Below are 144,179 nucleotides of genomic sequence, written 5' to 3' on the forward strand. Positions count from 1 at the left end.
CCTCATGCTCAAATTAAAAACCTTTTCTGGGTCTCCATAGTCATCCAATTCAGAAAAAAAAGGGGGCATGAAAAAGTTACTGACAATTATATTTAATCACTGCTATTTCCAAAATCATGAATCTGCTAATGTTTAATTTCAAGAACAACTTTGGAGAACTTTTGTGCAGTGAAGCATGAATTTATTTATAACGGTCAATTGCATTTTTTTTTTCAGTATGATTATAACTCCATCAATGTCACATAGTGAAAAAATTGATGCAGCTTCTAAACCACAAATTCCAGTTTAAGCATCTTCATTTATGAGCTTTATGATCTTGATCATAATCTCCTGGCCTTGTTTTATCATCTCTAGAATACATATGGTGAACAAGAACAAGAACATAAAACATAGAACAATAATATAACATAGAACAAGTCATATGCTGATGTGCCTATTTCTTAAAAGAACCACCAAGGTCATCTACATATCAGAACTTTATAAGCTATTAAACTACACACAAGTGTAAGAACTGCTACTACTACTACATTTATGTGTGGGACCCATTAATTACTCCAGTTGGTTAGAGCCTAATATTCCTGAAGACAAAAACTCGAGTTCATTTCTCTGGAGAAATCACTTGTTTCTGAAAAACCTGGTAAATTTATCTTAGTATCTCCCCAACTTTTATTTTCATGCTGTTAGCCACAGTGGAATCAGGTATGAAAATGCTGAGGACTCAGTGCAAATGTTTTGACCCTTCTCAAACAACTCAAGGTACATGCCCCAATAATAGCCATTGAATGACATCAGAGTTTTCTGTAAAACTCACTGCCTTTTGAAATGCAGTGGCATGATAAACTCTTAGCATCAGGAATAATCTAGATGCATTAGGTTATCTAGTTAAATGATTATGATTTTAGGCTGAGTTTAATTCAAATATTCCCCCCACACACACACAAGCCTGTGCAAATTATATAGATTATAGCTCTCATTTTCAGAGCTACTCATAAGCACATCTTTAGAATTTATGACTTACCTCCTCAACTAGCAAGTGCTTTTAAGAATTTTTATTTGTTTTCAACCAAGATCTCAGCTTATTGCTGTTTATTTTAGGGCAGGGTGATTCCAACCTTTATATCAAGAATTTTGGGTCTCTTATTGTTCCCACCTGTGTAGAGTTGCTACGGAATTTTATTAACTCTTAACACTAAACAAGATAGTTCTGGAACATAATAAGGTAAACCTTGGGTTGCATCCATATTCCTCCCTGTGTCCACTGTAGGGCAACAATTCTATCTCACCTTGACGTTCAGAGTCAATCATATCAGACAACACTCTTATACCCTTTTTGTTCTGTTCATCTTTCGGCATGGAGAGCACAAAATGACAAGTGGTAATTTACCTTCCAGTTTAATAGATCTGAGTCCTGTTGTGTCCACTGAGGGACCGTTTTCTTTCTTAGGTAATAAAGCCTCTGAACTGTAAAAGTCCAGAGTCATTGGGAAGCAAAGCAGACATTTGTGAATAGATCATTATATATAATAGGAAGACGTGGCACTCCCACATCTACTCCTTAGTTGCTGTATCTATGAATACTGACTGTGGAGAAAACAGAAGCATAAATCAGTTGTGGTTCAGAGCCTATCACCTTCACCATGAAGTGTTATCTAACAATCATAACCATAATGAAGACTTTGAAAGCTATTCTGCCTTTTCATATGGTCAGCTGTTTCTGAGTCATGGGTATATGAAAAGACCCACAGCACTGATGTGCAACAATATATTTCCCTTTATTTATTTATCATTTTATTAGGTGTTTGTGTGTTTCTTTGCTTACTGATGTAGAGTCCCAAGGTCAACAATAATGTTGTGTAGGATGCTATTATTGTTTTTAAAATATGTAGTTCACCTGTTCGGTGGAAAAAAGCAAAAGAAAATTCAGAATATGACTTTTTCACTAAGGGTAAGCTGTTGTTTCCACCATGGTGAAAGAGGTCACATGACACTAGTTGATTGTCTGGTCTCCTGGATGTACATTGCAGTTGTGGGTCTCAGTTTTTGCTTTGCTCCTGAAAATTAGATTAGGCAGCAGGAACACTGGATAGGTGAGTCTTTGCTTCAGAGATCAAAGTAGTTGAGCCTATACATTCTTACTACCGTAGTCAAATTGTCCACGATCCTGTTAAGCAATTTCCAAGGTAGTTGGAAGTAATACTAACCGATGTTACTGTAAGGGTCCTTTTAACCTCCTGATTAATAGTAACCTCCGTTGGCATGAGGACATGTTTGTAAAGATTCATATAAGACCTAAATTTCCCTACACTGTGAGTCAATTCTTAGAGCTCCGCTTACATGATTCATTTCCAAATCTCATGTCATCACCCATCCAAATGGGTTCCTTATAAGCTCCTCATTATTTTGTCAAACCCCCAAACAATTATACATACTTATTTCAAACCTTCCAAGATTTTCAACCAAGTCAGGGAACAGCCTCATTAAATTTTGAAGAGTCACTACTTTTGCTATCAAAAAATTCAAAGAGTGGATTGTGTTTTGGTATTCATAATTCTCTGAGACTTCGTGTAAGCCAATTTCCTAAAGATCATAGGCCCATTCTTTCCTGATGAGTGCCCTACATTTCTTATGAGGAGCTGTGAATTCAATTAACATTATAATTTGGCAACTCACAGAAACAAATTTTGGGTCTGGGTTTTGGCTTAGTTTAGTGGCTCCAGGAGATAAAGGGCTTTTTCAGAGAAGTCACAGGGATCTTTTAGTTTCCTGTCTACACTTGAACCAAAACCACAGAATATAGACACAGAAATTTGAACTTATCACACTATTTATTTTAGTTATATAGTCCCAATGGAGTAAATTCTGCTACCTTGCATTCTTTTTTAAACCAAATTATTGAAGTATGATTGATACATAAAACTCATCCTACAGTCTTGAATTCTAAAGCTTACCGTCAACGGGCACTTCTTTCCAGATCATCATTGATAGTAATATAATTGGTTTGTCATTTGACATTTACATTCTAGACTACCAGTACCCATCCCTTAACCCTTATTAGGTTTTTAAAATTACCTTTAGTTTCGTCTAACTTCCAAATAACAAATCCTAGATTCTCCTTATTTATCTGAATATCTTTGGCTTGCAACAACTATGTGTACACATTTTTATGTTCTCATCCTTGGATTCCTGAATCAGAAAAATGGATTTAACAAAATAATATGAGTAATTCACAGAATACCCAGGAAAGCAATAGAATTAGGCATGAGAAATGGGCAAAAAATAAGAAAGAGTGAGTAGTAGCCAGGACCACAGCAAAACCATGCTACAAACCAGTCTAGTGTCAATAATACTGATCACTCCTTGTTGTAACTCTGTTACTTTCAACATGCTGCTGGTCTGTAGCCATTGCTATTACAATTTTGATACTGCTGGTCCTAGAATTTCAATGTGACTGCTACTGCTAGAATGAATGCTCCACCATCTCTGCTCTTTAGCAAACATCCAATCAAAAGCCTGAAGTAGGAGAAACTGCTTGGCAAGATTGACTGGGTAAGTTTGTATCTGGTGCTTTCAGATTCTGTAATAGGTGGTTTGTGCCTCCCCATCATTGCGTATACATTTCTGGGCATGTTCAGATAGGTTGGCTAACTGAGCATCCATTCTTGTCTCTTTTCCCTTGACCATCATCTCCAAATACTTTCACTCCAACCCTCTTTTTGAGTTAGGAGTGGCCATCTAAAATATTTATGGCCATTGAAACATATGTTGAATTATGCTGATACATGTTTGAGGATATTTTACTTTTCCTGATACTAAAGATAATTTCAACTGGTTTTATCTCCTCCTCCTCTTACCCTGCTATGAATGTGGGTATGAGGTTTACAGTTGTAGCAATCATCTTTTGACTGTAACAGGAACTGGAAAATTACAGAGATGCAAATGTTGATCATATCGAGCCCTTGAATCAATGCCGGCAGAAACAAGATACAGACTTCTTGTAATGTACGGAAAGTAAACTCTTGTTTTCTTAAGCCTTTGAACTCAAGTTTTCTATTACTTGAAGCTCAGCACATTCTGACTTGTATAATGGAGAATTTCCCAGATCCTGGAGAGCTAATAATTTAAAAAATAAAATACAGTCACTTTTATTTTAAACACTAAATAAAAGTAAATAGACACTGATTTCCCCATGTTCACATCTGAAATAGTTATTAAGAATATTTAGAAATTCGGGCACATGGTGTGTGAGTTGATGACAACTTCTTCCAAATACCTTTGCAAATTTGATCCATAATACACATATTCTTCCTATTAGACTCATGTACGTTAACATATGGCTAACAGTTTATATTTCTTAAATTTACTATCCATTTCAAGATGAAACACAACCACTGCTTCATGTTTTCCCTTAGCAAATAAGTAGATAAGATGAAATGTAACTAACAGATGTTTATTTCTTCTCAATATGAACTAATATGCAGGTAAGATAATAGAAATCTCTCTCTCAGACGCTAACATAATCACAGGTACAAGCACGATACATAACAATGATCTGTATAAAAATTACGAAGTTCAAATGCCACCAAACAAATTTAAGGTATTTAGTTTTGTGACTAAATGTTCCAGCTTATTGGCATAATTGAAACAATGGTTGCAATCCAAATTCCTGTTGGGACTAGAAAGGTAACACAAGCGAGGCGTGGTAAAAGGGGGCAGGCATACGTTGAATGAGCGATTGCCCCATCAAGGTAGAAGCTAGTTGGCTCCTGTTGATTGCAGCCATGCTGGAATGCAGCAAGCTTGTCAGATCTTCCCATTTTAAACAAAAGCTGAACATCTCAGATTTGTATGTGCAGTTTCTTAATAACTTCCCATTTTACTCAATTAAATCATATTTAGAGTCTCTATCTGGATTTTGTGCCAGTAACTTGTGACCTCCACCTCAAGGAAAAAATTAATTTTTTTATGATTTGTCTTTTTAAGTTGGAAAAATCTACATTATAAAAAAACAACATCCAAATATGCACATGCCTGTGAGTACATGCGCGTGCACACACACACACACACACATACACACAGACACACTGAAATAAAGAGAAATAAGTATTTTTTTTCTTATTATACTTAAGTTCTGGGATCCATGTGCAGAACGTGCAGGTTGTTTCATAGGTATACATGTGCCATGGTGGTTTGCTGCACCCATCATCCCATCATCTACATTCAGTGTTTCTCCTAATGCTATCCCTCCCCTTGCTCCCCATTCCCTGACAGGCCTCAGTGTGTGATGTTCCCCTCCCTGTGCCCATATGTTCTCATTATTCAACTCCCACTTATTTTTAAATATTTTAATCAAAATGCTTTCCCTTCTGGAATTCCCTAGTGGAAGCAATCACTAAGGAACACAGATGGACTTTGCTAAGTTTCTTAGATACTAAGTGTTTGTATATTATATACAAATGTATTTTCAAACCAACTCTTGTTCATTTCCTGTTAAAAAACATACTGTTTTTTTGTATTTTAATTATTATTTTGTATTTATTATCATTACAAATATAATATTATTTGCATTATTTATTATTTTATCATTATTTTGTATTTTTATTTTGTATTTGTATTCTTTTTTTTTTGTATTTGTATATTTATTACTAGCAATGCTAGTAACAAATAAACCCTTGAGTCCTAATGCCATATGATAACAGAAGTTGATTTTTTATTCCTGTTTTGCCCAATTGACTAAGGAGTTGGGGATGAGGGAACTGTCCTCTGTGCAGGCAACTAAGTCTAATGTAGGCTCATAATTTTCAACATGTGGCTTTCCTGATCATTAATATCCAGTCTAAAGAAGAAATTAAATTTTATGCATTAAAACTGGCTGTATCATATATCATATTCAATGAAACTATAGCTGATATTCTGAGAGATGTAAAGGAACATAGTGTTATAGTTGTTATTGCTTTAATAAGAAAAGATAACTTCTTTATGGCTTATTTGTAAAATGGTACCTCACAGTGTGGTTATAAAGATTACCTTAATGAATATATGGAACTTACTTAGAACAACACCAAGCACATAATAAATAATACATAAGCATTAACTATTACATTTAAATTAAGGAATGTTGTGTTATAGATTTATAATTACTTCATAAATTTTTCAGGATTAAAACCTGTATTTAAATTAAATTAATGTTAAAATATAAAAATGAAATTAAGAAAATAATTTCATTTACAATAGTATGAAAATATTAACATCTTTGGAAATACATTTAACAGAATTAGTGCAGAACTCATACACTGAAAACTATAAAACATTGTCAAAAGGGAATATAGAATTATAAAATTTAAAAAGTACCTGTATTTATGGATTGGAAGATCTAATATTGTTAAGATGACAAGCATCTCCAACAGATACAATGCAATCTGAAAATCTCAGTTGTCTTTTTCTGCAGAAATTGACAAACTGATCCTAAAATTCCAATGGAAATGAAAGGAACCAGACTAGTAAAAATTATCTTAAAAAATGAAGAACAGATGTGGACAACTCAAATTCCTGATTTCAAAACTTACTACAAAGTTATAGTAAACAAGACAGTGTGGCACTGATGTAAGGATAGGCAAAAAGATGACTAGAATTGGCAGCATATAAATAAACCTGGCATTTATGTTCAATTGTTTTTTAACAAAAGTGCCAAGAAAGTTCAATGGGGAAAATAGTAGTCTTTTCAACAAATGGTGCTGGAACAATTGGATATACATATGCAAAAGAATGAATTTGAATCCTTACCTAAAACCATGTACTAAAACTAAACATGGATCATATATGTAAACATAAGAGCTAAAACTATATAACTCTTAGAAAAAGCATAGGAGAAAAATTTTGTGACCTTGATTTTGGCAATGAATTTTATGACAACAAAAGTGTAAATAAGCAAAAATTAGATATATTGAAACACATAAAAATTTTAAAATTCTGTGCTTTAAAAGACACCATAAGGTGGTCCAAGTAACAACCTATGAAATTTTAGACAATATTTGAAAATCATATATCTTATAAGAAAAGTAGTTCCAGATTATGTAAAGCAGGGGTTTCCAAACCCTGAGTATGGACTGGAACTGGTCCATGGCCTGGTGGAAACCAGGCAGGAGGTGAGTGGAGGGCAAGCAAATGAAGCTTCATTTGTACTTACAGCCACTTCCCATCACTCCCATTACTGCCTGAGCTCTGCCTCCTGTCAGATCAGCAGCAATATTAGATTCTTATAGGATTGTGAACCCTAATTGTGAACTGTGCATGTGAAGGATCTAGGTTGTAAGCTGTTTATGAGAATCTAATGCCTGATGATTGGTCACTGTCTCCCGTCACCCCCAGACGGGACTGTCTAATTTCAGGAAAACAAGCTCAGGGATCCCACTGATTCTACCTTATGGCAAGTTGTATAATTATTCCATTATATATGAAAATGTAATAATAATAGAAATAAAGTACATAATAAATGTAGTGTGCTTGAATCATCCCAAAGCCACCTCCTACCCCTGGTCTGTGGAAAGTTGTCTTCCACAAAACCGGTTCCTGGTGCTGAAAAGATTGGGGATTGCTTACATAAATAACATTTGTGACTCAATAAGAAGAAGACAACTAGATTTAAAAGTAGACAAATAAGTAGATATTTCCCCAAGGAAGATATTCAAATGGTCCATAAGGATATGAGAAGATACACAATTACATTTCTCATTAGAGAAATGCAAATTAACACCATAACGAGATGTCACATCACACCCGCTAGTATGGCTAGATAATGAGTGGTACCAAGGATGTAGAAAGTACTTGGCACACTCATATATTGTTATTGGTAAGATTGTAAAATGTCATAGGCTTTCCGGAAAAGAGTTTTATGGTTCCTCAAACTATTAAACAGTTTTACAATATGACCCGACATGACCAAATATCACATTTCTAGGCATATACCCAAGAAGATGAAAACAGATGTCTAGCAAGTATGTGTGTATATATATATACTTTATATACTATATATATATATATAACTGTTCATGGAAGCATTATTGTTAATAAAAAGTAGAAACAACCCAAATGTCCATCAAATAATGAATGGGTCGATTAAATATGCTATATCCATTCAGTGGAATATTATTCAGCAAAAAGAAGAAATGGAGAAAAAATGCTACTATATAAATGAACCTTAAAAACATTACGCTAAGTGAAAGGTGCTATTCAGAAAGGGCCACAACTGTATGGTTTCATTCATCTAAAATATCTGTAATAGACAAATGCATAGAGAAATAAAATAGAATAATGCTTGCCAGGGACTAATGGTAGAGGGTAATGGGAAATGACTGCTAATGAGTAAAAGATTTAAAAGTAATTAAAAACAAATAAAATTGGAGGTAATAGAAATAATTTAAAATTAGATAGTGGTGATGGTTGCACAAATCTCTGAGTATAAAAAAGCACTGACATATACCTGTTAAAGGATGAATTGTATGGTATGTGACATATATCACAATAAAGCTGTTATAAAATAGATTTAAAAATTAGTCCTATTAGAACAAATAATAGTGATACCATAGCTTATTTTGAAACAGAAATAAATATATTTTGAGAAGAAACAATCAAGAAGACATGGGGTTGTAGGTGATTGGTGAATTGAATTGAAAATATGTTAATGGAGTCAGGTGTGGTGGCTCAGGCCTGTAACCCCAGCACTTTGGGAGGCTGAGGCAAGTGGATCACTTGAGGCCAGGAGCTCGAGACCAGCCTGGCTAATACGGCAAAACCCCATCTCTACTAAAAATACAAAAATTAGCTGGGTATGGAGGCTCATGCCTGTAATCTCAGCAAGTTGAATGGCTGAGGCATGAGAATTGCTTGAACCTGGAAGGTGTAGCGAGGTTGCAGTGAGCAGAGATCACATATCACACCACTGCACTCCCGCCTGGTTGACAGAGCAAGACTGTCCCCCACCAAAAATAAAGAAAAAGGAAGAAAGGGAGAAAGAGAAAGAGAAGAAGGGAGGGAGGGAGGGAGGGAGGGAGGGAGGAAGGAAGGAAGGAAGGAAGGAAGGAAGGAAGGAAGGAAGGAAGGAAGGAAGGAAGGAAGGAAGGAAAATGAAAGAAAAAGGAAAGAAGAAAGAAAGAAAGAAGAAAGGAAGAAAGAAAAAGAAAGAGAGAAAAAGAAAGAAAAGAAAGAGAAAGATAAAAAGAAAAAGTCAATGTTCTTAGTGGATTTGAACCTCACATCACATAGGGTCAGTTAACTGACATGCATTCACTGTGGATATGAAATGAGATTGATGATGGAAGAGTACATATAGAGGATAAGGAGTGGGTGAAGCTTTATAGATAATACATTCCAATAAAATGTAAAAAACTCTTAGATATAATCATATTTGCATGTCTTGTGAGTGGTACAGCCAAGAAGGAAGGAAAATGATTTATGTTCTGGTTTCATGCTCAAATGTGATTGGTTTGAAATGCAACTATTTTCATCAACATACTATATTTGTTCTTTCATTCCATTTCTCTACATGTCACACAAATTTGTCAGCAATAAAATAGAAACTAATCACTTGCTCTGATAAATATGTCAAAATTAAAATACACTTAACCTCAAATCTCTTCCTAAAATGTCAAAATCATATGGAATATTAACGACATTCTTTTTGTATTTGTTGTCTTATTCATTTTATAATATGATGAAGTTAGCATAACATGATTTATTAGTTATAGTCTCATGCTGCTTATTTTCTATGATTCCATTATCTTTGCTCTTAATTATGACTTTATTCGTTATTTTTCTGTCATTTCAATAAGTAATTAGATTTACTTCCCTGCAAGTCTACAGGTTCATTCATTCCAAGTGAATTCTTTGAAGAATTATTTATAGATTAACTATCCTACAAATATAATATTAACCTACTTTCTTCCTACATAAACTAATATTTCATAAAAGGTCAAATGATGCCTCTAATATCTGTATATCTGTTATTTATTACCTTCAGATTTTAAGAAGTCACTAGTGCTTATTTGCTATTTATAAGTCTAGCTGTTTAAATATTTCTCCTTTAGATGTAAAATACTAATCCAAGAAAGTAAAGATTTCAGGTAACTAACCAGATAAATGAGGCAAAATATCGTTTTAAATAAAATAATGTTAATATTACTTATGTGGATCTCCTCCTCCTTCTCCTCCTCCCTGTTGTCTGACTTTAAGGTATATTTAAACCAGATAAACCTGGCCAGAGTGAGTGTATGAAATCACTCCTAAACATTCTTTTGTGTAACTATTTTATGCTCTTAATTTATGCATCTCGGTTACCTGTAATGATACAACACCTCTAGATACCTATCCAAGTGCCTCTGCTGGTGGATACTGGAGTTGTCTCTCTAGTAGGGCTTTCCTGTGATACACTGTGCTATCTTAGAAATGAAGTCTTGACCAGAGGAGATGAGCAAAGACTGAGGACATCACCTCATGTCTCTATACTAGGCATAAACACATCTTCTAGTAGAAGGTTTAAGGCATATCTTGATCTCCAGCTCAAACTAATTAAATTGGACTTTTTCAGCCCTTTCCCCAAACTCAGTGGTGATTATATTAACAAGTGGCAAAATGCTATGAAGGACTTTTGAACAATTCAGTCATAAGCCCAAGAATGCTGGAGAATAAACAAAAAACAACCGGTGATCTAACACATTATTTAATTAGCTCATAACTCACTTATGTGAAATATGCATTTACATTTGAAAAAGGCTGCTTTTAGGCTCCAATAAATAAATTAGGATTACCGATTTATTAATATTTGTGTCCTAAAGATATAACAAAGTGACTGATGTACAGTAGATATTAACTCAAAGTTTGATGATGGATTTCCTGGTGGAAGGAAGGGAAAAAATGAGGAAGGGAGGAGGGAAGGAAGGAAGGAAGGAAGGAAGGAAGGAAGGAAGGAAGGAAGGAAGGAAGGAAGGGAGGAGGGGAGGAGGAGGGAGAAGGAGGGAGGGAAGGAAGGAAGGAAGGAAGGAGGAAGGGAGGGAAGAGGGGAGGGAAGGAAGGAAGGAAGGAAGGGAGGAAGGGAGGGAGGGAGGAGGGAAGAGGGAGACAGGGAAGGAAGGAAGGAAAGAAGGAAGGAAAGGAAGGAAGGAAGGAAGGAAGGAAGGAAGGAAGGAAGGAAGGAAGGAGGAGGGAGGAAGGAAGGGAGAGGAGCATAAATGGAAGGTGAACACAGTGATTTCTAGAATTTACAGGAATTCCCTTTTATAGTTTTAAATTTTCAAATAATAATAGTCCTAGCCATAGATATTAACATTCTCTTATTTTTAAGTCTCATATTCTTGTCTAGATTCAGTACTGCCAAAAGCATTTCAACTCCACTTTATGCATTTTAGTTGCATAGAATTTCGTGTTTTAATGCTTATGAAATTGGAACATCTTTCTACTAGCCGTGGTGCAAATTGCTTAACAGTATTGGAATATCAGCTACACCCCCCAACCCCCCTCCCCCCGCCACCGTTTTACTTGAGGGAGAAGAGACAGGTAAATTCATGGAGTTCTATTTCTTTCTTTCCTAGAAAAAAAAAGAAAAAGGTAAAACAGGAAATTCACCTTCAGAAAAACAACAAGCAGATAAGGCTTTTCATAGCCTTCACAAATGTGTAGATAAGGCACTTAATTTGTGGTCTCAGGGTTTTGATCTAATTTCCTGTATTTGTATCTCTGGCAACCCAGATACCATTGCCCACTGAATAACCTCAGCATAACCACACTGCCACAGGCTGCCTGCTGCAGACTCAGCTAAATGCAAAAGCCACCCAATGACTTCTGCCACAGAGGCTGGCGGCATATGTAATTCTCTTAAGAAAATAATTATTCCAGCATTCAATGCATCATTTTTCTCACTGTTGTTATTCTGTCCTTTGTGACTTCCCCATACCCAAACGCAGTAATTATAAAGCCTATAGTTTAGTGGTTTAATTTATATGACACGTGCACACGCACATACACACACATGTCACACATTCATGCCACACCATCATGTATAGATGGCTGAGAGGAACATACTGATAACTGAGAGATAAGAATGCAGGCTGGAATTTCTCATTTTCTGGTAAAACGATGCTTATCATTTCATTGAACATTATTTAATGATAGTCTGTGAAGCTGCTTGCAATCAGATTCTTTCTTTTTATTAGTTTATATCTTCTCTTAATGCTCAGTTCAGTTCCTTGTACCCCTTTCAGTTCAGTACTTGCTTGCTAACTAACAACTTATTTGGAGAAGAAGAAAAGGAAAGAGAGCTATAATATTATAAAGTTGATAATCCACAACTAGGTATTCTGCAGTAAACTGAAAGTCCTTTGTGGTCTTCAACTCCGCTTTATATATCAGACACCTGAATTATGTACAAATGATGAAGTTTATAGATGCATATTGCTGTGTTATAATTAGTCTATAAAGGGTATCTGAAACCATAACATTGTTAATTTTGTACAATACATTTTCATATGCATCAAAGCACATATATTATACCAAAAAGAGAAAGTATTCAAAACAATCCCAAAGTTTAAACTAAGTCCAACTGTTTCATACCAATGAGAATTGTGTCTCCTTGAAGACTAATAAAAAACTTCACAAAACTCTCTCCCATTCCTTCCTCCCTCCTTCCATCTATTCCTTTCTAGGTGTGTTGTGCCAGGGACTGAATGAACAAATGAGAATATAGTAATGAGCTAAATAGGTAGGGTTTGGCCTCCATGTGACTTTATGTCTTATGGGACTGATTTCCTAAGAAGTAAATATATAATTGTGCTATCAAACTAATTATCCTGTGTGCAAAGCCAGACAATAAAGAGCAGGCACGATAAGGCTGAGGGGAGTTCTTCTGACATTCTTTACATTATTGTGATGGCATAAACACCTTAGCACTTCAACAGTTCAAAAATCACTTCACAGATATCGTTGACTGCAGAGCTGGGAATCAGAATCGAGCTTCCTCATCCATTAACAAAGGCCAAGTTCATTTGCAGCTGTCATACTTGTCACAATGGAGATAACTGTTTTACTAAGAAGTCAGCATCTGATTGAGAATAAGAAGACTACGGAAGTTGGAGAGCGTGGTTTTATCACTTAGGCCTACAGAATTCCAGGCAGTTCTAGGATAGTGACTCTCTGGGACCTGCAAGTGAAAGAATTTCTTAAAGAATCTCTGGTAAAGGAGTATGAGAAGAAAGTAAGGGGCCAGATGAACAATTGTGCAACACAGCCGGCTGATCATTTGTTATGCCAGCTTTAATGCTATCTGCATGTGAAGTTTCTGTCCTACCCGCCATTTGACAGAAACAGTATGTACAACAGCTTTAGAACTTGACACGGAACTAACCTTAAGTGGTTTCCAAGGATTTCTTAGGGAAATTAGTAATAAAGTCTCTTTCATCAGGCTGTATCCAAGACATCTGCTTGGGAACACGGTGTCTAATCAGATATACAAATAAAATAGCTGAGACAAAAATGCTAAGGTTTCTGTGGTTGGCTAATTCAGATGAAGCCAATTTCCATGTTGTAGCTACGTTTGAACAGGATAACTCCCAGTTATAAATCATTCACCTAATGACATGCTTGGTGTCTAATATGGGTTATCTTATAAAACTCCCTGATCGTTGCTATACAATAAGTATTTTATTTTATACAGATATGGAGCCAAGAAGCTCAGAGAGTTTTCTCTCCAAATAACACAGCCCGCAGGTGATAGTCACAGGATACAAATTCATTTTGGTGGATTCCAGGCTCTGGTTTCTTATTACTATACAAACTGCCTTCCTGAAGAGATTTAAGACATGGATTTTCCAACAAGGAAATTATAATCTTGTTACAGACATAGGACTCTTAATTGAATGTAAATCAGCATGTATTTACTGAATACCTCTGTGGACAAGATACTATGAGGTTTTAAAAAATGATTATGGAACAGTCCCTGCCCTTAAGAAAAGCTTCTTAGAAATAATGAGGTCTTAAACACCACTACAAAACCTTCATTTCATTGATGGAGCTCTAGTATTCTGAACAAAGAAGTGCTTTACCCAAAATCATTGGCTTCTTATGGCCAAGCCCACATCAGAAGCCCATAATAGAGGTAGCGGTAGTAGCGATTGCATTCAGCATCATGGATGAACAGCCAGGGCACAAGGTCCTGCCTGCTCTCAGAGGGATTCCACATTGGGGTTTGGTGTTCTGCAGCTGGTATCTTGCAATACTTAACAATTTCATCTTTGGGTCAGTGCTTTTAAGTGAAGTCCTCGGGGACAACAGGGTATATGCTGGAGATTTGAAGTTTCTGGTCAAGTGTGATTCTCTGTACTCCTGACTCTGCCTCCCCAGTATGTGCTCTGGGCTGTCAGCTACACACCCCGTGGGACCCTGGGAACCATCCAGCCATACTTTCCCTTCTCCTGCTTAGCTGCAATGCCTGCCCTTTATCTTTGGCAAGGAGCTGGGTGGGGACACAAAGAAGGTTCAGGGAATGGTTCACACCCCATGCAGTGTTTTTCACCAGGGTTAGGGAGCTGTCATTTCTGCCCTAGGCTGGCAGAGGCACATTATATTTGATGGGTGACTCAGCAGGGACAAGCCTCTTGCCCATCCTCCACTTCCCAAGACAGAAATTGCAATCTGTTAAGATTCACTGACCAGTCCTAGATTAGAACAAAGGTTTTGTAAGAAGAGATTTGAGTTTCTCGCTCCGGGTCAGAATGTTAGCTGGCAGGACGGATAACCTTCTACTGAGGCATCAAGCAGGACCCTAGGCCACCTGTGAAGTTTTAAACTTTCCAGATGATTCTTCCCATGCCTAAAAGCTCATGGCACTAAAATAGAAAATAACAAATGACATAGCATAATGTCAGAGACCCCAGAATTTTAAAAACAAGATAAAACAAAAGTTTGTATTTTAGTACTTGAAGCCCCATTTTTCTCTGTTTTTTGAACATCACAGCTCCATATTTTCATTGTGCACTCGACCTAGCAATTATGTAGCTGGCTTTGGTTACTATTCACTGGGTGCTGAGGATGTGCTAAGTACATGAACTACAGCATTTAGCTACTATAAAATCTCTGTATGACTGAGACACTGCTGTTAATCTGAGTTGATGAATAAGGAAAGCAACACTTAAAAGAATCAAGGAAATGTGCCTAAGATCACATAGCTAGTGAACAAGCCCCAAGCTTTGATCTATGGCTTCTTATAGTCCGTATTTTTATTTTATTTTATTTTATATATTTATTTTGAGATGGAGTCTTGCTCTTGTCACCCAGGCTGGAATGCAGTGGTGCGATCTCAGCTCACTGCAACCTTTGCCTCCCTGGTTCAAGCAATTTCCGTGCCACTGCCTCCTGAGTAGCTGGGATTACAGGTGCCTGCCACCACACCCAGCTAATTTTTGTATTTTTAGTAGAGAGGGCATTTCACAATGTTGACTAGGCTGGTCTTGAACTCCTGACCTCAAGTGATCCACCCATCTTGGCCTCCCAAAGTGCTTGGATTACAGGCATGAGACACCACGCCCAGACCGTATTTTTAAAAACTGTTCTTCACTGCTTCCATTCTGTCTGGCCTCTGGTACACACAGAGCCCTCTTGCTCCACCATATCAGTCTCCTTCCTGCTGTCATGGGCTACAGAACTAATCCAGACTCTAGAGTGGCCAAAGATACTAGGCAGATAGAATGATCCTGATGTTTACAGGAAAACAAAAGGCAGGGCTCTTGTCCACAGCAACCTCTTAAAGTAGAGACTCTGCATTTTTTCCCAGGTAAAATTTATATTGTCTATGCACTCAGTAAGGTGAAAACCCTATGTGGGCTGAGCCTTGTTTTGTTTTGTTTCTCTTAGAACTACACGGGGGTCAGTAAGTCTACATGAAGCCTGAACTCCTGGGTGCCTGAGACATAATTTTGAATGATGCCATAAGAAACGATGCCAGTAGTTCTGTCTTTAACCATAAAACCTGTAAGCCCACAGATAAAAAAGGGAATAGCATTCTTCTTTGATTGAAGGTCAAATGGGTTTTCCATATCTTTGTTAAGAGTAGGATGATCACATCCTCAGGACGGGACACATCTGCTAATAGATTCTACCACCATGCGTCAACACAGTGGAAGGTAAATGCAGCTCTGGAAAATCACATCTGTGATTAGACATTATTTTTTTTGGTTCTCCATATATCCTTGTCTCTACTTTTTTAGCCAAAAGTAAATCACAGCGGCCTCCACACCAAATCATTTCTGTTCCCCAAGCATGACCAGGATACGTGCAAACATCTGCCTTCACACCTCAGGTACCAAAATCTCGTTTGTTTGGAGAAAATGAATGTAACACATGAGCTTTCCCTTCCCAAATGCTCATTTATGGAGAAACAGGTTTCAGTCTCTAAATGATTACTCTATGCCTGGCAGGTGGAGATTGCAGCGCCAGTTCCGTTAATGATTTCTGAGGTGACGCTGAGGCCTCAGAATCTGCTTGGCAGAACAGCTAGCAGGAAACTAATGAGTATCCCAGCACGACCCTGGCCCATTAAAAAGGGGGTATTGCAGGGAGAAAGGGGCGAGCAATGAATTAGAGGCCTCAGTCTCTGCTAAGAATATCAGCGAAGGAACTAAGTGCAGTCTAGAAAAGAAAATTCATCACTCATAATGATTGGGGTGTGTGCAAATATTTGATTTAATTTCGTTTATAAGTATTTTTTCTACAGAATGATGCATGGTATCAGAGATGGCCGAGAAGCACAATCTAAACTTGATTTAATGATGAGATGGGCATGGAGTGGTGGAAGTGACAGCAATTACAGGAATATGTTCGTGGAGAAGACATTGCTTTTCTAATGCACTTATGATAATCTTGGTTAAAACATAACAGAATTCTGCTGTGAAGAATGTACCTTGAAATTTTTGATCTTAAATGCTAGAGATAATGAATTAACAAGTTGGAAAATTAAAATATATTTACATAAGCACTAACCTAGTATTGCATTAGTAAAAAGAGCAATGGAAACATATAATTTCATAGTGAGCTCAGATACGTAATTGTTAATCATCCGAGTAAAATAATAACTGAATAATAATTGAAATGTTGAATAATAAAGATGATGAAAAGATGTTTTCTGAAGAAATTAGGTTTTACTTCTGTAGGGTTTAACAGGAAAAGAGACTTTATATGAAACATCTATTTATATGATTCATAGGAAATATAAAATCCCCCAGATGTAATAGGAAAAACAACACAAAATATGGGACTGGTTATTAAAAGTTATGAGTTAAAAATTTATTCTTTAGTTAAATATCTTTCTTGGCCTTTAATCAAATTAGTTTTCTTTTCTCTCCATAGTCTCATACTTAACCTAGAGCTCTATTTTCCAAACCCTCAGCTGAGGAATTAACCCAACTAATTGCTTAAAAATCTACAAGTTTTCATTTGCTAGGGTATCACTACAGACTAACAGATGGGAAATTATACAGGGCAGTGACTGCCAGGATGATTCACCAAGCAAGGAATCTGGTCTCCATCCAACTGTCCAGAACATTTCAGCAAAGGGCCACACACTGTTTGGGGAGAGGGATAAATGCTGACCCTTCTTTCTAGCAACTCTTCAGAAGTATGTGGTCTTGAGAGACATTTAGCTTTTTCATGCTCTATGTTTAGTACCTGTTTTAAAAAGAAGGGGTAATGGGTTGTCTTAGGATGAAATGTTATAAAGCACAGAAGAACTTGTGAACTAAAAAGTTCTTTGCAATGTCATTTCTTTACTAAAGAAAGGCACCAAAATAAGGTGTGCAAAGTCAAGGAAATCTGGTTATTTGACAAAAAAAGGAAATAGGATTAGAACTTATCCTTTCAAAGAGCGGGGTGGAAAATGCTGACTCTTTGAAGGCACTTAAATAATCAGATGCAGACTCACCACCCTTCAAACATATCTCTTATACTATCAGTTGCTGAATGGCACAAAACTACATAGGAGTATAGCATTGTCCCCATCTCAAAAGCTACGTCAGATGTTAAGAGAGATAACATGGTGTCAGCTTTTGGGCTTACTCCTTTGGCAAAAGTTGGTGAATAGAAAAGGAATATAACCCACAGACACATGCTCACCAAGAGCTCTCCAAGCAGAGCATCACCCTGTTCCCTGAGAGAATGGAAATGGAACAGTACCTTAGGTGCACAGGATGTCAGAGCAGCCATCTGCCAACAAAGTGACTTCTCACAAAGGCTGGTGGATATCTTGTAATTCACCAAAAGCACTCCAGAGGATGATCCCCTTGACCGGACAAGTTGGGATATGCTTCTGTTCTGCTAGGTATTGGAAAATAGAGGCAAATAAAATTTGATCCAACCCTTCGAAAACTCCACTAAATATAGAGAATGACATATACAAATATAGGTATAATAAATAATTTCTGAAGCTGGGATAGAAGTTCAGGGTACAGAGAGTAACAAAGGAGGTATTAGCCAATTTCATCAGAAGGGAGCGGACAGAAGGCAGAACTTACGTAGGGGAAATTATTATTTCATTTGTGATAATCATTTTTAACCTTCTTGGAGTGTTTTTGACTTTTTTTAGATGTATGATTTGATTTCCCCTATTTCTGAACATATGAAGAAAACTTTTATTTTATGTTATGTGTATTTCATTAATTAACTACATCTCTCCAGAAGTCATCAATGTATCTTTTGCATAGTTGTATTTTATTGTGGACAATGTCTCTATATTTTATATGTTTGTGATTTTATAGATCTAAGGACATCAACATGTATCCAAATCCATTACTCTTTAGTGGAATAATGCTGTGAGGGAAAGAGAGAAATGGTATGCTTATTTTGCTAAATCTTACACATCACATTTCAATGCCCTACTTTTTTTAAGAAAATAAAAAATGATATTGTATTTTATTTTAATTTGCAGATTTTTAAGCACTTTTGAGGTAAATTTTAAATATTTGGCCATCTGTATTCTTTACTATATATATTTAGTATGGTCGTGACTGTTACGATTTTTTAAAATAGGGAAAATAGTTAGATTTTCTCATTTTATTTGATGAAAACTTAGGCTGAGAAACATGATGTTTGGGCCCCCAAATGTATGATATTTGTATGTGTAGAAGTACAGATTGCAATCCATTTGAAGTTTAAGAAAACATTATAACAACATAATGAAATCAAAACACTCCTTTCCATTGTTCCTTCAGTATGTCCTTGGGTTGAAAGATTGTGTGAGATCCACAGTAAGGGTGCAATTAACTACACATTGGTCTGTGAACCCACTCTCTGATTTTTCAAACTGTCAGCTTGTACTTTGACCGCTGATAACATGGCCTTGCAATCCTTACACAGTCTTGTCACAGCTGAATGCAGACATCTATAAGATTAGGTTCAGGAAATAGAGACTTAGATGAGTAAAAGAGAGAGCTCAAAGTCTGAGAGGAGATGAAAAAAGCAAAAGTTGTTAATGCTTGGAATGCAAAAAGGGGGCTTGCCTCCTTTTCCTGTGAGTTGGATACCTTCTTTTGCAATAATAAATTACGTGCCAGGTCAACTACAGTGGTTGCGGTTGTGGCGCATCTAGACAAAACAAGCATTTGTCTCTTTAACCAGAATAGTTTTGTGATGAACTGGTCTGTGGTTTTTAATACAAAGAGTGCACATGAAGAATCCTGAAATAAAGGGCAGATTATGAAGCAATGATGCTTGACGTTTATCATTACCATTTTATTATTTTAAAACACTTTTAGCATATTGAAGCTTCTGTGCTGAAAAAGTTGCTGTTAGCTGATACCATAGAAAAATCATGAAAGTTTTGAGGAAGAAGGAATCTGACAGCTTATCTTGTCTGGTATACTTATTTTACAATGGGATAAATATGATTCTGAAAGATGCGATGATTTGTTCATGGTGACACAGAAAGGTAGATGTGGATCCAATATTGGCACAAAGATTTCTTATTCCTGACATGCTGTCACTTCTACCACACACATTTACGCTGTTTCTGGCATCTGTACACTAAAATTTCAAATATTACTGAGGATATATTGTGTGGTAAAAAATGAATAAGACACCATCTTATTTTAAGTATTTAGGTTCTTCAAAAACGTGAAACCTCAACAATGAAACATCGATAGGTAGTGAAAAAATCATGCTTTCTGACACCTAATTATGTCATTAAATGATCATTGAGTGGAATAAGTTGTACTTTTTACTGAAATGCTTTGGTAGTCCATAACGTAGGTCCAACCAGCAAATTTCTATAGATTACTTTTGCTCATAATGCTAATATAAACATGTCTGAAGTCACTAGTGTCAAGAAATGTCAATCCACTCCCCATCACAGAAACTACAAGCCATCTTCCATAATCCAGACACCTTTCTGTTTTTGTCATCTATGAAGCCCAAGTTAGTAGTGCCTACCTGGAAGGGTCATTTTGCTCCTCTGTTTCCAGGTCTCTGTGTTGAAGGGCCATTACTTATTTCCCTTTAAAGAAAGTGACCAAATTGAATACAGAGCACTCCCCAACCTCCAGGAGACTTTATGGGAAAGAACTGCCCACTCATAACTCAGGATGGTTTAGCAAGCTGACCTCACCTTCCATCACTACCAGCTTCCACTCATCTATGCAATGAAGTGTGACAACAGCTTTAATAGTATGTGAAAATGTATTTTATTATGGGGCCATTAATTTGTCCTGCTGGCTATGTGATGTTCTCCATATGCTACACGGGAAAGTGCCCTTCTGCTTTGAGATCTTTCCTGATGAGCACTCTGCTTTTACAGTGTGGAGCTCTAATGGGCACCTTTTCCCTGCTCTGCCCTTGGCAGACATCAGCCTCATTCCATCATTTTGTTTGTGCAAGGAAGAGTGGAATGTCATGGAATTACATTCTTAACTTGTGCATTTTCTTTTTGGTACCCAAAGGTATCTGCCAAGCTTTGCCTATACAATGGATTTAAGAACATTATTATCAAGAGAATAATTTTTAGCATACAGAAATTTTTTGAAGCTCCATTAATTTTACAAAGGGGTTTGTGAGAATATACATGGAATAAAAAAGGCATATAACTATGGAGGTGGATATTTACTTTCCAAATCAGACAAATAAAAATTGCACACCAATGTGGTAACCTAAAGAAAAAAATAACTATCAAACTTGTTTTTAAAAATATATACTATACATGTGTTAAAAGAAAATCTTAAGAAAAAATAATTTAGCAGAGTTTATTTGAGCAAATAAATGAATCATAAATGAGGCAGCACCCTAAACCAGTAAAGCTTCATAGAGGTTCACTCAGCAACATGACAAACTGTATTTATAGACAGGAAAAGAAAATGGCATACAGATACAACCTGGTTAGTTACAGCTTGATATTTGCCTTATATGGACATATCTGAGCTGTCAATAGCCTGTGATTGGCTAAAAGCTCGGCTGCTGGGATTGACTGAGACTTGGTTACTTGTTACAATAATATACTTTAAAGTTCAGTTGTGGTTTGTTCATATAAGTTAGGTTATCCTTTGCTGCATATGGCAAATTCAATTTAATTTAACATACGTTAATATGTAATGATGTCATCTTTCAGCACATTTTGAGATCCAAAGAATTTTAAATCACAATTTGTGAATACTCTCATATTACACCTTATTTATTCAACCAGATATTAATGAATGGCATATTACAGACTAGGATTTATACTAGATAGAGAGTGGGAAAGAGAGAAGGTGCATACCTGTGGTTTCTGCTTTTGTTAGCTCTTTGTCTGGCATATGGAACCATGGAAATTCTTAATAAATATATGATTCATAAATATATATCTTTGATAGGGGAAACAAACAGGTATATTATTCTGTAATTGTTTATGTAAGTGTCATAATGCAGGACTTTGCAAATGGACATGGTGTATTCAGAGAGCGGAAAATGAGATTCCCCCAGATGGTAGCTTTTGGGCTAACTCTTGAAAGATGAATCAGAATTATAGAAGAAAGAAAAGGTAGTCCTTGATGATTATAATGTCAGTTCTTGTGGGATATAGAGGTAGATAAGGCATTTTATTAAAAATGATTTCCTTCCTTCCAATGATTCTACTTTTTTTTTTTTTTTTTTTTAATGGACATGCCATTTTATTTTTCTTGTGTAAATACCTACGAGTGGAATGAGTGGATCACATAGAAGTTATACTTTAACTTTTTACATTCTCACCAGTAGTGTGTGAGTTCTAGTTCCTCCACATCCTTGCTGTTTATTTATTTATTTGTTTATTTATTTATTTATTATTATTATACTTTAAGTTCTAGGATACATGTGCATAATGTGCAGGTTTGTTACGTACGTATACTTGTGCCATGTTGGTGTGCTGCACCCATCAACTTGTCAGCACCCATCAGCTCATCATTTATATCAGGTATAACTCCCAGTGCAATCCCTGCCCCCTCCCCCTCCCCATGATAGGCCCCAGTGTGTGATGTTCCCCTTCCCGAGTCCAAGTGATCTCATTGTTCAGTTCCCACCTATGAGTGAGAACATGCGGTGTTTGGTTTTCTGTTCTTGTGATAGTTTGCTGAGAATGATGGTTTCCAGCTGCATCCATGTCCCTACAAAGGACACAAACTCATCCTTTTTTATGGCTGCATAGTATTCCGCAGTGTATATGTGCCACATTTTCTTAATGCAGTCTGTCACTGATGGACATTTGGGTTGATTCCAAGTCTTTGCTATTGTGAATAGTGCCGCAATAAACATACGTGTGCATGTGTCTTTATAGCAGCATGATTTATAATCCTTTGGGTATATACCCAGTAATGGGATGGCTGGGTCATATGGTACTTCTAGTTTTAGGTCCTTGAGGAATCGCCATACTCTTTTCCATAATGGTTGAACCAGTTTACAATGCCACCAACAGTGTAAAAGTGTTCCTATTTCTCCACATCCTCTCTAGCACCTGTTGTTTCTTGACTTTTTAATGATCGCCATTCTAACTGGTGTGAGATGGTATCTCATTGTGGTTTTGATTTGCATTTCTCTGATGGCCAGTGATGATGAGCATTTTTTCATGTGTCTGTTGGCTGTATGAATGTCTTCTTTTGAGAAATGTCTGTTCATATCCTTTGCCCACTTTTTGATGTGGTTGTTTGTTTTATTCTTGTAAATTTGTTTGAGTTCTTTGTAGGTTCTGGATATTAGCCCTTTGTCAGATGAGTAGATTGCAAAAATTTTCTCCCATTCTGTAGGTTGCCTGTTGACTCTGATGGTAGCTTCTTTTGCTGTGCAGAAGCTCTTTAGTTTAATGAGATCCCATTTGTCAATTTTGGCTTTTATTGCCTTTGCTTTTGATGTTTTAGACATGAAGTCCTTGCCCATGCCTATGTCCTGAATGGTATTACCTAGGTTTTCTTCTAGGGTTTTTATGGTATTAGGTCTAACATTTAAGTCTGTAATCCATATTGAATTAATTTTCATATAAGCAGTAAGGAAAGGATCCAGTTTCAGCTTTCTACTTATGGCTAGCCAATTTTCCCAGCACCATTTATTAAATAGAGAATCCTTTCCCCATTTCTTGTTTCTCTCAGGTTTGTCAAAGATCAGATGGCTGTAGATGTGTGGTATTATTTCTGAGGACTCTGTTCTGTTCCATTGGTCTATATCTCTGTTTTGGTACCAGTACCATGCTGTTTTGGTTACTGTAGCCTTGTAGTATAGTTTGAAGTCAGGTAGCGTGATGCCTCCAGCTTTGTTCTTTTTGACTGGATTGTCTTGGGCATGGGCTCTTTTTGGTTCCATATGAACTTTTAAAGCAGTTTTTTTTCCAATTCTGTGAAGAAACTCATTGGTAGCTTGATGGGATGGCATTGAATCTATAAATAACCTTGGGCAGTATGGCCATTTTCATGATATTGATTCTTCCTATCCATGAGCACATGGTATGCTCTTCCATTTGTTTGTGTCCTCTTTATTTCACTGAGCAGTGGTTTGTGTCTCTCCTTGAAGGTGTCCTTACATCCCTTGTAAGTTGGATTCTAGGTATTTTATTCTTTGAAGCAATTGTGAATTTGGAAGTTCATTCATGCATTTCACTCTGTTTGTCTGTCACTGTGAATAAGAATGCTTGTGGATTTTTGCACATTGGTTTTGTATCCTGAGACTTTGCTGAAGTTTCTTATCAGCTTAAGGAGATTTTGGGCTGAGACAATGGGTTTTCTAAATATACAATCATGTCATCTGCAAAGAGGGACACTCTTGACTTACTTTTCCCTTTAACTGAATACCCTTTTATTTCTCTTGCCTTGATTTCAAGGTTCTTAGCCAGAACTTCCAACACTATGTTTAGCCAGGAGCAGAGGAGGGTATCCCCGCCTTGTGCCAGTTTTCAAAGGAATTGTTCCACTTTTGCCCATTCAGTATGATATTGGCTGTCGGTTTGTCATAAATAGCTCTTATTATTTTGAGATACGTTCCATCAATAATTGAATTCTACTGAGAGTTTTAGCATGAAGGGTTGCTGAATTTTTTGTCAAAGACCTTTCTGCATCTATTGAGATAATCATGTAGGTTCTTGTCTCTTTGGTTCTGTTTTATGCTGGATTACGCTTTTATTGATTTGCTATCGTTGAACTAGCCTTTAATTCCCAGGGATGAAGCCCCTTGATCATGGTGGATGTTTTGATGTGCTGCTGGATCTAGTTTGCCAGCATTTTATTGAGGATTTTGCATCGATGTTCATCAGGGATATTGGTCTAAAAATTTTCTTTTTGTTGTGTCTCTGCCAGGCTTTGGTATCAGGATGATGTTACCCTATAAATGAGTTAGAGAGGACTTTTCTATTGATTGTACAATTTCAGAAGGAATGGTACCAGCTCTTCCCTTTGTACCTCTGGTAGAATTCAGCTGTGGTCCATCTGGTCCTGGACTGTTTTTGGTTGGTAGGCTACACTATTGCCTCAATTCCCTCAGAGCTTGCTATTGGTCTATTCAGGGATTCAGCTTCTTCCTGGTTTAGTCTGGGGAGAGTGTAAGTGTCCAGGAAATTATCCATTTCTTCTAGATTTTCTAGTTTATTTTATGTAGAGGTGTTTATAGTATTCTCTGATGGTAGTTTGTATTTCTGTGGGTCGGTGGTGATATCCCCTTTTAATATTTTATTAGCGCTCATTTGATTCTCTTTCTCTCTTTTCTTCTTTTATTAGTCTTGTTAGCGGTCTATCAATTTTGTTGATCTTTCAAAAAACGAACTCCTGGATTCATTTATTTTGAGGCTTTTGTGTCTCTATCTCCTCTAGTTCTGCTCTCTGATCTTAGTTATTTCTTTGCCTTCTGCTAGCTTTTGAATGGGTTTGCTCTGCTTCTCTAGTTCTTTTTAATTGTGATGTTAGAGTGTCAATTTTAGATCTTTCCAGCTCTTGTGGCATTTAGTGCTATAAATTTCCCTCTACACTGCTTTTAAATGTGTCCCAGAGATTCTGTATGTTGTATCTTGTTCTTACTAGTTTCAAGGAACATCTTTGTTTCTGCCTTCATTTTGTTATGTACTCCAGTAGTCATTCAGGAGCAGGTTATTCAGTTTCCATGTAGCGATGGTTTTGACTGAGTTTCTAGTCCTGAGTTCAGGTTGATTGCACTGTGGTCTGAGAGACAGTTTGTTATAATTTCTGTTCTTGTACATTTGTTGAGGAGTGCTTTTACTTCCCAATTATGTGGTCAATTTTGGAATAAGTGTGATGTGGTGCTGAGAAGAATGTATATCTTGTTGATTTGGGGTGGAGAGTTCTTGTAGATGTTCATTAGGTCTGCTTGCTGCAGAGATGAGTTCAATTCCTGATATCCTTGTTAACTTTCTGTCTCGTTGATCCACCTAATGTTGACAGGGTGTTGAAGTCTCCTAATATTATTGTAAGGGAGTCTAAGTCTCTTTGTAGTAGGTCTCTAAGGACTTGTTTATGAATCTGGGTGCTCCTCTATTGGGTGCATATATATTTAAGATAGTTAGCTCTTCCTGTTGAATTGATCCCTACCATTATGTAATGGCTTCTTTCTTTTGATCTTTGATGGTTTAAAGTCTGTTTTACCAGACTAGTATTGCAACCCCTGCTTTTTTTGTTCTCCATTTGCTTGGTACATCTTCCCCATCCCTTTATTTTGAGCTCATGTATGTCTCTGCATGTGAGATGGGCCTCCCAAATGGCAAAAGCAAACTGATGGGTCTTGACTCTTTATCCAATTTGCCAGTCTGTATCTTTTAATTGGAGCATTTAGTCCATTTACATTTAAGGTTAATATTATTATGTGTGAACTTGATCCTGCCATTATGATATTAACTGGTTATTTTGCTCGTTAGCTGATGCAGCTCTTCCTAGCCTCCATGGTCTCTTTACATTTTGGCATGTTTTTTGCAATGGCTGGTACCGGTTGTTCCTTCATGTTTAGTGCTTCCTTCAGGGTCTCTTGTAAGGCAGGCCTGGTGGTGACAAAATCTCTAAGCATTTGCTTGTCTGTAAAGGATTTTATTTCTCCTTCACTTATGAAACTTAGTTTGGCTGGATATGAAATTCTGGGTTGAAAATTCTTTTCTTTAAGAATGTTGAATATTGGCCTCACTTCTGGCTTGGAGAGTTTCTGCCGAGAGATCTGCCAGAGTCTGATGGCTTCTGGTAACCTTTTCTCTGGCTGCTCCTTAGATTTTTCATTTCAACTTTGTGACCCGCAATTATGTGTCTGAGTTAGTTCCTCGGGAGGAGTATCTTTGTGGCATTCTCTCTGTATTTCCTGGATTCTGAATGTTACTTCTCCGTCTCTACTAGGGTTGAGGAAGTTCTCCTGGATGATATCCTGAAGAGTATTCTTTTGCAACTTGGTTCCATTTTCCCCTTACTTTCAGGCACCCCAATCAGATGCAGATTTGGTCTTTGCTAATCCCATACTCTTGTGGCTTTGTTCCATTTTTCTTTTTTTCTTTAGATTTCTTTCTTTTCTCGCTTCATTTTATTCATTTGATCCTCAATCAATGATATACTCTTTTCTTCCAGTTGATCGAGTTGGTTACTGAAGCTTGTGCATTTTGTCATGTATTTCTGTGCATGGTTTTCATCCTGTCAGTTCGTTTATGGCCTTCTCTGCGCATTACCTTGTTCTTAGTTAATAATTCTTCCACTTTTTTTTTTCAAGATTTTAGTTTCTTTTGTGCTGTGTACGTACTCCTCCTTTAGCTCTTGAGAAAGTTTGATGGACTGAACTTTCTTCTCTCTCATCTCGTCAAAGCCATTCTCCATCCAGCCATCCGTTGCTGGTAATGAGCCATGCCTTTCGTCGAGATGCACTCTTTATTTTTTGAATTTCCAGCTTTTCTGCCCTGCTTTTCCCCCATCTTTGTGGTTTTATCTGCCTCTGGTTCCTTGATGATGGTGATGCACTGATGGGGTTTTGTGTGGTGTCCTTCCTGTTTGTTATTTTTCCCTTCTAACAGTCAGGACCCTTAGCTGTAGGTCTGTTGGAGATTGCTTGAGGTCCACTCCAGACCCTGTTTGCCTGCATTTGCGGCAGAGGCTGCAGAAGATAGAATATTTCTGAACAGCGAGTGTACCCTGTCTGATTCTTGCTTTCAAGCTTCCTCTCAGGGGTGTACTCCACCATGTGAGGTGTGGTGTCAGACTGCCTCAGTGGGGATGTCTCCCAGTTAGGCTACTCAGGGCTGGGGACCCACTCTTGAGCAGGTGCAGTCTGTCCGTTCTCAGAGATCTCAACCTCCGTGCTGGGAGATCCACTGCTCTCTCTTCAAAGCTGTCAGAGTCTCAAGGGCCTGCAGAGGCTCTCTGCCAGTTTCTTTGTTGCTTGTTGTTGTTGTTTCTGGGCTGTGCCCCTGTCCCCAGAGGTGGAGTCTTACAGAGACAGGCAGGCCTCCTGAGCTGCTGTGAGCTCCACACAGCTGGAGCTTCCCAGCGGCTTTGTTTACCTACTTCTAAGCCCCTCAGCAATGGCAGGCGCCCCTCCCCCAGCCTCGCTGCTGTCTTGCTGTGCCAGATCACAGACTGCTGTGCTAGCAATGAGGAGGCTCCGTGGGTGTGGGACCCTCCCTGGCCAGGTGTGGGATAGCACTTCCTGGTGTGCCCGTTTGCTAAGACCCTCGGCAAAGTATTGGGGTGGAGCCACCCGATTTTCCAGGTAAGCCAGGTGTCTGCCCCTGGCTAGGAAAAGGGACTCCTTCCCTGCGCTTCCCAGGTGAGGTGATGCTCGGGCCTCTGCTTCAGCCTGCTGGTCGGGCTGCAGTAGCTGACTAGCACTGATTAACCGCAGCACTCCCTAGTGAGATGGAAACCCAGTACCCCAGTTGAAAATGCAGAAATCACCTGTCTTCTGTGTCTTCATGCTGGGAGCTGGAGACTGGCTGTTCCTTATTAGTCCATCTTGCTCCCAATTCTACTATTGTTATATAAGATGTTAACATAGGGGAAGTTGGATGAGGACATACGGAGCATGAAATATTTTTGCAATCTTTCTGGAAGTTTAAAGTAGTTCCAAATAATAGGTTTATTAAAAGATAAATAAGACAGGATTTTATGTTATTAATGGGAGGCAAAATCCTAAAATAACCCTAAGATTTCACCTGCTTGGTGCATTAGGACCTGCATAACCTTATGGAACTCCAAATATGATGGATGATATTCCCATGGGTTACAGTCATGCATCTCTTAATGACAGGGATACTTCTGAGAAATGTGTCTTTAGGGCTACTTTTGTCATTGTGCAAACACTCAGGAGTATATTTACACAAATCTAGATGAAATAGCCTACCACAATAATCTAGACTATATATCATATAGCCTGTGGCTCATAGGCAAAAAACTTGTGTAGCATGTTACTGTACTTCTCTATTGTAGGTGATTGTAATATTATGGTAAATTTTATTTATTTAAACATATCCAGATATAGAGCAGGTACAAAAATATTACAAAAAGGTTAAAAAGGAATACACCTGTATAGGGCACTTACATAAATGAAGCTTGTAGGACTGGACGTTGCTCTGGGTGGGTCGGTGAGCAGTGAGTGAATATCATATGTGGACATAATTGCACTGTAGTGCAGACATTATAGACCCCTGTAAACTTAAAGGTCTACACTCAATTTATAAAAAATATTTTTCTTTCTTCAAGTTAGCCTTTAGCTTACTGTAACTTTTTATTTTATGTTTTTATTTTACCTTGCTGACCCTTTCTTTTGTAATATCACTTAGCTTAAAAACATGCAAATACATCGTACAACTATGTAAAACTGTATTTTTATACCCTTATTCTATAAACGTTTTCTAATCTTATTTATTTTTACTTTTCAAGCTTATTGTTAAAAATGAAGCTGCAGGCCAGATGGTGGCTCATGCTTGTAATCCCAGTACTTTGGGGAGGCCGAGGCAGGCAGATCACGAGGTCAGGAGATCGAGACCATCCTGGCTAACACGGTGAAACCTCGTTTCTACTAAATATCAAAAAAAAAAAAAAAAAAAAAATAGCAGGATGTGGTGTCGGACGCCTGTAGTCCCAGCTACTTGGTGGAGGGCTGGGCAGGAGAATGGCATCAAACCAGGCATGGAGCTTGCAGAGCTGAGATCATGCCACTGCACTCCAGCCTGGGTAACAGAACGAGACTCTGTCTCAAAAAAAAGAAGATGCACACACACTAGCCTAGGCCTAACTCCCAGTCGGGGTCAGGGTCAGGATTTTCAGCATCACTGTGGGATGTTCTTTCCACCTCCACATCCTGTCCCACTGGAAAGTGTTCAGAAACAATAATGTACATGAGTTGCCATTCCCATGAGAGCAATGTCTTTTTCAGAACATCTCCTTGAAGGACCTGCCTGTGGCTGTTTTATAGTTAACTTTTTAATAGATAGAAGAGGTACACCTAAAATAATGATAAAAGTACAGTATAGTAATGTGACATAAACTGGTAACATAGCTGTTTATTATTTTTTTGAGCATTGCGTATTGTAAATCTACCAGGCTGTACTGTACTGTTATACAACTGATGATGCAGTAGGTTTGCTTACACCAGCATCTCCACAAACACGTCAGTAATGCCTTGCACTTGGATGTCTCAGTGGCTATGACTGTGTGGCAAGAGGAATTTTTTTCCCTGGAATAGGAATTTCCTAGGAATAGAAATTCATTAGACAATAGAAAGTTTCAGCCTCTGTTATAATCTTATGGGGACCACATTTGTGTATGGGATCTGTCATTGACGGAAGCTGCCATTGTACAGTGCATAACTACTTGATATTCCTATGGCAATTGATGTTAAAATAAGGATTACCAGGGTGGGCTGAACTAATTACATGAGCCTGTTAAATGCAGAGAGCTGTTTCTATTGGCTATTGAAGACAAGTTCAGAGACTCAAAGTATGAGAGAAGGATTCTATGCACTGGTGCCAACTTAAAGATGGAGGGATGGTCAAGCGGCTCAAGCCTGTAATCCCAGCATCTCTTTGGGAGGCCGAGGCGGGTGGATCACGAGGTCAGGAGAGATCGAGACCATCCTGGCTAACATGGTGAAACCCCGCCTCTACTAAAAATACAAAAACTAGGCCGGGCGTGGTGGCGGGAGCCTGTAGTCCCAGCATCGGGAGGCTGAGGCAGGAGAATGGCGGAACCTGAGGGCGGAGTTTGCAGTGAGCCGCAGATCGCCAGCCACTGCACTCCAGCCTGGGTGACACAGTGCAAGACTCTGTCTCAAAAAAAAAAAAAAAAAAAAAAAAAGATGGAGGGATGAAGTGTCAAGGAATATGGGAAGCGCCCTAGAGCTGAGGGCTTCCCCTTCTCTTACAACTAGGAAAGAAACGGTTCTGGGGTCTCTAAGACCACAGGGACTGAATTCCCCTTCCAAGGGCAAGAATGAGCTTGGAAGTGAACTTGTCCACAGAGACTCTAGGATGAGAGCTCAGCCAGAATAACATCATTTTTTTGCATTGTGATAACCCAAGTGGAGAAACCAGCTATTCCATGCCAAACTTCTAATTTAAGTTTGTGGTAATTTGTTATACAATAGAAAACCTAGTATTGCCTAAGAAAGAGGAAGCCCTTAGATCCAGCTAAGATGTTACTGGCCTGTGGCTGAGCCTGGAGAGCAAAAGTCTTTTGCCCTTTCTATCTATTATATAAAGTAAGGCCAATAATGTCAACCTCTTAGGGTTGTAGTGAAACTCTAAAGCAATTTGATATGTAAAGTGCCTCTAGAGTGGCTGGTTCTTGGTCAGCATTCTGCTACCAACTGTGACTGTCCACGCAGCATTTTCCAGCTGCAACCTTTGGCATTTCTATTGCCAACTTGACTTGAAGCTTTATCTTTTTAGCACTGGAAGTTGCAAAGGCTTAAATCGATTAATTGATGCAAACATTTGTTAATTCAATCTGATGTCAGATCAATGAATAGATTTTTATGCTTATTTAAAAAATTTTTTGATCAAGTTCCTGATTCGGTTTATTTTTCTGTTTTTCACTGCGTTCATTTGCAAGCACAGCAGAATCACCTGGAGAAGTTAACATTGACAGGGTACACTCTCCTAGGTTATCGTGTAGTAATTCTGTCTCAGTATCCACAGCTGACTCCAGAAGCTTTACCCTATAAAGCACGCGATAAACATGCTTTTCAATTTATCTTGCAAACGTTTTTCCTAAAAATGCATTTTAGAATGGAAGAATTATCTTCAGTAACAATTATCCTGACAATACATGGTTGACATTCAGCATTTGCTTATGAAGAGCTGCCTTTGAGTGTATTCTTCTTCAAGAATTGCATTTTATTAAATGAACAGATCATTTCGGAAAATAATAGAAGACTTATTATTTAATCGTGAATTACCCTCAACTCAGATGGCTTTGTTAGTTACTGCTATGGACTGAATTGACCCTCAAATTCATATGTTGAAGACCTAACACCCAATGGGACGATACTTGGAGATAAGGCCTTAATGGCAAAAATCTCAGTTACTTGTGCACCAACCTAATGTTTAAGTTAAACGAAGTCAAAAATGTGGGGCCTTAATCCCTAAACTGGTAATACTTGTGCTTTTAAAGAAGAGGAAGAGATACCAGAGATCTCTGGTATTCTATTGAGGTAAGAAACAGACACCAGGGATCTCTCTGTGAGTACACAGAGAAGAGGCCATGTGAGGATGCAGTGAGAAGGCAGCTGTCTGCAAGAAAAAGAGTCTTCGTCAGAAAGCCACCTTGCTGGTCCCTTGATTTTGAACTGTATCCTCCAGACTCTGAGAAAATAAACGTCTGTTGTTTAAGCTACCCAGTCTGTGGTATTGTGTTATGGCAGCCTAAACTGATTGACATCTTACCTCCCCATCAGAGAGTAACTTCCTCTAGTTCGGGGATGGTTCCTTTTCTCTAGTATCTTAAATGCCTATCTTATATCTGACAAATGGTAAGCACATAATAAATGTAGTTGGGCCTGCTCTCTGTATCTGTAGGTTCCTCATCCATGGATTCAACCAACTAGGGATCAGAAATATTTGGAGAAAATAAAACAACGAAAAATAACAATAAAACAATAAAAAAAATAGTAAAAGTAATAAAATGTGATATAATAACTATTTATACAGCATTTACATTGTATTAGGTATTATAAGTCATCCAGAGATGCTTTAAAGTATATGGGAGGATATGTATAGGCTATGTGCAAATACTATTCCATTTATATCAGACACTTGAATACTTACGGATTTCGGTGTTCTCTGGGGGTCCTAGACCAATTCTCCTTGAATACTGAGGGACACCTGTACTTTTTGAATATGTAGACTACATAGGGTAGCCAGCTCTTCTTTTAGATAATTTTATTTTGCTGATCATAGGAAGACTGCTCCAGAAACAGCTCATTTTCTCCTTTTCCTATGTTCCTCACGGTGCCCCTTTATTTATAGGGAAGACTTACCTGAAGCATATTGATTTAGATTTAAAAAAATTGTAAGCTGACAAATCAAGACAGACTTGGATTCAGATGATCAAATGATGTTGTTTGGGTTTGTCTCTCTCCATCTCTTGGCAATACGCTTCCTTTTTGTTGGATTTGTTCTCTGGTGAATGTTTGTGGCAAAAGGACTATTAGCAGTTCAATATTTATGTCCTTCCAGCTTAGCAAAACATCAGTGAGAAAATAATAATTAATTTGTTTTAATGATTATCATTCCAAGCACTTTAGACACAGAAACTCATTTAATCAGCAACTCATTTAATCCTGCTAATACTTATGAAGTAGGCACTATTATTATCCACATTATGCAGATTAGCAAACAGGCACAAAGAGATTACAAAACTTGCCCATGGTGACTGATACATGTTTTGGAGGTTGAGAGTCTGGTTCCAGAATCTGTGCTCAATACCATTATTCTGTGCTGCTGCTTTCTAATATGTATATTCATCACTTGCTCATTATTTCCAGTGAAAATTCTGGCCCTTATTTGCCTGTTTTGAGCCACATGGCCACTCTTGGGCCAATCACTCTGGATAGAGTGAACTGTGAAAACCGGAGCTTGCTAACTGTCCAACACTAAGTTGAGTATCCACCCTAAGAGCCAGAGGAAAATTATTGGTACTAAAGGAGGGAGCTTTTCAAAGGAAAAGCAGGGGTCCTGTTCTTTAAAGAAAAATAAATTCATGCTGGAAGGAAAAAACAACAACTTTCCACTACATCTTTAATTGTACTTTACTTCCTTTCCCATAGAAGGGAGATTCAATTACAAATTGAATGGAAGTTATCTGAATTATTTTCTGCCTATATGCCATCTTTTTAGTGCTAGTGTAAAAACAGCATTCTCATCAAAACATGAGGGGTCTACAGATTATATTTGGAACAGAATAGCATACTACATATCATTGCCTATCATGATCTAGGCAATGCAAAAAATATTTCACTTTTTCCTTGCTTTCTTTGGCTGACTTTTTATGTGATTCTAAACAAATGATAAATGTAGATTTGCTTAAAGCAAATTCACCAGTTATAAAATAATAATGGATAATATCGACTGCTACAAGAAAAATGCACACTCATGTCTAAATTATATATAGGTAATAAATGAATACTATTTTAGTAAAAGGAGACTACTGGAGGGACATGAACTTTATTTCTCATCTCATCCAGAAAAGACTATATATAATTTTCCACAAGATATATTGACCATTTTTCAGCTCTGAACTCCACAAACACATTTGGGTCCTGAATTACATGAAAATAAATTCCTAATGATAATAATTCCCTGAACTTCAATAAAGATCTTTTAAAATTTTCTTAGTACACTCACATATATCTCATAAAAACAACTAGTTTATAGAGGGATTAGCAGAATCTAAGGTTTCCAAAGCTGTGATTTAATAACCAAAACAAAGCCATTGCAATGCTTGGCTGAGGGTGAACAAGGAGGGGGAGAAAGTGCTCAGAAAGAACATTACAAGGACTGAGTAGGGCAGATGCTGGTGTTTACTAAAAGCCTAATTAACTCAAACAGTGACTCAATTTGATCAACAGTAAGTCAAAATTCAAAACCCCAGAAGCCAAGAAAAAAGGCTGACTCTGAGGTTAGGCAGTACACGATTTAGGTGAGTCTGGCTCAGAGTTGGATCCAAGTGCACAATCCTTTTGCCTTCCATCCTGTGAAGCTTCATCCTTCAAGAGGGTTTGCATCTATGTGTTTCTTAAATTCGGCAGCAGTTGATTATGCAATGTGGAGTGAACAAAAGCTAAAAGTTGAGGTTCTGTCATGTACACTATTAGAATTTCTTCTATCGGGCAAAATTTGACTCAACTAAATACAGTATACAAGCAAGAATAGAAGACAAAACGCAGTAGAAAAGCAAAAATCAAGTAAACAAGCAAAAGAAAAACAAATAGTAAAGTAGAAACGTCCAGGTTAATAGCTGATGGTTATGCTGGTCAGAATGACAGCAGATTTTAAGTACATTTAAAATACAGAGTTGGATAAAAGGATTCCAACCTATTTCAGGTGGGAAAGCAATTAAACTGATCTGAAAAATGTGATGTGGGAGGTTAGGTGCGTGAAAACATTTAGTGAACGTGAAGTTAAAAGCGGGGATGCTAGAAAAGAAACATATTTTGGGGGGACTAACATGAGGTTTTCGTTTTTTTTTTTAATGAGTCACTAGATTCCTTTGTGAAAAGATGGCATAGACATAATATTACCTATTTTTTTTCTTGCTAAGACCACAACTAAAAATTCTGGACATTGTAATAAATAAATAGTCTCAAAAAATAGAAAGTAAGGCAGACCAGCTAGGAACCTCAAGACCCAAGGAAGGGCATGGTGGTAAATTTTCTCTTTATTTCATTTTTACTAAACTTTGAGGTGAAGAAGTCAGCATTCTGAAAATCCTAAGTGGGCAAAAAGAGTTCAACAAAAGCCTGTTTTCTCTAGGCGAAAGACCCAGGAAACAGGCAGCCTAGCAAAACAAAAATTCTTTAAACGATCACTGCTCTGCTCTAGCAAAACACCACAGAAAAAACTCTGGTCCCACTGGGTCTCACTACCTCTCACACCAGTGAAGACCGAATGTGAAGCCCAGGCTTTCACTCTGCTGAGCTACAACATGGCACCTCAAGTCCCCTGAATAGGTAGTGTCAAGAAAGGCAGAATAGAAAGATAGGACTTTCATTCTCATCATGTGACAATAGGCCTCCACCCCTCCGCAGTGTTAGTGGAGACCGTGTGAGGAGCATGGACTGTTCGCTCCCACTGGACAGTGTAGAGACTTTCTACACCCATGTGATTGGAGTGATACCAGAGGAAGCCTAGAAAAGAGTCAGGATTTTCATCATCAGGCAGTGGTAAGAAGGCTACCACCTAAAGTGCCAGTGAAGGCTATGTGGAGAGCAGTAAAATGAGGCACTCCTGTCCCTCTAAGATATGGCGTAATCAGTGGAAGCCCCATGGGAACCAGAACCTTTACCCAGGGGTAATGATTAGAGTGGAAAAGCTGGACTTCTACCTGCATTTGGCAGTATTGAGGCAATGCTCCCTCCCTTCCCAGAATGCTGCTAAGGATCTGTGGGATTAATAAAAGAAATAGCATTCCTGCTATCAAAATCTTTGTGGGGAAGGTGTCGATAAAGAGGTAGAGAGGAAAATGCACCTTAAAAATGGCTACAACTTACAAAATTTTCATAATTCTGCAGATTCAAGAATCTGAATAAGCCCAAATAGGATTAACTCAAAAAAATTTATACTGAGATACATCAAATGCCTGAAAACTAAAAAAAAAAAAAACGAAAAAAAATCTTGAAAGCAGCAAGGGAGAAATAACACATTACTTAGAGTGTAAATACATTTTTCAAGTACGAAAGAAAAGAACTGCCAACCCTATATTCAGAGAAGAAGATATCCTTCAGGATGAACAGGATCAAGACTTCTCAGATAAAGAAAAATGAGAAGGGTGTGTTGCTAGCAGATCTACCCTAAACGAATGACTACAGGATGTTTTCTAAACAGGAAAACATACAAACAAATTATAAGACTCTATTGACAGAAGGAAGGAAGAAGATGTTAAACAAAAATATATGTGAATATATGTCTTTCCTTTTTCTATTGTGTTTTAAAAATTTTGTTTGGTGGTAGGAAACATTATAACAATGCCTGAAGTTGTTAAAAATGTATGTAGATTAAATGTTAAGATTATATTTTAAATGGGAAAGGATAAAGAAGTGTACAAGGAGGTACAGTTTTACACTTCACTTAAACTAGTAAAATGATAACTCTGTTAGACTGTGATAAGTTATCCATGTATTGTGTAATACTTAGAGCAAACACTAAAAATGATATAAAAAGATGAGCAAAGACACTATAGAACATTCAAAATGTATTCCAAAAATTGTTCAAGTAATCTACAAATGAGCATGAAAAGGCAAACAGGGAAAGGAAAAGCAGAGGAAACAAACAGAAGAAAAAACATGAAGTGGCAGATTTAAGTCTAGCATATGAGTGTTTGCATTAATGCAAATGATCTAAATGCATCAATCGAAAGACTGATAGTGGCAGCATGGATTCAAAAGCATGACCCAACTATACGTTGTCTAGAAAAAATTTACTTGAAATACAACTATCCAGGCAGGTTGACAGTAAAATAATGAAGACATGTATTATGCACTTATTAATAAAATGAAAGAAAGGGTAGCTGTATAAATGTAAAATAAACATCAGATAAAAAACTTAAAAGAGACAGAGGGGGACATGTTGTAATAATAAAAGAATCAATTGACTAAGAAGTCATCGCAACCCTAAATGTGTACACACCAAAAAAATTGAAAGATATGTGTAGGAAAACTGATAAAACTGAAAGAAGAAATAGACAAATTTCCAATTATATTTGGACACTTTAACACTCTTTCAAGACAATTGAGAGAACAACTAGAGTAAAAAAACCTCAGCAAGAGTATGAAAGAACTCAACACCACAATCAATCAACAGGGTCTAACCTTTTTTTTAAAAAGAAAAGTCCACCAAAACCAGAAAAAAAATACATATTCTTTTCAAGTTGATATATATACCAATATAGACCAAATCATGGGCTATGAAAAAAGCTCCAGCAAATTTAAAATAATTTAAATTATACAGCATATGTTTTCCATCTACTAAAATTAATCTAGAAATCAACAACAGAAATACAAGAAGAAAATTTCCAAACACTTGGAAACTAAAAAGTACACATGTATAATCTATTGGTCAAGGAGGAAGTCTCAAGGGATACGAAAAAATATTAAACTGAATGAAAATTAAATGCAACTTTGTAAAAGGTGTGGGCCACAACTAAAGCTGTGCTGAAGGGAGAATTTGTGTCACCAAATAAAGTGGTCCCCAGTTTTTTTGGCACAAGGGACTGGTGTCACGAAAGACAATTTTTTCCACGGACCAGGGGTGAGGGTGGTTTGTTTGGGAATGATTCAAGTGCATTACATTTATTTTACACTTTATTTCTATTATTATTACATTGTAATATATAATGAAATAATTATACTACTCAGCATAATATAGAATCATTGGGAGCTCTGAGCTTGTTTTCCTTTAACTAGACGGTCCCATTTAGGGATGATGGGAGACAGTGACAGATGGTCAAGCATTAGATTCTCATGAGGAGTTGCACAACCTAGATCCCTTGCATGTACAGATCACAGTAGAGTTCACACTCCTTTGAGAATCTAATGCTGCCACTGATCTGACAGGAGGTGGAGCTCAGGAGTTAACGCGAGTGATGGGGAGCAGCTGTAAACACAGATGAAGCTTTACTCGTTCTCCCACCGCACACCTACTGCTGTGCACTCCAGTTCCTAACAGGCCATGGACCAGTATTAGTCTGTGGCATGAGGGTTGGGGACCCCTAGCTAAATATACAAATCAGAAATGAGATAAACACTCAAATCGATAATCTGAGCTCCCACATTAAGAATCCAAGAAAAGAAGAGAAAATTAAACCTAAAACAAACAGAAGAAATAAAACAATAAAGATGAGAGCAGAAATAAATGTAATTGAAAACAGAATAAAATAGGGAATAATCAATGAAATAAAGGGCTTCTTCTCTGAAAAGAATAATACCATGGACAAAGAATGACAAAGAAAAGAGAGAGAAAACACAACTTACTAATATCATAATGGAACAAGCAATAAGTCTACAGATCGTGTAGCCACCAACAGGAAAATAATGGAATACTACAAACAATTTTACAGTATAATTTTAACAAGTTGAATAAAACGGACCAATTCCATTACAAACACTATCATAACTCATTAAAAACAAAATAGATAATTTGGATAGCTGTGTAACTTCAAAGGAAATTAAATTTGTAATTTAAGACATTTCCTTACCAAGAACTCTCCATACCTCAAAAAAATAATTTCTACCAATTATTTAAAAAAATTAACACAAATTCTACAAGTATCTTTCAGAAAATAAAAGACAAACAAACACTCTAAAATTTATTTAAGAAGCTGGCATTACTCTGATACTTAAAAACCAAAATTAAACAAAATCTGAAGAAAAATATCCCTATTATACATAGAAACAAAATCCTTAACAAAATATTAGCAAAAACAATTCAACTATAATAATTCAATTCAAATTCAATTCAGGTAACTCACTATATTTGATTATACACTCTAACCAAATAAAGTTTATTATAAGAATGCAAGGCTGGTACAATATTCAAAGATCAATGTAATCTAACATATTAACAGGTTAAAGAAAAATCACATGATAATATCAGTGAATGAGGAAAAAGTGTTTGACAAAATTTAGCACCCATTCATTATATATGTTCCAAGAAATATAGAGACTGAGGGGGACTTTCTCTACTTGATAAAAAGCATATAGAAGCAACAAAAAGAAAAGCAAAAAAAGAAAGAAAGGAAGAAAGAAAAAGAAAAGAAAAGAAAGAAAGAAAGGAAGAAAGAAAAAGAAAAGAAAAGAAAGAAAGAAAGAAAGAAAGAAAAGAAAGAAAGAAAGAAAGAAAGAAAGAGAAAGAAAGAAAAAGAGAGAGAGAATGAAAGAAAAAGAAAGAAAAGAGAAAGAAAGAAAGAAGGAAAGAAAGAAAGAAAGAAAGAAAGAAAGAAAGAAAGAAAGAAAGAAAGAAAGAAAGAAAGAAAGAAAGAAAGAAAGAAACAGAAAGAAAGAAAAAGAGACTATCTTGGGTAAACAGAAGAAACGAAGTAAGGACAGCTGCTCTCGTCATTTTTTACATGTAGTGCTGGAAGTTTTGGCAAGTATGATAGATGAAGGAGATGAAAGCTTATGTATTAGAAAGGTAGGAATAAAACTGTTTCTATTTGCAAATGGTGTGATTGTCTCTGTAGAAAATCTCAAGAAATCTACAAAGGGACTCTCAGAACTAAAAAGTGACTTCAATAAGGTGACAGGATACAAGAGAAACATAAAAAAACTGTTTTTTATATATTAGCAAAGAATATTTGAGAAACAGAATTAGAAATGCAATATCATTTCAGAATTACTCAAAAATTAAATGTTTAGGTTCAAATGTAACAAAACAGACACAGAATTTATATAACAAAAACTACAATGTTTTTATTAAAGAAGAAATGTTGAGGAAATCAAAGAAGGTCTGAATAAATGGAAAGATACACTATGTTCCATATTTGGTCTCAAGAGGTGTAAATATATCAGTTCTTCCTGAATTGTTACACAAGTTTAATGTAATTTCTCTCAAAATTCGGTGAAGATTATTTTATAAAATTATATATAATAAGGTTATATATATATACACACACACATATATACAATTATATGTACATACATACACATATATGTATGTATCTCACACATACAAGATAATTATGGAAAGGCAATGTAAAATAGCCAACAGCCTGGGCAACATGGAAAAACCCCATCTCTACTAAAAATAAAAAATTGGTGCATGTCTGTAGTTCTAGCTACTGGGGAGGTTGAGGTAGGAGAATCACCTGAACCCAGAAGGTGGAGGCCGCAGGGACCCGATATCGTCCCAGTGCACTCCAGCCTCAGTGACAGAGTGAGACCCTGTTCCAGCAAAAGAAAAATAGCCAAAGCAATTTTTTAAAATAAAAAAGTGGAAGGAACCAATCTACTTGACTTCAAGACTTATTAGTTAGCTACAGTAATAAAAACTGGTGATACTGGTGGAGAAATAGACATAGACATCAAAGAAACAGAATACAACACCCAGAAAGAGACCCACGTAAATATCCCCAACTGATCTTTGACAAAGATCCCAAAGCAATTCAATGGAGTAACAGCAGCTTTTCAACAAACAATGCTGGAGCAGTGAGATGTTCACAAGCAAAAAAGAATGTTAACCTGTCTCACCTCTTATTCAAAAATTAACTCAACATAGATCACATATTTAAAAGTACAACATAAAACTAGAAAACTTTTAGAAAAAAACATAGGAGAAAATCTTCAGCATTTTAGGCTGGCAAAGGGATCTTAAGCTTGACACCAAAAGCACACTTCAGAAAGAAATAAACTGATACATTGGAATTTACCAAAATTAAAACTTTTGCTCTGCAAAAGATATGTTAAAAGTGTAAAAATCCTAACTAGTCACTGAGACAGAGTTTTGAAAATCACAAATCTAACAAAGGAATAAAGTCTACAATATAAAAAGAATTCTCAAAACTCAATAGTAATTAAAAAAAAAGTTAGAAAATGGAAAAAAAAGTAAATGAAGAACTGTCTTATTCAAGAGGACATACAGATGATATATAAGCTCATCAATAAGTACTCAGTATCATAGGCCAAGGGCCGTGGCTAATGCCTGTAATCCCAGCACTTTGGGAGGCCAAGGTAGGTGGATCACTTGAGGCCAGAAGCTCAAGACTAGCCTGGCCAACATGGTGAAACCCCACCTCTAGTAAAAACAAAAATTAGCCAGATGTGGTGGTGTGTGCCTGTGACCCCAACAAGAATTGCTTGAACCCAGGAGCAGAGGTTGTGGTGATCCCAGATTACATCACTGCACTCCAGCCTCAATGACAGAGAGAGAGACTGTCTCAAAAAAAAAAAAATTCAATATTATTAGCCAGTAGGAAAATGCACTTTGAAACTACACTGAGTTGTCAATACACAGCTATCAGATTGCTTTTTAAAGAAAGATGGTAACACAAGATGATAGTGAGTATGCAGAGAAACTCACCACTTGTATATTGCTGGTGGAAATGTAAAATGGCATAAATACTCTGGAGAACAGTGTGGCAGTTTCTTGAAAAACTAAACATGGAACACCATAGAACTTAGCAATTACATTATTGAGCATTTATGAATATTTATCTTTGCACAATATCTTGTACACAAATGATTATGGCAGTCTTATCCATACTAACTAAAACCTGGAACTAACCTTCAGTGGGTGAATGGTTAAACTAACTGTGGCACATCCATACTTAGGAATACTACTCAGTAATAAAAAGAAATGAACTATCGATCCCCACAACCACCTGAATGAATCTCCAGTGAGTTACGCTTAGTGAAAAAAGGCAAAAGAAATGGCTACATGCTGTTTCATTTCATTTCTAATAGAACATTCTAGAAATTAAAAAAAATATCAAAAATGGTGAACCAGGTAGTTAAGGGATGGGAGAGCAAAGATGGGAGGAAAGTAGGTCTGGCTATAAAAGGGAAGCAAGGAGTCCTGGAGATGAAACCTTCTGTATATTGACTGTATCAATGCCAATAACCTGGTTTGGATATTGCAGTACAGTTTTGCAACATGTTACCTTTGAGGCAAACTGAGTAAAGAGTATGCGGGATCTCTATGTATTATTTTTTATAAATGTATGTGAAATTCCAATTATCTCAAATTAAAAGTTTAATTTTAAAATAAGAGAAAAAAGAAGGGGAAAAGTAAGAAGATTATTTGTTTACTGGCTATTGTGCTTGATTTTCATATGTGTGGATTACACATACACAAAAATAGTGTGGCAAATATTTGTGTTCATGTTTCTTGAGAATTCATGGTATTTGTTAGCTCTCCTTGTTGACTTACATTATTTTTATTACAATGTTAGTTAAATAAGTGCAAACATAAAAGAAGTGTCTAAACTCATTTACTTATAGCTTATACGAAGCTATCAAGTCAAAAGAATGTATACATTAAATGCTAACAAAACTAAACAAACAATAAAATCCAAACTAACGGCATTAGTTTACTATGACAAATGATGTGATTTTGTTAACCCTAAATCAGCAATTACTATGTGAATATAGCTCTGATGGTTCTAATGCAATTTATTTTACTTTATTTTAGTGCACTCTTACTTCCATGCACTGCATGGTAATTCAGTTTTTCCACCATTTTTCTCATTTGCAACTAGTGTACAATCCCTGCTCATATAGTGTGCCGTAGTCTTACTTAATCTTGTTTCCTGTTGAATTCATCATTTATGTATTATTTTTGCCTCTGTTTGCTTTTTCTTAAGCAAGCATGAATATTTGGGTAAGTAAGTATTTTGTGCCAACACTATCATAAATACACGTTTTAGCGGATTCTGAAATTATGTAGAGGCCTTTAGACATCTGATAAATCATAATTGGTCCCCTAGATTTCTCGACCTATTTAAAAAAACATTGTGCTTCAGCTAACTCAAACGGACCTTACAGAATACTTGTAAACTTTTAATTAGCTTCAGATTTTTCTATCTAATCAAAAGATGATATAATTTTACTGCTAAAGAAAAAAAGAAGGAAAAAAACACACAAAATGTGAGTCAGAAAAGCTCACTAAACTACATATATTATCAGTCAAAATGTGTAATGAATAAAGTATCATAAAACTCTACAAAATAAAATATCATTTACTTTGTTATACATGCCACATTTTCTTTCAATATTTATCTGTTTATATCACTGTAGGCTACAAAACTACTGAGAGAAAAGTGTGTTTCAAAGCTGACATAAATATCATTCTATGAAATTTAAAAATATAAAATAAAGATTCTCCTGAACCTTCTATGTCTTGTTGCAGGGGATTCAATTATGAAGTAATTATTTTGATGTATATAAAGTATGAAATGAGTTTCTTCTCTATACTTAAAAGTTTTCTCTAATGGAAGTTAGATAAAACTACAATTTTATTGTACTAGGCTACAATATGTTATGTTAATAGAAATTTCTTACTTACATTTGTTTTAATCTTTGGCAGGAATCTTCTAGAAATCTGTACAAGCTAATTATTATTAAGTACAATTTTAAGCCATTGCAGTGAAATGGTAAATAACAGCAGCCGCATTTGAGTTTTAGTCTTTTGAGATTTTTCTTATTTATTAGTTTTATTATGCAGTTTTCTTGTATAAAAAGACACTTAAATAATGTTCACCACAAATAAGAAAGAAAACAGCTATTCATGAAAAATAAAGACTTCATATTGTGTCCCTTGATACTAAGAATGGGGTATCTTAAACACATCTCTATCTAAATTTACTTGCTGGACATTCACATTTATGCCACATAGCATTGTCATTTTAGAGTAGAAATATGCTTTTTCCATTTCCTGTATCTTTTCCTTTTTTAATTTTCCTTCTCCTTCCTCTTCTACTCTTTCTTTTTCTTTGGCAATTTTGTGTATTTTGTATTTTCACATGGAAGATTCTGAAAATTTTCACAATGTGTTTGAAAACCAAATCTGTGGGACCCAGTGACTAATTTTGGATACTACAACAGCAATTTGAGTAATTTTTATTGTAAATTGGTGTATATATTAATTTTCATTTTCATTGTAAATATTTAGAACACTATTTAATATCAAGAAACAAATATATTCTTACAAAGAGAAGAAGATGGATATGAAAAAGGATATAAAAGAGCTTTGAGGCAAAGAGTAGCTAAGCATAGTTATAAACAAAATTAAACCAAATAGAAAACTGTATTACTCTCCTGGTGAACAAAGTGGAACATGAAAAAAGAACTTACAAAGTTGATATATGGCCATAACGTATAACGCTTTTGAGACTTGGTAAGGAGGTTTCATTTTATTCCAAATTAAAATGTGACTCTATTGAAAGACAAAATAGTGACATATTGAAAATTCTTTTTTAACAGAAAAGTAGAAGGCAGTAAGAACTGGCAACATCCACTAGAAGACTATTGCAATAATCTAAGTAAGAAATGATGTTGACTTGAGCTAGAGTACTGGCAGAGGAGAAGTGAAGATATGGGTAGATTTAAAATATTTTCAAATATGTATGGAAATGTACATTAGTTACCACAGGTTGGATGTGGAAGGTATGAAACCAAGGATGATGATGATGGTGATGATAATGATGATGAATGATGAAGATGATAGATAGTTCTTATTGTGTATTTTCTGTAAGTAAATCACCGTGTAAAACACTTAACAAAGTCACTAATTTAGTCCTTACAAAAACCTCAACATACAGCTTTTACTAGCATTATCTCCATTTTACAAGTGGCTATGGACTAACTGTTTGTATCCCCCTAAAAGGTTTCTGCTGAAGCCCTAATATCCAATGTGAGAGTATTAGGAGGTGAGGCCTTTGGGAGGTGATTAGGTCATCAATGTAGAATGCTCAAGAATGGATTTAGTGCCCTTATAAGAATAGACACAGGAAAGGCTGTGTCTCTCCAGCATGTGAAGAAACAGCAAGGAGATAATCATCTGCAAACCAGAAAGTGGTCATATTAGCGCCCTGCTCTTCATTTCCCAGTCTCCAGAACTGTGAGAAATAAATTTCTGTTGAGTCACCTGGTCTATGCTTTTTGTTAAAGCAGACTGAACTAAGAGACAAGTGATGAAAATGTGACAGAGAGAGGTACAAAAATTGTCCAAGGCAATAAAATAGCATAATATTGCAGGGCCAAGAGTTGAACAATAGAGGCCATGTTCCTGGTCGTTGTATCCTACTGATATGTAAGTTTTCTGGCTTGAACAGCTAAATGGACGGTAAAGTCATTTAGAAGAAAGCAGAAATCAAGTAGTTAAAGTAGAGGTGAAGTGTTGAATGAAGAGCCTAATTTTGAACATAAGTATGGCTTGAGATGCAGAGGAGAATTGAGATCTCAAGATAAGCATATGATTCTAATGTTTATTTCTCAGTATATACATGATATTTAAAGCCATAAGAATGTGTGATACCACATTCTTATGTGTATCACAGGATAGATATACAACATAGCGATGGAGAAATAGTCATTACTAAAATTGAAACACATTTACAGGTAAGGTGTTTAAAAAAAAAAGAACCTTATGACAAGGCTTAGATAGAAAGATCTGCAACGTAGATGGAAAATTGGAGGAACAGATTCATCAGAAGGCCAAGGGAAGACTGTTTTAAAAAATAGGGATTGGTTAATAACATCGAATGCTGACAAGTAATAAGAGGATGCAGAAATACACAAGGAATTTGGCAACATAACAGAAAAATGGAAGAAATACCCTGTGGGAACAGGGTCAAAGAGAGAGTAGAAGGTGGTCATATTGTGGCTTCCTTATTTCCTTCAAGTATAACTCTCTCTTGGTAGCAGAGAAACCGGTGGCTGCATGGACTAGGGGACCAGTAGAATTAAAGTATATATTTTTACTTTTCATATGAAGATAGAAAAAATGTGTATACTTATATGATAAAGAAAGAACAGGCAGTGCCAACTATACTACTGAATAATAATTCATTCATCCTGAACACTGTGCTTTGCACTATGACAGGTGACTCCCAAACATTCCAGCTCCAGTCCCTACATCAAGGCTGTGAGGTGAATATTATGGTATTATGTTTCACAGATGAAAATCCTGAGATTGAGCTGGGATCATTCACAGGCCAATGGTCACTCAGCAAGTGAGGAATGGATGCATAACGATGATGTAAATAAATTCAGAACCAGTGTCAAAAAATGGCAGACCTCTCTCTACTCCTAATCTCTTCTTTGGCTTTCTATTTTCTCGTTGATTTGAAGAAGCTTCCTATAGAATGCCAAATATTTGCTAACCGCAAGCTTTCTGCCAAGTCAAAATTCCATTTGCTGCCAAAAAAAATCTGGCCCAGAGATAATAAACATGAAGATATATGATAGACTACAGCTTTTGAGTGACTGCTTTGTAAAAGTGCTGCGTATGTATAGCTATAACTAAATTTTCCAGATCTGGCCTCAATTGCACGTGAGAAGTTCTTAATGTCCAGTCTGTTGAGTTCTGCTGGAATGAAAACCATCTTTCTATTTTCTTCCCATCCTCTACACCCAGAGTTTTAGAATAAAGAGCTTCCTAAGTATAAGGAATGCCAATATCACTTTATGTGCCTGTATGCATAACACATAAACACACACACACACACACACACACATCTTAAATAATTTTCATTCTTGACTGTTACCATATGGCACAGAGCTATTTTGAAAGGTTATTTTATAGAGCTGGCACAGAAGAAATGATGAAATAAACAAACAAAAATAATGCTAATCTAATTTTTTAAAAAACGAAAAAGAGCTTTTAAGGAATCCTCATTTTATTGGCTTTCAAAATTAAAAAGTTGTCTCTTTCCTTATTTTATAACTAGGCTCTTTTTAATGCATCAGTCCATATGACAAGAAAATTATACTTCTATTATTATATCTTTTTTTAAAAAAGTAGGATTCTTCCAGCCCTGTTTGCTTTCAATAAGCTAGTTTTGCTTTGTATAATGCAGACTTTATGTGGCCCTATATAAATCACTGAGGGGAAAGGAGGCAAAGGATTCTTTTTTGTTTCTCTATTACATGAATCATCAGAAACAAGAGGAAAGGCATGAGTGGACTGCACGAATACAGTTCTGCCTTTGTAGGCAGTTTTTGTGAGGTTCTAGTTGAAGAAGTAAGAAATCCAGTGACAGAGGTACCTTTCAGATGATACTGACTTGATGAAATGTCAAAGACACCATTCTGGAAAGAAGTAGGTTTCTCATGGCTGAGATACCAAGATCAATTTCCATAGTGCCAGATATCGTTGTGAGTCACTCTTACAGGAGCTGCTGAAGACGTTCAAACCTTTGAAGGCAATTCACAGTTTACCCCCCACTCTCCTGTTAGAGATAGTGGGACTCTTACTTGATTTATATTAGAAGCCCAAAGGAGCCCAATCTTCCTCACTGAGCAAATAAGAAATCAAACATGTTCACGTTCTTGTGGGGTTGAGGATCAACTTATACCTTGATTCTGAGGTTTATTTTTATATTAAGGAAGGGTTTAAACTCAGATTTTTGAGTTTAAATGGAATAATCATGTCGATGGCTTAATACTATTAATATTAATAACAAAGAGATGTACTTCAACTGTACAGCTGTACACAATCCTTAATTTATTCATCAAATCTGAAATGTTGCTCTTTCTTCAACACCCAAATTAAAGTAATGGGACCCAGCAGCAGTTGCATTTATTTATTATATATCTATATTCGACTATAAATTACCTCCAGAGGAGATTTAAGAAATTCTCTTGACTGGGCGCAGTGGCTCACACCTGTAACTCCAGCACTTTGGGAGGTCAAGGTGGGCAGATCACCTGAGGTCAGGAGTTCAAGACCAGCCTGGCCAACATGGTGAAACCTTGTCTCTACTAAAAATACAGAAAGTAGCTGGATATAGTGGTGTGCACCTGTAATCCCAGCTACTCATGAGGCTGAGGCAGGACGATTGCGTGAATCCAGGAAGCAGAGGTTGCAGTGGCCAAATCGTGCTACTGCACTGCAGCTTGGGTGACAGAGTGAGACTCTGCCTTAAAAAAAAAAAAAACAAAAAAAGGAAAAGAAAAGAAAAAGAAATTCTTGCTACTATAGACTTGTGGAAGAGTAGTTCAAATGGCAAATTTAATTCTACAAATATCACTTCTTTGAATATTTAACCAGGAGATGATTTTGTATATATTTAACACTTACCTTATCTGCATACAATAATTGTTTCTTGTACATATTCCTTTCTATTTTCCATAAAGGGTGAGAGTTTCTGCAACTGTTTTCTGAAAGTATTGACAAAGCTGTTGTTAATTTGCTCATTTCTTTACCTTCTCCCTCTAAAATTATTGGTTCATAGGGATATTTTGAAAAGCATCACAAAATCTTGTTGCCAGTGAATATTCAGTACTATAATTCATTTAATTCTTTAACTCAGATTTTAATAGAATCTGTAATGATTTGTTGAGCAAAGAACTGGTGGATTTGGCTTGGAAAAAGCAATGACCCTCATTCCCTGCCTTGTCTTATATCTGTTCATGCAAGTTTTATGACAAAGTGGAAGCCTGGTGTATTTAACATGCTCTCAAAGACATATTCTTTGTCCTTTTTTAGGTCTTTTCAAGATTTAATATTCCCTTTGAGTAGAAATTAAAGCTGGCTGAGATGAAGTAGAAGCAGAACTATATCTCCAGAATTTTATATCCTACATAGAGTTCTAAAGGTACATTTAACAACTCCCCTAGTTCAAACCATACCAGTTTTTTAGCTTCAAAATGCATTTCTACAGGCTGCTGACGAGAAAGATGTCTGATGGGTTGGTTAACTCCCCTCCCATTTTCATTCTCTGTAACTATGCAAAGCTCCTGAGGGTAAAAAAAAAAACCTAAGATATTTACATGTGCATGATCATGAAATAAAAAGTGATGAAACAGAGAAAAAGATTTTATTTCTTGGAAAAGTAAATGATTCAGTGCTAATATAGTTAGAAATGGTACATAACTTACTACAGATGTTTAAAATGCAAGCAATTCAGGGGACATCTCTAAAAAAGAAACCGCTACAAGAATTTATCAAAATTTTGTACTGTTTGATTTATTTTAACTGGAACGTACTATTATTCTAATTATAAAAAGAAAACAAAATGAAATATTATTTGAACACACACACACACACACATACATCAAAATACCTATTTCTAGGTGGTAGAGATCATTTGTAATGGAGTTATTTAAATAAAACGGACTTGCTGCAAGCTTAGTGTAGGAAAAATGTTTAAGGACAATGCTTTTGGCAGGAAAGTAATACACACTTTGGTTTTGAGATGCATTCACACATTCATACTACCAGAAAGCTGTTGGTAAATTGCCTCCTTGCAGGCAACAGACTTTTCTGAAGAGTGAAGTTTTAATGCTAACACACAGACAAGAACCCTCAGTAACTCCACTCTTTATAATATTTACATCAGTAATGATATATTTTGACAATTCTTTGAATTATATCTTAAATACATCTCAGGAACAAATTCCCGATAACATTAGGATACAAATATTTATACGACTCTCAGGGGAAATTTCTAACTTTGATTCATCTCGTGAAGCGTGACAATCAATACTCATATTGTCTGAGACTTCATGCTTCCGTTGAATGGGCAGTTAACTTTGTAGATCTGACGGTGAGTTTCAAATAAACTTGAATATAAAAGTGACAGACTGTAATCTGCATCCTTTAAAATAATCGAACATATTAACAGGGCAAGCCCATGACCTCTGGTGCTCAGCCATGCCATCTCTTCATTCTAGTGAGGATTTGTCTGTCTGTACTTGGTAGACAGAACCAGGTGCCAATTTGTTACACTTTCCGTGGGCTGGGTGATAGCAATCAACATCTTGGTTTGAATTTTAGGGGCTAAATTTTGCTTTGTAGATATTCTTACAAGCAGTTTGTAAAAACCCATGCTACCATGGCAGAATCTATTTTCAAGGAGACAGGTGTTAAATGGACCTTTGTTTATTTGTCCCCCGGAGCTTTTCTGCACATGGCTTCCTTTCTGTGGAGAATGCCTCCCTGACACTCTTTCCTACCCGTCAAATTCCTCTACAAATTTCAAAATCCACTGAAAAAGTCACTTCTGAGAACCTTCCTTGACACTCCCAGTGAGTTGTTCCCTCTCTTCTGTGATTTCTCTTCTTTGCGCACACTTCTATTTTAGCACTAGCCATATTTGCCGAAATATAGGAGCAAAGCAAATGCTTTGGAGTTAGAGAGAATTTGAGCTGAATTCCAGCTCACCCATCTACTAGGTGGACTGGCTGCTTTTCTGACCACAATTTTTTTTTTTTTTTAACCTCTCAGCCTCAGTTTTTTTCATTTTAAGATGGGAAAAATGAGATTTATCTCCATACCATTATTTTGGTATTGGCTAGTTTTCTTTTTAAAAATAATTATATTTGGGTCCACCACATTACTAAATATCCATTAGAAAACTGGATATTAGAAAACTGAACACATCCTTCTTTTATTTCTTGTAGTCTCACTATATGACAAGCATTCTTCTAGTTGCTAGGAATATGCAGTGACTAAACCACCCAGAGCTCTTGACCTCCTGGTACTTTTTTTTTTTTTTTTTTTTTGAGATAGAGTTTCACTCTTGTTGCCCAGACTGGAGTGCAATGGCACAATCTGGATGATCTGGGTTCACCGCAACCTCCACCTCCTGGGTTCAAATGATTCTCCTGCCTCAGCCTCCAGAGTAGTAGGGATTGCAGGCATGTGCCACCATGCTAGGCTAATTTTGTATTTGCAGTAGAGATGGGGTTTCTCCATGTTGGTCAGGCTGGTCTTGAACTCCCACCTCAGTTGATCTGCCTATCTCGGCCTCCCAAAATGCTGGGATTACAGGCGTGAGCCACCGCATCCGGCTGACCTCCTGGTACTTTCATTCCAGACGAGAATATTAAAGATAATTATTAAGCAAATAAATATGAACTATAGGTTAAAATGATAAGTATGCTGAAGAAAATACTGTAGGCTAATAAGATGTAGAGAACTTTTGGTCATGAGTTTGAAGAACAGTTGAATTCTAATGTGGTAAAGCTGGCTTCCTATGTTTGATCTGAGACCTAGGGAGCTAAAAGCCTATTGGAAAAATATGGAGAAGTAACTTTTAGGAAGAGGGTAGAGCAAGTGCAAAGGCCTGGAGTGGGAAGGTCTTTGGATGTGTTTGAGGAGAGAGACAGAGCCAGCAAACTGGAGTCCAATAAGTTAGTGAAAGTGTGTTTAGAGGTGAAGTGTTTTTAGAAGGAGGGAGGGTTTGGATCATGGGGGCCTTGCCTAAAGCAGGAGCCACTAAGGAACTTGAGCCCAGAGTAGAATTCAGGGTGACACCAGACCTTGTTCCATTAACTTGTGAAATGTTCCGCATTTTCAGAATTTGGTTTGCGAACTGAAAATTTTATCTTGCAATTCTAGAAGTGATCTATTGTTTTCTAAAGAGGAAACGGCTGGTAAAGAAGGAAACTCATAAATTGTCTTTGCTGTGGAGTTTATTCTCACAGCACCACCCTGGTGGGATGCTCAGGAAGGGCTTAGGACTCAAATCTCTACTTAGCCACTTGCTCACTGAGTGACCTTGTGCAAATAACTAGACCTCTCCAAATCTCAGTGCCTTCATTTGGAAGAGGGAAGTAGTAATAGACTCCGGTAGTCACCCAGTTTGGGTTAGCCATGAGTATTTGTTTTTTATAGCTGATAAACTTGTTATAAATGAGAGTGTGATTTGTTTCCTGGCAGAAAAGGATAAATCATTCTTGTGTTCTTCACTTAGGCATCGCCTCTGATCCTCTTGGTGATTCCATTACGTTCCGCGCAAATACTTACCCTAGAGCATATTATCACAGTGTACTTGCCTATGTGTGTATCATTTTCCTAGGCCTCACATAGCAAGACAGCTAATTCCATGTGATTAGGGACCTTCTTTGATTCATTATTTTATTTCCTGTATCTAAAACAGAATCTGGTTTGTATCATGCATATAATTATTATTTGTTAAATTGCCTCCTGAATGTGGAAAAAATGATTAATCTTGCTTATTATCCCCTCAAAAACACAATTAGGGGAGAAGTTGGAGGTGGTGAGATTTGGAATTAATATAGAGAAATTCATTTTCACCTTCGACGTTGTTCTCAGGTAAAATCAGTGGCCTCCATAGGGAGTGTGTGTTCAGGGTTGCATCAGGTGACTGCTTGGCAGGGATATTCTAGAGGTGATATGAGCATCACATGGATCTTTTGAGAGACTTTCTTCTAGGTTGCTTCCAACTTTGGAATTCTTTAATTCCAGTCTTTTCATGGCGGCATGAACACATTAAAGGACTGGATTTAGAATATGGGAATAGCATGATATGTGAGAATGGCAAATTAATGCCATATTTCATGATTCACAAAACAAAATTATTTCCTATAATTTTCTGCCATGTGATGTCTTATAGTCGCTCTGAAAACTATTTTGGATAACGTTTCAAGCCTTCTCCCACTCAATTTTTGGTGGTGCTCTCCATGTGTGAGTACTTGGCAAAACTTGTTTAATGAGTGCTGTATTTCAATTTGCCTGATAATAAATGAGTCAAAGAGGAGTACAGATAACCGCATTTCCATTGACCATTTTAGCAACAGAAAACAGCAAATGCCTATTGACTGACAGAGAGTTACAGAGCAAGCCAATGACAAGATGATTGAAATATCTGCCTTTAACCTTCCAGCTCCTTGTTCCATCAAATAAATGAAACTATGCTTTATTGATGCTGTGTTTATATTTGGGAAAGCCTGTACATGAACACTGCCTGAGGTTTGATTTTGCAAATATTATTAGAAAATAACCAGCTGTGTTTGGACCTGAGGAAGCTATTTATTATTTTAAATACTTGGAAGGAAGGAGGGATGCCTGTATGCTTTGTCTGTGTGATGTGATCTCACTAAAAGACATGATGTGTATATATCAAAACTCAGTAAAAGAGGGAAATTCCTTCAAGCTTCAGATGTTGATGAACACTTTTGCTTATTTCTAATAGTATTCCATTCAGTTCACACAGCCTAAATTATTCTGAAACATTACCTCAGCAGAGTTTGTTAATACATTCTTCTATGTCTGCCCACCTTTTAAACACTCAGTTTACACTTACTTTTCCCTGGCTAACTTCATGTAGCAGATAGGCAAACTTTATCCTAAAAAGTAGTAAAATGAACCTCAATGTTTAAGCAATTAACTGATATACATAGTATATTTATATAAGGCCATGTTTAAGACACTCTGCCTAAGGTATTACAGACATAATTTTCTTGTAATTAAAATTTCTTTCTTTCATTAGCTTACCTGGCTAGCACTACATATTAAAACTTATGTACAGAGAGGCAGCAAATTACATTCATTTTCTGCTCTTTTCTTTATTGCTGCTAATGCATCATATAAGGCCCAGAATACTGCTCTAGTTCAGCTTCCTGTCCCTGTTCTTAACTTTTTTTCTCATTACTTGTCATGTTTTATTGGTGAACAAGTATAACAAAACGTGGAATACACATTTCAGTTCTCTGAAGACATTTTCAAGATTTGTCTAATTACTCTCTTCATAATGGTAAATAAATTATTTATCTTGCTGCAAAAGTTCATTTTAATGAGGCATTTAATGGAACATTTTCATAAGACCTGAACACAGTAGCCATCACAAAAAATAACTGGATAGGAAATAGTGGAAACAAATCTTTCTTCTGCATTTATCTGCATTAAGTACTTACATAGGTGTTGTTTAATCTTCAGAACAGCTCTAGGAAGAAAATATTGTACATAATTTAACTCATTAAGAAGAAAATTGAAGAAGTGAAGGAACTTGTCCAATCACATGCATCTGGTCAGTTTCAGCAGTGAGGTTTTCGTCTAGTTTGCTGTGCCTTAAAATGTTTGCTCTCCGTGGTACTTTATGCTGTTCCTTTCTTCTGTAGGAATTAGGGCTTAACTCATTTTTGACTGAGGCAGTTCAAGTTAAACATAATATGGAGAAATTACCTCTACAGCCATACAAAAATTAGCAGGAAAAAAATGTCATTTAGAGGAATCTTTATGGAAAAATGAGAAGCAAACTACTCCTTTATGAAAGAGGCCTCTAAAAATCAATTAATGTGGCACATATACACCATGGAATACTATGCAGCCATAAAAACGGATGAGCTCATGTCCTTTGTAGGGACATGGATGCAGCTGGAAACCATCATTCTCAGCAAACTACCGCAAGAACAGAAAATTAAACACTGCATATTCTCACTCATAGGTGGAAATTGAACAATGAGATCACTTGGACACAGGAAGGGGAACATCACACACCAGGGCCTATTGTGGGGAGGAGGGAGGGGGGGAGGGATAGCATTAGGAGATATACCTAATGTAAATGACGAGTTAATAGGTGCAGCACACCAACATGGCACATGTATACATATGTAACAAACTTGCACGTTGTGCACATGTACCCTAGAACTTAAAGTATAATAATAAAAAAAATCAATTAAAATGAAAACTAACACAATTAATTTCCTTTAGGACTTAAAAAAATCAGTGTTAAAGCTTAAAATAAACGAATTCACTTGACACTACTGGAAACTAGTTATTGATTCTGTTATTATTATTTATATTAATTGTTGGGATGGATAGAGATATGTCACTGATTATCATTGCCATGAAAACTGAGATTTGAATATACCACAAGAGTTCTCATCTCCTGATTTAAAAGAACTTTTCATATCTGTATCTTTCAAAATATCAAAAATAAATCTTCAATATTTTTGTTCATTTAGAAAGCTACAGCATATGTTTTAAGAATATTAAAACTTGATACAAACAAAGGATTTCAATGAAAAAATATGACTCATGAGGAAGTTTATTGGGAAAGATGACATTGAGTTTCTAGCCCTTTAATGTACATAGGGTTAAACTATAAAAGTGCTGAGATAAATCTCTCCATGTGCCACAAGGTATAATAATTATGACTGGCCTAAACTATAGACTCATTTGATGTGACCAAGTGATGCCCACTTCTTATAATTGAGGGACATTATTTCCCAAAACCCCTTTCCCCAAATGTGCTCCATAATGCACCTGAAGTATCTTCATTATCATAACATGACTTTATGTTTAGTATTACCATCTTCTCTGGAGTCTTCTTTTAAAATGTTGATATTTCAACAGTGAGATAACCTCCCTTCTTGACAAGATATTCCTGACCAATGCAGGAAGAAAATAAAATATTTTATTATGAGAGACGGAAGACACCAATAGCAAACTGCGTACTCTACCACTGTATTTAGAATCAGTCTCAAATTTAGCTGGACTTCACATTCATGGGTTCAGCTTTACAGGTTATGTAATATTTTGAAATACAAATTCACATTGGAAGACTTGTCATGAATAGACCAAGAATCCTTAATTCAAAGTATCATTTAGAAATGTTAATTTGTGTCAATCAATATTAAATCATCTTACAGGGTTTCCCTCAGTGATATCCTAACACTCAGTGGATGTCATTTTTATCCTTTTTTTTTTTTTTTTTTTTTTACTATCAATATCATCTATATTCCTCTTTTTTTGGTTCTATTAACAAACTTTTACTGATCACCTACTATAAGCCAGGTTATCTATAGATACTTGGATTACTAATATAGATATGTTGTTTCTTCCACCTTGAAGAATTTCAATTTTCTAAGAGGGGGCAATCAGGGGACACAAAATTACATAGACTTCCTAAATGAGCATACTTTAAGAGTAAGAGGCACAAAACAAACAAACAAACAACAACAACAGCAACAAAAACAAAAACACACAAAAAACCCATAATTTATAAAGGGCATGGGATCTGGGGAGGGGGGTGGAATTGACATTAACAATTTCTATGTAAATGGAAAAATGTTGTTTTTAAAAAACTGTTTTAAAATAGTTTATGTCTCTTCAGAGGTCGATTTATCTTGGGCAAGCAATACATACTTTTGCTCTCGGAAAACTGCCAAAACTTATTTTCTTACTATTTGAGTAGAAAACAAGTATTCACCATTGTGGCCATGGAAGACATAAGCAGGCCAAAAGCATCATTTACCTAAGTAGTGATATGTTAGGTACACAAAGTAATTGTTCTGCCTGGTAAATGAAGTTGGATGTATCTTTCAAAATAAAGTAAGTGCAAATTTTGTATGCCTCTTTGGAAAAAATAGCACCTTTGTTTGATTTTAAACACCTTTCTTCTGTTTGTAAATTTTGGACTTTTCTTATGGAGTTTTATATAGCTGTCTTTGAGCAGCTGTTTGTAAATGAGAAGCTGTGATGGAAGTATCTTAGGAAGGTGATGAAGGCTGTTCTTTATTTCAACCCTAAAAAGACTGTGAAAAGGAACTAGACTGAGCAAACACTAAACTTGGATTATTGTGTTGTGATGTGATTGTGTCCTTTAGGTCAAAGGCAAATATCCCAACAATATGATTGGGAGTTGGGTTTCTCCTGAAGGGAATGGCATTTCCCACAATCAATAAACCTGGGAAGAGTCCAAAGATGGGACAGGAAATAAGGAAATGAAACCCACGGCCTGGATTCTTAAACTTCATGGGGCCCAGACTCTCTTGCTATTATGTCTACTCAAGGTCGAGTGAACACAGGTGTTCACAGGATGATGATGCCTTGGTTGTGTATCAAAAAAGACTCAGAATTTAAGTAGTTCGATTAACTAATTACTAGGCTGTATCAGGAAATGACTGACTTCTAATTGCCAAATGGCTTGTAGTGCCATCATTTGAACAACCCCAAAGACTGAGTTCCATTAATTGCAATGATAACAGACAAATCACTGTGTTATGCAATTATGAATACAAGGTGATTGTTTTGGTGTCTATAAAATGCCTTACTGTGGGGGATATTCTTCTATGTACCACATTGGTCTTGCCAATACTTGTTTCTGTGGCAAAACAGACAAGAGACCCAGGGATTCTGTTCCCCAATAAAATGCCACTAGGGGGCAGCAGGAGGTTATTTAATCCAAAGTAAACTCAAAAGTTTTTTTTTCTTTTCTTTTTCTTTTTCTTTTCTTTTTGAGACAGAGTCTAGCTCTGTTGTCCAGGCTAGAGTGTGCAATGGCATGATCTTGGCTCACTGCAACCTCCACCTCCTGGGTTCAAGCGATTCTCCTGCCTCAGCCTCCTGAGTAGCTGGAATTACAGGCATGTGGCACCACGCCAGGCTACTTTTTTTGTATTTTTAGTTGAGACGGGGTTTCACAGTGTTGGCAGAATGGTCTCGATCTCTGACCTCTAGATCCTCCCGCCTCAGCCTCCTAAAGTGCTGGGATTACAGGTGTGAGCCACCGCGCCTGGCCTAACCAAAGTATTTTCTAAAGTACCCGTGTTCATACTAGCAGTCACAAAACAGAAGTGTAGTAATGAGTTCTCACTGACTTTTCTCTTTTGCAACTTGGTTTTTAGAAGACTATAAGCAATCAAAACAAGACTTACTAAGAAAGACATAATGGGACTTGAAGCACCTTTGACTGTTTTCAAAGAAAACAGATGGGTGATATCTGGATTTGCCTGATGCATCCTAAACTGTACCAAAGAAACTGCATTTCAATGGTTTTGTCTCATTCTGTGTTACAAGAGCAGCCACTACTCTTTCATTCAATATTTCCATACAAACCATGTTCTATGTCATTTTCATAATTTTTCAAATGACTGAATCTTCAGTTCAGAGAATTATTTGATCTCAGAGACTTAAATCCCTAATCAATGCAGAAAAAAATTTAGTAGGAAAGCTTCAGCATAACTTTCATATATTGTAAGGCGTAACATCCTGTTATTTCTCTTCCTAAATGATTCCAAAATTTCCCTCCCCTTCCCACTTCTACTGCCTAAATTTAAGTCTGTCATCTCTCCCCTGTGTCATTACAAAAGCCTCCTAATTTGTCTCTGCAACTGGTGCCTCCTTCATCTGACTCAAGCTCTCGCTGCAGCTAAAGTTTTTGTTAATGTGACTGGATGAGAGTTCTGTCTACTTTCCCTTAGTCTCCTTTATGGGTCCTTCGTCCTCTTTCTGACCTCAAAATCTCTGTCTTCTATGTTAGTCTTACCAATTTACACTCCTTCGCTAAGGGATATCATATTATCCAATGGCTTTAGAGACCGGATTCATGTTTTGGACTCTCTTCAGTCCCTGAGTTGTAATGTTCATTTTCACATTCATTTGAATGTTGAATAAGCATCTCAACTTCACAAGTCCAAAATAGATCTCTTGATTTCTTAAGCTCCCACCAACCAGTGCCTCCAGCCTTCTCCAAATCTATAAATGACATCATCCTGACTCTGTTATTCATGCTCAGATCATGCCTCTCTCTGCCTGAAAATCCATATCACATTCATTACCAAGTCTTGTCAGTTTTGCCTCCAAAATTTCCCAAGAATCTATCTCTTAACCCTCTGTCACCACCACAACAAATTCTTGCATCGTTCTCACATAGAAGACAACAATTAACTCCTAACTCACTTCCCTGCTTCTACTCTTGCCCCAGTCAGTCAATTCACACAGAATGTGAATGGCTTAAAAAATCAAATTGTGTGACTTCTTTGTCCTATAGTCATTAATGATTTCCTACTGGAAAAATTATGGAATATAATCTTCTGTCCATGCTCGTTAAGACTCTTAATAATATGAACCTCTTTCTCTTTCTGACCTTATTTCTTATCACTCTTGTACTTATTCCTTCCACTGTATTCATAGTCATTTTTCCAATCCTTGTACATACAGTACTGTCCCACCTTCAGGCCATTCTACTTGCTGTTCTGTTGGCTCAGAAGCTTCCCCTGACATCTTTTCATGACTTGCTCTTTTATATCCACTTTTGCTTCAGGTCTTTTCTCAGAGAGGCCTTCCCTATACTAGAACTTTCTAAACTAGAACCTCCTGGGATAGCCTGTTGCACTGGTGGTTTCTAATGAAGCAAGGTCCTTGGGGTGCACACACGAATGTGGTCACTTCCCTTGAAACAGGGCTAACTCTTGGGCTCAAATAATCAACAAGGGAGGTGACACATTGCCATTTATGGGCCCAAGCCATAAATGGCCTCAAGAGTTCTGCTTTTGTGTTCATGCACTTAAAAATATGCATAAATCTTCATATGTTCACTCTCCATTTGTGCCTTTCCTACTGCATGTAAATATTCGAATGAATATTTTTGCATAAAACTAAAAAAAGCTTTTTTCTCCTTTGTGACTGACTACAGAATTGTTAGGTATACTCAGAGATACCATCAGGCTGGCACACACAGGTGTGGCCCATTGGCCTGTTTCTGATGGGTCACTGGTGCCCATGGGTACCAATTGCAACATACTCTGATAACCTCTGCCTAGGTTCCATGATATTAATCACCTACAAATAGCTCAGTCTGCCTATAGATCTCTCTATTCCACCCTTTCTAAGATCAGCAATACATTTCTCTTATTCAAAATCCAAAAGCATTGATTCTCTTTCCTAAACCAGCACACATCCTATCCTGCTTCCATACTATTATAAAACAATGACCATCTCTCATGTTTCAGAAACATTCTTTTACTTGTATTTTGGAATCCAATGAACTCTCTCTCTCTCCCTTCACTTCCTCTTTTTAGAGTAACCTTCCTTTAGTATATTCAACCTCTCTTTTCTATTGGTTCTTAAGGGTGCTCAAATACATATTTCAAATGAATATGTAGAGAAACATAAGTCAACATTTACTCCCCTTCAGATATCACTTTGACTTGTTATCCATGCAGAAGCATGACTCTCTAAATGAATGTTTCTACCTGCTTCTTCCCACTTCCTCACTTCACTCATACTTTTCAATCCATTTACCTTTGTTTCTAGCCTTGTCTGTCCATCAAAACAATACCCACTCTGACCTGTATGTTGCCTGACATTTTTAGTCCTCTACCCCTTATTTCTCAGCAGCATTTTAAACTGTGGATTATTGGCTTCTTCTGAAATATTACCGTTACTTGGCTGCCATGCCATGCTACTGGCCTTGGTTCTAATGCATGTATAGCCCCTGCTTCTCTGACTCCTTTGTCCACCCAGCCTTCTAGCCTGGGCCACTTCATTATGGCATTCATCAGAGCTTGATTCTTGGTCCTTGGTCATTTGCTTTTTCTGCACCCTCCATAGGCAATCTTACTGATGTCCACACTATCACCACATATATACAGATGACTTCAAAATCTGAAAAACCATGAGATGACTCCTCCAAATGCCAGCCATGTATCTAATAGTTACTTTACATATTCTTCTTAATGTCTCAAAGACATTTTAAAAACTTACCAAAATTGAGCATATGCTCTCTACTTCTCAACCCACTTCAATGTTTTCTTTCTTCTTGTGTTTCTTTTCTCAACTAGCACTACCAGACACCATGCTCTGGATTACCCCTATATTGTGTATATTCTCTCTCCTTGTAATTGTCAGCATCTTGGATCAAACTACTATTATTCGTTTGTTGCATTAATGCGAAATCATTCTTACTTATGCACCCATATATACTAGGGTTCATCCACAATCTGCTGAGTGATATTTTCCAAATACCAATAGGGATATGTGACAACCTCATTCCTGCTCCTTGCTTAAAACATTCCAAAGGCTTCTTAATGCTCTTTGGAAATTTATGAAACTTCCCATTCTTAAAGCTACGATGCTTCATGGTAAGCTGCACTACCTCGCTGGTCTCCCTTGTTGCACATGCTGCTCTCCGCTCTAACCCACTGGCCTTATTTATTCTCTTGCGCTCACTCTGCTCCCACCTGGGGAAGTTCTTTGCCCCCACTAGTCTTTCTGATTAGGATGCTCTTCCCTCTCTTCTTTACCTTGTTAATTCCTTTTCATTCTTTAGTGACAATTCCCCTGTATAATTGTCACAGTGCTCTCTGACAAGGACAATTTTCTCATTATGTACTTTCAGAGCTCTCTATCTCTTTTTCATGCTAAATGTCATTTATACATGTGATTATTTGATTAGTATCTTTGCCAATAGAATGCAAAATCTTCAAGGGAAAGGGCAATATTCATTTAAGCTTAAATCTATATTCCCAAAGATCAATCAAATACCTGATACTTAGTAATTGCTCAATTAACAATAAACAGTTAAATGAATGACTTAATGAAGGAAGGAAAAAGGTGTTTTTTCCTAGTAATTTCACCCTGACAAATACATTACATTACATTGTTCATTTTTCAAGGAAACCTTGGAAATGAGTATACCTGTATCCCAAATACTCTTCTAGAGAAATTATTGATACCACTACAGTGTTGGATAAGACATTACTATGAAAGACTAGATGTTATTAGGCTACATCTTGTCCATCAAGAGGGAATCTAGTGAATTAGGCAGCACATACTTGGGTGGAAGTGATGGAATAGAGATCCTAAGACACTGTTGAGATGCTAGGGACCAGGGTTCCCATAAAGACCAGGGACTGGAAAAAGCAAAACGTTTGGGAGCCAAAAGACCAAAGTAAAGGGTTCAGTGCGTGAGTCTATTTTCAGAGGCAGGATAGATGTGTTGTATCCAGACATTCAGGCCAACATCAAGCAGCTCATCAGAGGCTCAAACAGGGACAGTACTACTTCTCCAACGTTTGTAAATATGAAGAGAAATTTTTGGTTGCCACAATAATAGAACGCTGTTGATGATATTTGATGGGTTCAAACTACAATGCCAAATGTCCTGCAAAGGTACAGGGCAGTCTTGCACAATAAAGCGTTTCTTTGACCTGAATGCTTAGAGCACCCCCTTGAAGAAATGCTGTTAGCCAATAAACTCCTTGAGGACAGAGTTTATATTTTATTCCTCTGGATATTCTAGCAGCAAATATAGTGCCTAACTGGCAGTGGATGCACATTGAAAATGGACTTCAGCTACTTGTCGGTGATCTAGATAGGAATGCATAAATGTATTAATTTATATTGATTCAGTGGTAGAGACAATAGGAACTCTTGTGTCTGAGCAGAGATGGAAAAGAACAGTCTTTTCTCAGTTGCAAAAAAAGGGTAATTAGAAATATCAGAAATGATGAGTTATGGAGATGAGAGTGGTAACCACCATTGTAAAGCAACAATACAAACTGACATTTACATAGGATTTTAATTTCAATGTTTTGTTAACTATATGGGCTGGAAATGGATTCAGTGGGTAGTTCCAGGCCTCCATGCCACCACTACTTAAGGCAGCATAGCCTCAGATGGATCCTGAGAAAACAGAAGGCATTTGTGTGTGTGTGTGTGTGTGTGTGTGTGTGTGTGTGTGTGTGTGTAGAGATGGGACCTCACTATATTGCCCAAGCTCATAGACTTAAGCAATCCTCCTGCCTCTGTTTACCAAATTGCTGGGATTACAGGCACGAACCACTGTACCTGGCCTTGGAAGTCACTTTTATGCATGCATGCATTTGTGGAAAAGAGGAGAGGGTTAGAAAACATGGAATGAAAATAGAGGGAAAATAAGAGAAAATCACCTGCCCTTGGTTTTCAAAAGACCCACAAAACCAACCACTGCCCTCTGTGATGGAGACATTCTTTAGTCAGACTCAGTGTAATAGTTCTGAAGCAGCAAGGGTAATTGTATTGATTTTGAAGGAATGTCTGGTTAATTTTTCACAAGGCGTAGATCCCTCAAAAATCAATAACTTTCTGCTGTATCTTTATTCCTCTGAATAAACTGTGTCTGTCGGAGAAACTTGATTCTTAAGCTCAGTTGGATTCATAAAACATTCACAGACACATAGCACAAAAGAAATGTAAGCTTTCCCTAGGAGTGGTAAGTATTTAACCTCAACATAGGACAAAGGCTCCTTTTCTGATATATTCTTGTCCTTGGACAGGCATTAGTAAGGACTGTGACTTCTGTTATGTAAATACTTCTTTTAAGCATGAGTTCCCTTCCCCAAAGGAAAGAAGCATCCATAGATGAGATAAAGTGCATGTCTGGAAAAAAGAGCTTAAGCAAATATCTTTCTTAAAAGTCTGAGATTATTAGGGTGACTGTTAAAAAGGTATTCATTTTATTGTACTTTTATTTACCAAGATCAGTGTACAGTTATAAATATTTTTGGAACAAATGAAAATATCCTTTGGGATCAGAATTGAAATGTTATCCAATAATAGAACTTAAGGAAATCATTGAGTGATTCCTGCTCTTTCATTTTACAGAGGAAGAAGGTAATGCCCAGAGAGGTTAAGTGTTCTTCCAAAGGTCACACAGTAAATGTCTCATTCATTAAATTGGAAATGCCACTTTGAAAAGAAATCAATGAACACACACTTATCAAGGACAAAGAATGTGCAAAGTTAAAAAACCATGATAATGTCTGGATTGGAATAAGTGCACAATGCAAGAACTCAAATAATAGAAACAGGGAAGAGAAGATAGAACATTCTACAAATGTATTTCAATGTTAGAAAAGCTTCCCACGTTCAGCTAAATATCACTGATGACTCATTTTCCTATGAATCCAGCTATAATGTTTGACAAGTAAAACTGGCCATTGCTACCCAGATTATTCTTAGGTCATGATTTTGAACTCTTTGGTACATATATTTAAAAAACCCAGTTTTAAATACCTAATATAAAACATGCACAGGCAGTTTATTGGCAAGGTGGGTAAGTATCATTTTAAAGAGATACAGAGAAAATGCAAAATCCCCAGCTAACCCAGTGATTAATTAAACCATTTTATTCTGAGCTCCTGCAGCCCTTGCTAAGCCTTTTGTTCTTATCTCAGCCGTGTGTGTGTGTATGTGTGTACGTGTGTGTGTGAATAAGTGGACTTGTGCACACATCTATATGTGTGTTCAGTAGTATCTCAGAGAACAGAGAAACTTGGAGTAACATTAGATGCTGCTTAAAATGAGGAAAATTTTATTTGAATACTCTTAGTTTGCTTTCTTGATGTTTTAAAGATTAAAAAATAGAAAACATTATTGAAACCAGTTATGTTTTATGCTGGTTTCCAACTTGGACTCTTGCCACATTAAACAAAGATAGTCTTCACTTTACAGTCTAAAATGTGATTAAGAACAAACTCTAGGGGCTGGGCATGGTGGCTCATGCCGGTAATCCCAGCACTTCGGGAGACTGAAGTGAGTGGAGCACCTGAGGTCAGGAGTTCAAGACCAGACTGGGCAACATGGCGAAACACCGTCTCTACTAAAAGTACAAAATTAGCTGGGCATGCTGGTGCATGCCTGTAGTCCCAGTTACTTGGGAGGCTGAGGCAGGAGAATTGCTTGAACCCAAGAGGTGGAGGTTGTGGTGAGCCAAGATCGTGCCTCTACACTCCAACCTGGGCAATAGAGTGAGACTCCATCTCAAAAGAAAAAAAAAAAAAAGAAAAGAAAAGACAGAACAAACTCCACGAACCACTCTTCCCTGAATACAGTGTCCGGCATCCTTTACTATGGCTTTTAGGAGTATTTTGGAAATGGTAGAGTATTAGTGTTTCAATCCCAGTTGTCCCAACCCCGCAAGATAAACAATGAAGGGAAGCTCCGCCTAGCTTCTGCGGCTTAACCAAGCCCGCTATAAAAAATTATCTTCATCTAATTCTAACAGGAAATGGTTTTTAATCTAGAACCAGGTTCAGGTTTTATTATTGGTTCAATTCAGACAAAAGTTCTAATTTATTTAAAACACTTTAGGAACAAAGCTTTCGATTTCTTTATTACATATATGGAGACCCAACCGTGAGACTGAGAAACTTTCTGATGAGGACTTGATTGTAGCTACTAGTTCTCATTGTCCTGGGTCCCCTGTACAGACGAAGAGAGCTTGAGGAAAGCAGTGCTCTCCCAGGAGGTAGGCTTACCTGGGTCTCTGGAATGTCTATTCTGCTCATAAGACGGTTGTCTGCAGCTATTAACTGAGACCCAACCAATTAGTTTTATGACTACAAAAATGCTCAAAGTAATCCTAAATCTGGATTTTTAGAAAATGATACATTGGAGACTACTAAATTCACAGATGAAATAAGAACTACTAACATAATACTGAAAAGGTCATTTAAACACAAACAGACTACAAACTACAAAATAGAACATATCTGCTAGAAGTGTGTTTGGATATTAACTTCTTTTTCTTATGTTTAGGACCTGGCAAAATTATTAGCCAGGTATCCTTCCAAAAAGTAGAAAATGTCTCTTTTAACTCTTGTTTTCTCTGTGGATTCTTTGACATATCTCATGTTGTCAATAGCCCAAGTGAGTATGCAGTGGGAGAGCGATTAACTTTTCTTGGGTATTTAAAATTCATAAGGTTGAAGATTGCTTCATCTTTCAATCTTCAACTGATCCAAGTGAAAAATATGTCATTCCAGAGACTTCACTGCTATTACATTTTAAGCTCTATTTGTGTTGTTAATTACACATATCTAAAGCCTTCATTTTTTCTACCCAACATCTCAAAACATTTGCTGTTAGTGATTCATCCTAAATCACCATTTATCTGTCTTGACTGACACTGTCACATTGTCACATTCTGCCCTGACTCTCAGGTCCTCCTGATGTGAGCATTTTATGACATGTCACATGTTGTACAACAGAGGAGTTTTATTCTGTGCTCTGGCTGTTGCTGGGAATAGGGGGTTTCCAGGATGAGTCTGTGCCTTAAGTGCCCCATCTGTACAAAAGTTGTTGGCCCTTGAAACATGACCTTTGTAGCTGAAATGCTGCCGTTCGATCAACTCATAGTCACTATTATGAAGATTGCACCCAATCCAGAGACAATTTTCTGTTTCTTGAAAGCACTGTACTATATTAGTTAAATATTTGAGTCTAGCTACTGTGAGAGACAAACCCCTGAGGATTTAATGGCTTAATGTTATACTGGTTTATTCTTGCTCATGTCTCAGTCTGATGCAGGTCAAGCCATGTTCCTCTCTCTTGAAACTATACAGCCTGGAACATGCAGAAAGATAACAGAGGAGGCACAATCTTCACTCCCTTAACTCTCTATCCAGAGTAACACGTGCCAGTTCGGCTTGTGTTTCACTGGCCAACAATAGTTACAAATTATATAATTTTAAAGGAGATGGCCAAAGGTAAAGGACTCCATGGATATTTAGTGAGTGTTAAAAATTTTTGCTATGTACACCTTTATGTCTGGCTTTTGGCTATAATATAAATAAACAGTGTATTGGTTTCTGTTCGCTACTGGAGGATTTTTTAGTCCTAATAGTATCTGAACTTGTGCCCAGTTGATACTCTAGTTGAGCATCATATGATGTAATTTGGAACAAGTTTAGGCATATATTTAACATCTGGTACTAAAATATAAAACAGCCAGTGGACCACTTGTGTGGCATTCTAATTGGTCAAAAGCACGAGGGATTGAGTGTTAAATTAGTTTACATAGGTAAGAACGCTTGTAGCAGAGAAGGGACTTTAGTTCAAACTTGACTTTGCTAATTTGACTGTCACAGTGCTTTAATGTCTTTATCAGAAAAAATGAAGCTCACACTAAAGCACTTATTGTAACTCACTTCGTGAAGAATAAATGAAATCAAAGAGTTAAGAAAACCTTTGGAAAATGTAAACTGTTACATAAATATAAATTACTGTATGTTGATGACGCTATGTGCGTTCTGTAACTTAAACACTCACGATTGTATGTAGCTTTCCTATGAAAGTGAAAAGAATGCTATCTGCTAGAACTATAGCTTAGATATCATATACATTTGAACTGAAGTTTACTATGTTTCTATGAAAAAGGAAAACACCTAGTTTCTAATTTAGGTTGTTATACAAATACTAAAATAAATACAATAATTCATAATCAAACTTCTAATTTTGAAAACTAGCTAGTTAAAAATGATGTTTGTACTGCTACCAACATATATTTTTCTATCTAATCATGTTTCTAAAAAATCACGTTGACAAGACTCCGTGTTGGAAAAAATATTTTTAAATGCATAACTCATTAAAAATAATTTATTTTATTGCAAGAGAATTTATATGGCTATCTTGTTTCAATGGGTTCTTTCCCGCTTTGGTATATGACCTTTTCCTCCCTTTTTCTTTTTATAGTAGCATACTCAGGAAAGGTAGAGTTAATGTTATAAGGATCCAGATGCCTGAAAAATCATCACTCCGTTAGAATACCTAAGCTGTGATTTTGTTTTATTGTTGCTTTTCTTTTTTCTCTGTCACTCTGAAAACTTGAGGTCTAAAAATCAATCTTTCTCTACTATTTTAATTCTTCATGAAAATACAAAATTCTGTCAGTATTAAAGAAGGATATGGAAGTTGATGCCTCAGATAAAAAATAATCTTGTCCTGGTGCTTTTGGAGTAGAGATAATTCTGGAATTGTTGCCTTCTGAATGCAGTGCCTCATTTATTTGTGAAATAATAAAACTTCTCCTCTGAGGCTGCTCTGTGCTAAAGGCAGTTGCTTCACATGTGGCTACATATTAGATATGTAACATCTCTTCTTCTAGCAGTTCTTTTACAGTGTGGGTTGTTTTACAAATACTTGAGTGGAATCGTGGATAATTTGTATGAATCCTTATTAACCTTTGACATGTCTAAGCCATGTCTCTTTAATATGACTTTGAGTCATTAAACAGTATAAGATGATGAGCGCCTAAGACAACAGTGTAATTACCTTCAATGACCACAAAATGATTCCTCTTCTACATGGGTGAAAAAGGGAAGAATAGTTTTTGTTTGCTTGTTTGTTCTTTTGCATCTCACACTCACTCCACTCTAAGGACACTATGAATAGGATGTTTTGAGCGCTTGGATTTTCCAGGTGGCTGTCTTGCTATGCCATTGCTGTACAACTCCAGTATGAAGGGAATATCAGGAGATACACACGATTTGAAGCTGGGTGACACCTCGAAAGTGAAGTGTCACATTTTTGTTGTTCATGGTGGTCATCTTTGTCTTCTCAGAAATACTTTGTTTAACAAGCATAGCATTGAGTAGAAAGAATTTAAGGCTCAGGTTTCCTAAGTCTTATCCATATTTGACTTGGCAGAGTAAATATTTTGTCATGTACGCTCTAATATGGACTTCTAGATATATTTGGCAGAAGAAAATCATCTTATCAACCACTCCTTAGAATGTCTGTAGTTCTTTTCTCACTTATGATAATGCACTTTTTCCCTTAAAAGACTAGTGGATGTTGGAGGTTTAAAATGGCCACAAATGTTTTGCTACATAACCTATCGAGAGTCTATGTACCATAGACTTAAGTCTAGGAAGGGTAGGTCACTCTTTCACCAATAGAATACGATGGGATTGATGAACAGCAGATTCCTGGCTGAGGATTAAGACATTGGCTGCTTTGACTTCCTTTCTCTTGAATCATTCACTCTTCGACTCTTGAATCATAATGCGGCGTCCTCCTAATCTGCTGAATAGACCACATGGAGAGGGTCTGAGAGCATATGAAGAGGAGGAGAGGGGCCCAGTGAAGTCCAGCCTTCCAGCCATTCCCTAACCATGAGGCATCAGAAATTTGGTTAAGCTGTCTTGGACTCTCCAGAACAACAAATATCCCAGTTCAGTATCTAGATGATTACATGAAGAAGAAGAATTGCCCAGCTAAGCCCTGCAAAACTCCTTATCCACAAAATCATAAGGTATAGTAAAATAATTATTCTTTAGAAATGACTAGGTTTGGAAAGAATTTGCCACATGACAACAGATAATCTAAACACCATGAACAGTGTGAATCATGCCTATTTTTTGGAATCTGACTGTTCAGAGTCTGGCATATGTTGTAGGTGTATGAGTGAATGCATAAGTATATGTTCAGTTATTGAGTTATTCAGGTTATTTTGTGAATATATAAATACAAGATAAAAAGATTCTTGAATGATGGAAATACGCATAAAATATAACAATTTGACTCATTTGTTGAATCATCAGATGAAAGATGCAATTAAACCATCCTATTTCAATAGTTTGGGCAATAAGGATGTTTGAGATAAAGAAAAATATTTCATCTGATTTAAAGTTAAACTCTAAGGTCTACATGTAAGGCATATAATTAAAAACCACTCTTAAAAATATTAAAATGTTTTTAATAAAATATTATTTTTGTTTTTGTGCATTCCAAAATGAGTTGGTTTACTTTCTATATGAAAAAAAAAACCATATACTTAACAAATAAATTTTATTTTCTGCTAAGAAATGGGCAAAGATGAAAAACATGAAAATAATAGATTTATATCTCCTATCCCAAACCACTTCACAGCAGGACCACCATGTATATTCCATAGATAAACTATACAACCCTAGGTGGTGGCATTTACATAAACTATGATGTGAAGACACCTCCAGGGCATATGCAGTACACAACTTGTACAACAAAACACTGTCTTCCTACTCTCCAGAAGAATCTCATTGGGTATGATGAAAGCAACTCTTCAAGTATTTATATTTGTCTCTTCTCTCCTCAGAAACACCTCTTCACCACCTACCTCATTTATGTTCTGTCACCACTATTTTTTCAAAACTATTTTGTTACTTATGCACAGACAGTTATTTCCACGAACTGAGGAGCACATTGTAGAGAAATGCCAAAGATGTGAGCAAACACTAATAATAGGATTCACTACTTCCCAGAGTACTAATGAAATAATCTCAGGAACAAACTGTAATCAGGCTTCGCTTTTATTCCTTCATTAAACAGTTTTGCCAGGGTCACCAACATTCTTCTCACTGCTGATTGCAATGGTCACTGTCTACTCCTCATCTCACTTGAGCTTTCACTTGGGCATGATTTTATATTCCCTTCTCTTTGCAGCATGACAGAATTTTCTGGTTTTTCTTCTTTCATTGACTGCTCTTTCCCAGTCTACTCTGCTTGTTCTTCTTCAACTGCCCTTCATCGAATATGCCCTTCAGACGAGATGCAGTTCTTAGCTCTCATCTCAGTCTTAGGGCCTTAAGTACCACCTGTATATCTGAAATTTATTTCCATTCTGTATCTCTTCTCTGACGCCCAGACTCATATATAAAATTACCTACTTGACATCTCCACTTAAATGTCCAATAAACATCTGAATCTCACCAAATTAAAAACCAAATTTCTGATATTCCCATCTTCCCAAAACAATTTACTGTGCCTTTAATAGTAATTCCATTTCTCCATTGTTCAGGGAAACCGGACTTGGAGCCATCCTTCACCCTTCTCTTTTTCTCACTCCTCCCATTCCACTTATAACAAATTGCATTTGCTCTACCTAAAAGGCACATCCAGATTCTTACTACTTCTCATCACTTCCACCAAAATGGTCCCAACAACCACCATCTCTGGGCTAGATTATCATCCCCTAACTGGACTCTTGGTGTCTACCTTACAGTCTATCACAAACATGATAGTGCAAGTGAATTTCTTAAGCCCAGTCATGCATCTTCTATTCAAACCCTTTGATGATTACCTATTTTCCCTGTTACTTTTCTTTTCCCATTTCTAATAATCTTCCTTTCTCTTGTTCTATTCTTGACATGGTGGTCTTTTTGCTATTCTATTATTTTTCATTGTGTTCTATTCTTTTTCACGGTGAACACATATGCCCAAATATGTTGCTGTTTTAGGACATTCGAGCACACTATTTTCTGCTTTGTCATCTTTACAGAATCTGCATAGACTCCACCTCAATCCTTGCATTGCTGAGAGTTATTTCACATGCTATTCCACTTGAAATTCAACCACCCACCATCCCATCCCTTTTGTATTGCTGTTCCTTACCACAGTTTTATTTATACAATAACATCTGTCACCTTCTAATAAACAAACTTATTTGTTTTTCTTGTTTACTTCCTCCTTCTAGAACATAAGTTGCTAAGAGCCAGGGGTCTAACCTGTTGTATTTGTTAAGGACTCTCTAGCACATAGAATAGTACTTGACACATAGTATGCTTTTGGAACATCATTACTAAATTAATTAATGGGCAGGTAGAGTGCTGGAGTTCTAGGATGTCAGAAAAGATGACCAAATAAAAGAAGTCTATGCATCCCCAAATCCCACTAAAATGGTCTGGAATTAAAAGTAGGTATCAAACAGTGTAGGAGTATTATTGCATTCCAACAAAATTGATGCAGAAAAATATTTGTGGTTTATTATTTTTTCAATGATTCCTATAGGATAAGAGGTAGGCCTGTTAAAACTGAAATAATGTCTCTAGATGATCATAGGTTATTTTATTTAATTAATTAATTTTTAAATTATTTTTATTTCTGGGGTACATGTGCAGTATGTGCAGGTTTGTTGCATAGGTAAACATGTGCCATAGTGGTTTAGTGCACCTATCAACCCGTCACCTGGGTATTAAGCCCAGCAGGCATTAACCATCATTTCTAACACTCTCCCTTCCCCCACCCTACCCCCGGACAGTCCTCAGTGTGTGGTGTTCCCCTCCTCATGTCCATGTGATTCCATCATTCAGCTTCCATTTATAAGTGAAAACATGCAGTGTTTTGTTTTCTGTTCCTGTGTTTGTTTGCTGAGGATAATGACTTTCAGTTTCATCCATGTTTCTGCAAAGAACATAATCTCGTTGCTTTTTGTGGTGGAATAATATTCCATGCTGCATGTGTAGCACATTTTCTTCATCCAGTCTATCATTGATGGGCATTTGGGTTGATTCCATGTCCTTGCTATTGTGAATAGCATTGCAGTGAACATATGTGTGCATTTATCTTTGCAATTGAATGATTTTTATCCCTTTGGGTATATACCCAGTAATAGGATTGCTGGGTCAAATGGTATTTCTCGTTCTAGATCTTTGAGGAATCGCCACACTGTCTTCCATAATGGTTGAACTAATTTACAATACAACCAATGGTGTAAAAGTGTTCCTATTTTTCCACAACCTTGCCAGCATCTGTTGTTTCTTGACTTTTTAATAATGGACATTCTGAATGACATGAGATGATATCTCATTGTAGTTTTGATTTGTATTTCTCTAATGATCAGTGATGTTGAGCTTTTTTCTCATATGTTTGTTGGCCACATACATGTTTTCTTTTAAGAAGTGTCTGTTCATGTCCTTTGACCACCTTCTAATGGGGTCGTTTGGTTTTTTTCTTGTAAATTTGCTTGAGTTCCTTGTAGATTCCTGATATTAGACCTTTGTCAGATGAATAGATTGCAAATATTTTTTCTCACTCTGTAGGTGGCCTGTTCACTCTGATGATAGTTTATTTTGCTGTACAGAGGCTCTTTAGTTTAATTAGATCTCATTTGTCAATTCTGGATTTTGTTGTAACTAGTTTTGTTGTTTTCATCATGAAATCTTTGCCCACGCCTATATCCTGAATGGTTTTGCCTAGGTTTTCTTCTTTGGTTTTTATAGTTTGGGGTTTTCCATTTAAGTCTTTAATCCATCTTGAGTTATATTTTGTATAATTTGTGAGGAATGGGTCCAGTTCCAATTTTCTGCAAATAGATATCCATTTATCCCAGCACCATTTGTTGTATAGGGAATCCTTTCCCCATTGCTTGTTTTTGTCAGGTGTATCAAGACCAGATGGTTATCCAATCTTATTTCTGAGTTCTCTATTCTGTTTCATTGGTCTATGTGTCTGTTGTTGTATCAGTACCATGCTGTTTTGGTTTATGCCTTATAGCATAGTTTGAAGTCCATATGTTGATGCCTCCAGCTTTGCTCTTTTTGCTTAGGGTTTCTCTTGGCTATACGAGCTATTCTTTGCTGCCATATGAATTTTAAAATAGTTTTTTTTCTAATTCTGTGAAGTATGTCAATGCTCAGAATCACACAACTACATGGAAATTGACCAACCTGCTCCTGATGACTCCTGGGTAAATCATGAAATTAAGGCAGAAATCAAGAAGTTCTTTGAAAACAGTGAAAACAAAGAGAAAATGTACCAGAACCTCTGGAAAGCAGCTAAAGCAGTGTTAAGAGGGAAATTTATAGCACTTAATGACCACATCAAAAAACTAAAAAGCTAGAAAGGTCTCAAATCAAATCCCTAGCATCACAACTAAAAGAGTTAGAGAACCAAGAGCAAACAAACCCTAAAGCTTGCAGAAGACAAGAAATAACTAAGATCAGAGTGGAACTGAAGAAGATAGAGACACAAAAAACTCTTCAAAAAATCAGTGAATTCAGGAGCTGATTTTTTGAAAAATAATAATAAAACAGACTGCTAGCTAGACTAATAAAGAAGAAAAGAGAAAAAAATAAATAAAAAATGATAAATAAATAAATAATGATGGAATATCACCACTGGCCTCACAGAAATACAAACTAATATCAGAGAATACTTTAAACAGCTATATTCAAATAAACTAGAAAATCTAGAATAGATAAATTTCTAGACACATGCACCCTCCCAAGTCTGAATCAGGAGAAGCTGAATCCCTGAATAGACCAATAACAAGTTCTGAAATTGAGGCAGTAATAAATAGCCTGCCAATCAAAAAAAGGTCCAATACCAGATGGATTTACAGCAGACTTTTACCAAAAATACAAAGAGATGATACCACTTCTTCTGAAACTATTCCAAACAATTGAAAAGGAGGGGCTCCTTCCTAAGTCATCCTATGAGACCAGCATCATCCTGATACCAAAACCTGGTAGAAATACAACAAAAAAGGGAAAACTTCAGGCCAATATCCATGATGAACATTGATGGAAAGATTCTCAATAATATACTGGCAAACCTAACCCAGCAGCACACCAAAAAGCTTATCTAGGCCAGGCGGGGTGGCTCACGCCTGTAATCCCAGCACTTTGGGAGGCCGAGGAGGGCAGATCATGAGGTCAGGAGATTGAGACCATCCTGGCTAACACGGTGAAACCTCATCTCTACTAAAAAATACAGAAAAATTAGTGGGGCGTAGTGGTGGGTGCCTGTAGTCCCAGCTACTTGGGAGGATGAGGCAGGAGAACGGCGTGAACCTGGGAGGCAGAGCTTGCAGTGAGCCGAGATGGCGCCACTGCACTCCAGCCTGGGCGATAGAGTGAGACTCCATCTCAAAAATGAATAAATAAATAAATAAATAAATAAATAAATAAATAAATAAGCTTATCCACCAGGATCAAGTTGGCTTCACGTCAGAGATGCAAGCCTGATTCAACATATGCAAATCAATAAATAAACAGATCTAAAGACAAAACCTGCATGATTATCTCAATAGATGCAGAAAAGGCCTTTGATAAAATTCAGCATGTCTTCATGTTAAAAACTCTCAGTAAACTAGATATTCAAGGAATATATCTCAAAATAATAAAAGCTGTTTATGACAAACTCACAGCCAATATCATACTGAATGGACAGATGCTGGAAGCATTCCCCTTGAAAACTTGCACATGATAAGGATACCCTCTCTCACCACTCCTATTCAACACAGTATTGGAAGTTCTGTGAAGGGCAATCAGGCAAGAGAAAGAAATAAACGGTATTCAAATAGGAGGGGAGGAAGTAAAAATTTCTTTGTTTGCAAATGACATGATCCTGTATCTGGAAAACCCCATCATCTCAGCCCAAAAGCTTCTTAAACTGATAAGCAACTTCTGCAAAATCTCAGGATACAAAATTAATGTGCAGAAGTCACAAGCATTTTTATACACCAACAACAGGCAAGCATAGAGCCAAATAATGAATAAATTCCCATTCACAATTGCTACAAAGAGAATAAAATACCGAGGAATACAGTTAACAAGGGAAGTGAAGGGCCTCTTCAAGGAGAACTACAAACCTCTGCTCAAGGAAACCAGAGAGGACACAAACAAATGGAAAAATATTCCATACTCATGGATAGGAAGAATCACTATTGTGAAAATGTCCATGGTGCCCAAAGTAATTTATGGATTCAGTGGTATTCCCATTAAGCTGTCACTGACATTCTTCTCGGAATCAGATGATTTTAAATAGCTAAGTTGAAGGTGTTCAATGCTAACGAATCAAGAGTAACTCCTATATCATCTGAGGAGGGTTAGACATATACATAACATTCTATTAAGTTTGAATCTTGGTCTCAGATCAGGAACCATCTGAAATTGGTTCATATCCATTGATCGATTGCTTATTCAACACCTAACATTTTCCCAGTACAGTTTTGAGGAATTGGATATGCTATGAGAACACACACACACACGCACACACACGCACACACGTGATCATATAAAAGACATGTGTACAAGTCAGGAAAATAAAACACAAGTGCTATCACATATGTGACATGCTATGCTATGGGATACAAGGGAGGTAGCTGCTGGAGTTGGCAGGAAGGAATCACAGTGGAGATGGCATTCATGCCAAGTTTTGAAGGCTGAGCAGGAATTTTCCAGATGGAGACAAGTGAGAGTTCATTAGACAAAAAGGGAGCAGCACATGTATATCAACACAGAGGAGTTTCAGGGTGAGAGCTGTTTGGGAAGAGGGAACAATTTTCTTTGCAGAGTCTGAAAGTTCAGCATGGAGAACTAAAGAATGAGTTGGCAGATGTGGAATTAGAGCAATGGGGATTACTCGCTTTCTACCACATTTGTTCATGTGAATACTTGTGTCTTGCTGTCCTAGACATCATCTGAGATGCTGGATAAACAATGACAAAAACACACAGTAACCCTGATCTAAAAGGGCACGCAGCCTAATGCAGGTGAGGTGTATGTGTGTGTACAGGGGTATTTGGTGTGTGTGCCTGTGTATGTGTGGAGTGCATACATGTGTGGTGTGTGTATGTGTGTATCATTTGTGTATATATGTGGTGTGTGTGGTTTGTGAAGATGTGTGATATGTGTGTATGCATGTGATGTGTGTGTGTGATGAGTTTACTGTGCTGTGACGTGTATATATGTGTACGATAAATGCATGGGTATGTGTGTGGTATGTGTGATGTGTATATGTGTGTGTGTGGTGTTTGTATGTGTGTGCTTGTATATGTGTATGTAGTGTGCATTGTGTTGTGATGCATGTGAGTGATATGTGTGTATATGGGCATGGTGTGTGCATGTGTATGTATGTGGCATGTATACATATGTGCTTTATGTGTGTGGTGTATTTTGTGGTATTTGCATATGTGTATAATATGTGTGTATATGTGGTGTGTGTGAATGTATGTATCTGGCATGTGTACATGCATGCTAGCATAGGTGTAGTTCATGTGGTGCATGAGGTGTGTGTATGTGACTGCTTGTATATGTGTGTGGTGTGTATTGTGCTGTGATGTGTGTGTGGTGAGTGTGTATATATGTGCACTGTGTGTGCGTGTGTATGTGTGTGGCATGTATACATATGTGCTTTATGTGTGTGGTGTAATATTTTGTGGTATTTGCATATGTGTAATGTGTGTGTATGTGTGTGGGGTGTGTATGCATGTATGTGGCATGTGGACATGCATGTGTATATGTGTGTAGTTTGTGTGATGCGTGTGGTGTGTGCATGTGAGTGCTTGTATATGTGTGTGGTGTGTATTGTGTTGTGATGTGTGTGTGGTGATGTGTGTATATATGAGCATGGTGTGTGCATGTGTATGTGTGTGGCATGTATACATAGGTGCTTTATGTGTGTGGTGTAATTTGTGGTATTTGCATATGTGTGTAATGTGTATGTGTGTGGTGTGTGTATGTATGTATGTGGCATGTGTACATGCATGCTTGTATATGTGTGTAGTTTGTGTGATGCATGTGGTGTGTGCATGTGAGTGCTTGTATATGTGTGTGGTGTGTGATATGTGTTTACATGAGAGGTGTGTGTATATGTGTGATTGTATATGTGTGTGGTGTGTATTTTGTGATGTGTGTGGTGATGTGTGTGTATATGTGCATGATGTGTGCATGTGTATGTGTATGACATATACATATGTGCTTTATGTGTGTGGTGTATTTTGTGGTATTTGCATATGTGTGTGATGTGTGTATGTGTGTGGTGTGTGTATGTATGTATGTGGCATGTGTACATGCATGCCTGCGTATGATGGGTAGTTGGTGTGGTGTATGTATGTGAGTGCTTGCAGATGTGTGTAGTTGGCGTGGTGCGTGTGGTGTGTGTACATGCATGCTTGCATATGTGTGTAGTTGGTGTGGTGTGTGTGGTGTGTTTACATGCATGCTTGTGTATCTGTGTAGTTGGTGTGGTGCATGTGGTGTGTGTATGTGAGTACCTGCGTATGTGTGTAGTTGGTGTTGTGCGTGTGGTGTATGTGAGTGCCTGCATATGTGTGTGGTTGGTGTGTGTGTGATGTGTGTATGTGAGTGCCTGCGTGTGTGTGTAGTTGGTGTGGTGTGTGTGGTGTGTGTATGTGAGTGCCTGCATGTGTGTGTAGTTGGTGTGCTTGTGGTGTGTGTATGTGAGTGCTTGTGCATGGCGTGGTGGCTCATGCCTGTAATCCCAACACTATGGGAGGCCAAGGTGGGCAGATCACCTGAGGTTAGGAATTCGAGACCAGCCTGACCAGCATGAAGAAATCCTGTCTCTACTGAAAATAAAAATTTAGCCTGTAATCCCAGCTATTTGGGAGGCTGAAGCAGGAGAATCACTTGAACCCGGGAGGCGGAGATTGCAGTGAGCCGAGATTGTGCCATTGCACTCCAGCCTGGGCAAGAAGAGTGAAACTTCACCTAAAACAAACAAACAAACAAACAAACAAACAAAAAACAACCTTTTGGGGACAAATTGTAGAAAACTGGGGATGATGAAAGCTTTATTCAGTGGCCAGGGCCATAACATAATAAATATTTTAGAAAGATAAACCCAGGAGGATGAATGGGGGTTGAAATTTTGCTCTGTGAGGTGAGGTCTAGCAAATGCCAACATGGATCTGAATGACATGTGTGGCAGTGGGATGAGCTGATGGAATAAAGAATCAGTTTTGTGTGTTAAAAATAGATTACAAGAATTTCTGTGGCTTTGAGCCTTAAAATGAAGAAATCCCAAAGCAATTGTTCAAATTTCTGGCAACATTGAGTTATCCAAGCATAATCCAACTTCTGAGGATCAAAGTTATTTGTTGTTTGTTTGTGTATTTAGAACACAGAAAAAATAGAAGACAAACAATAAGAAAAATATATGCTATAGAAAATAAATGCAATGATAAGAGTACATTGAAACCTCAAATGTAAAACTGGAAGAAAAAGAAATGATTATAAGTTTGAGGTGAGTCCTGAAAAAAAGCAAAAGGTATTTCCTCGATTGATTTTACAGTTTTGTGTAAAATATAACTGAGAAGGAAATGAAGTCCAAGTTATGCTTCTGGTACCTTACAGTGGCATTCAGTGGGTGCATCACCATCCAAGGTCTATAACTCAGGGGACAAGAGATACATGATGAGAGATTTGCAAACATGTCAGATAAGAAATTGACAATTGGAGTAGCTGTGGGAATGGGCTGAAAGTGACATTGCTAGCACCTCTGCAAGCATAAGGTGCAAGATAAGAGGAGAACCAAGTCACTCAGTGACGCTCTGCCAACTCCAGGATCAATCTCAGCCACCAGCAAGGTTGTGACTGACAGCTGCACTCTGGGGATACACTAGTGTTAGAAAGCCAGAGACTTTGAAAGAAAGCAACCTTTAAGCTGGGTGAATGGGTTAGAAAGATAGCTACTAAAGCAAAGAAATAAATAATCCCAAAGTTGCTCACCATAAAACACAGTACAAACAATTGTATTTGTATTTTATTTATGAAAGCAGTTATCCACCATTAACCCATTCATTCTTCTTTGAATGATTTCGACATAGAAGGAGCTGGGAGGGGAATGAAACTAACATTTGTTGAGCACATGAGAATTTGTCTTCTGCACACCACTCAAAATTTTCAGCGAAATTTCCAAAACCATGAAATGATGGTTACGAGTGGATTTCTATGTGACCTGGAAATAGGCTGAGTAGTTGATGACAGGCAAATCCAGGACGTAAGAAAACGTGCCCATAGACCCAGTCAGTTGGGGCAGAGGCTGTCCTGACACTGTTGATTTGTTGGAACAATCTGAAATTAGAAGAGGTTTTTCAGACTTTTCTAGGTTGTGGAAATTGGGAGATCCAAAGGGACTGTGAAATTCAAGGCATAAGAAAGCTGATCGCTGATATAGAACTTAGGTTTACTATGTGAGAAAGAGAGAGTGGGCAGACATACATGGACTATGCCAAAGAACATTGAGACAACCAGAAATGAGGCACCACTCTTGACTCCTCCCTTTTTTTTCTCTTCTCTGCAGTAGGCTGTCTTCTTTTCTTTTCTTTTCTTTTCTTTTCTTTTCTTTTCTTTTCTTTTCTTTTCGTTTCCTTTCTTTCTTTCTTCTTCTTTTTTTTTTAATAGAGTCTCACTCTGTCACCCAGGCTGGAGTGCAATGGCATGAACTCAGCTCATTGCAACCTCTGCCTCCCAGGTTCAAGCGATTCTCTGCCTCAGCCTCCTGAGTAGCTGGGATTACAGGCCCGGCTAATTTTTGTATTTTTAGTAAAGATGGGGTTTCACCATCTCGGTCAGGCTGGTCTTGAACTCCTGACCTTGTGTTCCACCCACCACAGCCTCCCAAAGTGCTGGCGTGAGCCACCGTGCCCGGCCTGCAATAGGCTCTCTTAGTTGTCATTTTCCCCATCTCCCCTGCCTCTGCTCTGGTCTTGACTACCATCTTCCTTCACCTTGAAATACTTGTCCAATTACTCTGCCTCTTCTCTTGGCTACCTATAATACATTTGCCACACAGAAAAAAAGTGATCTTTTTAAAAACAATCTGATAGCTTCAGATTTGTGCTTATAAGAAAATCTGGACTCTACCTTGACATTGACATGCCCGCCTCTACCTCTGCCTGCTGTAGGCTTTGCCTATCCACAGAAAATCATCAACCTCACCTTCCACCCTCATCCACTAGCTTGCATTCACACTGTCTGTAGTTCCTAACACATAATCAGCTCTTTCCTATGTCCTGATCTCTGTACATGTGGTCCCCTTTGCTGAGACATATTTATTTCTATTCTTCTAATGACCTTTCTTTTTTTATTTATTTTTCTTTTTGGTGTGGAAGGATGTTGGCTGGGTTTCATAAATCTGTCTCCACATAACGATGAAAGGTATGTAAGGGCAAGAACAGACGGTGTCTGTGTTTAAAAAAAAAAAAATTCACAGTGCCTAGCGAAGTATCTGGCACAGATAAGGTGACCCATAAACTTCAGTTGTATGACCCACAGACTGAACAAATGAATGAATTACACTTTGATGGAGTGAGCTGTCTACAGGATCTCAGAGAGATATGAATGTGGAATTATATGTAGCCAGCATTCGCTTCTCTTTAGCCTGCCACCATTTCTTCTTCGATGCATAGGGATATACCTGCTTCCTTAGAAAATGAGCCATACAGGGCAATTGAGGCATCGCCACACTGTTGATTTGTGGCGGGAAGTTGGGAGGTACCATCCTGTACTGATGGCCCTAAGTAGGAGACAACGGCTGAGGCAGAGAAGCCCTTTGAAACAGAGGGTAAACTCATGGCAGAGATGGCGGGCAAGAGCAGGCTGATAAGCACAGAGCAAGGTCAAATGAAAAAAGCAGTTAAGCTATTTTAGTTCTGACACCCCAGGGAAGGTTCAACCTATTGGACGGAATGAAGTGGAAATCTAGAATTGCAGAGCTGAGATGATGGTACCAAATTGAGAGCAGAGACTTTACAGGATGCATCCATGGAAATAAAAAAGAAAAGAAAGAAAAATGTGGGAAAGTAGCCCCAACTACTAAAAATGGTGTTTGCCAGAAAAATTATGAAAGTGACCCTGTCAATTAGCCAGAGAAATGATCATGTTTAATAGAAGGCTCAGAAGTTCTGGGCTGATGTTGTTGTTGGAGCAGAGAAGCCATGGTTAGATAGAAGTGACATGGGCTTCTTCTTCAGGACTTACGGTAAAGGACTTACATTTCTTTCCAAATCTTACTGTTTGGCAGAGTGAAATCCCATTATATTCTGCCATTGAGTTTCAGGGGCTGCCAAGGAGATTGCAGTCACTGTCAGTCTCTGCAGATATCCTAGGTAGGACAGGGTGCTGATATGAGCACTTCTATGTATTGAACATTTAAGTCACTTAATGTATTGTAAAATGTTTTCCCTCTGACGAAAACAAGTGTCAATCAAATCAAATTAAATATATAAATGTTATAGCTATTAAAATGTGTATAAACTACATTAAAAAAATAAGGCCAAACTACACACCTTGGCACTGCCTTTTGGTTGTGTAAGCTGATTTGTTAAAATGGGCCATCTCCTTCAATGGTAATTATTAAATAAATACAAAAACTGGCTGGACGTGGTGGCTCATGTCTGTAATCCCAGCACTTTGGGAAGCCAAGGCAGGTGAATCACCTGAGGTCAGGAGTTCAAGACCAGCCTGGACAATGTGGCAAAACCCCATCTCTACTAAAAATACAAAAATTAGCTGGGCTTGGTGGCACATACCTGTAATCCCAGCTACTCGAGAGGCTGAGGCAGGAGAATCACTTGAACCTGAGAGGCAGAGGTTGAAATGATTGTTTTATTGCCTACGTAATAGTGATTTATGCTATCATACTTTTAAAGCACTTAATATTGCTTTTAAAGCACCTAATATTATGATATATTACTCAAAAGTAAATAGTACATATTCACTTTTATACAAGGAAATATGTCTGAGACTTTATATCGTAATTGAAAATTTTCTAAAGATTTTCTTAACCTATCTTATTTCATTGTTTATGTTTAAATCTTATTACAAAATAATTTTAATTGCTCCTAATCGTGATTTTAAAAAATAAAGGTAAGTTTTTATGTGCCATAATCATATTTAAATGACCATTGTGAATTTCTATTTAGAAACAGTCAAATACATGGTCCAATTAGAATGTCTTGTTCTGAACTTTTACACTGTTGGAGGGACTGTAAACTAGTTCAACCATTGTGGAAGACAGTGTGGTGATTCCTCAAGGATCTAGAACTAGAAATACCATTTGACCCAGCCATTCCATTACTGGGTATATACCCAAAGGATTATAAATCATGCTGCTATGAAGACACATGCACACATACGTTTATTGCAGCACTATTCACAATAGCAAAGACTTGGAATCAGCCCAAATGTCCATCAATGACAGATTGGATTAAGAAAATGTGGCACATATACACCACAGAATACTATGCAGCCATAAAAAAGGATGAGTTCGTGTTCTTTGTAGGTACATGGATGCAGCTGGAAACCATCATTCTCAGCAAACTATCGCAGGTACAGAAAACCAAACACCACATGTTCTCACTCATGGGTGGGAATTGAACAATGAGAACACTTGGACACAGGAAGGGGAACATCACACACCGGGGCCTATTGTGGGGACGGGGGAGTGGGGAGGGATAGCATTAGGAGATATACCTAATGTAAATGATGAGTTAATGGGTGCAGCACACCAACATGGCACAAGTATACAGATGTAACAAACCTGCACACTGTGCACATATACCCTAGAACATAAAGTATAATAAAAAAAAATTTTTAAAAAGAATGTCTTGTTCTGAAAGTACAAGGAAGCATAAGGTGAAAATAGATGTACTGTATGTAGTTTTGGGCCTCAAAACATGTACAGCTGTCTCTCTTTCTTCCACATGTATATGTGTGTGTATCTGTTTATTGCATATTACAGGCACACTCCACCACGCCCGGCTAACTTTTTGTCTTTTTAGCAGAGATGGGGTTTCACCGTGCCAGCCAGGATGGCCTCGATCTCCTGACCTCGTGATCCGCCCGCCTTGGCCTCCCAAAGGGCTGGGATTACATGCATGAGCCACCACGCCCGGCCCATTGTCTTTATCTTTTTTAAAACATTGCCTTCATTTCTTTTATCCCAGACTCCTTGTTCACATGTTGCTTTTCTGAGGCACATGGATTAACTCTCAATACTTTCCTGTATAGTTTGCCTTTAGTCCAGATGAAATTAAAATGCCCTTTGGAGTACTTGGGTGATATTAAACCACCTCTGCATATATTGTGAATTCCAAAATAATCTAAACCTTTGGATAAAAAAGAGTATTTACAAGTCTTCTATTTATTTTCCAAGTTGGAATTCATTTAAAGCATTATTATAAAATCGAGCTCAATTTTGGAATAATGAATAAAGCCGAATTAGCTCTGAGACTGTGTAGTAAATGCAGAAAATTTAAAAGATTGCAATTTTCTATCCATATTTCAACATGTGCTTCTATACATAATTGCCAAATGAATTATATTTAAGAGACAAATAGAAGTACAAGCAACAGTTAATATTTCACAGCAAACTTGTTCAATTTTATATTGTTTCAGACAGATAATGATATAAAAAGAGGTATTTCAACTTTAAGAGTTTTGTTTCTCATTCTGAATTCATAGTCCAAGCTTTCAGACGTATTTCACTAAATGGAGAATTCTGTCAAATTCAAGAAAGGAAAAAATAAGAAGGAGATAATTTAAAACAAACCAATTGAGGAAAAAGGCATTTGCATACAACTCTTAAAGAGTCCATATCTTAGGTACACCAATTTCTCCAACTTCTAGTCTGCTACTGTGAAGCAACTTCATAAAAAATAGCATTCAATCTTTACTCTTCGAAGAGATGTCAGATTTTTGTTTGAATACCTCACTGCAGGAAGGTGTAATGTCTACTTTAAAATTGCTTTCATTAGTTAGCCAGATTGTATAGATTGTATATGTCTTAGATGGCCTAGAGGAAGTCTAAAAATTTGATTACTTAACTAAGTAATATACAAACAGAACAACATTACACAAAGTTTGCTATTTTTAATACAGTTCTATGAGAGGTACCATTTAATGGCATGTACCCCTCAAATTTTTCTTAAAGTCGGAAACATCCAAGCTTCCTTTCAAAAAAATTAATGACATGAAGTATAGCATATACTGAAAGATAACTTCATAATAATGAAGTTTCATGGATCATAGAAAATTCATGGAATCCTCCATGCTTGGGATAGAAAAACAATGAGGACTCATGGACCCTGGTTGTAATTACATCACTAATGGCACGTTTTATGTGCATTTATCAGGTGAAATTATTTTATGATACATTGTAAATTTTCTCCTTGATTGATAGATATTTCTTCTGATTCTGTTCACTGACTTTTACTTAATAGCATCATAAAATGTTCACCAATACATGCTAATCTTCCATATGGAGTATTTTAGTTGATTGCACAGGTCTTTACTATACGTATATAGAATTCAACTTGGTGAGTCCATAGTGAATTAGCACCAGATTATGTACATGGTTAAGTGTATTAATAGTCATTTTTCACTTCTTTTATTTTATTAACATTCAGAATAAAATAAAAGTGTATTTGGAAATAAAATATATTTCTTCTATTTATACACACATTTTAATTTTAAGTTATAAGATGCAGCTTTATATTTTACACAAAATAGTAACCAATTGACTGTCTTCTGTGGAGTTGAAAAAGCAAACAGTGATTTTTTTTTAGCTCAGAGTATGTGAGAATGGAAACAATTAGCATTGAGGGTAAGTATAGTGTATTACTCTCTAATCTAATATGGGCTGAAACATTCCTCTTGACTCTTCATATGTTATTCTTGGAAATTTATATCCACAGGTATGTCTTTAAGTGTCAAATAGTGATAAGATTGACAACATCTGGAGAAAAGATTTAGGAATATGACATTTATATTTTTAACAAAAGTGCAACACTCTTGCAATGTAAAGAGCAAGCAGTTGGGAAAATGACCCTGAGTATTGCTATTATTCCTCTTACCTAAAATAAAATGTAAACTTATATGGTGAAATGTTTTCATTGCACACTCTTACAAGGATAAGCTTAACTTACATATTTTTGGTATTTGTTAAATATAAGTGTGTGTTAATGAACTTCAATTTGCATTCTGGTATATCTCAAATTCATTGGATCACAACATGTTATCGTGAAATTCTAACCTGCAGAAAAATTATTTAGTAGAATTATATTCTTTTCCCCAAGTAAAGAAAAAAGAAAGAATATGCACAATAAAATAATCAATATTGCAAGCATTATATTAATGTCAAACACAGAAATTATCATTGAGAGAACCCCCTATTTTCTCATCTGTGGCTTAAAAACCTTTACCTCGGCCGGGCGCGGTGACTCTTGCCTGTAATTCCAGCATTTTCGGAGGCCAAGGTGGGCGGATCATAATGTCAAGAGATCAGAGATCGAGGCCATCCTGGCCAACATAATGAAACCCCGTCTCAATTAAAAATACAAAAAATAGCTGGGCATGGTGGTGTGCGCCTGTAGTCCCAGCTGCTCTGGAGGCTGAGGTAAGAGAATTGGTTGAAACAAGGAGGAGGTGGCAGTGAGCTGAGATCGCGCCACTGCTGCACTCCAGCCTGGCAACAGAGCAAGACTCCATCTAAAAAAAAAAAAAACAAAAAAAACTTTACCTCAAAATCTAAAGCTGCCTGTCAGTGAAATAGTTGGACTACATTAACGAAGTACAGAACCATCAGGCTGGCACTTTCAGATTGAATCCATGGGAAATAATTACAGTTTAACATTCCTAATTTATTATGTGAGGTTTATAACAGTTACAAGATCATCTTAGCATTATAAAGTTTAGGGAGAAAAAAAAGTCCTCGCTTACTCTATTCTACGGTATTTTATTTTACAGTGATGCAAAATAGTTTTTTTTTTTTTTACTCTATGTCATTCAACATTTCAAATATTTTCTCAGTGGAGTCTGTCTTTACCCAGTTTCTCACACCGATGTGCAACAGAATAAAGGTTTCACTCTTTGAAGGTGTTGTGATGTATTTATTTTTTTAAAAATGTGTTTGGATATTTTTTGGTCCCAGTATTTCTATAGACAGGAAAACTACAAAGGAGAAATGTCTAAGTCACTTCTGCTCTCTAAATCTCTGCTTCTTAGACAAGTTTCTGACTTATTAGACATCAACACTCTCAACTCAGATGTCATGGCCTTTAGATTCCAGCTTGTCTACAGTTGAAATCATTCATCTGTCATTGACAGCAGTCCTGCTCCAGATGTTATGTTGGTTGTCTCAAAGAATAGTACCATCTTCCCAGTGTCCCAATCATCCTTAACCTGCATCCATGACGTCCGTTTACATCCTTCATATCACCAATTCCTGCATTTTTAAAATCCCGAATATTTTCTGTATTCAGCCTCTTCTTCTACCTAGCCCTGCACTGCTATTCTCTTACTTAAGACTTTAGCACTTGAATTTTCACTCTCTGCCCTCATCCTCGCCTCTCTTATATCCATGCTTCATCCTTCAGTCATAGTAAACTTTATGTTCAGTGGTTGTCAAACTATGGCCATGGCCCCAAACCAGTCAGCCACCTGTTTTTGTAAATAAAGCTCTATTAGAATACATTCATGCTCGTTTACTTATGTATTGTCTATGCTGTCTTTGGGCTATAAAGATGACATTGAATAAGTAACCCCCAAACCTAAAATATTTACAATCTGCCTTTTACAGAAAAAGGGTGCTGATCCTGGTTCTAAATTATCTAGTTTCCCATCTTAAAATCTTACATTGTCCTCGGAATAGAAGACCCACATCCACCTTCAGTCTCAGTTCTCAGCACTGCCCTATTCAAAATCTGCATCCCAGCCATTCCATAGACACCAGTCCCTCCCCTCACAGCTTCCAAGCATCAGCTATTGTGAGTTTGGCAAACTACTTCTCATCTTGCACAGCTGGTATCAATATTTCTGTTTATGGACAATTTCCCTTGGCCCTGGAAGTCTGAGGTAAACGCCCCCTAATGCATAGATCTGGAGCTTTCTGCACTTGCCCCCATCAAAGTACATATTAAACTGCAATCAACTTACTAATTTGTTTGCCTCTCTGCTAAACTGCGTCTCAGATGACTAACAGAGTACCTGACCAACAGCAAGCACTGAGCAACGTTTGCTCCATGAAGGCATAAATGCTGTTTGTATCCTTTTCTCAAAAGTTCCACACAATAAACCATAATGATACTTTTTTTTTTTTTTGACACAGGATCTTGCTCTGTCACTCTGCTGGAGGGCCATCACGTGACCTTGGCTCAGGCAGCCTTCATGTCCCGGGCTCAAGGGATCCTCCCATCTCAGCCTTCTAAGTAGCTGAGGTTACAGGCACACACGAAAGAAAGAATTAGCTTTCTTTCTTTCTTTCTTTCTTTCTTTCTTTCTTTCTTTCTTTCTTTCTTTCTTTCTTTCTTTCTTTCTTTCTTTCTTTCTTTTCTTTCTTTCAACAACTTACTTTCTTTCTTTCTTTCTTTCTTTCTTTCTTTCTTTCTTTCTTTCTTTCTCTTTCCTTCTTTCCTTCTCTCTTTCTCTCTCTCTCTCTTTCTTTCTCTCTCTCTCTTTTTTTTTTTTTTTTTTTTTTTTTTTTTTTTTTTTTTTTTTGGCTAGAGATGGGTTTTCACCATGTTCCCTAGTCTGGTCTTGAAGTCGTGGCCTCAAGCAGTCTCCCCACCTCGGCCTCCCAAAGCGCTGGGATTACAGGCATGAGTCACCATACCCAGCCAATGATTCTTATTTTAAAATATTTAGTTCCAGTATCTTGAAAAGTATACTGTTATCATATGAAGACGTAGGTCTGCTTTGGGCATGTTAGACAAATGCAATAACAAATAATGTTGTGGAATATTTGAAAAACAATTTCTATAATGTTTTCCTATGTTTTTCATTGGATTGTTTCTTAAAACAGCTCTGTGTTGCCAGTCCTATATATCCCTTAGGATGTGCCCACCAGAAATAATATAAAAATGACTCAGAGAATTGATGCCATAGATTCCTGCAATTCATGAACTTGGGATATGGACTAAAATAAAAATATATTATAGTAAAAGTTAATTTTCAAGTTCAGCAGCATTAGATTCTCTCATCTGTTGGAAATTTATCCAAGGGTCCATTTTCTTTTGTTTTTATCTCTAGTTCAATGTCCTGCTGTTTTTAGGTAGGTTTCATTCTTCTGTTTGAAGGCAGGAAAGAAATTGTTTTACTCTATTATTTTCCTCGAATACTGAAGCCTAGGAGTATATTTTCTCCATGATGTGACCCTCTAAAAATAACAACTTTTTTTTGTATTGTCTCAAGTTTCCCATACCTAAAGCAAGTTTGAAACCATGAATTTTCCTATTTTGTGATGTAATAATTTTTAACCCCATCTAGTTTAAATTGAAATATTGTATCACTTCTATAAAAAAATACGAATACACACAGTTGGTCCTCAATATTCAAATTCCACATGTGAAAATTTTTCTACTTGCTAAAATTTATTTCTAACCCCCAAATCAATATTCGTGGTGCTTTCATGGTCATTCACGAACTCCTGCAGAATGGTGAAAAATTCAAGTCGCCTTACACATATGTTCCCAGCTGAGGTCCAACAAGGCTACACTCTGCCTTTCAGTTTCAGCTCTCACACAATAAACAAGCGTTCTTGTTCCGTTCACAATCTATTTTGTGCCAAGTTTTTCACTTGGTTTACTTTTTGTTGATTAGTTCACTTTTTTTTTTTTTTCTTTTTTTTGAGACAGAGTCTTGCTCTGTCACCAGGCTGGAGTGCAGTGGCACAATCTCGGCTCACTGCAAACTCTGCCTGCTGGGTTCAAGCGATTCTGTTGCCTCAGCCTCCTGAGTAGCTGGGACTACAAGTGCGCGCAACCACACTTGGTTAATTTTTGTATTTTTAGTAGAGACGAGTTTTCACCATGTTGGCCAGGCTGGCCTCAAACTCCTGACCTCAGGTGATCCACCTGCCTTGGCCTTCCAAAGCACCCTTTAAAATAACTCCCAAGCACCCTGCTGAAGTGCTGTCTAGTATGTCTTAAGCATAAGAAGGCTGAGATGTACCTTACAGATAAAATATGTGTCTGAGCTTCTCTTACTATGAGTTATAGTATCATTGGTTATAAATTAAATAACGAATCAACAATATATGTAAAGTAAAGTGTCTTTAAACAGAAACACATATATAAAACGTTATGGATTAATGAAAATGTGACCCACATTTACTCTCATAAAAGGATTAATTTTTTTCCTCACAAGCTAGACTGTGTATAGTGGATTCAGCACACTATATGATTTTCATTCAAATATTGTCAGAAATGAAAAATTGTGCCAAATATAAGCGAGTAAGTCATTTATACATCTTCGTTGAGATTTGAATAAGTTTAGGCAAAGTTTACAAAATCAATTTATTACCCATTTTCTCAGAATTGAGGATAGTTTGAGATGCAGTTCATCAGTCCGAACAAGATCCTTGTGTAGCATATTTGGATCCTACAGGAAAAGTTTTGCCTAATTTTATTTCAAATTTAAGAAAAACACATAATCCAAAAGTCCACAGTCTCTTAAATTTGTTCTATTTTTTTCGTAACGTGTACCTCGATATGCTAGACCTATATATACTAAGGCTTAAAAGAAAATTCTCCTTTTGGCTCAAGGTGCTCACCCACCATCTGGAACTGTTTCCCAAGCTTCATCCATTATGCAAATGAGATTTAGGATCCATCATGTTTGATCTACTGGTAGTAATACATTAATGTTGGATGTTACAGCGTGAGCCCCCAGCAGACACTGGCTTTTCATCAGTCATTGGCTTGAGCTCACAGCTCATTACTTTTAATGGTTCTGTGGCACTTAAGGTCACTGGTTTCCTAACTGCTGTTGCCTAGGGTGTTATCAATTAAAGCAGTTTTCTCTATTTAACTGAAGCATTTTTTCCTATTTTCTTTCTTTCTTCTTTTTCTTTAAGTTTAAATTTTTTATCTCTCTGGAAATCCCACCACTTGAGAATAGATTATGACTGTTCAATTGAATAAATAGGGCTGTTTTCAGAAATTTAGGAAAACAAAACTATTTCTGGAAATTTTAAAGAAGAAAAAGTCCACAGTCAGTCCTTAGTATTTGCTGGTTCCACAAATTTGGATTCAACCAACCATGGGCTGAAAATAGTTGAAAAAACAAAACAATAAAAATAACAATGTAACAGTAAAAATAACACAAATTAAAAAATACTGTATAGCAACTATTTATATAGCATTTACATTTAGATATTACAAGTAATCCAGAGATAATTTTAAAAATGTGAGAGATTGCATGTAAGGTATATATAAATATTCTTTTTTACATAAGGGACTTGAGCATCCATGGATTTTTGAATCTGGCTGACTTGGAATCAGTCCCACATGGATACCAAGAGAGGACTGTGATACATATAGATATAGACATGTATATTTATACACATACATATGTGCCTATATATACAAATATATATATATACACATTTATATATATGTAAGTACACACAGATGCTTCTTGACTTATTATTGGGTTATGTTCCAATAAACACATCATAAATTGAAAATAGTGTAAGCAAACAATAAGCTTAATTCACCAAGCCTACTGAACGTCATAGATTAGTGCAACCTACCTTCAATGTGCTCAGAACACTTTATTAGCCTACAGTTGGGCAAAATCATCTAACACAAAGCCTATTTTATAATAAAGTGCTGATGATCTCATATAAGTTATTGAATATGTTGCTGAAAGTGAAAAACAGGATGGTTGTATGGGTACTTAAAGTGCAGTTTCTACTGAATATATATTACCTTTGCACCATTGTAAAATCAAAAAGTTGTTGTGTGGAAGCATTGAAAGTCAGGGACTGTCTATACAAGCTTTTATAGCAATTTTTAATTGCCCTTCTTAAAAGTGTGCTTCCTTTTAAGATAGTGTAGTGATTAGTTTTAACATAGTGTAACAGCTTAGTTAACTTCTAGCTCCTCTACTTTCTAATTGTGTGAGTTTAGGCGAGTTACTTCATCTCCCTGTGCCTCATTTTTGTTATCTTTAAAATGGGAATAATAGAAGTTAAATGATATGTTTGTAATGAGAATTAAATGAATTAAGTACATAAACACTCCAGCACACAATATCTGTGAAAAATGTGATCATCGAATAATATTAAATTGACAATAACAATGTACACATTTAGAAATAATTTTAAAAACACAGTTAAGTGTTAATAACAGTTCAAACTATTATGTAAATTAATTAAATAATTGACAAATAAGAAAAGCATCTGTACTTAACACGAGCATAAATATTAATAAAAGTTCAATTCTCAGAAAAATCATTTATACAAATACTAATTTAGAAAACCTCATTAGACTGATAGTCATTATTTACACACATATATACATTTTTAAGAACACCATAAAGAGGAGCTACATCTGGACAACACCACAATCATTTCCTCTGAAGAAATAGAAAATTTGTGCAAACATTTCCAAACACAGCTTTAGTGTGTATCTATGTTGTTGTGTACCAACCTTACATAAATATAGATGCAAAAATCCCAAAACAAATTAGCAAACCAAATCTAGCATCATGTTAAAATAATACCATGATGAATTTGAGTATATTCCAGGAATATAATAATAATTTAATAATGACAAAACAGTAACGTCATTCATCATACCGTAAGAAACAGGAGCAATAAATCCTGTTAGTACTGGCCATCCAAGACACCATCCTAAGCAAGTGATTTTACCTTCCTTCCCTTACCAAATCCCATTGATACAGCAGAAAACACATAAAACTTACATTAATAGAGTACTGGAAACGAGGAATAGATATCCCAAACAGAGCAGATATTTAAGGGATGGTAAATTATAAAGCCACAGCAGAAGAAAGAAAGGTAAATATTGATATATTTGATAGAATACATATTCAAAAATTATGTAATGCCAGAAAAATATAAGCCATGTTAATGGCAAATAAGTAACTCAGAACAATATTTGTAATTTTTTATAACAAAGGATTTTCTTTTTGTATAAAATCTTTTACTAATCAATAATGAAAGAAGCTCTCTGACAGACACAGCTGGTCTCACTGAAGAGGAACTGTATACTTCAGTGAAAAAAAAAAACGTGCTCTGGGTTCCTAACATTCACAATGACTCACAAAGAAACACACACACAAACACGTATATGCGTGCATGCACACACACACACATACACACACACGCTACATACACACAGGCCCTTGCAAATTCCCCATATAATCACATACAACAATATCTTAAACATTATTCAACATTACCAATGAATTGTAAATTAAAACAAGGCAACATGGTTTTCCAACCCACTTAACAAAAAGAAAAGAAAATAATTATGCAGGATAAAAAATATTATGGAGAAAATGAGTTATCACAATTTCTGATTATATACATATACATAAAAATTTTGAAAGTAAAGCAAAATATTAAATATTCTGACACTGGATTTTCACTTTTAGAAACTTGCCTAAAGAAATGTGTCTGGATAAATATATAAGATTTTTAAATAGAAAATATCAGAATATATTTCAACCTCCAAAATTAGGAGATATGATGTTAATATATTAGGATACTTCAATGCCATAAAATATTATACCATCACTGATGTGATGGAGTGTAATTACCTACATGAAAAGATTTCCTTATTAGAGTGTTAAGTAAAATATATGGTATCTTTAAGTCCTCATACTTACAGTATTAAGCAAAATAAAAGGTTGTAAGACAATATCTATATTATCTTGTACATAAAGGTGATTATCATGATTTTATTACTTACATTCTATAAAGTCATTGGAAACACTAAACTAATGAATAGGAATAGTTCTTTCATAAGTTTTTTTTCCAGTTTTTCTCTAGGTAGATGATGAAATGATCAAATATCAATTGTGTGTGTGTGATATTAGTTCTTTAGGTCTCTTTTTATGATAGCTGTGATTTTTAACTTTCTTTATTCATACCCACATCCCAGCATTTTGGGAGGCTGAGGCAGGTGGATTACCAGATGTCAGGAGTTCGAGACCAGCCTGACCAACATGGTGAAACCCTGTCTCTACTAAAAATACAAAAATTAACTGGGCGTGGTGATGGGCACCTGTAATCCCAGTTACTTGGGAGGCTGAGGCAGGAGAATTCCTTGAACCCGGGAGGTAGAGGTTGCAGTGAGCCAAACTTGCGCCATTGCACTCCAGCCTGGGCAACAAGAGCGAGACTCTGTCTAGAAAAAAAGAAAAAAAATAAAATATATATGCTGGGAGCAATATAGCCTAATGCAAAGTATTATGAAAATTGGCTAGCCATAAGTAGAAAGCTGAAACTGGATCCTTTCCTTACTCCTTATACGAAAATTAATTCAAGATGGATTAGAGACTTAAATGTTACACCTAATACCATAAAAATCCTAGAAGAAAACCTAGGTAGTACCATTCAGGACATAGGCATGGGCAAGGACTTCATGTCTAAAACACCAAAAGCAATGGCAGCAAAAGCCAAAATTGACAAATGGGATCTCATTAAACTAAAGAGCTTCTGCACAGCAAAAGAAACTACCATCAGAGTCAACAGGCAACCTACAGAATGGGAGAAAATTTTTGCAATCTACTCATCTGACAAAGGGCTAATATCCAGAACCTACAAAGAACTCAAACAAATTTACAAGAAAAAAACAAACAACCCCATCAAAAAGTGGGCAAAGGATATGAACAGACATTTCTCAAAAGAAGACATTTATGCAGCCAACAGACACATGAAAAAGTGCTCATCATCACTGGCCATCAGAGAAATGCAAATCAAAACCACAATGAGATACCATCTCACACCAGTTAGAATGGCGATCATTAAAAAGTCAGGAAACAACAGGTGCTGGAGAGGATGTGGAGAAATAGGAACACTTTTACACTGTTGGTGGGATTGTAAACTAGTTCAACCATTATGGAAAACAGTATGGCGATTCCTCAAGGATCTAGAACTAGAAGAACCATATGACCCAGCCATCCCATTACTGGGTATATACCCAAAGGATTATAAATCATGCTGCTATAAAGACACATGCACACGTATGTTTATTGCAGCACTATTCACAATAGCAAAGATTTGGAATCAACCCAAATGTCCATCAGTGACAGACTGGATTAAGAAAATGTGGCACGTATACACCATGGAATACTATGCAGCCATAAAAAAGGATGAGTTTGTGTCCTTTGTAGGGACATGGATGCAGCTGGAAACCATCATTCTTAGCAAACTATCACAAGAACAGAAAACCAAACACCGCATGTTCTCACTCATAGGTGGGAACTGAACAATGAGATCACTTGGACTCGGGAAGGGGAACATCACACACCGGGGCCTATCATGGGCGGGGGGAGGGGGGAGGGATTGCATTGGGAGTTATACCTGATGTAAATGACGAGTTGATGGGTGCTGACGAGTTGGTGGGTGCAGCACACCAACATGGCACAAGTATACATATGTAACAAACCTGCACGTTATGCACATGTACCCTAGAACTTAAAGTATTATAATAAATAAATAAGTAAATAAATAAATAAACAAAAAACAAAACAAAACAAAACAAAAAAAGAAAATTCTGGGCTATCACTGATGACCAGGGTCACAGCTGAAAAAAATCACATAGTAAGTAGCACCATGCTCTTTCATTCTATCACCAGGTTGCACTGGTCCTCTGTGGCAGCCTGCCTAGACAAACCTTCAACACCCACTAACCTTCTTGACAACTTGTACCCTTGAACAATAGCATCACTGCACTAAATAACATCCACTTTGCCTTTAATAGTTTGCCTTACTCAGGGCACTTCAATCAGGTTATGACATTGATGTCTTGATGTTTACTTAAATTCAATTTGAATCTTTTTATATCTCTTAATCTGTAACTCTTTAAAGGTAATAAATTAGTTCCAGATTTTTACTAGTGGTGTGAAGTATAGCTTTCTTTTGAAAATCAAATCACCAAGCCATTTTAAAAGCTATAAGAATTCTATCTCCTTCTCATAAATAAACAAATTAAGAAATTAAGAATGTTTTGATATTTAAAAAATAACTATTTCAGCTTCTAAATGACCTGCTTTCACTCTCCCTCCTTGTAGGGAGATGTTTAATAATTCTGTCTTCCCTTTGTTCATAACATAACCTTACCAATCTGCCCATGATGCATTTCCTTTTTCCCTTGTTTGTCCTTCGTGGTGGTCATTTTCACTTTGCTAGGGCTCTGCTGAGTGCTTGACTAAAGTGACTCATTTATTTCAAATCAGGAATAAGTCAGGTAAGATAAATTAAGCCAAATATTTTAGCCCAAGGAATGAAACAAAATAAAACAATTCCAAGAAATTGTATCCTAAGTGAAATAATGCAGGAACAGAAAAACAAAAAAACACATGTTCCCACTTATGAGTAGGGGGGTACACATCAAGTACTCATGGACATAAAGGTGGCAGCAATAGACCCCGGGGACAACTAGAAGGGGAAAGACGGGAGGATGATGGACTGACAAACTAGCTGTTGGGTACTATGTTCAGTATCGGGGTGATGGGATCATTTGCACCTCAAACCTCCATATCACACAATATACACAGGTAACAAACCAATGTAAAATAAAGGTTAAAAAAGAAAAAAAAAAAAAAAAAAAAAAAAAAACCAGGACCAAGTGATGAGCTTTCTCTTCTGAAAACTACCTATTTCCAGTGAGCTTCTCCACAAAGCTCCACCTGGCTAAACACTGCCAGTCTATCACCAGTTATGTACTCAAAACAGAGACTAAAAATCAATGTTTAAGCAAAAGAAGCCATGGCCTTCAGTGGGCCAACCAGAATAAAAATACCTGGCACAGGGGGTATCACATTCAGCACAAATGTCTCTTAAAATGTGTAGCTGTTTGAAAAGGCATAAAAGAAAGAAAGAAAGGAAGAAAGGAAGGAAGGAAGGAAGGAAAAGAGAGAGAGAGAGAGAGAGGAAAGGAGGGAGGGAGGGAAAGAAAGGAAATTGCAGGCACATGGTCATTCCATGTACCCAACCAGCACTTGAGTGGTCCTTGTAAGATACTGTAAAGGTCATCGTCTACTCCTGGGAACTAAATCTATCTGTTTCCATGTAATGTCAACATTGAGGAAATACTCTGGTCAAGCATAGATTTGAATAATAACTTAGGTGAATTAGGGCAGGAAATCCATTTTACAAAACACCCTAACAAGTATAGTATACTTTCCCTCCACACTCCGTGTTATTGAAGTCTGTGTCTCCTGCCTTTAGTATTTGTCAATGAAAATTCTACTAAACCATGCAAAAGTCCTCTGTAGCAACATTACTGTCCTCATTTAAACTGCCACATTGTATCACCTGGAAACTGATCTGACCAGAGTACACTGCTCATGCATGGCACACCTAAGACGAGGGTTCATACCTTCTCACTCTAAGTCTAATGACTTAGACACTCAACTCATGAAGTTGTTTTTAGAACCATACCTGAGGCATAACCCCACATTTTGGAGAGTGAAGCAGTGGAAATAAACAACTAAGCTACTTGCAGTATTATGTTGGTTGATGGATATGCAAACAGGGTTGATAGGTGTAATGTGGTTTTTCCTCATGCTATATTAAGAGAAAATGCTAGATTAAGATTTGTAGACAAGTCTAAACATGTAGTTATAAATGGGTTTTTAAAGTTCCATAATCATTTTCATCAGTGATGGGTACTGAATTACAATTAATCCCCCCTTTCTAGAATAATGAAATATATGCAAAACTTTCAATGAAATTTACAAGTCCTGTTCTTATGATTCCTGATATTCTAAAAAGTAAACTTTTATGAATATGTTTATGCATCTTTTCTATTTACACATACAATCTACATGAGCAGTATGTGTGTGCGTGTGTGTGTGTGTGTGTGTAAAAAGAGAGTTTATTGGATATAATATACTACGTACTATACATAATAAAATCTTTCATAGGGAAAATATGTTTATGAATATATATCCCTTCTTTCTTTCTCTCTCTCTTTATAGATATAAGTAGATAGGTAGATAGATAGATAGGTAGGTAGAGATAGATAGATAGATAGATAGATAGATAGATAGATAGATAGATAGACAGACAGAGATATCTGTCTATCTGTATGTGCACTCTAGGTCCTTTTTTTCTTTTTGGCCATAACTTTACTTTCTATTTTTTCTTTATAGCACCCACAGGATATAGTGTCTTATTTAAAGAAGAACTACTAGGTTGGTGCAAAAGTAATTTTGGTTTTTGCCATTTAAAAGTCATGGCAAAAATCGCAATAACTTTTGCACCAACCTAATACAATAAATAAATCACAATAATGAGGAATTAACTCCACTACCTAAGTAAAACCATTTTAGAGATGATACAATAACAGCATTTGCTTATAGGGAATGTTTTTAACACTTTACAGAAAGTTATGGCTAATATTAATGTTTCTTAAGCAATTATCTGTAAGGACAAAATTAATATGTATTGCTTGAATGTAGCTATCCACAGCCAAACTATGTGGTGAAACGCTGGGTTGGATCATGTTTGGCTAGTGTTTTTGTTGCAGAACTTATTAACAGCTTTGTGCACTCACATGTATACTCCACATGCATTAGGCTTCATCAAGAACCAAAGCATTTCTCACTTCTATTTAAGCAAAGAACCCGCTTTTTCTTCTCTCTTCAGATGTGAGCAATGTTTAATAGATATAAAATGAAAATTGAAGTTCATAAATGTATTTTTAATTCCTTAATTGAAATTAACTTTATCTATGTATGTGTGCACCGGTGTATGCATGTGTATATGCATGTGTATATATTTTTTAACAAAATGGTTATATTCTAAGACTGAAACAAAGTGCTTCTCACATACAAAATAGCTACAGTGAAATTCTGCTTATGAAAATATACTGGGGTCGCACAGACCTGAGTTGTAGATGAGTTAAATTGAACATCAAAAGTCTGAGACGAAGGATAAAATGTTTTTGCTAAATTGAATGCTTGTGTGGTTCCCATTGAATTTGGGCTGATAATTGTGCTTACATAGATATCCACTAACGCCTATAGTTCAACCTCATCTTTCATATCTCTGGAAAATTCTTTGTGAATCAATACCATTTTCATTAACATTTTAACTGAAATCTATCGATAGCTTTGATAGATTGATTGTGACCTTCTGGCTAAGAGGTTTTGTTTGTTTGTTTGTTTTTGCCTTATTTGGAGGAGCCAAGCAGCAAGTTTCTATTAGTTTCTATTACCTTCATATTTGGATAGCTCTCATGTTGGTACTGAAGCTCATTAATAGTCTATCAGCTCAAGCAAGGAAAGGATAGCAAAAAAAGACATATATATGTATGTATGTGTGTGTGTATATATATACATATACATATATATATACATATACATATATATACACACACACAGAGATCTTTAACCCGAAAGTAATGCAGAATATAAAATGGAATAAAATAAGGTCCTTGCCCTGAATTAGCTTTTGATCCAGTAATAGCTAACTTACTGGAAATTGAGGTGGGTTAAGTGAATGCACTTACTGTTGCCATGAAAAACTCCACTTCTTCCTAAAAGAAAGCTGAATCTTGGACAGGTTATGATTAGGGGAATAGCCCCAGTCTCAGTTTACTGTTGCAAGGAGACTAATTGATGATGTGGGGAAGGAGCTAATTGATGCAATGTGAGAGAAAACCACTTATTTTGACGCTCATGCTACCACAGACATGAGACACATGTACATGCAATCAAATAATCACACTTCTTTCTATTTTTCCTATCCAGTCCCAGATCTGGTGCGAGAAAAACTCTTATTGCCCTTTATTCTTCCACTTTGGTTTGTAAAAAGCCTTGCTAGGCACTCTGACGTTTCTCAGTGTTTTATTGGGGGATGGGTAAGTGAATTATAAAATGTGATTTTATAGGATCTCTATTTTAGAATTATAATAGTGAAAGCAGAATAAAAATGTATTTAAGCCAAATGAGAGTGTTTAGTTCCATGTAACGTGACAGTCAGATGAAATGTCTAGATCGGCCCTAAATTCAATAACAGGTACCTAGGGATATTTTATTTTATGGAGTAGATTTTTTTAAAAAGATTGATTCCTGATTTTATTTGACTAATAATGAATATTGATATTGTTCACTTTAAAACTTATATTTAAAAGAAATTTTTAAGATTTATGTTTAAGATTAGGTTAAAAGGAAATTACTCAAAATAGAATCAAGATAGCATATTTAGAAATATATTTAATAAATGAAGTGTGAGACTTGAACACTAACAATCCCAAAACATTACTGATGAGTGCCTCACAACCAAGAGTTATCCTGCCCTAGATGCCAATAGATTGAGAAGCAGTGCTTAGCGGTATGGTTGGAACTGGGAACTGAAAGATAAGGAACCCATCACTCAAGTATCTGGGAGAAGAGTAATCCAGGTAACGGGAACAAAAGTTACAAAAGTTCCGAGATACGGAGGGAGCCCAGAATCCATCAGGGACCGAAATATTGCTAGTCTGGCTGGAATGCAACAAGAATTTGAAATAAAGAAGCAGATAATGTTAAGGCAGAAGGCAGGGTCCAGATTCAAAACATCTTTACATATAAGATGAAGTAATGTATAGAGTGCTAATATGGTTGAGTAGATTTTCAACTGGTTGAATGAAACTCAAATACTATGCGTGGCATTTGCAACACGGAGGATTGCAAACAGCAGAGTTCTTTCCTTGGATTGGTCCTGTACGCATTTTTATCATTGACTTGTATGAGGACAAAGAAGGCGTGTTATCAAATCTGGCTGACATCAAGATCAGGGAGATAACTAATACACATGATGACAGCATCAGGACTGAAAGCCATCTTGACAGGCTGAAACAGTGGGTTGAGTCTACAAAGATCACATTTAATAAAGATAAATGCAGCATTCTGCACTTGGGTCAGACAGCATATGGCTCAAAAGAGTAAGAGAGAGGTCAGGCTAAACAGCAACATGGGTTAAAATGTTACAGGTCTTTTCACCAACCTTAAGATTAATGTGAGTCAGCAGGGTGATTGGTTTACCACTGAACTCAGCATGAAGCTAAAATGCATTGATTACAGTACAGTATCCACAATCAAGAAGACCTCACTGCATATCCGAAACCTTACTGTTATATCTGACTTTTAGAAGAAAGTTGGCAAACCCAAGCGGCTCACGCCTGTAATCCCAGCACTTTGGGAGGCCAAGGAGGGCAGATCACGAGGTCAACAGATCAAGACCATCCTGGCCAAAATGGTGAAACCTCGTCTCTACTCAAAATACAAAAATTAGCTGGCCATGATAGTGCGTACCTGTAGTCCCAGCTACACGGGAGGCTGAGGCAGGAGAATTGCTTGAACCCAGGAGACGGAGGTTGCAGTGAGCCAAGATCGTACCAGTGCACTCCAGCAGCCTAGCAACAGAGCAATACTCCATCTCAAAAAATTTTTTAAAAAATTAAACAATAAAATTGAATCAGAATAAAAGAGGACAGAGGATCTTGGAACTGATGAAGGACTCAGAAAGATTTAACTTATACAGTGACTTCTACAACTCACATATTTGAAGGTCAGTAGTCTTTACGAAGAATTAGATTTATTTGGATACAAAACATTTGAGCTTCGATCAGTAGGAAGAAAACAGAAGTGGGCATTTTGAATGTATAGCAAAAAGCAATTTCTTACAATATAATTTCCCCCAAATTCAATGGACTGTTTTCAAGACGGTAATTTCCTCTTGCTGAAAGTTTGAAAGCCAAGGCTTCTGGCCAGGTACTGTGACCATGTCTATAATCCCAGCACTTTGAGGGGACAAGGCAGGAGGATAACTTGAAGCTGGAGGTTGAGACTAGCCTGGGCAACATAGTGAGACCCCATGTCTACAAAAAAATAAAGATAATTATCCAGGCATGGTGGTGTGCGCCTGTTATCCTAGCTACTTTGGGAGGCTGAGAAGGGAGATTCACTTCAGCTCAGGAGTTTGAAGCTGCAGTGAGCTATGATTGCACCACTGTACTCCAGCCTAGTTGACAGAGTAAGGTCCTCTTTTTAATACAAATAAAAATAAGTAAATAAACTTTTTTTTTTTAAAAGGAAGCAGGGGCTGAAAGAACGTGCTTCAAGGAGAATTTCTAGGGAGTCCAAGCATGGGCACTAAAAGATTTATGACCTACATTTCAATTTTTAAGATTTTATGATTCACTAATTTGGTTACAAAGGTTGAGCTACTTCTTCTATTATTTGTACTTTGGTCTGTTTAGCCATATGCAGGGAAAACACATTTTGAAAACAGTTTAAATTCAAACAACTGGATCATGGCTGGTGTTGAGCAAGTTGATTTCTAGACAAATTGTTTCATTTCAACCAAGCTATTGTTTTTGCTATATTGTTGGTTGCTTTTCTCAAACCTGTTTTGGTTTGAGCAGACTAATATCTGTTTTCAGAGACCTCTCCTTTAAGTGAGGTAATGCCTCTTAGCCACATGCTGGTCCTATTCTAACCACTGAGTATTTAAAAAAAAAAATCTCAATTTGAAATGACCGCCTTGCATCACAGAATCCAACATCTAAGCTGGAAAGAATGAGTTTGTTTCTTTCACGTGTGATAAAGACCTTCATAGGTCACTTGCAACAGAATCACCTGGGAGCCACAATTCTTTCTAACTTACTGGGAAATGCCCAGGCCATGGGCGTGACTTAAACATTCAGGCTTATTCGGTCACCTATTAGGATTTACAGTCATTGGAGTGTCTTTGGGGAAGGTTAAAAAATTGTACAGTTGAAATTAGTTTCAAAAGAGTTTGGTCTTATTTCACTTTACATTCATTATTATGTCTACAAAGAGTTTAAGCTTAAGAAACTTGAAAAAAAGATAACAGCACAAATTTAGCTACAAAAGACTGATTCATAATAATGTTCTCACTTCAAGAACAGGAAAGCAAGGAAGGCCAATGGCAATCCTTCACTCTAGCTCATTTAAACTTGGTCCTATGTTTTTATTTTACCCAGTACAATTTACTAAAATTTCTTCTGTTGCAGCAAAACTGATTTTGGCCTTGGTCTTCTAGAATTTTTCCATCCGAATGTACTAGTAAGTCTAATATGTATGTGTTTTCTTTGGATTTCTTATAAATGAATTCTTCACATAGTTTTTGTTACTGGGCTAGATCTTAGAAACATGCTACTTATTTTTAAGCCAATGAATATGCTGACACGAGAAATACCTTGAGTGAAATAAGTTTCATTCTTGTGCTAAGTACTACTTGGCAAAATTTTTCAAAAACTGGCAGAAAGGCTGTCAGATCTTATCACACATTTTGAAACTATAATGTGATGGCCTTAATTAGTCAATTTATACCCAATAAGTTTTGTGTCTTTTCTAATTTCTCTTTTAGAAATGAAAAAATAGGGTGTGATGCCAAAATTAAATAAGTATAGATCAGAATTTATTTCATAATTAAATTCATAGTTTCGACATTTGCACCTTTCAAAAAGCCTTGCATGAATGTTTCTTATCCTTTTCACTTCTCAACTGCAGCAAAATATTCTGCCTCCAAATGCATTGATGGTACAAAGATGATTGGGATGTGGTGTTGCTTAGGCCTCATTCTTAAAGGCACATACCATGTGTCAGAGTAACTACAGAAGATGGAATTATCCACATAAATAAAAGTCATTATTAACACTAAGAGTCTTTTAAAAGACATCAATAGGAATATTTCTAAATTTACTTTCAGGTTTATGATGACTCTACCCTATATTTTATAATTCTTTAAAGTATTATTAACTATATCTGTTCTAATTACCTATAGTTAAAAGAAATTACTAACCACATGCAAAGAAAAGCACAGAGTTTTACAAATACTGAAAATCTTAGCTTCCTGAGCTGCCATAAAAAGTAAAATATATTGGGTGGCTTAGAGTAACAGAAACGTGTTGTCTCACAATTCTGGAGGCCAGAGGTCTAAAATCAAGGTGTTGGCAGGGCCATACTTTCTGTGAACACTAAGGAAGGATCTGCTCTAAGTTTTGCTCCTATTCTCTGGTAGTTCTTTGGCTTGAGGCAACCATACTCTAAACTTCATATGGCAATCTCCTTGTGTGTATGTCTGTCTCCTCACATGGTATATTAGTCAATTTTCATATTGCTATGAAGAAATACCCAAGGCTGGGTAATTTATAAAGAAAAAGAAATTAGACCAGGCACAATGTCTCATGCCTGTAACCCCAACACTTTGGGAGGCTGAAGTGGGTGAATCATTTGAGTTCAGGGGTTTGAGACTAGCCACCAACATGGTGAAACTCTGTCTCTACTAAAAATTCAAAAAAATTAGCTGTGCATGGTGGAGGGCACTGTAATCCCAGCTACTGGGAGGCTGAGGCAGGAGGATTGCTTGAACACAGGAGGTAGAGGTTGGAGGCTACAATGAGCTGAGGTCATGCCACTACACTCCTGCTCAGGCAACTGAGCGATACTCTGTCAAAAAAAAAAAGAGGGGGGCGTGAGAAGGAAGAAAGAAGAGAGAAAGAAAGAAAAAAAGAAAGAAAGGAAAGAAAGAAAAAAAGAAAGAAAGGAAAGAAAGAAAAGAAGGAAAAGAAAGAAAAGAAAGAAAAAAAGAGAGAAAGAAGAGAAAGAGAAAGTTTAATGGACTCACAGTTCCACAGGGCTGGGGAGGCCTCACAATCATGGTGGAAGGTGAAGGAGGAGCAAATTTGTTCAGGGGAGCTCCCCTTTATAAAATCATCAGATCTGATGAGACTTATTCACTGTCATGAAAGAAGTACGGGAAAAACCCGCCCCCATGATTCAATTACCCCCACCAGGTCCTTCTCACAACACTTGGGTATTATGGGAGCTGCAGTATGAGATGAAATTTGGGTCAGGACACAGCCAAACCATATCACATGGCTTTCTCTTCATAAGGACACCACTCAGATTAGATTAGCTGCTAACTCTACTCCATTCCAACCTTACCGTAGCTTACTAATGAAATCTGCATAAATCGTATTTCCAGACAAGGTCACTTTCTGATGTACTGGGCATCAAGACTTCATGTGAATTTTTGCAGGACAAAATTCAACTTATGACATTAAGTTTCTATTCTCTGTATGAATAGACATTTGCTTTCTCAGTCTCCTTGCATCTGGCATGGGCAAATAGGCTGCCAGCTCTCAGAATAATTTTTCTTCTTGGTATAAAAATAGAAAAACATAAAGAAAATTTTAGCCTCTCTTATTTCTTTTGTTCTTTGTAGTTTGAGGACACAATACTTGAAGCTGCCACAGCTGTCTTGCCGCCATGAAGAAGGATATCAAGGCAAAGGCTCTAATAGAAATGTAGAATATGCTAGGGACTTAAGTGTAGTTGCTAAAAGAAACTAGAATGTCCTACGTTCACTCTTCTGCTATATGAGAAAAACAGACACAGAATTTCAGCCTCCAGCCCTTTTCATTTGAGTGTTGAAAATATAAAAAAAAAAAAATACATTTTCAAATTGAGTTTATTGACTTTTCCTGGGATGATCAACCTTTCTGTTCTTCTACCTGGCAACTTAGGGATGTACTTGTTGACCTGCACAATCTGGACTCCACATATGAGCTCTCACTACGGTTCTGCTCCTCTTTGCTCCTTTGCCTGTGTCTCGATCTAGAGTCTCCATTATTATCTGCATTACATTCTTTATCTCTTAATTGTAGAGCATCCCAGAGCCTGGCAGAAGAGACTCACTAAGAATTTGTTGTAGTTGATGTCTCGATGATGTCATAATTGGCCTCTTATTTATTAATTATATTTCAAGCATTTTACAGTTGAATTTTTACCGTGTATCCCTTAGTTAAAATTCCATGAATAAAATAGTAGTAACTCTGAGTATTTGGGACAAAATTAATTTAATACAAGCAATTAGGTGTTTCCAAAACTGTTGAAAGGTAGGAATCAGATGGACACCACTAAAATTATTTGCTCTTTATAGTTTGAGGACACATGAAGTATACACCCTGGTGGTTGTAGACTCATGTTCTAGAGGTCAGGGAGCCTTGACTTCTGTCACCATCTCATACCATATGCACTGAGTCAATGACTAGATGGTTGAAAGCCTGTCCAGCCGCCACAATTGTTTTTAAGGTCACAGCTCTCCTTGAGCAAGAACACAATCCAAAATTCATTTACACTTCCAATGTTTGAAGCTACTACTTCCGTGTGGCAAAATCTCCCTTTTATGCAAACCATCTGGAAAGTGGGAAAGGCTGAATTTTTAGTTTTCCTGAACTTGCAGCATAAGAAACCTATTAGAAGGCAGTGTCCATTGACCACAACGATCACATGATACAAAGCATGCATTCTTACAGTCCTGTTGAGAAATTAAAATAAAAATAACAATCTAATTGTTTAAGAAACTGAACTTTCAGTAAGGGAGATAAGATGTCTACATATAATAAAAACAAGCATGGTTCCACAAGACAAGTAGAGTCAGGGTTGAATGTGCACTCCAGTTATGAAAAAGATTACTAGGAGCACAGCAAAGTGTGAAACATGGTGAAATAAGGATAAATTCATGGATCATATTAAGAAAGACTCAGAAGTTTGTATTTCCTTCAGTAGGAAATAGGAGATAATGATGCCTCTCTTGGCTTATCTGGTTCCCATTCTTGAGACTTTTCTTGAACCAGATGTTCCTTCTTGATCTCTTTCTCAGGCTACTCCGGCCTTTCTCAGCTTTTAAAATTTGTGTCCCTTCAATTGTCCTCAGCAAACAAATTCAGGAACAGAAAACCAAACACTGCATGTTCTTACTCATAAGTGGGAACTGAACAAGAAAAAATAGCTGGGCTTACTACTTAGATGATTGGTTGATAGGTGCAGCAAACCACCATGACACACGTTTGCCTTTGTAACAAATCTGCACATCCTGTACATGTACACTAGAATTTAAAATAAAATAAAATAAAATAAAACAAAAGAAAAAAGGAAAAAAAATTGTGGATCTCAGGGACTAATCCCAGGCTCTCTCTTCTTCTCTATATATTAATTCCTTAACTGAACTTATCCATATTTATAGCTTAAGTACTATATACTTGTAAGTCTCACATTTCTATTTCTAGCTGTGATGGTTAATTTTATCTGTCAACTTGACTAGGCCATGGGGTGTCCAGATATTTAAACAAACATTATTGTAGATGTGTCTTGAGGATGTTTCTGGATAAGATTAACATTTAAATTGGTCAATTCAATAAAGCAGATTGCCTTTTCTCTAGTGGTGGGCTTCATCCAATCAGCTGTAGCTGCTCTTCGTGGATCACAGGCCTACTGGTTTTTGAACTGAAACTCTCCTAGTTCTTGAGCCTTCAGACTCAGACTGATAGCTAGCTACATTCTCTTTCTCTATCTCTCTCAAAAAAAAAAAAAAGAGAGAGAGAAAGAAAAAAAATCACTAATGCACTAACATTGGTCATTTCCAGAACTCTAGAACCTACAATAAGCTTACTTTCATATTTAAACTCATTGATCAAGTTTCAAGTCAGAAACCTGGGAGAAATTTTCAATTTCTCCAAACCCACACTCACTCCAATTGTATATCTAATGTATTTTTCTTCTAAAATATTTCAGAATTCTCCATGTCTCCCTCACGTTGTACCTCCACCAGTATCACCATCTCTAGCCTGAACTGCGCAATTATCTTAGCAATCTCTACCCTTCCAATTTTGACCATGTCTAATCCATTCACTCCTGATACAATATAAATCAGAAGTGTCAGCTACTCAAAACCCTAAAGAAATCCTATCACATAGAATCAGGAACATGATCTGCCATTCAAGATGTGACAGGACCTGACAGCTATCTCCAGTACCACCTCTTTCCTCTTCCCTGTTGCTGCTTTAATTCTCAGTCCCACCAGCATACCCATTACCATACGTTTTTTTATACTATTAGCACACTCATCTTTTTCACATTCCAAAAATTTCACTCACATTGTTCCCTTTTCCTCTTTTCTAAGATGTTAAAACGCCTGCATCCTTCTCAACTTTCAGCTTCAATTGAAATGCCATTCTCTTATCTTTGGAGAAGTTCTTACTATTTATCTGTGCACCTTATTCATTTTCTTCAGACCACTTCACAAGTTGTATGTTATTATTTACCTGTTTTATTTTTGGTCTGTCTCTCCAACTTGGCTGTAAGCACCCCCTAAGCCAGGGACTATGCATGTCTCCTTTACTCTGCACTCTGAAAGCCCACAACCTCGTACTTCATACATCTTAGGTTTCTCATAAATATTTTGGGTATGAATGAATAGCTATTCTTCATTTATTCTCTCTTACCTTTTCTTATCTTTATTTCCTCATATTGATGCTTGATCCCCCATCCTCACTGTTCCTGCTTGCTTTTCTCCTCTGTTCGAACAGTATCAATAGAAATTATTAAGTGACATAAAAACCAGACAGGGAATTTTAAGCTGCTGACTTTGTGGCATTGAATAGACTGAGCTTAGCAGCACGGCGCCAGAAGCAATCTGCAACCACCTTTGGAAGACACCCCCTACTAATCACTGCAGATTATAAACATCATTGGCTATGTTGTTTCCTAAGGTTATCGCAAAACTTAATCCATTTTTTGTTAATAGTAAATGCCCCTCGTTCTCTTATAATTAGTCACTGTGGAGTTTTAGAAAGGTCATTTGGTTGAAATATGAGGCTGCAATTTGTTTAAAAAGGAAAAACGCAGAGGAAATTATCTTTCCACGATGCGTTAGCCCAGGTCACAGTTACCCCAGGCCTTCCGAGTCTATGTTGTAAACAGTCTAGAACCATTATAGCCAAAATGCATGTTTCGTCCTGAGACAGGCACAAACTCATTAAACTGAAATTCATATAAACCACACATTATCTCATTGTATATCTCCAATACCAAAACAATTGATTAAAAAGTTAAAAAATTCCTCCACTTCACTGCAAACGTGGGCTCAGGTGACGCTGGGCACGCCATATTTGTAAATAGCTGGATTATTGAGACAAGTGGTTTACAACATCTGGGGAGTTGATAAACTACAGGCAAGATCTTTGTTCTTTCTTCTATTTTATTCTTATTGGTCATTCAAATCAAGGACCTATGTTTAGCCCTTTCTAATTCTATCTAGGGAACAATCAGTTTTGCAGACTATCTAGGCTTGATTATTAGCAAACCACAAATATAAGAAAAAAGCAAAGGTCCTAGATGTGAAGACTCAACAAAGAATCCACTTCCTTTATTACCTCGTAGCAAACTTGTATAATACAATCATCATATGTTCTTGATGAGAAAATTCTAAAAATGAATACAATTCATGAATATTTTCAATATTTGCTAAAAAACAAAGCTGGAAATTCTAGATCAATCAATTTTTAGAAACATATTCTAGGAAGTTATGAGGCACAATATTATGGCCATCTGGTTAACACCATTTCTTCCTGAACGTAAGAACAGTAATAAGAATTTTAAAGGCTATGCACATTTGCTGTGTTCTTGGGTTTCTTTCAATTTCCAAGCTGATGAACTGCAGGGATGTTAGTAAATTGCTTATTCAGAAATTTTAAGTGTGCATGCATCACTAATGTATACAAGTTACATTCCTTTTGTAACATTTACCTTAAATGTACTTAATATGATACACATTTGAATTTTGGGAATTTAAAAATAAGCTTTACCAAAAAAATCAGACGAGAGGTAATAAATAAATAAGTTTGGTTACTCTCTGGAGAAAGAGAAACTTTGTGTTAATTATGATCGCTAAATGCTGTAATTGATAGTTATTGGATGAAAAGGAAGGAAAAAACGACTAAACAGCTAAACCATAAAGAGGAAGTCAATTAAGGAAAAGGTTAATGCATAGTTAAGTTATGCCACTGACAATTAAAACTGAAAATACAAATTTCTTTAATAAATTTACAAAATCAAGATTGACAAATAATAAAACCTGGATCCAGAAGAGCTAGAATAAAGCGTTTATTTTCATTCTGGCCTTTCATACCTATATTCCCATTTAAGGAATATAATGTTGCCTGAATCTTCTGAAATGCAACACCAGAGCAATATTTTTTTCTGGTAGAAACAATTAGTTGTTACTTTTATAACTTAAATATATAAGCTTGAGCCACATTGGGATTTTAACAACTTCAGTTGCTGAAATCAAATCAAGTCAGGATAGGTGGGAGTCGAGGTTGTGAATCCTGAACTGAAGCTGCCCTGGTGTTGAATGCTGAAGCATGTTTGCAGGAAACATACAGTATTAATAAACATGTATATTATTTTAATATAATTATCCAATGTCTTAGAGGAATCCATAAGTACAGAACTAACTGGAAGATGAAGGTCAAAACGCATGATGTGTGATGAGTGCTTTTAGAAAAGAGGCTACAGTTGTATTTGTTCTGTGTCATTGCCTTCCGATAGAATTTTCTGTAGTTATAGAAATGTTCTATGTCTGCACTGTCTAGCATTGGAGCCACTTGCCCATGTGTGGCTACTGAGCACTTGAAATGTAGTTAGTGTGACTAAAATACTATTTAATTCTAACAATGTGAAATTTGAATAGCCACATGTGGCTAGTGGCTACTATATGGGATAGAACAGTTTTAAAGCATGATAGAAACGTCAACATTTTCACCAAGAGAGAAATTTTTTTGGCTGTGTGTGTGTGTTTGACAGGATCTCACTTTGTCACCCAGGATGGAATGCAGTGGTGAAATCACAGCTCACTGTAGCCTCAACTTCCCAGGCCCAAGTGATCCTCCTGCCTCAACCCCACAAGTAGTCGGGAGTAGAAGTATGTGACATCAAGCCTGGCTACTTTTTGTATTTTATTTTTGGCAGAGACGAGGTCTCACTATGTTGCCCAGGCTGATCTCGAACTCCTGAGCTCATGGGATCCACCCACTTTGACCTCGCAAAGTGCTGGGATTACAGACATGAGTCACCACACCTGGCCTAAGAAAGAAAATTAAATCAAATGAAGGCCCCCTGTGCAGGATCCTGATGAGAGCTAGCATTATTGGTTTGTTAATTGAAAAATCATGTATTGAGTGGCTATGTTTGCTAATCTCTGCACTTCCACCACTATATCCGTGCCATCTCTGACTCAAACTCTTAAAAGTCATGTTCTACCCATGATATAGCTAAGCTGAGAGATCATAAAAAAATCCACGTTGTATCTGAAATTAATCACTTTTTTAAAACTCAGCTCTCTCTACCCTCACATTTTTCAGACACCGCTTCTCTCTCAATTAAAAATTGTCCCTCTGCTGACTCTCTCTGTGGTCCACACTTTCGTGTAAGGCTCCAGATGTTGTTTGATCATTTTCCTGTATCTCATAGTCTAGAAGATGATGGTGACACTTGTAGCTTTCCTAAGGTGTCTCAGCTTCCTTGGAAAACTCATTGTAGTTGCTGCAAAGTCAAAGTCATGGTTTACCATCTTCCTCAGGATTCTAAATCTTGTTGATTTAAATAATCATTTGGTCACTCGATCAAATTCTCTAGACTTTCACCCTTGGCTTCCTCAATGACAATAGCCCTCAATTACTCTCTACTTCAGCAAGGCTCCTGTGGCCGAATTCTACATCTTTTCCTTATTCAGGACTAGTCTACCTGTTAAATCTCCTATATTCTATTCTCTGAATTTAGCACTGATCCAACAGCAAGTGTTCTCTGAATCTTTCAAAGGTGCCAGACACCATGTTAAGAGTAAGAAGATGGTGGTGGATGATACCAAGTTAATGTCCTCACATAGGTCATATTTTCGTAAGTAGGACAGGTGATAGACACAGGTAGTTGGGAAAATAATGCAAGAGAGATGACCTTGGGCTTGTAGGGGTGGCAACTGAGATAAGGTGCACACAGGTAGTTTCATGAGCAGGTGACATTTAAACTAAAATCTGAATAGTGAGAAAGAATCAGCAAGTGAATATCTTGGGAAGACTGTTCCATGCAGAGGAAATAAGTGGAACAAAGGCCTCAGCTGAGAACATACTTTTTGTTTTCAAGGAACAAAGATAAATCTGATGTGGTCTGAGCCTAGTGGTAGCGGATAGTGGTGTATGTTTCTTACTGATTTCTCCCTATCTTCAGGTTCTTTCCTCACTGAGTCTGGACCCAAGACAGACTACTTTGCTGCTGTCATTTGCAGCTTCCACTGCGCCATTCCTTTCCCCTTCCGTATCCTTTCTCAACCACTCTTAAATCCTTTATTTCGGCATCTGATGTCTGGGAACTACATAATTGTGCACTTAATTAATAGTATCTGAACTCAATTGGGAATTTAATATCACTGATCAATTATTTTCCATAACTTATATCAACTCCTTTATCATATCCACCTTCCTAAGTCACTTTAGCTACCCTCTATGGCTTTCATTTTCAGCAGAGAAACTAATCTGCTTCACTGAGAAAAATCTAGGCAACACTCATGGAAACCTTTATATTCCAAACTACTGATATATATATTTACCGACATATGTGTCTATTCTCTCCAACTGTCACTTTTCTCAGTGGAAGAAGTTGTTACTCACTCATCCCATTTTAGTTCTTGACCACATCCCTCCCCATCTTTGAAATGATCTAATCCCATTAACTATCATTCTTTCAGATTTTTTCTGTAACTCCTTTCCTCCTATTTCTTCTTAGTAATAAGACCTTTACTCTTCTTTCTAGTTTTACTTTTCCTTCTGAGGTAGGAAAAATAAGACCACAACTGTTCCTTTCACTTTTTGAATTTCCATCCTCTTCTGAATCCACTGCAGCTTGGCCTCCAGCACTCTGTAGGAACTGTGGAAATGAATGGAAGCTAACCTGCCAATAAGTTATTCTAGCTTCTCTGGAGTAGGAAACACTATTGTTGAGTTCTTGCTTCTCCAATTCTTTCCTCCATCACTCTTTTCTAGATTCCTTCTCTCCTCTCTGAACATATTTTTTTCCATTATCATTTACTTAACCTCTGTCTGCCCCTCAATTTCTGATGAGTTCTATGCCTTTTCTTTGACCTTCTCTTATATTACTATTTACCAACTCCACATATAGTCTTGACCTTTCTTACACTGTTACATTAAACCTGTGATCTGGACAACATTGCCAACTCTGAAATTTAATGCGAGACATAGATCTATGTTCAGATTTCATACGGTACAAGCTGTATTTTCTTGCATTGTTCTCACCTATAACTGCCATTTAGCAGCTATATGAACTCAGGGACATTATTTAACAAATGGGGTGGTGTCTGTGCCTCAGTTTCTATGAAAACAAAATAGGAATTATGGTGGCTTTTAAGAAACTGAGAAAAGTATGTAACAGAATCCACCTAAATTAGTCAATAACTATTATTTAAATTGTCTTTTGTATATCTTCAGACAAACCGCAACACATTTCTCATCTCATTTTACCTGGAAGAATATCTGTATCAGTGATTTGTAATTTTTTTAATGTTTAATTTTAATAGATACCCCATGAGACGTTTTTATACAGGCATGTAATGCATGGCAATCACATCATGGAGAATGGGGTATCTATTTCCTCAAGCACTTATTCCTTGTGTTACAAACAATCCAATTGTACTCTTTTAGTTATTTTAAAATGCACAATTAACTTATTTTTGACTACAGTCACCATGTTGTGGTATCAAATAGCAGGTCTTATTCATTCTTTCTAATTTTTGTATCCGTTAACCATCCTTACCTCATCCACCCCCCACTACCCTTACCAGCCTGTGGTAACCATCCTTGTACTCTATCAATGACTACTGCAATAATGATGCTGCATAACAAATGATTTCCAAAACTTTGCGGCTTAAAATAACAACCAAGTACAACTGATGTCTAATCTGCAAATTTAGTGATTTGGGCTGGACTTAAATGTGCAGTTCTTCTGATCTCTGGCCCTATCTGTACTCACATACATATCTAGGGAATTGTCTGTCTCTTAATGGTCCTAAGATGGCCTTGGCAGGGGTGACTCATCTGTCTCCCAGATGATTTTTATCCTCTTTCAGGCAAGAAAGAGCAAGCACAACTGTTGAAGATTGCTACAGAAATTGACCTCTCAAGTTGTTAACTACTTTACATTGATAATACTCCATTCACTAACACCTCATGGGCATAAGAAAGTAATTTGCTGAGCCCAGAATCAGAGTGGAAAAAGATTACACAGTATAAGGGCAAAAGTCATGGAACAGAGTGTCTATTATTAATTATGATTATGTGTACAATAAATACACCAGATTCTCCTCCATATTACCCTCCAGGGCAATTTTCATCAATTCTTCCCACAGAATTTCTACCCATGCCTCAAGAGCTAGCTCAACTACATCTTCCCCAACAATTTTTAAAAATCTTATGGGAATTAAATATTTTACTTCCCTAGCCTCCTAGTTCACTTGCTATTGTGGTGCCCGTCACATTATCTATTCTAGGCTTAGCTATGCATCTACACGTGCCATCCAATTATGAAGATTCCAAAACACACAAATCCTGTTTTATTCATCTTTGTATCTCCTAAATCACCTAGCTACATGTGCAGACAATAAGTGAGTCTTTACAATGTGTCTTCAATTAATTAAATTTCTACAATGCTTTAGCTAAACTCCTCACATTTTCAACTAAGAATTTCTAAACTACTCGATACTACTTAAATCCTCCTTTCTTCCCAGCTCACTTATTTACATCACACTAATTACAGTTCCATTCTATGGAATGTGGAGTTTTGTTTTGTAAGTATATGTGTAAATCCATGTAATTCTATAGACAGACGTTTCACCAGCTAGGAAATCATCTTCTTAATCTTAGGCAACATGTCTTATACTCCTCTTCCCTAGTTTTCAGCATAGGATAGGATAGACTGAAAGAGCAATGATATGGGAAGATTTTTTATTATTATTATTAATAGATTTTTGCTTCCTAATATTGAAGTTATTTGGAATGTAGAAAAAGCTGCTTAATACAAATAATATGATAAATAGAATCTAAGGACTTTGGAGAGAAAATGAGATGTTATTGGCCATTTCCTAAGCATAGACACTTTAAAGACTGTATTTTATTTTAAACTTCCATGCTGAACATAAGCAAGCTTCTTTTATTTCCATTGCTATGGTAACACAGTGAAATTGCTTATATAATAATTATTTACTTGTGGCCTTAAACTATAAATTTGACCAAGCTTATTAAGATTCAGGAAATTTGATTTCTTCATACAGATATCCAAATGTAGACTGTCAACCCAATGACTGATCAGATTAAAACAAATTTAATACAAGCTTATATTTATCTTGAGGTGAAAAAAGATTGATGATTTCTGAACTTTCCACAAACAAATAGAACCATTTGCAGACATGGTATCCTGAGATAGACTGAGAGCCCAGTGGATTCCAGGGCTGTGTATTCTCCTAAGAAAATGACAAAATAAACTATAACTTCCTCAGACAAGTAACAAAACGGGTATGGAAAAGAATCTCAGGACTAGAGTAAATAGCAACCTAAACTATCAGTATGTTCTCTCATGATAGTGGAAAAAAGAAAAACAAAAATTATACAGATCAGTAGGGAAAGAGAATACAATTAACTGATCATAATTTCAATGAAACAAAAAATAATAAAAGACCACGCCCATCCCATCCTGTTTGTATGAAAGAACAGAGAAGAATAAAATGAGAAAGCTATAATGCCAAATGGGCAACCACAATAGATGAAGCAGAATCATAATTTGAAAATTATTCCTTCTGGAAAGGTATAGACAAAAGTTTGGGAGAAGACGAAATGAAGGTAGGAAAATCATGTGCCTACTTCCAGGTGTCTCAAGGATTTTCGCTTTCCCTGCAAATCTTTTTAGATGACAAAATCCATTAGTTGTTTTGGGCCCTCCTGTGGAAAGGAGTAATAAGTGGTCCCTAGAAATAGAAAGTTAGCAAAGTTAGGAATACAACTCCAGGTAGGTGATCAGAAGTAAAGGGAAGGCATGGAGAGGGTCCCATTTAGGATATCTCCACAGAGCATAGGGCTGAGTGCTCTATTCCACCCCACCTGATGCTATCTCTACACCATCTGAGAAGCTGGTCATCCACCTTTCACGGATGAGGATGGAGGATGCTTAGAGCAACATAACGGAACACGGAAGGTTACATGATCAGGAAGTGGTGAGCTGCAAGTCGATCCCAGCATTTTCTGAATTCAAAGCTCAGACTCTTTTTTCATCCTTTTCATTATTATAAACTTGTGTTTGAGAGCCTCATGGTCCATGGAGCTTCAGACTCTTCACCCAGAGAAGCTTTGCTGAGATCTGTGCTACATGGAAGGATTCCAATAAACTTCCTGGAAGGAACAGTAACATAGCTCAGTGATGGATCTCACTTTTAGGTATGCACAGATATGACTCGTGGGCTACCACACAATAATCTCCTACTCTAAAATATTTTGCCATATTTCCTAAAATTCCAATATTATAGACTTATTACTGGGCAAAAATCCATGGCTGACCTCTAAGAAACTCAAATATTTATTGTGGGATGGTGCTTTAAACAAAATTTCCATTATCTTTCACTTACCTTAGTATGTTTTTCAGCTTGGAAGCTATCTAAAATAAAATGGAACACCAGACAAGCATGGAATTTTAAATATCTTTGTTTTACATAAACAGGTATTATAAATTGAGTAAAAAATAATTAAAGTAAAAATTGTATGAATATTTCCCCTCATCACCTCCCACACTTCCATTCTGCTAAAGAAATTCCTGTTAAAATTATATTTACATCCTTCCAAATTAATTAGATTGACAAATATTAACATAGATATATGTATGCCAATATAGAGATGCATACTCTATAAACTGATTGCATGTATTGTGTGTGTATGGTCCTATGTATGTGTGCATCTATGTGTGTGAGAATAAGATATTGAACAATTTTAAGCATGAGAGAGTAAGTACTCACCTGTATAGAATAAAATACGAAATACTATATATATAGTATAGAATAAAATACGAAATACTATTTTGGAAAAAAAAATTTGACTCTGTAATTGTAATACATATTTCTGAGGTAGATTGGCCTCATTCTGAGAAAATTCTTAACGAGGCTTGATGGAATGTTTTGGTTGAGAAAGTTCTGGTCTTGTAGCCACAGCCTGTAAAGGACAAGGCAAAAAGAGAAGTAGATGGTCTTGCATAAGAATGAGACTGGGAATTTGGGACTGAAGAGTGGGAAGTAGACAGGAATGAAGAGAGCCCAAAGTCGATGGGAGAGTGGTGCTTATTCCCAAGAAAGCTTTCCTTCATGGAAGGATTTGGACAACAGCATACAATACTCAGCCTCCACTCAGTTCTCACCTTCACCAAGCTTAGGTATAGTCTTCCTCCGCAATCCCAAAATGTCAGTGACAAAAATGAAAACAATGGAGCAGCGCCCATCCTGTAGCCAAGAGATACACTGATATGAGTCAATGGAGGTGATGAACAATTTTCTGGAAGGAGGACGTAAGAATAAGAGGCAACTTAGTGTGAGGGACTGAATTAGCATTTCAAAAACATTGGCTCACATTCCTCTTCTCCCTGCCTTCATTGCTGACTTTGAGTTTAGCCGCAGCAAAAGAAAATACAATGCATTGAAAAAACAGAACCAAAGTTGATGGAACTCTAACTCTACTGATCAAAGAAAGAAATTACAAATTATAAATATCAGGATTGAAAAAGGGGAAATTAAAACAGATCCTGCAGACATTAAGAAGATGAGAGTTTATTACAAAAAAACAGTACACAAATACATTTTACAATTTGGATGAGAAATAATTCTTACAAAACCTCATTTTCCAGACCTAAGATGAGAAAAAAGAACATTTGAATACACATATTTATTAAAAGAAATGATTTTCACTTATAGCCAAGGAGTAGCAGGAACTATCCTTACCTTCCCAATCTAAAACAACTAGAAAATTAGACAAAGGTATTTGAAACAACTGTGTTTCAGATCTAAGTCAACAGCTGATGCAGGACTGTGATTCTGAGAAGAAAACCAAACAAGATAAACACAGTGAAAACCCCTGGTTTGTTTTCTCAGGGTACATTCAGAACCCAGCTGCAGAGGTAGGAAAGACAAACAGAGATTCCCAGACAGAACACTGAGATTTAATGATAGGTCTTACAACACTATAGGGAAGATCATCTGACAAGTTGCTATAGCATTTGTTTCTGCCCCTCTCCTCCCTAAACAAGCCTCTTCAATTGTTCTTGGAAACTTGACTCTCAAGACCCCAGCTAAATCCAATTACTCAAATTAGCATTTAATCTGTAAGAACCTTTTTGCCATCACCCTTACTAGATCCTACAGCTTAGAGAAAATACAAACATTCCTTATAATATTTCCTGCCCCAAATACCAGCTCTCCTGTTACTCTAGACGGTTATAAAAGACTATTTAGTTTTATTTTCATATTAAATATCTCATTTATTTTTATTATTTAAATGAAAGTAATATACTCACATACCTTGCAGGATGAAGATGAAATAAGTAGCATATGGGAATGAGTAGAAATTAAAAAGCACATTGTGAAGTGCTTTGAGCTATTAGTTTTGCGCTATGAATACAAATTATTATTATTGCTGAACCATATTCTGCCAAAAGTTTTAAATGTAATAGGTTTATTAATGGCAAGATACAGTACGTTGTCACTAAACGTGCAGCAACTAAACACTCCGGGGTAGCCATTATAAACACCAAAGCCCATTGTGACATTCTCATGAAACTTTGTTTTGAAAAGACACATTTGAAAAATCTTTTCCCTGATTTATAGCCCAGAATTACATCTTTAACAAATATATGATTGAGTTTTATTTTAGTGTTCACGGAAACAAAGGCTGACGGCCATTTTCCCTCCAAGATTCTGAATATTTTCCTTTTCATGTACGTCCACTTTCTGTCACTTTATGTGTGTATTTGTGTGTGTGTGTGTGAGAGAGAGTTTGCATGAACATGTGCGTGTGTGATACAGATAGATCACCAGAGCCACACACCTAAGAAGACTTATCTAGTTCTAAGATGATAGGAATTTCTTAAACAGGATGTTAAGGAGAGAGTTTCAGACAGAGAAATACCGTGCACTACATGAAGCATAGAGAAACTAAAGCAGAAGATAACCTTGTCAGGGTTTTTGCAGCTCACAATGCAATGGGGAAGATGGATTGGTAAGCAAATGACTCCAGTTGACTCTCAGCCATTGTCTGATAGTGACATCAACTCTGGGAGTACAGAAAACCCAGTGACCTTTCATGAAATGTTTCATGAAAGAAGTACGAACAGGATAACATGGAGCTAGATCTCGAAGGATATACCAAGAAGAGAAGATCCAGGAAGATAAAGAACGTAGCAAAACTCAGGAAATGGCAAGAATTTGTGTACACCTGAGAAAATAATATTTTAATGAAACTGGAAGTCAGAGATTCTTGAATGTCTGTTTTATGTCATCTGGGCTTCTTTTGGGGAGCTGCTAAAGAGTATTGAAATAGGATCAAAAAAATCTAAATTAATTTTAAAAAATGGGAGAAGGATGGAGGGAAAACAGGTAATTTCCAGGCTTCCAAGGGGTCGTTTTTTGTTTTTTTTTTTTTCTAATGAAGAGAGCAATGTGGTAATAATTGAGACCACAGAGAATTCACTGGCATTAATGCTGATCAACCAAGCAAAAGAAATCTGTGATTGAAACGTACTGGGACCAATTTTCCAATTTTGTCAACTCACCAAGTAACAAATCATATACAACACCTGGTGACCTGTATAAATAACTATTCTTCTGCAGCAGAAGAAACTTGGCATGTGGGTGAACAAGATTATGAATCTACTGCTTAGTCAGTGTCTTAGGCCATTTAGCTTTCTTTCAGTTGCCTAGCCTTGTCACTCTCCCTCTATTTCAACATTTTGTAATATGCTCTAGCCATCAACCATGAATTCAGTGAACACCTTTCTTTTTTATGCATGTGTTGTTTTACTCTTCAAGCGTAGAAATATAGGGCCTGGTGCAGTGGCTCATGCCTGTAATCTCAGCACTTTGGGAGGCCGAGGTGGGCAGATCACTTGAGGTCAGGAGTTGAAACCAGACTGGCCAACATGCTGAAACCCCATCTCTATTAAAAATACAAAAATTAGCCGGGCGTGGTGGCATGCACCTGTAATCCCAGCTACTCGGGAGGCTGAGGCACAAGAATCACTTGAACTCGGGAGGTGGAGGTTGCAGTGAGTCGAGATTGCGTCACTTCATTCCAGCCTGAGTGACAGAGTGAGACTCTGTCCCAAAACAACTAAATAAACAGATAAAATGATAATTTAAAAAGTGTAGAAACATAGAACCCACATAACTGCACTGCTAAACAAATTGCATACCATAAATCACTTGAATTGATCACTGCATTGATCACTTTGTGAATTGATCATTGTGAATTAATCACAAAGCCAGTTTTGTGACTTTGTCTTAACTTGGAGCACTACTCTCAAAGGTGTTAAAAATTTCAAGTCTGTTTCAATGTGAAACTTTCTTTGATATTTGCAACTGTTAAATAAATACATTATTTAAAGGAAACATAATGGCTTACTATGGAGGTCTTATTAGTGGTTAGCAAAATTGCAGGTAGAGAGATTGACTAGGAGACTATGCAAGTAAAACTGACATCACAATCACATTTCTAAATTCTGCTTATGTGTGATTATTATTTGAGAAAAGAGAAACACCACAAAATTCATTGAGCTACATTTCATCTCCTTCTGACACATCTTAATGTTGGCAATTTTAACAACACATTTTCTCAAAAAAGTTATTAGTGCGCATTAATAAGTATTCCTATGTCTGTGCCATGGATTTATATCATGTTCTGACATGTGGAACCAGAACTTAGATATTAATCAAGGTAACAGAGAAAAGCATTCATATTAATATTTCATGAAAATGTGATTTTAAATAGAAAAATGCCCAGCCAGGTAACAATTTCTTGTCAGATCATAGTTTTAAAATTCAGCCACGGAAGTTGGCTTTGGCAGTTGTTTGGGGTGAGATTTGAAACAACAAAGGGAATAAAAACCTTTTGAACTCTTGTTGATTAATACTGGCTAACACTCAACTAGAATATGCATGTCTTTTTCCTTTGTAAATACAATGATATGTAAGAAGTCTCCCTTACAATAGTTTCCAAAGATGTTTTTGTAAAAAAGCTTTTGCCAGACAGGATGTACAACATTACACAGATTTTAACAAGAGTAATTGGGGACATAAATAGATAGACTGATAGGAGACCAGTATTTGAATCTATATAATACAGGCAACAATTTATTTACTTATTTATGATTTTTAGATTTTTTTAAACAGTTTTTTGAAACAGAGTCTTATACTGTGTTTTCCAGGCTGATCTTGAACTCCTAGGCTCAAGCCATCCTCCTACCTCAGCCTTCAGAGTAGTTGGGATTCTAAACTTCAAACAAATAGAGACCAAGATAATTAGCTTCCTAGCTCTGACAACAGGACAGGAGAAATGTGATGTAATATGAAATTGGAACATGCAAGTAGAGAACAAGAACAAGAACCATAAAAGGAGAAGAAGAAAATTTTGGCCAGTGACATATCAACCTAATGTACAATACTTTATCTCTGACTAAGTGTTTTAAGTGTTCTAATGAAGGAGAATTTCTTATTGATACTAGACTTCTACAATAGTTATAACTTAGTATATACCTGATTTGCTTAATATTTCTGTCATGCCCAGCCATATAAAATTTGTTGCATTTTTCTATTTCATGATCTTGTTTATTTGTTACTGTTACATTTTCCCCAGCTACTGTGTAAATCCCTTAAGAACTGTGTCAGTTTATCATCTCTGAATCCTTAATACCCAAAAGAGTGTTTAGCAATAAGAAGCACTCATTGAATATTGATGAGTGACTGCATTAGTATATGTATTAAATTTGGGATGAAACACAAACTTAACATTCTATTTTCATTTTGAGCATCCAATACAGGGTACTTACTATATGCAATGCACTGCGATAGGTGCTTCAAAAATATTCTATACATCCTCATAACAGTCCATGTTAGTGATAAATACATTGAGATTAAGAGGTGAAATGGCATGCCTGAAAACATAAAGTACATCAAAGAGATCTGTGTAAGGTCAACTCTGTATGTACATTATACACATTTGATTTTCCTTTTATATATAAAAAGAATTTAAATATATATTCTATATAGTTACATATAGTTATATATATTCATATACATGCTTATATATTTATATGTATACACATATTTATATGTATATTTTAATTTTAAATAAATTTTCAACTAAGATGATTTCTTTTGTACATCTATATTTATATGTTTAAATATATTTTATTTTATTTATTTATTTTTTGTGCAGCAGCAAGATTTATTAAAGTGAAAGCGAAAGTAAAGATTCTAGGCAGTGGAAGGGGACCCAGAAGGGTTGCCATTTCTGGCTTGGATGTCTGTGCTTATATCCCTTTATGATTCCTCCCCTTTTCCTTTTTCTGTCCTATAGGATTAACTTATTTCCTATCCACTTGTGGGTTAGCAAGCCTGATTGGTTAAAAACATCAGGCTGCACATAAAGCTTAAACTCCCTATATGATTGGTGGAAGTTTCAATGCTTAGCTTGCAGCTGTGACTCATTTTGAATTAGGGGAAAGTCCCCTTTGATTGGCAGAAGTTTCAATCCCTGAGCTTGCAGCTATGACTTATTAATATATTTTAATTTTAGATGATTTTTTCCACTAAGCAGACTATTTCTTGTTTGGTGAAATAGCATTTCTTGACCTGGAATTAACAAATTAAATTAAGACCTCAGACAAACAAACCAAATGAATAGTTTTAATCTTTGCATCTCAGTTGGCTAGACCAAAGAAATACACCCACTATGAGGAGCTGCCTAGCTGGAGACAGTGTTTATATGTCCAGATCCTCTGGACATTGCTCTGTGTAGGATTGTTTCATTATTGTTATAAAAATTCAGTGGTGGCCAGGCGCGGTGGCTCAAGCCTGTAATCCCAGCACTTTGGGAGGCCGAGACGGGCAGATCACGAGGTCAGGAGATTGAGAACATCCTGGCTAACACGGTGAAACCCCGTCTCCACTAAAAAATGCAAAAAACTAGCCGGGCGAGGTGGCGGGCGCCTGTAGTCCCAGCTGCTCGGGAGGCTGAGGCAGGAGAATGGCGTAAACCTGGAGGCGGAGCTTGCAGTGAGCTGAGATCCGGCCACTTTAAATGAAGTAAGATGATACCTCATTTTGGTTTTGGTTCAGATTTTCCTGATTAGTGACTTTGAGCATATTTTCATCTACCTGTTGGTCATTTGTATGTCTTCTTTTGAGAAATGTCTAATCATGTCCTTTAACTTCTTTTTACCGGGGTTATTTTTATTTTTATTTTTTACTGATGAGTTGTTTGAGACCTTTGTATATTCCGGATATTCATCCCTTGCCAGATGAAGAGTTTACAAATACTTCTCTGATTTATCAGGTTGTCTCTTCATTCTGTTGATTGTTTATATTGTTGTGCAGAAACTTAGTTTAAGATAGTAAAATTTGTCTACGTTTTTGCCTGTGCTTTTGATGTCTTCTCTTAGCCATAAAATCTTTGCCTAAACCAATGTCCTGAAATGTTTCCCTTTATTTTTTCTTCTAGTAGTTTTATAGCTTCAGATATTATGTTTAAGTCTTTAGTCCATTTTGAGTTGATTTTTGTGTATGGTGAGAGTCAAGAATCCAGTTTCATTCTTCTGCGTATGGATATTCACATTTTTGTGCACCATAGAGTTAAGAAGGCTTCTTTTCCACAATGTATGTTCTTGCTATCTTTGTCAAAAATAAGTTGGCTGTAAATATACGAATTTATTTTTGGGTTCTTTATTCTGTTCCATTGGTCTTTGACCATTTTTATACCAATGCCATGCTATTAGAGTTACAATAAACTTGTATATATGTTGACATCAGGCAGTGTCATGTCTCTAGCTTTGTTCTTTTCGTTCAAGATTGATTTAGCTATTTGGGCTTTTTCTTTGTTCCATATAAATCTTAGGATTTTTCCTATTCCTGTGAAAAATGACATTGGTGTTTTAAAATGGATTGCATTGAATGTGTAGAGTCCTTTGTGTAATATGATCACTTTAAATATATTATTCTTCCTATCCATGAGCATAGAATGCCTTTCTATTTGTTTGTGTCCTCTTTAGTTTCTTTCATCAGTGTTTTATAGGTTTCCTTGTAATTTTAGGCATTTTTTGTAGCTATTGTAAATGTCAATGTTTTCTTGATTTTTTTCTTAACTAGTTCATTATTTGTGTATAGAAATGCTATTGATTTTTATATATTGATTTTGTATCTTAAAACTACTAAATTTATTTATCTAAGAGGTTTTTTTTATAGACACTATAGGTTTTATTAGATGTAAGATTATGTCATCTGCCAAAAAAGATAATTGCACTTTGTCTTGTTTGAGCCATTAGAGAAAAAAATAGTTCAGCTTTTTCCCACTCAGTATGATGTTAGCTGTGGGTTTGTTATATATGGCCTTAATTATGCTGAGGTATGTTTGTTTTATGCCTACTTTGCTGACAGTTTTCATCAAAGGGTATGTTGAATATTATCAAATGCTTTTTCTGTGTCTTAAAATGATCATATGTGTTTTGTTCTTTATTCTGTTGATGTGATATATTATGTTTATTGATTTGTATATGTTACATCGTCTTTGAATCTGTGGGATAAATCCCACTTGATCATGGAGTATTATCTTTCTGATGTGCTGTTGTATTGGTTTGCTAGTATTTTGTTCAGGATTTTTGTAACTATGTTCATCAGGAATATTGGCTTGTCATTTTCTATTTTGTGGCATCATTGCTTGGTTTTGGTATCACTGTAGTGCTGGCCTCATAGAATAAGTTAGGGAGAATTTCATTTCTTTAATTTTTTGGAATAGTTGGAGAAGAATTTGTAAGTTTGTTACAATTCAGCGATAAAAGTATTCGGTCTTGAGATTTTCTCTTTTGGGAGACATACTCACTTTATTAATCTGGGTGCCCTAGTGTTGAGTGTATAAATTTTTAGAGTTGTTATATCCTCTTGCTGAATTGATCTTTTCATCATTATATGACAACCCTCATTTTACTGTTTTTTACTTAAAGTCTATTTTATCTGATGTAGGTATAGCTACTCCTGTTTGCTTTTGGTTTCCATTTACATGGAATTTTTTGTCCAGCCCTTTACTTTCAGTCTATATGTGTCTTTACAGGTAAGTTTCTTGAAAGCAGCATATAGTTGTATGATTTTTAAAAATCTATTCAGCATCTATATCTTACAAGTGGAAATGCATTTATGCTCAAGGCTATTATTGATATGTGACGGCTTATTCCTGTCATTTTAATTTATTTCTTCTTAATCTTTGGTTCTTTTTCTCATTATTTATCATTGTGGTTTGATATCTTTGCTTCTGTACTGGGAATGTTTAATTTATTTTTCACTCCCATTTGTGTATCTGCTCTACCAATGAGTTTTATACTTCCATATGTTTTCATAATGGTAGATATTGTATTTTCATTTCCACGTTTAGGATTTCTTTAAGTATCTCTTCTAGCGCCAGTATAGTGGTAATGAATTCTCTCAGCTTTTGCTTGTCTGGGAATGATTTTGTTTCTCTCTCATTCATAAATAATATTTTGAATGTGGGGCTGAAAATATATTATCCTTGGCTGGCAGTCTCTTTCTTCCCTTTCAGCATTTTGAAGATACTATCCTATTCTCTCCTATGCTGTGAGGCTTCTGCTGAGAAATCCACTGTTAGTATAATGAAAGCTCCCTTACAAGTGACTAGATGCCTTTCTCTTGTTTTAAGAATGGTATCTTTATCTTTGACTTTTGACAGTGTGGCTATAATTTGCTCTGGGCAAGACGTTTTTATGGTTTATTTTTGTTGTTGTTCATTTGAGAAGACATTGTTGAATTGTCTCTATTTCAAAATCTCTGAGCTTTCTGTAGCTGGCTGACTAAATCCCTTACCAGACTTGGGATATTTTTTAGGTATAATGTCATTAAATAGATTTTCTATTACTTTCATTTCCTCTTGGCCTTCTAGAATTCTGAAAATTCAAATATTTGGTAACTTCGTGTTATCTTGTATGTCACATGGGCTTTGTTCATTTTTTTAAAATATGTATTTGTTTCACTGGGTTATTACTAAAGATCTGTCTTCAAGTTCTGAATTGTTTCATCTGCTTGATCTAGTCCGTTGTTGAAGCTTTCAAAGGTATTTATTAATTCATTCAGTGAATTATTTATTTCCAAAATTTCTATTTGTTTCTTTTGAATGAAAAGAAAATTTTGGTAAATTTCTTATTCATATTCTGAATTGCTTTTCTGATTTCATTGTATTATCTATCTGTAATCCCTTGTGTTACATTGAGCTACTTTAATACTATTAATTGAATTCTTTTTCTGTAATTTAATAAATTTCTTTTTTCTTGAAATCTGTTGCTGAAGAATTACTGTGTTCTTTGGAGGTATCATTATTTTCTTGCTTTTTTGGTATTTCTTGTGCCCTTACATTGATATCTGTTTATCTAGTAAAACAGTCGCTTCTTCTAAGTTTTTAGATATGCTTTCATAGAGGAGGAATTTTTCATGAAGATGCATCTATGGTGTTGGCTGGGTAAGGCACTAGGCTTTGATTCTATGTTCATGCAGTAGTGTAATCTCCTTACAAGTTTTACAGATATAAATAGAATCAATGATGTCTGTGGTTTTCTCTATGGCTCAGAGTTTAGTTGTTAGTGGAGGCTGTGGTGAAGTTTTGCTGGGAATGGGGATGCCAGGTTGACCAGTCCTTAGGCCCATGGTGGCAGTAAAAGGCTGAACATGTTTGTCCTTGGGTCCCACAGTGACATACACTGGCACCAGTGTTAGCAGTTCCACGTGGATCAATTATTGGCCCTCTAGATGACTTGTTCATATGCTGACAGTGGCAACAATGGGCTAGGTGGGTGAGCAATGAGCCTTAGGCCCCTGGGCAGAGTGTGTAGTGTGGGCAATGGCAATAGTAGTGGTGGGATATCCTGTTTACTCTCAAGCAGTCCACACTGATGTTGGTAGTGGCTGTGATGGGCTGGGTGGGCCAACTTACAGGCCTGCAGGTGATACATGTAGGTGGATGCCTGCTGTGTTGGTTGCAGCAGGTCAGATGGATCCAACCTCAAGTCCCTGCAGGAGTGCTCAAGTGCAATAATGGTAGGTGGGAATGTGCAATCCCCAGGCTCATAGATGGTATACTTAGGTATTGGAGAGGTAGAGCTGGCCTGGAAGGTCCTGTCCTAAGGTTCCTCAGTGGTGTGTGCAGGTGCTGGCTATTGTAGAAATGGGTGAGGTGATCCCCAGACCACTGGTGGAATGCCCAGTTGGGAGCATCACCAGTTGTGCTATGTCCCTGTTGCTGGAGAGAATGGGGTTGCTTTCAGTGGCATCAACCATAGGCAGGCAGCTAAGGAGTGTAGGCTTGGGCTCCTGGTGGTAGCTATAGGCAGCATAGCCTGTTCTTTGGGCACTTGTAAATATGCAGTGGCTCTGCTACTGGAAGAAGTGAGGTCACTGGCAGTGGCTTGCACTTTGACCATGATGGGAACAGTCAGCAGTAGCAGTGGCTACAGGTGAAGGATGTCAGTCCAGGGATGTTGAGATGCAGGGGCTGTTGGGCTTCATGGCAGGATGCAATCTAATGGGCCCTGAGCTCTCAAAATAGAACTGTGCTGTAATTAATTGCTTAAGACTTGAAAGATGTATGGGACTCAGTGTGATCTCCCTCCCTGGAGCAATGCTTTTGCAAGGTCTCCAGGCAGCTCCATATGTTAGTCTTAGTGCCCACAGGAGTCGAGGGGTTCTCCCATGGTTAAGATTGCAAAAGTCCACATGCAGATGTGGACCACTAAGGGTCTCTTACCCTTTCTCCCATTGGAAGCCTCTCTAGGCTCCCTGCTAATCCAGTTAAGTAGTCTGCCTCACTTCCCTCTCCTTCCTTGCCTTAGGTATTTCCTGCTACTTGTCTGTTGAACCACAGTGTTCTCTTAGATTGTCTATTCAAAATGTGATTATCTACTCAATATTTTTATTCGTCTTTGTGAAGAAGGCAAGTACCAGATGACTCTAGTCAGCCATCTTGAAGTCCAGCACTGAAGTTAAAATTTACTTGTTATTGTTTTATGTTTCTTTTTACAAATAAATTTGTAAGTTTACATACTTACACAAAAGCAATGTTCTTTTGCATCCTGTGCTTAAGAAAAGTTTCTTTTCAGCTAAAGTGTCAAAGTTAGTGCTTTCATATCCTACCACTGAAAGAGCACAAAAATATAGTAATATTCTAAATATTTATAATTTTAAACTGACAAAAGAAATAAGGAGTTGAGGGATTTCATTCCAAAGGTCTCATTTCCATTTTCAATTTTGTGAGCTTAAGATATTTTTTTCTTAAACCTACACATATACAACTGCAGGTATAAGTGGGTTCAAAATAAATGCCAATCATTAGTTTCATTTGTTGCAGTATCAAATGAAATAGGATTTTGTTGAATGTATTGTACGTTCTCAAGAGTATATAGGAGGCAAAAAAACTAATTTTTAATGGTAGCTCAGCTACTAAATTCTGTGTATTTGAGCAGGATCTAAATACAGCAAGTAAGAGGAGAAGTTAAATCTTTGTGAAAGTCGTTCATTTCATAAAGTCATTTGGTGGTTTTATTTCACCTCTCTGAACTCCTACTCAACAAAAACTTTGTTCATTATCATCTAACACCAGCTTATAATCCTCTTTGTGTGGCTATCTAACTTTCTCAGGATAATTCAAACATTAGAAGTTAAAAAGAATTATTTATGAAATGTTGATGACTATTGCATATTATCACCAAAGATTGTGGCTACAGTATGTACAAAAGGATGGATCATTTTAAGAAGAGGAAGAACTCAAAGTATTACTGCAGAACAAGAGAACAGAAACAATATTCAAAGATTAGGCAAATTGCAGTGTTTTTTAGCCATTTTGATTTACCTTTACATGACAAAATCCACAACTAAATGGGAGAAACTTGAATTTAAAAGCCATAGTCTAGTTTAGCCTTTCTAAATATTTGACTAAAGGTCATCTCCCTGTCATTTTCAAACTCTTAAAGAACAGATTAAATATCCCAACAAGACTATCCAACTTGCATAAATCTAGATTTGGTTTGGTTTGAGATGGAAAGTTTCACCCATTTACATTGCAAAAGTGAGATAAGCAAATGAAAATTCCCTAATTTTTCTCCTATTTTTTCAAAAGTAAGTGTACAAAGGCTTCGTTAGTTTACATTTTGTGTCGGTCAGCATCCAAGTTGGCTCCTCATGATTCTTATCCCTGGGTATTCACACTCTTACGTCGTCTGTTCCACATTGTACTAGAATTAGTCTGTGTGCCACATAGAACATAGCAAAAGTGATCATATGATCATATGTCACTTATAATGTTATACTATAAAAGCTTTGGCTTCCATCTTGGGCATCTCCCTTCCTCTCTCTTTTCTCCCTTCCCTTCTCTATATCCCCTTCTATCTCCTTCCCTCACTCATCATTTGCCTGGAGGAAGCCAGCTACCATATAACTAATGTAGTCTGTAGAGAGGCACACATAGCGAGGAGGTGGGGTCTCTGGTCAAAAGTCAGTAAGGAATTGAGGTCTGTCAAGAACTAAGTGAGAGAGCTTGGAAGTGGATTCTCTATCTCTAGTTGAGCCTCGAGAAAACTATAACCATGGCTGGCAACCTGGTGAAAGACCCTAAGCCAGAATCTTGCACCTAAGCTGCTCCCAGATTCCTGACTCTCAGAGGCTGAGTATGATATGTGTTTATTGTTTAAAGCTGCTAAGTTTTCAAGTGATTTGTTATGCTGCCATGCTATCTAATAGAGATTTGAAATTATTTCCATTGCTATTTGGTTGCCCATGACTCCTACATTCTGAAAGAAAGTGGTTGTTCATAATTTTACTTGGTTCATCATCTTATATCCCATGCATAGGTATTACTTTTTAAGAAGAAATGAGAAGAATTTTTTTATTAGAAATTTGGAATGAATATTTTATTAGGATCTAAGAAGTGGTGAGTTTAAGAATATTGTTTTCTTAATATAAAATCAGATCTCTATTTTGAGATATTATGGTAATTGTTTATTATTTTTATATTAGAAAACTTAGTAAATACCTTGTGATATGTTTGAACTTCTAGTTTCAAAATCAATGAAAATTAATTTTTTAAATTAAAATAAGTTTTTCACACAAAATAAATACATCTGATAAGCAACAATATTGATATTTAAATAATAAATAAAATAAATAAAAGTTATATAATATAAACAAAATAAAAATAATTAATACACATATAGTCATATATGATGAAATAGTAAAGTAATATCCTTTTAAAATAATATAATTATCACTACTAACTAGAGCCTGATATGTGATAAAATTATTCAAATTATTAGATAGAAACTGTTTTAATCCTTACAGAAGTTCTGCACAAAGATACCATTAATTTCTAGTTTTCAAGTGGGCAGATCAACACTCAGAGGCATTTAGTGATGTACACAAGGAAAAGTAGGTAGAAAATGCATGAAAATACATACACTCACAGTTTATTAAGATTGTAAAGTTTGCAACCTTCTGCTATGCCAGTCTGCATTCTTTTCAATAAATTTTATGTTAAAACTAATTTAGATTAGCTTCACTTGGAATTTTGGACACCGAGTACACTTATTTTGAATATACATATCTGTATCAGTATTTTCTGAGGACATGACCTAAATGATTCAGAAAGAAATCTGATGAAGGAGAGAAATCATTAGCCATATAATGTTATTTGATAAAAATATGTGATGACTCTGAGGAAGTGACCCTGTGCTTCTCTTGTGTTACAAAAAGTGGCTCTACTTCGCTCCAAGAATCTCAGTGTCTCGTGGTGTGAAAGTTGAGTTCCTGGCCGGGCGCGGTGGCTCAAGCCTGTAATCCCAGCACTTTGGGAGGCCGAGGCGGGTGGATCACGAGGTCAGGAGATCAAGACCATCCTGGCTAACATGGTGAAACCCCGTCTCTACTAAAAATACAAAAAAACTAACTGGGCGTGGTGGCGGGCGCCTGTAGTCCCAGCTACTCGGAGGCTGAGGCACGAGAATGGCGTGAACCCGGGAGGCGGAGCTTGCAGTGAGCCGAGATCGCGCCACTGCACTCCAGCCTGGGCGACACAGCGAGACTCCGTCTCAAAAAAAAAAAAAAAAAAAAAGAAAGTTGAGTTCCTTATTCTTTATTTTTCTTCTTCAGAATTGGCACATTCATTGTCACAGTGTATTAGTCAGGGTTCTCTAGAGGGACAGAACTAATAGGATAGATGTACATATAAATGAGAGTTTATTAAGGAGTATTGACGCACATGATCACAACACAAAGTCCCACAATAGGCTGTCTGCAAGCTGATGAGCAAGGAGGCCAGTCCAAGTCCCAAACCCTCAAAAGTAGGGAAGCTGGCAGTGCAGCCTTCAGTCTGTGGTCGAAGGTCCAAGGGTCCCAAAACTGAAGAACTTGGAGTCTGATGTTCAAGGACAAAAAGCATCCAGCATGGGAGAAAGATGGAGGCCAGAAACCTCAGTCAGTCTATTCCTTCCATGTTCTTCTGCCTACTTTTTATTCTGGCTGTGCTGGCAGCTGGTTAGATTGTGTCCACCCAGATTGAGGGTGAGTCTGTGTCTCCTAGTCCGATGACTCAAATGTTAACCTCCTCTGGCAACACCCTCACAGACATGGCCAGTAACAATACCTTGCATCCTTCAATCCAATCAAGTTGACACTCGATATTAACCATCACACACACACATCATCAGAACGTACCTCTCAAAATGCCTTTTGCATATGGGAATCTGTCCATTGCAGACTCTGGCACCTGGCTTACATTCATTTACTCCAGTACTCCTCCTGTCATTATTCTTGGTGACTAAAACATTTATGAAAATGTCCCTGTCTTCTCAGCATGTTATATCTTCTTTTCTCTTCTTTCTACCTTAGAACAAGCTCACACATTTATGTTTTAAATATCAGAACCATCAACAAATCCATCACCTCAGAAACCACAATTTCAAATATTCTGTTGTCTAACCGTCTTACCACATTCAATTCATGGGTTTAAATGCTCTTTGTCTATCCATTAACCCACCAGGGTCTCACTTTCTAATTTTTCCAGGCTAGGCTCCATGCTTCCACATTACAGCCACTCCCTTGCCCATAAATTTAACTGCCTCTACTCACCTCCCCTCCCGTGCCCTCTCCTGCCCTTTTCTGCCCTCCTCTTCCCACCTCTTCTCTCCTCTCCCTCTCTCTTTCTGTTCTCTTCTGGCAAATATCCTGTCCTAGCTAAAATCAACTCTCTCCTTAACTTTTCATCTGCATCCAGATAGCTGAGTGTTACTAGAGAAAAAGCATACAACCCTACTGTGTCATTCCACTTTAAATTTAGGATCATGACTCAACAGAGCTGTTGCTACTGACAGAATATTCCATTACCTTCTCTGTGAATTCATTTTCACACTTACAGAAACAACAATCTCATGCTTTCTCTGGCTTCTTCCAATATCCAAAACTTCTTCTTTTTGTAGAGACTTTAGGTCTTTTTCTCATTCTCTGCACATCACTTATCTACATACTTAAAAGTAGATTCAATCAAGGAAGAATTATTTATGATTTGACACTGAATCAGAAAGAAGAAGATGTGTAATTCCTTCTCCTTTTCATTCTTCTCCTTTTCTTCCTCCTTCTCTTTCTTCTCCTTCTTGGTCTCCTTCTCCTTCTTACCAAACAAATAAATCAATTCCTCTTTTTATGCTTTGTGTTTTATAGCACTACTTCTGAAGGACTTTATTACTTAATTTATCTTGCCTTCCCTGCACCATCAGTTTTTCCTTCTCTACCAGATAATTTCCCCTCTTATATAAACATAGGCCTTCATACCAACCATAGGAAAACAAAGTATAACAAAATACTAACCTCCCTTTTCTCTTGGCCCACTTTCATCTCCATGATACTTTTCTGTGTCTTTATACTTTGTCAACTTTTTATACTATCTCACTGGGTTGTAAGTGGCCCAGAGCTAGGCTCCTCTAAATTCTTCTCTATCATATACTTCTTCTCAGATTATTTCAGGGCTTTAATACCACCTACATTTTACTGCAGCCTGGACATCTTGCCCCCATTGCTAAACTCAAATTTAACAATGTACTCACTACTGCTAGTTGGATTTCTACCAAGAATCTAATTGTTAATATGGCAAAGACACTTGCTTCCGCCCCTACTTGTACCCTAGAGCTTTTAACTCCAGCAAATGGCACCACATGCAGTGATATGCAGTCATACTTAATTCCTAATTCTTTACCAAATACCAACTTGCAATCTCTTTTTAAGCCCAGTTGTCACCTCCAAAGTGTAACCTGAGTTCAAACACTTCTTACCATCTTCAGTGCTACCAACTTAGCCCAAACCACTCATGATCTCTCACTTCCCGGAAGATCCTAACTATCTTGTGTTCTGCACTCTGTATTACAGCTAGGAAAGTAAAAGTTCTAAAACACAAATCAGATTACCTTAAACATTTGTTTAAAGTCGTCTGATGATTTTTAAAATTATCATCAAAATAAAACACAAATTCATTCCTCTCTCCAAACTGCACTTGTTGTACTTTCAGCATTTCTTCTAAATGCATCCTTGAATCATTCTTCTCTCAGTTCTCCTGGTTTCCTCCCCAGTAACTGAAGGAATACAACTAAGTGAATGAAATTTCTATCTAAAGCTAGACAGATCAGACAATTTGTGGCAGATTATAGATGACAACAAACATTCCCTATTTCTGACCTCATTCTATGATTTTCATTTTAAATCATCCATCTTTCAATTGACAGTTGAAAATTCCAGGATCCAAAGAAGGTAAAATCACTTTCTTAGTTTGTGTTTTCTTCGAAATTTATTTACCAGTTATGCATCCATTTGTTTTGGTTAGTGTTTTGCTAAATATATTATGTTTGACTTTCGTATCTCTGATTCTAGTTGGGAAATTAAGCAGCAAGAAGTAAAATAAAACCACTATAATCCGAATCATAGATTTTTGGTTTCATTAAATGCTCTTGCAAATTCACTCTACTTAAGGTACGGAAGTAGATATTATTATTATTTTCTTTAAAGTAGCTTTGCAGTTCCTGTAGTGTGGCATTTAATTTCTGTTTTAACTCTTTTTCAAAGTGCAACATCTCTGTGAGATACATACCTGCTGTAACAATTCGGTTGCAGAAATGATCTTATCCCTAATTGTTGTAACATGAAAACAACTTGCCTTCACTAGCACAGGACCCAGGCATGAATTATGAAGACTGGGTACATTTACTGTATCAACACTCTTCTTAGCATGATTTACTTAGCGTGATTTACTGTACATTTGTGATATGTTAACTTTTATTTGGAAAGATGTTCTATTACAGTTCAATGACATGATTACAATCTCATTTACTCCATGGGAATGATTGTATTCCTCATTCAAAACTCTTTTCCTTGCCCAGTATTTCTTCTGACTCTCCCCTTCATCTTTCTGAAAATCAGCAGAAGAGTACCTTAAAGAACCGAGTGAAGATGGCTTTTAGACTGGGTCTTTTCAGATGATTGAGATTTAAAATTTTATTATTATTATTATTATTATTATTATACTTTAAGTTCTAGGGTACATGTGCATAATGTGCAGGTTTGTTAAATATGTGTACTTGTGCCATGTTGCTGTGCTGCACCCATTAACTTGTCAGCACCCATCAACTCGTCATTTACATCAGGTGTAACTCCCAATGCAATCCCTCTCCCCTCCCCCTTCCCCATGATAGGCCCCCGTGTGTGATGTACCCCTTCCCGAGTCCAGGTGATCTCATTGTTCAGTTCCCACCTATGAGTGAGAACATGCGGTGTTTGGTTTTCTGTTCTTGCCATAGTTTGCTGAGAATGATGGTTTCCAGCTACATCCATGTCCCTACAAAGGACACAAACTCATCCTTTTTTATGGCTGCATAGTATTCCATGGTGTATATGTGCCACATTTTCTTTTTTTTTTTTTTTTTTTTTTTTTTTTTTGAGATGGAGTCTCGCTCTGTCGCCCATGCTGGAGTGTGGTGGCCGGATCTCAGCTCACTGCAAGCTCCACCTCCCGGGTTTACGCCATTCTCCTGCCTCAGCCTCCCAAGTAGCTGGGACTACAGGCGCCCGCCACCTCGCCCGGCTAGTTTTTTGTATTTTTTAGTAGAGACGGGGTTTCACCGGGTTAGCCAGGATGGTCTCGATCTCCTGACCTCGTGATCCGCCCGTCTCCGCCTCCCAAAGTGCTGGGATTACAGGCTTGAGCCACCGCGCCCGGCCTACATTTTCTTAATGTAGTCTGTCACTGATGGACATTTGGGTTGATTCCAAGTCTTTGCTATTGTGAATAGTGCCGCAATAAACATACGTGTGCATGTGTCTTTATAGCAGCATGATTTATAATCCTTTGGGTATATACCCAGTAATGGGATGGCTGGGTGATATGGTTCTTCTAGTTCTAGATCCTTGAGGAATCGCCATACTGTTTTCCATAATGGTTGAACTAAATAAATTTCAAAAATCATCATCAAAATTTCAAGTTTTTCTCAAGAAATTTTGAGTGAGGTTTATTTTATAATGCTACTTTATAGTAGACAAATGGTAAGGGGCATTGGATTTTTTCACTTATCGTTTCCCTGGATATTTTTAAAAAGAAAGTAATATTGATGGCAAAATATTTACAAGCTTTAAATATAGTCTGTTTTGTAGAACAGCTTAGGGTGTCACCATTATGGTTGCAAGCCAGAAATACTTGGGAAAGGAGGAAAATACACAGAGTAGAGAAGATTAGATAGAAGGAAATTAGTGTCAGATGAGGCAGAAGGCAATGCGGTTAGGCTTAGGGAAAAAAACTAGGCCCCCTCTCTTAGTGTATTTCTTCTTAATATTCTTATTTGTTGCTGTTATATAAAATTAACCTTCCCCCCAGGGGAGAGTGAAATCAGAAAAACAGATTTAGAAACTGGAAAAAAGTACATCAAGTGATGACCTTAATAATTTCCTAAAAACATTCTTGACCTTACCTCCTACTAAAATAATAGATTTTAAATTTAATAGTTTAGAATAGGGTAGAAGGATTTATTAAACAGGGAAAAAATAAATTTTCTATAGGAGATTTGAGTTCATAATGTAGCAGAGATCAGTGACAAGAGAAATGGCTAAAACAATACATATTGTGATTGAACTTTAAAAAAGAGGAAAGAAACCAACATCGGAAAATGTGTTGCTATGAACATAGAATCTCTATTTTTTTCTGACTCTCTATAGAACACCTTCTTTCCTTAGCTAAAACTCCGTGCAACAATCACACTAGCATTGCCTATGTCCTGGGGCAAAAAAGGATTATGACATTGGATTCTTTCCCTGATGGGGATTCCTGAGAGACAGGGAATTAAAATTCAACCAAATTTTCTAATACCAAGGGTTTCCCCCAGTGGAATATATTCATTATTCAAGTCATTTGTTCACAGGCAGGAACACTTTATCTATATTCGGTTACACTGGTTTGCTGGAATCATTTCCATTTCAGTCTGAAACATGTCAGAAGTTAAAGATTCTGTATAGTTTCTCTGAATAGTACCCAGCACAAAGCCAGGTACAAAGGTCCTTTTTTAACACCAATCCAAAGCAAGAACAGTACCTAAGAGAATCTTTTCTCATGCAGCAAGAGGCAGATTCTAAAGGGAGAGTGAGCTTTCCTCCTTTACAACATGTTAGAGCTTGTATGCTATAAAGTGCAAGTCCCTGTATAAATTGAAAATGAGTCTTTTTTACTGGTTACCAAGAAGATGTTAGATGTGGGCATCGAGAGTGTGTTTGAGCTTTCTTTCTCCTTCGGACCTAGCAAATTATAACATTTGTGAAGATTAACACCTAGTCTTTACATAACATTTCAAAAATTTCTATAATGCTTTCATAATTATCACTGTCTCATTACTCATCAGGCAAAATGAATGACATTTTAATATGTCATTGAGAAAGACACTGAAAATGGAATGGGGGAATTCTTAGAAATGGCCCTAATTTTACCACTGCCAGGTCAACTACTCATAATAGTTATTATTTATTAAGTACCTACTAGGTGTACTGTGCAAGGACTTTAGAAGCACTGTTTCATTAATTCTTACAATAAACCCGGGAAACCAAGGAAGAGCCATCCCTCTAATTGGAGAGTCCAACGCAGAATTTACAACAGAGTAAGCGCTCAATGTTTTGATGTATGAATAAACACTTTTCATGATTATCTTTGCTTTCATTCAACTTACAAATTAAAATCTGAGGCTTAGAGACATTAAATTATTTTTACTTTGTAGGTTAGCTTGGAATTGAATTCATGTCCATTTGACATCTAGGATAATTTTCTTGGTTATAAAGGCTTTACCTAAAGTCGATGAAATTTAATGGCAAATTTTAGACTAGAACTATGTGCATTGACACTCATTGAAATTTTCCTCTATATCTTGCCTCACATGACCAAAGAACCCTTATCTTTTAGCTCTTCAGACAAAGATTTTTCCTACTTCCACATAATATGAATTTTACAAAGCCTCATTGATTTAAATAACCTGGAGAACAGGAGAAGGCTGGTATAAAAGTGGACATTTTAAATTAAAGAATTTTAAATAATTAAAATGAAAGTAATTTTATTTCTTGATTATGTGAAATAATTAACACTAAGTGTTTCCTGATGAAGCCTTCCTTTTCTGGCTCAAATGGGAAAATTGAACTTTATTTCATTTAGCAGTATTTTGGGATCAGAGACAGACTGGGGGCATGTTGCTGGATATCTTACTGCTACTAGTCCGTAAGGGGCACTAATATATCACTGACATAAATCAAAAACTTAAGTACAGCTAACTTAGGTTTTCACATATAATTCCTTGTAATTTATAAAACATAAATTGGTTCTACTTTAACTGATTACATATCATCTTTTAAATCAAATTTTTTTAAGTTCCATGGTACATATATCTGTACTAAAAAACAATTTGGCATTCCCACATAAATTGTATGGAAAAGATGCATACCCTCAACCCTGAGGTCAATCAACTGATGGCTTCCTACAGTTGGTAGTCAGAATCAGTTAAAATTCTGAAACCAAATGAGACACATTACAGTGCTGTCTACTGGAGTGAGTGGCAATTTCATTATCTACATTTAGGAGCCTTAAATATAAATAAGCTTTCTGTTTCAAGAGATCACCTTCAATCAGTGTACAAATTGATATTGCTCATAGGCACACATATGCTGCTGCATACTGTGCATGAGGGGTCACTGGTGAAGAAAAGCTATGAGATATTTCACCAGAGAAATTAGTTTCATCTCATTGAATACATGTTGACGCAACATGTAAAAATCAATGATATAGAAGAAGATCAAGATATTTCCCTGTCCAGATCATCTGCCTAATATAGTCCAGGTTCACATTAAAACAATTGATATTTTCAAGGATGTAGAACATGAGCTCTTAAGTAAGGCTCCTTTGTTGTTTGTTATTGGAGGCTGCTTTAAGAATGGCTATGAAGAAAAAGAAGGGTCTTTGTTTCCTGTCAGTGATGGAGCAAATTACTACAAATTTAGTGGCTTAAAAATATTATTGTCACATGGATGCAGCTGCAAACCATCATTCTCAGCAAACTATCACAAGAACAGAAAACCAAACACTGCATGTTCTCACTCATAGGTGGGAATTGAACAATGAGATCACTTGGGCTCTGGAAGGGGAACATCACACACCGGGGCCTATTATGGGGAGGGGGGAGGGGGGGACGGGAGAGGGATGGCATTGGGAGTTATACCTGATGTAAATGATGAGTTGATGGGTGCTGACGAGTTGATGGGTGCAGCACACCAACATGGCACAAGTATACATATGTAACAAACCTGCATGCTGTGCACATGTACCCTAGAACTTAAAGTATAATAATAAAAAGATATATTATTGTCTTAAGCTTCTAGAGGTCAGAAGTCTAAAATAGGTTTCGTGGGACAAAAGTCAAATTATCAGCAGGGTAGGTTCTTGCAGGGGACTCTGAGGGGAGAATCCATTTCTTTCTCTTTTCCAGCTACTAGTGGTTGTCTTCATTCCTTGGCTTCCGGATTCTTCCTCTCATCACTCCAGCCTTTTGCTTCCATCATCACATCTTCTATTTGTATTTCTGATTTAATTTTCTCTCTCTCATGAGGATGCTTGGGATTCCGTTGGATCTCTCCAGTTAATCCAGGAGAAGCTCCCCACCTCAAGATTCTTAGCCATATCTGCAAAGTCCAGAGGGTTAGGGTTATCTCTAGAGAATAACACATAGCCACACTCTCACACACAAAGTGAGCATCTTGCAATACTAAGGCAGTAATTTTGCAATACTAAAGCAACAATTTGCACATATTCTCAGAGAAACAAAACAGTGACCAAATCAAAAAGTGAAACCTGACAGGGCCAAAGGTGTCATAGTTTTCAGTGGGTACTGTGATCAGACACTTAGCTCAGAGAAGTCCTTACCCCACTATATTTGGAGAAATAGCAGAACACGTAAACCAAGACAGTTTCTTAGATGTAGTCTTCAAAGAAAAGAGAATAGGTGTGTTAAAATCCTAAACAAATACTATTTTCTCACTAGTATGGTGTGCTATAACATTCTTTTATACTTCTTTCAGCTAGGCTGCTTCTGCCACTGTCAAAGGGAATAGGACGGCGCATTATGGTGACATCTCAGAGTATACCTACGTAACACTATTTCTCATCATCTTTAACAGATAGCATTGGTCAGTAGTCATCTCAAAAATTAACACCTGCTTCACAGAAGAACAGGTTTGATTCCTTTGCAAAGCTCAGCAACTTTCAATGTAAGTAAATATTTCTCATTTGTTCTTATAATTGTTGTAATCTGAGGCAACCAACCTCCATTGGAGTTTCACTGTGCTTTTCTCTTTTCCATCTCTTTTTAAGATATCATAGGACCTACTCATTCTCTGGAGATTTTAGTACCCACTAGTTGCAGGTTAAAAGCTCCCACTGAGTAATACTTTTCCAACTGTGTTCCATGACTATGAAGTTTAATAAGGTGGTTTTCCTTAGCCATGGGGAGAAATATGTATTTTTCTTTTCAAATGGAAATGTCTTTGTTACTGTTTGCTACTCTGAAAAGTTAAAACAAAACTGTAGTCATTTTCTTTCTTCCTTCCCTTATTCAGATTCCCTTTTCAAGGAGTGAGGCATATAGAATTAGGAATAATATTGTAATCCCTTCTGGAAACAAAAAAGCAACATGGTTTCTATTAGAGTTTTTGCATTTTTATTCATTTTTTTTTTAAGTTAAACAAAGTAACCCCTGAAGGTCCAAGTCTCTCTATTCATAATTGTAGGAAACCTGAGTTGGAGGACCAGCTTTCCCTGACAGCATGCCTCTTTTTGATTTGGTCACTGTTTTGTTTCTCTGAGAATATGTGCAACATGGTTGCTTTAGTATTGCAAGTATGGATATGTGTTATTCTCCAAAAATAACCCTAAAAATTCATACAGCACTTTTTGAGGCTAAGGCGAGCAGATCATGAGGTCAGGAGATCGAGACCATCCTGGTCAACATGGTGAAACCCCCGTCTCTACTAAAAGTACAAAAATTAGCCGGGTGTGGTGTTGCGGGCCTGTATTCCCAACTACTCGGGAGACTGAGGCAGGAGAATCACTTCAACCGGGGAGGCAGAGGTTGCAGTGAGCCAAGATTGTGCTACTGCACTTCAGCCTGGTGACAGAGTGAGACTCTGTCTCAAAAAAAAAAAAAAAAAAAAAAAAGTCATACAGTCTGTTCTACACTCTGAATACATTCAGTTTGCATGTTGGTGTGAAATGGTTAATAACAATTTTATACCAACTTTCACTGGAATTAGCCTTATTATTAAGGTCTGGTACTTTCACATAATATTAATCAAAATGATTGAGCATTGCTGTAATAAAAACACGCCAGCTTATTATTGTATTTCTTCACTTATTGGCTCATTTATTTATTTGTTTCTCTGTTTGCACATTTATTCTAAAATGCATGTGCTTTTTCCTTTTCCATCTATAATTAATACTACTAGGAATCAGAAGTCCAGGTTTGTAGACTAGGCTCTGCCATGGATTTATAATAATAAGATTTTATCCCCCACCGAAAAAAGGAAAAAAAAATAATTTGTTATTTGTTTTCTTCAGCTATACTGTGAGATTGGTATCTAGTCTACACAACTTTTAGAGTTGACCTGATAGTGGAATTCACAATTAAACCAATCCAAAGAATGTAAAGGGTGTAATGGCATGGACTTATCATGTCTGAATTTACAAAAGTCCAGATAGGGTATCAGGGACAGTAAAGATATTTATTTAATCCCCAAATAATTATATAACATAGGTGCTATATTATTCTCATGTTTCTGATGAGATGCAGAGGCACAGACAATTTAAATAATTAGGCTGTAGTATACTGGTGAGTAAATGATTCCCAATGCAGACAGGAATCTATCTGAATTCCAAGTTGAAGCCCACTTCCCCCCATCATATATCAGCAGTAGAATTTCTGTAGTTTTAAAAGTACTGTGCTATCTGCCTATTTCGCAGATATTTGGTTTTCTTGCCAGATCTGGAGGTGGTGACACCACTGACAGACCAGTTAAATAGCAAAGTATTATTCTTTGGAGTGATTTAATTTTGCTGCCCATTGGGGTCACTGCGAAGTCATTGCCTCTTCATGCTGTTTGAGGCTAGAACAAAAGTATGAATGGTGTCAAGTGAGCTCCTCTCATTTTCGAGTGAACACAGAAATTAAGCGATAATACACATGGAACAGGAAGACATTAATGATTGTCTGTGGAGCTGGACTGGCCTGCTGAACCCATCCTATGATCAATATCTTTATGATACAACAGTAGAGCAGATGAGGCTAGGTTCTTCTTCCTTGTCTATACTCTTCACCAGTCTATAAGCCCAGTTAAGGGCAGGGATTTTGTCCCTTGCAGTCACCATTTTATGCCCAAAGCCTAGAGCAATAGCTGGAACGATGCTTATTATTAACCAAGTGGAATAAATATCCATCTTTTCAATCTGAATCCTTTTTCTCCCTTTCCCAATATCTTGGTCCCCACGGTACAAATATCACACTGACTACTAAAACTTATTTATTGCTTTTCTTTACAATCTATTTTTCTCATTAGGTTGTAAATTATCTGAAAGGAGAGATGGTATCTTATTCATATTTTTATCTGAAGTATCCTGCAAGTGAGTCTATAATAAATATTTGTTCTCCATAAACATTTGTAGAATTAATTTAAAAATGAATAGATTATTTCAATTCAGCACAGAGTTTCAAGCACCTTTAATTTTCTGCTCATTTTGATAGACACTAGAGAAGGTCTTTGGTTTCAAAAAGTTTGTAATTGAGTTTGAAGTCTAATATACAGCTTCATGGGCTTACTGTTAGGTTATTGTCTCTTGCCTTCTTATCTCCTCTTCTATTTTTTGCTTTGTGATGTTTGGAATATGACTTTACAAAATAAATTTATTTTTACCACCCGGCTTCTTGGTTTCACTGCCCAAAGGGGTTTTTAGAGAAAATGGAAGGCAGGAAGATGTAGAAAAAACAAAACTTCCCTTTTCTAGCTTGCTTGCTGCTCCTAGCTATATGGCTCCAGAAGAGCTTGTCAGGGTAGCCCCTGAAATTGGCTTCAGCCTCTAGTTTCTTCCAGCACACACAAAAATAGTAACTTGCTGTATTCCCTCAGAGGTGACACCTGCATAGGTGTTTCTGTTCCTTGAAGTTCTGTGCTGTACTTTGCAGGGCTCCTCCTCTGAGCTTCTAGTTTCTGAAAACTGCAACTCCAAATACCGCCATTGAAAGTAGACGCAACCGTGGTTCATTCCTGTAAAGAGAAGTGAAGCAAAATGTGGCTTTGTTCATTTATATTTTATTTTACTTAGAAAGGCTTTATTTGATCTATATGCCTTGTGTCAAGAACCAGGAATAAGAAGAAGATTTGATGATAGCTCTTCAAGAAACTTTAAGCCTAGTAGAAGATTCAGACATTAAAAACAGGTATATTAGATGGTATTTTGTGGTGTACTGGGGATGATTACAACAAAACATAATGGCATATTTTATTAGGAAAATTTCTACAATCCCTCAATTAATAAATATTTGTTTTGTAGTGCCCCAAACTTCTATTTCAAAATATTAGATACAGAAATGACAAAACTACTCTTATCCTTGTTTATAATGTCTTCTCTATTAAAGATTAAAATTTTTTTGCTGAATATTTTGTCCCAGTCCAAAATTTAATGGTTCAGCATGCTCTATTCTGGTGCCTGCTTTATGGACAAGAAAAATATTCATAATTATGCATTATAAAAATGTTTTATTGCATTTCTCTTACTTTTACTCTGCCTAGCATTTTAGCCACCAAACTCAAAAACAATTCAAAATACATCTAAGTCTTTGCTTTGTGACAGTAGAGACATGATTTCCCACTGTTTTATTAGGGGACTTTGTTCTTCCCTATGACCTTGAAGTCAAGAGGCATCATTTCTCATTTTGCAGCATGCCCTGGGGACTTGACCAAAACCCAGAGTCCCGCAGAGGTCAATGGGTTCACCATGCTTGCCTGAGCAATGCCTGGCCTGAAGAAGGATGAGAAATGGGTACAAAATAGAAACTATTTTTAATGTCCTAATTTATTAAATAGGTTATTAGAAAAAAAAGAATAATCATTACAAATATCAGATTCTGATGATTCTTTATATTTGATCTTTTCTGCTGACCACGCATGGAATGGATAAGTTATTTGGTGTGTGAAAGTTTCCTCTAATAAACTTTTCATCTCTTATTTTAAGCAGCAATTTCCATTTATAAATTTATCTTCTAAGTTTTCATCATTTTGTCAGTTATTAACACTAATTTCTGAAAGTGCCTTCCTTGGAGTTTCTTGAATGCATTTAAATATTATTTTGAAAATATATTTAATTTGCCTAAATGTGGAATGAATGAAAACTGTGATGGTCATTTATTTTGAAAATCTTTAATAAACTAGAAATATTATTTAATTTAAAATACTGTTTTTAATTTTTTAAAACAATTTCAAGGTTTTTTTGTTTGTTTGTTTGTTTTTTAAGAAGCAGAAGGTACTTGTGCAGGTTTGTAATGTGGGCATATTGTGTGATGCTGAAGTTTGGGGCATGAATCCTGTCACCCAGGAAGTGAGCATGGTACTGACAGGTAGTTTTTCAACACGCACCTCACTCCCTCCCTTCCTCCTCACTCTAGTAGTCCAGTGGTCTGTTCCCATATTTATGTCCATGTGTGCCCAATGTTTAGATTCCACTTGTAAGTGAGAAAATGTGATCTTTGGTTTTCTGTTCCTTTGTTAATTTGCTTAGGATTATGGCCTCCAGTTGCATCCATGTTGCTGTAAATGACATGATCTCATTCCCTTTTTTTTTTTTTTTTGTCTGTGTAGTATTTCATGGTGTATATTTATCAGATATACCATTGACATGAGCCTGGGTTGATTCCATGTCTTTGCTATTGTGAATAGTGCAGTGATGAACATACTAGTGCGTTTGTCTTTTTGGTAGAATTATTTATTTTCCTTTGGATACATACTCAGTAATGGGACTGCTGGGTTGAATGGCAGCTCTGTTTTAAGCTCTTTGAGAAATCTCCAGACTTATTTCTACAGTGACTGAACTAACTTACATTCCCAGCAACAGTGCACAAGTGATCCTTTTTACCTGTAACCTTGCCGGCATCTGTTGGTTTTTGCTTTTCAGTAACAGTCATTCTGACTGGTGTGAGATGATATCTCATTGTGGTTTTAATTTGCCTTTCTCTGATGATTAGTGATATTAAGCATTTTT

This window comes from Papio anubis, chromosome 7 (genome assembly GCF_008728515.1).
Source record: "Papio anubis isolate 15944 chromosome 7, Panubis1.0, whole genome shotgun sequence".
In the NCBI taxonomy this organism is placed as follows: Eukaryota; Metazoa; Chordata; class Mammalia; order Primates; family Cercopithecidae; genus Papio; species Papio anubis.